Source organism: Neomonachus schauinslandi, chromosome 5 (assembly GCF_002201575.2).
Source record: "Neomonachus schauinslandi chromosome 5, ASM220157v2, whole genome shotgun sequence".
NCBI classification, from domain to species: Eukaryota; Metazoa; Chordata; class Mammalia; order Carnivora; family Phocidae; genus Neomonachus; species Neomonachus schauinslandi.
The window spans coordinates 115,585,065-115,729,243 of NC_058407.1; positions in this window are offsets into that span (position 1 = coordinate 115,585,065).

The following is a 144,179-nucleotide window of genomic DNA, read 5'->3' on the forward strand; positions in this document are numbered from 1 at the left end:
TAATCCTACCTCAAAAATGTTGCTGCAGGTAAGGCTCCACTCTCTCGCACTGCCTGGTTCGTGCCTTCCCCATCTTCACCTAGGACAGGACAACAATTTCCTAAATCACGCCTCTCATTCTAGCCTCTCCCTCCAATTCTTGTCCCCAGGTTACAGTAACAGTTAATTTCCTTCTCTGTAAACTTTATTTTTTAAAGGTGAAAACACACTTAAATACAGAAAATCATATAAGAACCAGAGAACTAACACATCTTAACCCAATGTAACTTTTGCTCTAAATAATATTTTTTCTAAGAAGAAATGGAGATTTCAGCCAAAACTGCATTTACCTTTGCTCCCTTTCCAGTCTCCCTCACTTCCCTCCTGCCCCAAAGACGTTTTTATGAATGTGGATGCATAATTCCAGTACATACTTTTAATACACACACACACATACATGTACAATATATATTGCTTTGTATGTTTTAAATTTTTTAACTTTTTCATTGAGGTGTAACATAAGTACAATAAATGGTACATATCTTAAGGGTATGTCTTGATGAATTTACCAAATGAACATGCTTGTATCACCATCTCTCAGATCAAGAACCTTAGAAGCTTCCTTTGCACCTGCCCCTGGCCCTGGTCATTACTTTCCATCACCATTATTTTAACCTCTATCAACTATAGACAAATTTTGCCTATTTTTGAATGCCACCTGAGTGGAAATAAATTAATAAAGTGTATGTATTCTCTTTTGTATTTGACTTCTTTCATTCAACACATCTGTGAGTTTTACCCATGCTAGTAAGTGTAGTAGATAGTAGCTATTTTTCATTGCTGTATAGTGTTCCATTTTATGTATATACTCCATGGTGGGCATTTGGGTCGTTCCCAGTTTGAACTATAAGTAATAATTTTGCCATGAATATTCTTATACACGTCTTTTGAAACTTATATGTATATAATTCTGGTGAGCATAGACCTAGAATGGAACTGGTGTGTCATTAAGTCTATGCATGTTCAGTGTTAGCAGATACCTCCAGTTTCTACCTTTACAATCCCAACAGTAGTAAATGAAAGTTCTAGTTGCTCATCATAACCAATATTTGGCATTGCCCCTCCCCTTTTAAAAAGCCATTATGGTGGGTCTATTTATTTCCCTGATAAATTATATTAAACACTTTTTTGTATACTTATTGGCCATGTTGATCTTCTTTGGCAAAGTGCCTGTTCTAGTTTTTGCTCAGCATTTATTGGGTTGTTTTCATTTTCATACTGATTTGTGGGTGTTCTTTATACATTTTAGATATTAGACATTTAAGAAATACATGACTTATAAACATCTTCCTCACTTTTCATTTTCTTAATCATAAGAGTAAACAAATTCTTAATTGTAATGACGTCTAATCCATCTTTCCTTATGCTGTTTTTCTGTACCCTGTTCAAAAACTTTTCATCTATATTATCAGGCTGTTTTCTTCAAGAAATTTTATTGTTGTACTATGTAGATATATGATTGACTTCAAATTCATTTTGGCATATGGTATGAATAGAGATCAATGTCTATTTTTCCATAAAGACAGGTGCATCTTTACTGCACTACACTGAAGCAGCACCTTCATTGTAGATCAGGTGACTGATATATAGAATCTGTTTCTGACTCTCTTTTCTGTGCATTAGTCTATTTATCTATGTTGTGTCAACATCAAGCTCTTTCATTTACTATAACTTTATAAAAAGTCTTGATATCTAGTATTATTAGTTCTCCAAATTTGTTCTTCAAAACTGTCTTATATAGCCTTTCCCATTTGCATTTTTATATAACTTTTGAAATCAGTTAATTCCATTTCCATTAAAATACTTACTAGGATTATTATTTGGTATTGCACTGAATCTATAGATCAGTTGAGGAAGTTCTCACTTCTGTACAATGTTGACTTTTCAAATCCATGAACTTGAAATAGCTTTTCATTTATTTAGTTTTTCTTTAACTTTTCTAAACAATGTTTAATAGTTTTCTAAGTGAATGTCGAGCATACCTTTATTAGACTTATTCCTTGGTATTTGATTTTTTGATACTACTGTAAATTGGCTTTTTTAACCTTTTTTGTATTTTTTATTGTAATAAAATATACATAATACAAAATTTACCATTTTAACTATTTTAAGTGTATTACTCTGTGGTATTAATTACATTCACAATGTTGTGCAAATATCTCCACATAGAGAGCTTTTGGTTCTTCAGATTGGACAGGTAAAATATAGCAATGATATTATTAAATGGGTCTGTATTTTCCAGGAGAAACTGTAAACTGAAATATGGAGGGAGATGAATTTGAAATCAGGATTCATCATTAACAAGCAACTAAATGTGGCTAGAATCACCTTTCAGAGCTTCATGCACAAAAAGAAGAGGAGGCCAGTGTCATTAATAGGAAAGGTTGGAGAAAGTTACTGATGAAAATTGTAATAGATCATTTCTGAAGAAAGCATAAAAGTTCAGAACAACTTTGTTCACAAAAAATAAGAGTAAGTTTTGCCTAAGTGAGAGGGAATGAAAAAGAGAATAGCACATGTAAGGGGTGGCTAAGAAGTAGAATTTTATAATACAGTGAGGCCAGGGAGAAGAAACAGGGACATTCCTAAGAGTTGAAGGCAGAGATATGAGTTTGGTGGGGAGTAGAATTCAGTGGAATTTGAGAGCTAAGCTGAAGGAATAAACAGATTCAGAGGAACCTGACAAAGCAGAAATATTTGTGTAATTTGTCGGTTCCCAAAGGAAGAAGAAACTGCTTTAGAAACATTTCTTTAAAAAAATATATTAGTCTCCTAAATCATGTAGAAAACGAAAAGTAGAGTTGCAAACGACTGTTACAATACTAGTGGGTTTTTACCTTTGTGTAACCTTTACCTTTTTTGTGTTTACCTCTACGGGATCTTTATTTCTTCATATGGCTTTGAGGTTTTGTCTAGTGTCCTTTCATTCCAACTGGTAATACTTCTTTAGCATTTCTTGCAGGGCACTCTAATGGTAGTGAAATCCCTTAGTTTTTGCTTATCTGGGAATGCTTTCATTTTTTTTTTCTTCACTTCTGAAGGACAGTTATGTCAGATAAGAGGTTCTGGGTTCATAGTTGTTTCTTTTAGCACTTCAAATATATTGGCCCACTGCCTCTGGCCTCCAGACTTCTGAGGAAAAGAATTCTGTTGATAATTTTATTGAGGATCCCTTTATGTGATGAGTCACTTCTTTCTTGCTGCTTTCAAGATTCTCTCTCTGTCATTGGCACTTTTTCTTTTTTAAAGATTTCTTTTCTTTCTTTCTTTCTTTCTTTCTTTCTTTCTTTCTTTCTTTCTTTCCTTCTTTCTTTTTCTTTCTTTCTTCCTTCCTTCCTTCCTTCCTTCCTATTTGTTTTTTTATTTCTTTATTTATTTTTAGAGAGAGAGGGGGAGAGAAAGAGAGAGAGAGAGGGAGAGCAGGGGGATGGGCAGAGGGAGAGGGAGAGAATCCCAAGCAGACTCTCTGCTGAGTGTGGAGCTCAACACAGGGCTGGATCTCACGACCATGAGATCATGACCTGAGCCAAAACCAAGAGTCGGACACTTAACCGACTAAGGCACCCAGGTGCCCCTTTTTGTCTTTGGCTTTTAAAAGTTTGATTAAAATGTGTCTCAGTGTGAGTCTTTTTACATTCATCTTATTTGGAGTTCATTGAGCTTCTTGGATGTTTATATTCATGTATTTCATCAAATTTGGGATGTTTTCAGTCATTATTTTTTTCAAATATTTTCTCTGCCCCTTTCTCTCTCTCTTCTCCTTCTGGGACTCCCACAATGTGTATATTGTCCCCCTTGATGGTGTTCTATGGGTTCCTTCAGTTCTGTTCACTTTTCTTTGATTTTTTTTCTATTCCTCAGATTTGATCATTTCCTTTTTTTTTTTTAAGGTTTTATTTATTCATCCGACAGAGAGAGAGACAGCGAGAGAGGGAACACAAGCAGAGGGAGTGGGAAAGGGAGAAGCAGGTTTCCCATGGAGCACAGAGACCAATGTGGGGCTCGATCCCAGGGCCCTGGGATCATGACCTGAGCCAAAGGCAGATGCCCAATGATTGAGCCACCCAGGTGCCCTGATCATTTCCATTCTTATCTTCAAGTTGCTGATTGCTTCTTCTGCCTGCTCACATCTGCCTTTCATTCCCTCTAGTGAAATTTTCATTTCAGTTATTGTACTTTTCAGCTTCAGACTTCTTTTTGGTTTCTTTCTAAGTTTTCTCTTTATTGACATTTCCATTTTGTTCACACATCATTTTCTTGGCTTTCTCCACATCTTCTTTTAGATCTTTAGCCTCCTTAAGACAATTGTTTTTAAAGTCTTTCCTAGTAGATCCATTATCAGGTCTTTTTCAGGTATAGTGTCCATTAATCTTTTTGTTTTCTTTTGAATAGGCCACACTTAGCTGTTTCTTTGTATGTCTTGTGATTTTTGTTGTTGTTGTTAAAAACTGGACATTTGCACCTAATAATATGGTAAATCTAGAAATCATCTTATCAATCAAGGGTAAACTTCTTCAGGGTTTGCTGTTTTTTTGTGTTTGTTTTTTGTAGGTTGTGTCTGTGCTGAGGATTAGCCAGAGATGAAATTTAAGGTCTTCTCAGGTCTTTTCTGAGCCTATGCCTTTCCATGGGCAAGCACAGTGACTTTCTAATTTCCCCTCTATATGCAGTTACTTTTGAATGTTTTAGTCTTCAATGTCTGACTCCCAAAAGGGGAAAAAGAGAAAAACAAAGGGAAGGGAAATAAAAAGGATCTGCCCCTTTAAGCCCCCTGGAAATCACTTGGGCCAGAGAGGAAGGGCTTGCAACAATGAGAGGAGATACAACAACAATGACTGCCTGCCTCTTTATTTATATCTCTGAGATAAGAAGCAACAATTAGCATCATAGCACAGATCCCTGATATTTGGAGGAAGGGTCCTTTTCCACCCACACTGGCTGCCACAAGCTGGAAGCAAGCTGCTCATGGAACACATACCTGCCATCGGGTAGGTAGCTACTACTGTGCCAAGAGCTGAAATTGATAAAAAATGACCAAATTTTATCACTCAACTTACCGTGGAAGTTGTAAGCCTTCCACAGACTCCAGAGTCCCAAAATAGTTACATTAGACAGATCCTGCCAGTGTAGTTTGTTGTCTAGGTGGGGAGACATTCTCGATGCTCCCTACTCTGTCCTCTTCCTAGCAACCATTGTCTATATTATCTTGCAAAATGTATTTTGTTGCCATTATGTATTATATAAATACAGTTTTTGTATACTGAACTTCAATTTAGTGACCTTTTAAAGTCCTAATAATTTGTAATTCCTTCTGAGAGATTTTGTATTTTACAAAGTCTGCTTAAAGTATGTATAGTTACTGTGATTGCTTACACATTTAGCCTTACTGTGCCATTTTATTTTGTGTTTTGAACTTACCTTACTTTTTCTTTCTTTCCCCCTTCTTAACCCACTTTTGTTGAATTAAGTTTTTTCTTTATTCCTTTTTATTTTTCTGCTACAATCTTGTTTCCCAAATTTATACATCTTACTTCTTATAATATTTACCTTTAAAGTTTTCACATATAATCTTGATCTTTGTATGTCTATGTTTAACCTGTGTCTCTAAATCTCCCCTTCTGAGTAACAAAGGACTTGATTCTCTGTCCATCCCCAACATCTTGTTATTACTGTTCAATGTCTACCTTTTTTGTTAAATCCCCATAATTAGATGTTTTAAATATTACTTTATTTGCATACTTGTTTATAAAATTCCTCATTCACCATTCTTTTTTGGATTTAATTTCCTTCTTTCTGAATGATATCTTTCAACTGTGGAGTGAAAGTAGTAAATGCTTTTTTCTTTGTAAGTCAGAAATTATCTTTATTTTACCATCACTATTAAATAATTTATCTGGGCATATTATTCTAAGCTGACAATTATTTTTCCTCTGCACTTTGAAGACATTATTTCATTGTTTTATGGCATGTCTTATTGCAGATGCAAAGTGTCCTGTTATTCTAACTGCCCTTCCTTGTTAGATGTTTACTTTTCTCTCTAGAACTTTATAAAATTCTCTTTATGCTATTGATGTTCTGTATTTTCACAGTCATGGAACTTGTGTGGGTTTATATTTTTATTTTATTATCTGCTCTCCATATTCAGTGCTCCTTCACTTTAAATCTGGAATATTCTTACCACTCCTACTTTGAATATTGCTTCTTTCTCATTCTTTATTTTCTCTCCTCCTGGTACCTGTATTAAATGTGTGTTGACTTTTCTCAATGTGGCCACCATTTCTCTAAACTTCTATTATATATTTTTCATCTCTGTCTTTCTGCACTGAATTTCTCCATGATTTCCTCCAATTAATATCCCTGTTCACCCCTTTTTTGTATCTTTTTTTGATTATGCAACCCACTTTTTACTGAAATGGCTGCAGTTCTAATTTTAGAAAGTCTATTGGTTATTTTCAAATAGGCCTACTTGTATACAGTTCTGTACTTGCCCTATGGTGTTTCTGAGTTCCTTTATTTCTTTGAACATTCTAAATATATTTATACTGATGTTCCTGGTTATTTTATCATTTCTAGTTTTTAGAGCTTACATCATCCCATTTGTTGGGTCTTCTAGTTCTCTCTGAAGCACTTCGTTACTTGTATGGTTTGTACTTTTTATGAGCTCATTTTCAGTGGGAGTTGTTTTCCGTCAGAGTTCTGTTGGGAAGAATACCAATGTGATGGTTGTGGAAACCTCTGCCAAAGGTCTACTAATTCCTCCTGCTCCAGAAGTTTTCATGTTACGTTCTCAATATTGGGTTCTCTACCCCATGAATAGTGTAAATCTGTAATAACAATAGCCTGGAGTTCTCAGTTTTCTTGGGTGATATTTTTCTCTGTGCCCTCCAATGTACAGCAAGCTTTGTCACAAATTCTCTGAGCCTGTGTACAGTTTTCTTAGTCCTTTTTTAATGGGCTAGGCAGCCCTTTGTGATTCCTGGTTTGGTACATGTAGCTTAGATCTGAGACTGTGGCCTGACCTACCTCTCCATGGGACTTAAAACTTCAGTTGACAACAGTTAAGGCCTACATCCTTATGGCTTTCTCTCATGGCCCATTTAAGCTTCAGTTCCTGCTCATTGATCTGGCTTTGAGTTCTTTATTTTTGACAGCTCAGGATTTCCATTTCTTGATTTTGAACCTGGGCTAGTTATTTACATTTTTATATTTTGCTGAGATTCCTGTGTGTTGAAGTGAAAAGCCAGGAAGCTGTTTCACATCAACTGCATCATGTCCATCCTAGCTTTCTAAACACAATGTGATCACATTGCCTTTAATGGGTACCCATTTGTTTGAAGAATAAAGTCAACCTCTTTTTCTGGCTATTTTAAAAACTCCACATCCAGGTAGGATTCTGGCTCCCAAACTTCACCTGCAATCATATCTCTAACTCCCACACCCTCTACTTCAGCAATAATAACCCAGAGCTCATTCCCCAATATTCCATGTAACATCACATCTTTAAGGAATGTCATTGAAGGGTGGCTTGTAGGTACAATTTCTATTTCTAATAATAATATTTTGTTACCTTCATCGAGACTGTGAACTTTCAAACTCTGTTAATCTTCCATTCCAGAAAATATAAACTGGGGTTTAAAAGCACAGCTGAGGGCGCCCGGGTGGCTCAGTTGGTTAAGCGACTGCCTTCGGCTCAGGTCATGATCCTGGAGTCCCGGGATCGAGTCCCGCATCGGGCTCCCTGCTCCGCGGGGAGTCTGCTTCTCCCTCTGACCCTCCTCCCTCTCATGCTCTCTGTCTCTCATTGTCTCTCTCGCAAATAAATAAAATCTTAAAAAAAAAAAAATAAAAGCACAGCTGACTATGCCATCGAGGTCACCAATGCAGTAAAACTAAACAAAACCCAAACAGGACAGTGAGAGTGTCCATTCAAAAGGCCAGGAAGGTGGTGAGCTGACAGGAGCAGCTGACCCAGCCAAAGTGAGTTGCTGAGTTTCATTCAGATGCAATCGTCCCATGTAGACAGTACCTTGGAGTTCATTAAGTTCTCAGGGCTGAGCTCCCCGTTCTCGACGAATATTCATTCTGCCCTCCTTAGAACTAGGGCAGCCTGCTGAGGAGATAGCAGTTATATTTTGTGTCCTTCATTAGAGCAAGGAAATATAGTTCACTGTGTGCAAACAAATCCTAGCTGCTAAGGGGCCAAGATGGTGTGAATGTGGAGTTAGAAATGCTGGGAGATCAGAGAACTAAAGGGGGAAAAAAACACCTTAAGAACCAAAAAAATTGCATTTGTAAGCTTCACTTATATACCACATAGCAAGTGAATCAATAACTTGAAAATGTACAGTGAAGGCCAAAAAGGAGTTGATTGCAATCTTCAAAGAGTCGGCAAAAAGAAAAAGTAGCAGTGCAAATTAAACTCATTCAAAAAAGTAAAGACAGTTGGTTCAAACCTAAGAAGATTCAACTAGGCCAGCAAAAAATCATTATTCCTAGAAAAGATGACAGAGGAAAGTAATAGAATATGAAATGTGAATACTAAAAAAAAAATAAATAAAAACACCCAGATGTTTGTTTTGAGAATTTTTTTCATAGCATGATTCATAAGAATGCAGAATGGTATTCTTAGGAAGGCTGATGAATGTTAAAATAGAAGGTCAACAGAATGTAAACAGAGTTTTAGTAATTACAGCAGAAACTGAAGAAATGAAAAATTACTGACTGGGGCTCCAGTTTTATGCTATTACCTAAAAGTAAAGTCAATTTCGTGTAAAAAAAATTATTCGCATTTATCATTCATTTCTTATTTATTTTACTATTTGGACCTGTTTATCCAACACTTTTAATTTGCACTTAGATATGCATGCTCTTTACCTGGGGGAATACTGTCGTATAACTCATCAATGACAAGATTCTTTTCAACACACATTTCCATTCCATTCCTTCTCACTCTTCTTACACACACACACACACACACACACGTCGATCCACTCTCAGGCATCTCTGGGTTGAAAATCTTAGGAATTCCCAAGATGGTGAATTCCATCTGATCAGATGACTAGAGATTTTTTTTAAAAGATTTATTTATTTATTTTAGTGAGAGAGAAAGAGCACAAGCAGGAAGGGCAGAGGGAGAGGGAGGGAGAGCATCTCAAGCAGACCCCACACTGAATGTGGAGCTGGACAGGGGACTCGAACTCACGACCCTGAGATCACCACCCCAGCCAAAACCAAGAGACAGATGCTCAACCAACTGTGCCACCTAGGCACCCCCAGATGATCAGAGATTTAACTAAAATTATTTCCCTTACAGTGTCTTCTTTCAGGGACCTGGTCTTGAGTTCAAACGGAGGTTTCATTCAATACATGAGGATTGGTTAGTTGACTAGAGGACTACTGGGAATGACATTATCTGGTCCACGGTCTGAGACTACACACTTGCGTCCAGACAGCTACCTCCCAACACATACCATCAGTTCAGGAGACACTGGCGAGGGTGGATACCTGCAGCACTGCCCTGGAAAAGTAATTCAGAGCACAAAGCCGACTGACAGGAGCACCAAGGACAAGAGTCGTGTTCATGTGCCCAAGCACATAGTCTCTGTTTAAATTTTTTTTTTAAGTTTGCCTAAGTGAAAAGGCCAACATTTATTCATATAGGCAAGAAATCTGGTTGTGTGTCATGTTAACAAAGACAAAACATCGAGTGACCGGTTCCTCTGGCCTGCACTCACACAAAGAAAAGAAATTCAGAATGTTTAATAGCACCTCTCACCCAACTCCCTATCACCCTTACCTCTACAGAAACCAAGCCACTTGACAAGGGGTTCAGGAAGATTTACTCACTGCCCTGCAGGATTTTGCAGCATATCTACCGCATATAATTATACCCTTCTCTGAAGTATCCCAGCAGTTGATTTAAGCCATATTTGAACAGTTTCACTTCACCTGTTCTCTTAATAAAGGTGAAGTACCAGCAGTGAAGAGAAAAAGGAGTATGGGCCAACAACAAAAAGCCATATCTATATCCTTGGCTATACTCTTGTTTATAAGTCAACATTTTGTTTATATCACATTTATATGTCTATAGAACCACACACAATGGTTTTGTGTTTGCAAAACATTTTTATTTTTATGTCTATATTTTTGTCCATGTTTATACCACTAGTTCATGAAGTTATATATAATAATTTTCATTTTATATACACACACATATATTTGTATGAATCTGTATCACCGTCTTGGTCCTTTAGGGGTGTGTGTATATGTGTGTGTGTGTACAAATCACCGAGTAAAATCACAGTATTCTCATGGTAGTCTTATTAAGCTGCAGTTGAAGATGCATTTCTTCCACAAAGCGGTGGAATACAAGAAAAATAAATTTATCCATAAAAAACTGATTTAAGAGACATCCTATGTGAAATGAGAAAGCAATCTTTCATTGATTTAAAATTGAAGAAGGGAGTATTGTAAACAAAGACAGATGTCATAGGTTAGGTTCCCCAAGAAGCAGATTCTGAGATTAAAATGTGTCTGTGTGATGTTTACTGCAGAGTGCCCTCGGGAGTAGCACCTTTATGGGGAGTGAAGACACCAGGATAGGGAGAGGTTGGAAGTGAATGGCCATTCAGTTTCAAAAGGGGGCTGGGTTCCTGCACCCCTGTCTTGGCCAGTCTTCAGATGTTGGCTGTCCTTGGTGATGGGGCACAACCTTGGCAATGCTTGGGGATTGACTCAGTTCTGAGCCATTGGCAGTGACACACCAAGCAGCTGGGAAAATGCAAGCTTTGGGCCTGAAAGGGGGTGGGGGAGACATGGGTGGTGTACCACAAGACATTCATGGCCCATCTCATTTTTTTTTTAGATTTTTTAAATTTATTTATTTGAGAGAGAGAGAGCACGTGCACATGAGATGGGGAGAGACAGATAGAGAGGGAGAGGGAGAAGCAGATTCCCCACCCTCATAGGGATCCCAGTGTGGGGCTCAATCCCATCACCCTGGGATCATGACCAAGCCGAAGGCAGATGCTTAACTGACTGAGCCACCCAGGTGCCCCCATCTTACTTTTTTATGAGGGCCATTACTTCTTACCCCAAATTATAAGTCCACTCTTCTATGAAATATCCCTCCTAAACTTTATGATTTTTCTTCTTGATAATCTTGCTTCTTAGATTAGTGAGTCAACTGTGATCCAGATTTTCCACATGGAAAAGTGCCCTCGATCACCTTGTAGGGAAATCTGACTGGCATAAAATGCTCGCCCACTTTGTGGAATGGGCTTCAGTTCCTTTATCTGTAAAATAGGGTTGGTAATAATAGTCCTTACTTCATGGGGTGTGCAGAATAAATTAAATTATCCATGCAAAGGTCTTAGAAGAGCACCTGTCACACAGCTATAACCAGCATTATTATTTTTGGAAAACTCTCTGAGCTCAATATCACTTCATGGTTACTAATGCTTATTCAGAATCTGCTTCACAAGCCACTTCAAGGGTCAGAGTCAGAAGTCTGCTCAGTCTCCTAGCATTTTACATTCCTGTGATGTGTTTCCCACCCACCTCTCTTCTGGTGGTAGCCCAATGATTGCACACTGCCTTTGGTTGACTTCCATGGCACTAATAAGAAAAAAGGTAAGTTTCTCCTCTGATCTTAGTTTTATTGTCAGGAGACATGGCTTCAATAGATAATTGAGAATAGAAGAAATGATAGCATCAGGTCAACTATTTTAAAGCCAAAACCCATCATCACTGTCAGATGTCCCCCAACCTTGAATGCTCATATGCACTAATTTTATGCAACAGGTCAAGTCAATCAGATACCTGGGGGCCCAATTTGGAGAGAGTTATTTAGGGAGGTTGCCAGGAAATAGCACCATTTAAAAGGAAGGTACACGGTGGCTGGTTTTTTAAAAATTTTCTTATGGCCTCCTTGTGCTACTGGAGCAATATTTCCTGGCTAAAATGATTATGTTGGCAAAAAAAGTGCCAGGCCTCAATTACTCATTCATCCATGCATTGAGGAAGACACTGAGCATGTTGATGCAGGTATTCCTGGACCAACTATCTCCACTTATGGAGCAAGAATTACCACCCACTCAACAACCATCCTCAACTTTCCTGAGAGAGCTCTCGCCTCCCCCCATATCTTACCTAACTGTAAATGCTCATGGACCTGTCAATCTGCAGCTTAGCATGTCTATTTCATGAGGCCTGCCATTGACCAGAGCCCTTGGCTTTCTTCTCCCCAGTTACAAAGTCCTAATGAGACAAATATTCCTGAAAATATTTGAATGACAGTCATCATTCAGTCTTCTCAAGTGGGGGCTTTCACTGTATTGGGGGGAAATTCAGGGAATATGTGAACACTGTAGAGATGAGGTGTGCGTTTTTGTGTTTATGTCCATGTATGTATTTTTCTAGAGAGACAGAGTGACGATTTTCACCAGGTTATCAAAGGGCTTGTTATAGGCAGCTCTGTATGGTGGTTAAGGGCAGGCTGAACTCAGACTGCCTGAATTATACCTACTTCCACTACTGTGTGTCTTTGGGCGAGTTACTTATCTTTCAGGGCCTCAAATACCTAATTTGTAACAGGAGGATAATAATAGTACCTACGCTTGGGGTTGTTGTGCAGAATTAACAAGATAATCTCAGGTATCTGGGTAAGCCACCTCAAACAATGCCTGACCATGGTAGGTGCTCAGTTTGTATTTGCCATTATTCCTCTTATTGCAGGAGTCCGTAACTCCAAAAAGATTCAGAAACACTGCTCTGGATATTCTCAGTTAAAACTTTGATGGAGTTAGGCCATCAGAAAGTTTTGATTTGGACTATATTCTTATAGCTCTTGCTTTTTTTTAATTAGGCCTTAGAATTATACTGTCAGCCAACCACATGGCACCTGCTACTTATCTATTGGCCCTGCCCGTCTTCAAGAGAAATCTCTCTGTAGGCCAAGAAACAGGGAAGCTGATCCGATGAAGAGCTCATTAGCTTTATTATCTTAAAGGGTCCAGACACCTTGTGATGAATGCCATGACCTCTGAGAAGCCGGGACCATCGGAGGGGAGCTCCAGCAAGGACGCATGACCCTGTGTTATGCATTTCACTATATTAAACCTACCCCTAGATTATAATTTCATCCCCCATTTTCCCTCCTTGGCCCTTGTTACCTCAGTTGTTATTTAATCTTGTAATTTATGTGGTTTTATGAACCACAACAAATCTATTGAGTAATAAAGACATTATGCACCTAAACAGAGCAACAAATCTATATAGAATGGACGAGTGTCTTGTTTCCTATTATGCTATTTGCTCTGTTAAAACAGGGTGTTCTCCATCCTGTTTAATGAATTTGGATCTTTTATTGTGAAAATATAAGAGGCTAGGGTGGAGGACTGGTGGGCTATAAGCAGATGAAAAAGCAATCAAGAAATTTCTAAGACACCCGGTGGTGATAGTTTTCAAAGCAAACAAAATTGCTCCCCCCCAAAATATTATACAGGCAAAGAAAAAGAAATCACTTTAAAATTAATCTTGTTTATATCTTAGAAAGGCATTTCTTGTAGGGCTAATACATTCTCAATTCTTAGTCTACTATAACACTATCCTCTTTGCTGCTTCTTTTAATATAAATCCTTTCCTATATTTTCAATCTGACATTACAAAAAAGGTGGTCCTCAGGCTTTTTCATTTAAGCAGAGAAGGGAAGCTGCTAGGTTTCCTTTAACAGAACATTTCAATTTCATACATAAGCCCAGTGGCCTTGAGTATAAGAGTGAGTCTTAATAAGCCCAATAAAAATTCTGGAGGAAGTTTCTTGAATTCCCTTAGAAAATCAGAAATTAATTAGTAGATCCTAATTCTTAAAAGAATATGCTGAAGGCAGCATTCTCTCTCTCTCTCAATAATCCTATAGTAGCAGAAGCATTTTTGCCTTCTTCACATTTTCTAGAGAGCGCCAGCCTGCTCTGCAATGTCCAAAAATCACAGGAAAATTGGAAGAAATACGCTGAGAAACTTAAATACATAGCAATTACAATAGCAATAGCTCACATCTGTGTTGTACTTCACAGTTTGTGAAGTGCTTTCATAAACATTATCTTACATAATTTTAATAAAAGCTCTGATGACAAAGTTTAAATTCCCCTGCTGGTTTACAAGGCTGCTATGGGTTGAATTCTTCCCCCCCCCAATAATCCATATGTTGAAATCCTAACCCCCAGTACCTCAAAATGTGACCTCATTGGAAGATAGGGGTTTAGGGAGGTAGTCAAGTTACAATGAGGTCAACAGGGTGAACTCTAATCCAATATGACTGGTGTCCTTACCAAAAGAAGAAATCTGGGGACGGACGCATACACAAGGGGAAATGCCATGTGATGACGAAGGCAGAGATTGGGGCGACACTTCTTTGGCAAGGAATGCCAAAGATTGCCAACACAAGAGCTGGGCGGGAGGCAGGGAAGAGATCCTCCCTCACGGCCCTCACAAGGAGCCAAGCCTGCCAACACCTTGATCCTGGCCTTGTAGTGTCCAGAACCATGAGACAGTAATTTTCTGTTGTGTAATCTGCGGTTTGTGGTACTTTGTTACAGCAGACCTTGCAAACTAATACAAAGGTTCCCCATGATCTGTCCCTCTTTTCTTTCTCATCATCACTCATCACTCCATCCAGTGGACTCTACATTCTAGCCAACCTGAACATCCTAGTCAGGACTCTGTCTGCAAAGAATCTGCTACCTGTTACTATGATGTTAATCCACAGAAGTAGAATGCTCTGCTCAGCAGGGATCACTACATGTTTCAGAAGACTTGGGGACACATAATCTGTACCTGTTTTTTCCAGTATCATGAGATAGACCACAAACTCTAGGGAGCCTACCTTTACCACACCATTAAGTTTTCTGTTTGGTTCATAGCTGAAAATTGCTAAATTCAAGGGATAGGTTACATCTTTAGCTCCAACAACTTGGGATACATCTTTTTAAAATACCCTGGAGTGGTCAGAGGGTCAGTTGCTCCAGCCAATGCATGGAGGCGGTGGAGAACAGGAGCACGGCACATAGCTCCAACAAATGGTTCTCTGCAAGACGTTCTGTGACACTGCTTCTATCTAGAGGTGGGGCCTCCCTCCACCTCTTGAGTCCGAATGAGTGCTGTGAACATCTGACCAACAGAATACAGAATGCTGGTTTCCAAGCCAGGCCTTAAGAGCCTGGAAACTTCCTCTTCTGGCCTGGTATTTTATTCCCACACGCTAATGGGTTGTCTTTCATGTCACACTCCAGAGACCATTGTTCTAAAGGAAGAGACAAAGCAAGGAATAAAGAAATCCCTTTCATGAGCACCCAGGTTTACTTGTGCCTGAAGAACTGGATTCATAACCCCTCAGAATGCTGTAAGTGAGTGTGAACTGAAAGGTCTTCTTAATATATTGCTCCTCTGAGTTTAAATTTCCTTCTGTGGTTCAAGAGAACCAGTGGCTGTAGGAAGTACAGATGCTTTTGTCTGCTAAGATGAATGCCAATCTCTACCCTAACTTGGAATAAGATGACCATGAGTTGGAGTCAGGCATATAAGTTTGGAATCAGACATACTTCTAAATTGTGTGACCTTGAGCAAGTTGCTTAATCTCTCAGAAATTCTGGTTTCCTTCTTTCTGAACTAGAGATAAAAATATTTTATCTTCAAGGTGGTTGTTGAGTAGTAAATGCAAAATGAATACAAAGTGCCCAGTAACACCAAGGGTGTTCAATAAAGACATCCTTATCATCATCCAGGGGGACAAAGTTCTTCCCTCTCAATCCGTCAAGCCTGATAATACCCTTATGTCTATTCAGCACCCTCACAGGGAAGGGTATTATGGCTAAAATATTCCAGACATACATGATAGCATGGCCAGTATTTGTATTAAAATATACACTTTACAAAATGCTGAAGTCATTGTACTCAAAGTACTCTGCTCCTCTAAAGAAGGCTCCTGTCCTAAGGACATCAAGGGTACAGCTGTTCTGTAATCCCATGGGCACTGGGCTGAAGGAGGAGACTCTGGAACAGATCTACCCTCCAGGATATAGGACAGGGGCAGGGGGAGGGTGGGGCAGGAGAAACAAACATGGTAGGCAGCTTCTAAGGAAGGCGAAGCCTGTGATGTTACCTCCACTGGACAAATGGAGAAACTGAGGATTAGAGGGACGAAATGCTCTTCCCTAACCCACCACCTTGCCCCTTGGGAACCCAAGCCAATATCTTTGTGCAGCATGTAACAAGATGGAGATCATTTTATATTACATGGTTCCTTTGGAAAATATCTAGATAAACACCAAGGGTAGAGGTTGAGAACCTCAAGGGGACTAGTGAGGCCTGAGTAGAGGAATCTGCTTCTTCGATTAAGAGCAGAGGAAATGGATTGGGAGTGGGTGAGGTGGAGCCAGGAAGACACAGAGGGAGATCTTCTTGAATGATCCCTCCCCACTTCCCCCAAATCACAATAAGGGCTACTCAAATCAGGAAATGTTATCAGTGGGGCTCTTCTCATATAACCTGATGGGAAAGAGGCTGTGTTCTGTGGCCAGGCAGGGCCAGGTGAAGCAGGAACTGCTGCACAAACCTGGGAACTCCAAGGCTGAGGGTCCCCTGAGAAAGGAAGCCCCAGGGCCTCCCAGCTCTCCCATAGACTTTGGGGTGTCACAAGCTGGGGAGTGAGTCAGGCCAGCATAAGCAGCTCTTCAGAGAGTACGAGGCCCCACTGACATGGTGTTGCAAGGGGAGGGGGGTAAAATCAAGTGACAGTCAAGTGTCCTCTGACAATTAGATAAAAGAATATATCTTTATATTCTTATCAGCAAAAGAGACATGCACATAAAATCAGCACACATTTCCCAGAGCATTTTCAGATCATCCAGGGATCCCTAGTTCCCAGGTGAAGGTAAGTCATTACACATTTATTTTAACTTCATCACCTTTATATGTCTGGTTTATACTACATTGAATAAATCATGCATTCCATGTTTATTTCAGGAAATCTAAAATTTTGTTCTGAAATTTGACAAAATGAAAACCAAAGCATGTATTATATATGAAATGACTCACAGTTGTTAACAAAAATCAAATACTCCCTAAAATAGATAACTGCAATTTTGTCAGCTACATGAAAACACGAACAACAGCTTTTTCTGCTTTTGTAAGCAAAAGTTAAGGAAAAATGTGTTTCTCTAGTGAAAACTTGAGCTTTGCTTGGTCCCTTATAATCAGAAGGAGGTAGAAAGCAGAACCAGCCAGGCAGATGCCTTACTACTCAACTTACCCACAAGTCAAGCTATTGTATAAAAGATTTTTATCTCCCCCCAACACTCATTTCATATGTGTTAGGATATTCCCCTAAATATTTAAGTACTTTCTTATTAGTGATAATGACCATCAACAAGAAACGGGCACCTCAGAAGAACTGGACAATGCATAAGCACCCATTTAAAAAAGGAACCTCCCAAATAGTTGGGAAGAAATGATGAATTTCTTTCTGCACCCTGGACTATAAATGAATGGCTTAAAAGCAAGTTGTGAAGCAGAGTTTAAGAAGCTCCAAAAGTTCTATGATTTTATGTTGTTAAGGGATTTTTTGAAAGATTTTATTTATTTTTTGAGAGAGAGTGAGCATGAGAAGAGGGGAGGGGAAGGGGTGAGGGAGAAGCAGGCTCCCCACCGAGCAGGGAGCCGGATGAGGGGCTGGATTCAGGACCCCAGGATCATGACCCTAGGCACCCCTAAAGGATGGTTTTTAAATTGAAGACTTTGAAAGCCCAATAATTTCCTCTTAATAGACATTTGCTTACTTTTAAAAGCAATGATTTTATTATAATAGTCAAAATGCCTTTGATGAATGACTATACAAATTAATTTCACCTGATTTGAACCATGGGGAGAAAAGGTCAAAATGAAATAATCTCCTTTGCTTTTAAGTGCTTTTACTGACAGAAGCCTAAATTACCTCTGCCGGCTTTGAGACCACAGCTCACACAGGCTATGCGTCATATTTGTCCATGGCTAGTCTGTGCAGCAGGTCAGAAGACGGCGGCAGCAGCTCCAGCACCAGAGAGAGCAAAGAAGCCAGACCCAGAAGCAGGTGCTTCCAAACTAGACACTTTATATGCAAAACTGTGCATGGTTAGGAACTATCAGAGTGTTTCAGGCAGTGAATTGCCGGCCAAGTCACTGTTTCTCTTGCCAAGAATGTTCTCAGTAGAAGTACATTTAACAGTGCTAAACCTTCACTGAATGACTGAATTTTCTCCTGGAAGCAGTCCATACCATCAAGGAAGAAAACAGCACCACGACTGGAAGAAAAGAAGGGAAAGAGGACAGAAGGCATGAAAGGGAATGTGGCTACTGGCTCACACATACATCTAACCCTTAGTGAGGAAGTCAGAAGCTCCTTGGAATAAACAACAAGCAAGAGCACCAAACAGATATTGGGCAGATGCTATCTGGGGATGGCATAGGAACTCCAGGTGATGCCAATGCCTGATTAGCTCACCCTGTGAGCTGCTTTCCCATGAGTGGAAGTGCGTTCCTTGGGCCAGCCACGCCCAGGGGTTCTCTCTGTGACGACAGTGGGACAACTGAATAGAGTTAGAGGTCTTATTCTGATGGTAGGATATGTAGGCTGATGGGAATATAATACACACAGTTATTAATCAGTGGAAGAGAACTGTCCACAAGACTTCACTCATTTCTTCCATGAGTTGGTCTAGAGCCTAAATGACCTTGCATCCCTCCTGCCATTACTTCTCCTATGTGGAAGTAATGGTTTCTGGACAATCACTCAAATCAAGGGTCTAACATCTGTAAGGCATCCAGAAATAAAGAATATGCATTGGCGCCACGACAGTCTATCACTGGCTCAGAGAAAAGAAAGCAAACTGTTCTCAGGAAAATGCAATTCTGTAAGATGGAGCAGTTCCAACAACATAGAAGCTTAGAATTTTTATCCATATCCATTTTCACTTCAGGACAAACAGTAAGAATAGGATAATAATTTAATAGCAATGTCATTCAAATAAGGTCCATTTGGAAAAGCCTAATATATGAAAGCTTACTGTAAGAGAATTAAATTAATAATATTTGTTCAAGGTTCAGAACAATGTATTCCTCACTTCATGAAAGATTTCTCTATAGTTCTCCATAAAAAGCCAGCTTCTGTAGACATTGAAAGCATGGCTTTACTCTGAAAGTATGATTTACCTGCAACCATTCCGGGATATCTACAGCAGAAAGTGAAGAGGTTGGCCCTTTTCCTAACCCTGCTGGACAGGTTAAATGTTTGTTTTGCCCTCTAGTGTCATAGTTTGCAAAGATAAAGTATCCTAAAATAATCACCCAAAAGATAAGAGTTTGTGTTTAATTCATTCCTAGGATACTCAGCACTTTCAGAGATGAAAGTCATGAAACCTTCCATAGAATTGTAAAATTCATGTACTAAGATATATTTTTCCATACTTTAGGTGGTATAATTTTACTCTCTAAGAGGCAATTGCCAGAAATTACTATGGTATATCACATGAACATAAATTCACAGTAAAATTATTTTTATGTAGTATATTTTTAAATTTTCCTTTATTCAAAAGTGGTATTCTCAAACTGTCAAACAATATGCATAAAATAATTTGGAGAAATTTGAGAACTGACTGGATATTTGATGATGTTAAAGACTTTAAAACTTAATGGCTTTAAGGTGTGATAATGGTATTGTAATTATATTACCATCAAAGAGTCTTTATCCTCTGGTTATAAATTCCTAATTATCTAGGAATGAAATGATATGGTATCTGACATTTGTTTCAAAAGAACCCAGTATGATGGGGCAGGAGGGAAATGAGTGGGGATGAAACAAGACAGCCCTCAATGTAGTGGAGTGATGTCAGCAAAATGGTGGTATAGAAATTTCTATCTCTTGTCTTCTCTCAGAAACATCAATTTAAACAACTATCCATGCATGAAAATACTTTCACAAGAGCTAAGTATTCCAGGTGAGGGATTACAGCACCTGAGTAAAGCACAGAAATAAGAAAAGATGCATTGAAGAAGGTAGGAAAGAGTTTATATTTCTCCCATCCCCTCCCCCAAGCCCAGGGAGCCCGGAGTGGAGAGAGATCCTGTTCCCATAGGGAAAGGAGACTGAAGTAAACACCTGACTTCACCACAGAACCCACACCAGTTCCAGGCAAACTCCTGCAGCCCCAGTCTCTCAGCGTACCCCAGCACCGGGCCAGTTCCCATGGACCCAGGCCCTAGGATCTATGCAGGCTCCTACAACCTGGGCTCACAGCCCACCCCAGCACCAGGCTGGTATCCACAGACTTAACTTCCAGACCAGATCCTGTGAATCCAGGCTCCCAACCCACTGTAGCTGCAAGCCAGCCCTGGCAGACCAGGCTCCAGGCCAGTTCCTGCAGCCCCAGGCCCCAGGCAGCTCCCATGAACCCAGGCGCCCTGTTCAACCCAGTGCCAGGCCAGCCCCCAGAGACTTAGCCTCTAGACTTGCTCCTGCATACCCAGGCTTCAGACCAGCCTCTATGGCCTCAGCATGGAGGTCCAGGGCTATGCCAGCACTGGGCCAGCCCCATGGAGCCAGGGTCCAGGTGAGCCACACAGGCCGATTCTATCACCATAGATTCAAGCACCTGGCCCACTCCAGTAATTGCAGGCTCCAGGCCTGCCTCCAAGCTTCCAGGTACCAGGCCTGCCCAACTGCTGACCCGGGCATCGGACCTGCCCACCTGAGAACTCCATCAATAAGCCTGCCCACAGACACCACCAAATAGCCCATTGATTGGTGAAGGGCTTTCCCTACTGAATCCAGTCTGTAAGAACTGGAAGAGGTGCTTACTTCCTCAAACAGAAACCAACACAGGCCATGAGGATCATGAATAATCAAGAAAACACCAAAGGAAACCAATAAAGCTCCGATGACTGACTCTAAAGAAATGCGGATCTATGAACTGACAAAGAATTCAGAATAATCTTTTTAGAGAAATTGAGTTAACTACAAGAAAACACAGGTAGACCACTAGAAGAAATTAGGAAAACAATGCATGAACAAAATGAGAAGTTCAACAAAGAAACAGAAAACATTAAAAAAAAAAAACTTGAATGGAAATTCTAGAGTTTAAGAATTACAGGATATTATTAAGCAAAACAATCTATACATTATTGGAATCCCAGAAGGCAAAGAGAGGGAGAAGGGGAAAGAAAACTTATTTAAAGAAATAATGAAGGAGAACCTCCCAAATCTGAGAAGGTGTTTGAACATCCATGTTCATGAAGGTGATTAGTCACCCCAAAATTTCAACCCAAAACAATCTTCTCAAATGCATAATTAAAATCAAAGACAAAGTGAAAAATTTAAAAGCACCAAGAGAAAAAAATTCCTCACACATACAGGAATCGCCATAAGGCTATCAGCAGATTTCTCAGCAACGAAGGAAGCCAGAAGAGAGTGGAATGATATATTCAAATGCTGAAAACAAAACAAAATAAAACAAAACAAGACACCTGTCAACCAATAATACTTTACCTGGCAAAGTTGTCCTTCAGAACTGAAGGAGAGATAAAGAGTTTTCTGAAAAAGTAAAAGGTTGAAAGAGTTCATCACCATGCCTTACAAGAAAAGTTAAAGGTAGTTCTTCAAGCTGAAATAAAAGGATGTTAATCACTATCATGAAAATATAAAACATGCTGGTAAAGGTTACTATATAGTCAAATTCAGAGTGCTCTAATACTGTAAGATTGCAGTGTGTTAACTACTTAATTACAGTGTAAATGTTAAAGGATGAAAGTATTAAGCTAACTGTAGTTATAATAATTTGTTAAAGAATATACAATATAAAAAGAGGTAAACTGATATCGAAAACATAAAATGTGTGAAGCAGAGATATGAAAAATCATCAATTCACAAAGGAAAACAACAAATAAGAAAGAAACAAGGGAATGACAAAACAGCCAGAAAGCAATTAAGATGTCATTAGTAAGTCCTTATTTATCAGTAATTACTTTAAATGTAAATGGGTTAAAGTCTCCAACCAAAAGGTACAGAGTGACCAAATGGATTAAAAAACAAGACTCAACTATATGCTGCCTACAAGAGAATTACTTCAGCTTTAAGGACACAGACAGGTTCAAAGTGAAGGGATGAAAAGATATTCCGTGCAAATGGAAACTAAAAGAGAACAAGGGTAGCTATACTTATATCAAGTAAAATTGATTTTAAGCCAAAAAATGGCAATAAGAGACAAAGATACAGATCTGAAGGGAGATATAGACAACAATACCATAATAGTGAAACTGCAGTACCCCACTTTCAACAGTGGAAAAATTATCAAGACAGAAAATCAATAAAGAAACATTGGACTTGAACCATACTTTAGGCCAAAATGATCCTAAAAGACATATACAGAGCATTTCATCCAACAGTAGCAGAATACACATTCTTCTCAACACATAGGGAAAATTCTCCAGGATAAGTCACATGTTAGATCACAAAACAAGTATTAGTAAATTTAAGAAGATGAGATCACATCAAGTATCTTTTCCAGTCATAATGGCATGCAGTCAACATTATCAATAACAGGAGGAAAATTGGAAAATTCATGAACATATGGAATTAAACAACACATTCCTGAGCAACCAGTGAGTCAAAGGAGTAATCAAAAAGGGAATCAAAAAACATCTTGAAATAAATCAAAGTGGAAATACATCATACCAAACTGTCTGGGATGCAGCAAAAGCAATTGTAAGAAGGAAGTTTATATTGATAAATGCCTACATTAAGAATAAAAAAAAGATCTCAAATAAACAACCTAACTTGACATCTTAAGAAACTAGAAAAAGAAGAAACTAAACCCAAAGTTAGCAGAATGAAGAAAATAACAATGATCAGTGCATAAATAAATCAAATAGAGAACAGAAAAACAATAGAAAAGATCAACAAAACTAAGAGCTGGTTTATTGAAAAAAATGAAGAAAATAAACAAACCCTCTGCTAAAGTAGGGGAAAAGGGGAATACTCAAGTAAATAAACTCAGAAATGAAAGAGGAGACATTACAAATGATACCGCAGAAATACAAAAGATCGTAAGAGACCACCAGGAACAATTACACACCAACAAATTGGAAAACCTAAAAGAAATGGATAAATTCTTAGAAACATGCAACCTATTGAGATTATTCATGAAGAAACAGAAAATCTGAAGAGACCAATAATGTCAAGGAGATTGAATCAGTAATCAAAAATTCCCAATAAAGAAAAGCCCAGGTCCAACTGGCTTCACAGGTGAATTCTACCAAATATTTAAAGAATTAATGCCAATTTTAGTACTGTTTGGTCTAGTTCTAGGAAAAATGTTGTTGGTATTTTGGTAAGGATTGCATTAAATTTGTAGATTTTGGGTAGTATGGACATTTTAACAATATTAGTTATTACAATCCATAAGTATGGAATATCTTTCCATTTGTTTGTGTCACCTTCAATTTCTTTCATCAGTGTTTTATAGTTTTCAGAGTACAGGTCTTTCCCCTCCCTGGTTAAATTTATTTCTAGGTATTTTATTGTTTTGGTGCATTTGGAAATGGGACTGTTTTCTTAATTTCTCTTTCTTCTACTTCATTATTAGTGTAAAGAAATGCTAAAGATTTCTGTGTATTAATTTTTTATCCTGTGACTTTCCTGAATTTATTTACCAGTTCTAGTAGTTTTTTGGTGGAGACTTTGGAGTTTTCTATATATAGTATCATGTCATCGGCTAACAGTGAGTTTACTTCTCTTATTTTAATTACCAATTTAATTTATTTACTTACCAATTTAGGTGTTTTTTATTTCTTTTATTTATTTATTTATTTATTTATTTATTTATTTATTTATTTGAGAGAGAGAAAGAGCACAAGAGGGGGGAGCGGGAGAGGGAGAAGCAGACTCCCCGCTGAGCAGGGAGCCCGATGCGGGACTCAATCCCGGGACTCCAGGATCATGACCTGAGCCGAAGGCAGTCGCCTAACCAACTGAGCCACCCAGGCGCCCGGTGTTTTTTATTTCTTTTTCTTGCCTGGTTGCTGTGGCTAGGACCTCCAATACTATATTGAATAGAAGTAGTGCAAGTAGACATCCTTGTCTTGTTCCTGATCTTAGAAGGAAAAAAAAATCTCAGGTTTTCATCATTGAGTATGATGTTAGCTGTGGGTTTTTCATATATGGCCTTTATTACATTGAGGTATGTTCCTTCTAAACCTTCTTTGTTGAGAGGTTTTTATCATGAATGGATGTTGTTCTTTGTCAAATGCTTTTTCTGCATCTATTGAGATGATCATATGATTTTTATCCTTTTTCTTATTAATGTGATGTATCATGTTGATTGATTTGCAAATATTAACCCACCCATGCATCCCTGGAATAAATCCCACTTGATCGTGGTGAATTAATTTTTTAATGTATTGTTGAATTTAGTTTACTAATATTTTGTTGAGGATTTTTGCATCTATCTTTATCAGAGATATTGGCCTGTAGCTTTCTAAATAATACTAAAATTTGCATTGATCCACAAAAGACCCCAAAGAGCCAGAACAATCTTGAGAAAAAGAACAAAGCTAGAGGTATCACAATCCCAGATTTCAAGATATACTGCAAAGCTGTAATAATCAAAACAGTATGGTACTGGCACAAAAATAGACACATAGATCAATAGAACAGAATAGGGAGCCCAGAAATAAACCCATATTTATATGGCCAATTAATCTATAACAAAGAAGTTAAGAATATACAATGGGGAAAAGACAGGCTCTTCAACAAATGGCATTTGGAAACTAGACAGCTTCACGCATAAAAATAAAACTGAACCACTTTCTTAGATCTCAAAATGGATTAAAAACATAAATGTGATTAAAAACTCCTAGAAGAAAACACAAGTAGTAATTTCCTTGACATTGGCTATAGAAACATTTTTCTAGATATATCTCCTTAAGCAAGGGGAAACAAAAGCAAAAGTAAACTATTAGGACTACACCAAAATAAAAAGCTTTTGCACAGCAAATAAAACCATCAACAAAATAACAAGGCAACTTACTTAATGGGAAAAGATATTTGTAAATGAAGTAACTGATAAGTGGTTAATATCCAAAATATATAAGGATGCCTGGCTGGCTCGGTCAGTTAAATGGCTTAGGTCATGGGACTAGGGTCCTGGGACTGAGTCTCACTTTGGGCTCCTTGCTCAGCAGGGACCCTGCTTCTCCCTCTGCCACCACTCCCCTGCTTGTGCTCTCTCTCTCTGACAAATAAGTAAAAATCTTAAAAATATATTTTTAAAAATCCAAAATATATAAAGAACTTATACAACTGAACACTAAAGAAAAAAAAAATCTGATTTAAAAATGGGCAGAGGACCTGGATAGACATTTTTCCAAAGACATACAGATGGCCAACAAACACATGAAAAATTGCTCAACATCACTAATCATCAGAAAAATGCAAATCCAAACCACAATGAGATATCACCTTACACCTGTCAGAATGGCTAGAATCAAAAAGACAAGAAATAACAAGTTATTGGCAAGGATGTGGAGAAAAAGGAACCCTGTACACTGTTGGTGGGAATGTAAATTGGAGCAGCCGCTGTGGAAAACAGGATGGAGATTCCTCAAAAAATTAAAAATAGAATTACCATATGATCCAGTAATTTCACTACTGGGTCTTTACCCAAAAAAACCAAAAACACTAACTTGAAAAATATATGCAGCATTTTATGCTTAGTGTAACATTATTTCCAAAAGCCAAAGTATGAAAGCAATCCAAGTATCTATCCATAGATGAATAGACAAAGAAGATGTGGTTTGTAAATATACAAAAATACAAAATATACAAAATACAAAAATGTGGTTTGTAAATATGAAATATAACTCAACCATAAAAAAAAATGAGATCTTGCCACTTGGAACAACATAGATAGAACTAGATAGAGGGTATTATGCTAAGTGAAATAAGTCACTCAGAGAAAGACAAATACCATATGATTTCATTCATATGTGGAATTTAAGAAACAAAACAAATGAACAAAGAAAAAATGAAACAAACAGAAAAACACTCTTAAATACAGAGAATAAACTGAAAAAAAAAAACCAAAAACAAAAATACAGAGAACAAACTGGTGGTTACTGGAGAGGTGGGTGGGGGGATGGGTGAAATAGTTAAAAGGGTTTTAAAAGTACACTTATGATGAGCAATTGTTGAGTCATTATATTAGATACCTGAAACTAATATAACACTGTATGTTAATTAAACTTCAATCTTAAAAAGAAGAATTAATGCCAATTATTCTCTAGCTTTTCCAAAAAATTGAAGAGGGATCACTTCCAAATTCATTTTATGAAGCCAGAATTACCCTGATACCAAAACTAAATAAGGACACTGCAAGAAAAGAAAACTATACGCCAGTATTCCTGATGAATATAGATGCAAAAATCCTGAAGAAAAATGTTAGTGAAATGAATTCAACAGCACATTAAAATGATCATACACCATGTTCAAGTGGGATTTATCCGTGGAACACAAAGATGGTTCAACATATGCAAATAAGACAATGTGATACACAAAATTAACAGAATTAAAGGTCAAAATCATGTGATCATGTCAGTAGATGCAGAAAAAGCATTTGACAAAATTCAACATCCTTACATAATAAAAACTCTGAACAAATTAGATACAGAAGAAAGGTACTTCAACATTATAAAGGCCATATATGACAAGCCCACAGCTAACATCATACTCTATGAAGGTTAAAAGCTTTCCCTCTGCAATAAAGAACAAAAGTACCCACTCTCACCTCTCCTACTCAACATAGCACTGGAAGTCCTAGCCAGAACAATTAGTCAAGAAAGAGAAATAAAAGACATCTAAATTGGAAAGGAAGAAGTAAAATTGTCTGTTTGTAGATGACATGATCTTTTATGTAGAAAATCCTAAAGGCTCCACTAAAAACCTGCTGGAATTAATAAACACATTCAGTAAAATTGCAGGATATGAAATCAACATACAAAAATCAACTGTGTTTTTATACACTAACAACAAACTATCTGAAAAATAAGGAAAACAATCCCATTTAGAGTACCTTCAAAAACACTCATATACATATATAAATAATAAATACTTATAAATAAATTTGGCCAAGGAGGTAAAAGATCTGTATACTGAAAATTGTAAGACGTTGGTGAAAGAAATTGAAGAAGATATAAATAAATGGAAAGATATCCTTTGTTCATGGGTCAGAAAAATTAATGTTAAAATGTCCATATTGTCCAAAGCTATCTATAGATTCAGAGCAATCTCTATCAAAATTCCAATGGCATTTATTCCAGAAATAGAGCAAACAATACTAAAATTTGTATGGAATCACAAAAGACCCTGAACAGCCAAAGCAATTCTGAGAAAGAACAAAGCTGGAGACATCACACTTCCTGATTTCAAATTATATTACAAAGCCATAGTAGTCAAAGCAGAATGATACTGGCATAAAAACAGACACACAGACCAATAGAACAGAAATAAACCCATGCACATACGACCAACTAATGTTTGACAAGGGAGCCAGGAATACTCAATGGGGAAAAGATAGTCTCTTTGATAAATAGTGATGAGAAAACTGGATTTTCACATGCAAGAGAATGAAATTGGAATCCTATCCTACGCCACACACAAAAACTAACTCGAAATGTCTTAAAGACTTAAATGCAAGACCTAAAATCAAAGGAAACAAAAACACTAACTTGAAGAGATATATGCACCCCTATGCTCATTGCAGCATTATTTATAAGAGCCAAGACATAGAAGCAATCTAGGTGTCCATGGACAGATGAATGGATAAAGAATACACACACACACACATTATTCAGCTCTAAAAAGAAGGAAATTCTGCCTTTTGCAACAACATGGATGGAACTTGAGGGCATCATGTTCAGTGAAATAAGTCAGATAGAGAAAGACAAATACTGTACGATCTCACTTAATATGTGAAACCTAAAAAAGCCAAACTCATAGCAAGGGAGAGTAGACTGGTGGATGCCAGGGGCTGGGGGTTGGGGAAACAAGATGTTCATCAAACTTACACCTACGACATGAATAAGTTCTGGGGATATAATGCTCAGCATGGTGACTATTGTTAACAATACTGTATTATGTGCTTGACTTTTAAATCTTAACTGTTCTTACCCCCCCCCCCCCCACCCCCACACAAAAAAATAATAATTACGTGACATGATGGAGGTGTTAAATAACCTTTTTAGGGTAGTCATTTCACAATATATGCATGTATCAAATCATCACATTGCACATGTTAAACCTACACAATATTAAAAGCTAGAAAAAAAAACAATAAAAAATTTAAAAACAGTCCATGTATTAATTATAGAGGCTGGATGATATATATATGGAGGTTTATTTTACTATTCTGTCCATTTCTGCATATGTTTGAACTTTGCATGCTGCAAAGCTTTTAAAAGCAGCATTCGAAGATTTGTTTATTGCCCCATGTCCGGCTCTCTGCTCAGCGGGGAGTCTGCTTCTCCCTCTCCCTTTGCCTGCCACTCCACCTGCTTGTGCTCTCTCTCTCTCTGTCAAATAAATAAATTAAATCTTTTTAAAAAAGATTTGATTATTATTATGAGCAGAAGTCATAATATTATTAGCTTAAGGATGTCTATATCAATAAAACAAATTAACCAGGACCCTTGAAAGAAAGCTATGCATCAAGAGATTTACAGATTTATCAAGCAGTCCTTTCTCCCTCATTTTACTTGGTAGTACAATGAGAAAATATCACTTATTCTTTAAAAATGAGCTATTTTCACCCTGGGGTGCCTGGGTGGCTCAGTCAGTTAAGCATCTCAGCTCAGGTCTTGATCTCAGAGTCATGAGTTCAAGCCCCATGCTGGGCTCCATGCTGGGTGTGGAGCCTACTTTAAAAATAAATAAATAAAAAAAAATAAAAATGAGCTATTTTCACCCCCAAAATTTCTGCATACAATTTACTACAAATATCACCAATACGATCACTTACTGACACCTTAGTAAATGTTAGAGAAATAGATGCTTCAGCATTTATAACTGAAGTTGGCCATTTCTCAGTAATGGAATTCAGGGTCACTGCAGTTATGACAGCTTAAAATATCAAATGCAATCTCGAACGTTTTAAAAATTCTACCTTGCCAGTCACATTATATTTTGATAGCATTTACTGAGTTCTTATGACGGTCTGTCTAGGTACCTTGCTGAGGGGCTTTATCCACTTTATCTCATTGGATCCTCCGAGCCTGTGATATGGACACTATTTTTTTTAACCAAAGAGAAAAACAAAGTTGCATTTTATTTCATTGACTGATAGTTAGTTGCAAAGCAAATTCAAATTTTGTCTTCAATATTGTGCTATAGTAATTTAAAGAATATGCACAATGTAATTCTTTCCAACTAAAAAACAAAACCCGAGATTTTTAAAAATATGCACTCTGCTTAGAAAGGTACTAAGATTCATTTAAAATATGTGTTTAGGGGTGCCTGGGTGGCTCAGTCGGTTAAGCGTCTGTTTCCGGCTCAGGTCATGATCCCAGGGTCCTGGGATCCAGCCTCGCATCTGGCTCCCTGCTCAGTGAGGAGCCTTCTCATGCTTGGCTCTCTCTCTGTCAAATAAATAAATAAAATCTTTAAAATAAAATAAAATAAAATATGTGTTTATATGTAACAACATGCAAATGTTCATATGACAGCAAAGATGCTAGGGAATTTTTCTTTTTAATACAGACACTATTGTCAAGCCAATTGTACAGGTAGGAAAACTGAGCCTTAGAAAGTTTAAGTAAACTTACCTAATGTCTTTCAGAGGTTGAGAAGCTCAGCTCAGAGAGGAATGAAAAAATGTCAGATTCCAGAGCCTGCATTCAAAGGAGATTCTGAACCATATGTCTACATAAAAAGGAGAAGCTAAGAAATGGCAGTTTTCTGCTGCAGGTGATCAGTGTACTGTGTGATCCCAGATGACTCACACAGTGGTCTGCTTCAGAAATCAAGAAACAAAAGTTTAATCACCAAAGATTATAAACAAAAGTCACCAACACTGGTAAGAATCACAAAGGTCTAATTTCGATGACTTAACTAGGTCCAGTGTAATAAAATACCAAAAAAAAAAAAAAAGAATAAAATTTAAGTCATTCCTCCTTTCTCATAAATTTATTTGGCAATCAGAGGGAGGGAAATAGAAAAAAACAAGTCTTTCTCATTTGGTCTCTGTAAGAGTTTTATTAAGAATTAGAGAGATGTAAAAAGAGCTTTGCATTTTATTGGTAATTGAGAGCTCACTTACCCCCTCGCACTGTAAAGAAATTTATCAAAAGTAGCCCCCTGTGACCTGCAGCTCATCTCTTTCATGCCATTGCGTTCTATGGTCATCTGCAGCCTCAAGTAAAAGGACCTTGAGAGTTGTAATAACAATTCACTCAGCTTTATCTAAGATGTGCCTCTGATTGTTCAGTTATGAAACAGCATAATTTGGGAGTTTTGTGTTATGTCCTTGGTGGTCTCTCCCTGTCCCTGTCCTGCCCTACCCGACAGAGCTGGCTGGCAAGTGCCGCACGTGGTAAATTAGCCATGTAAATGAGAGCTGTAAGGGAACCACTGTCCCCAAAATATGCACACATAATCATGCTCAACAATTCCTATCAAAATCCCATCAGAAAGCAAATCATTTGTCACCTGACCTTTCATTGAAAGCTCCGCATGGGGGAGGAGGGAAGTTGGGAGCAAAGAATAACGTCACGATAGACACCTAACAAAAGAACTAGCAGATCCCTACAAAGCCTTAGTAGGAAAATTTAGGACTAAACTTCAGGTGTTAGGGAAGGAAACAGCACTGGATGGGGATTTAAAACCCTGAGCTGTATGTAGATGGATCTCACTCTAGCTACAGAAACTGAGTGACCTTGGGCAAGGTGTTTTCTCCATCTGGAACTCGGTGGCTTTCTCAGTGAGCCGAGGCCTGTGAATTCCATGAGGAATTCTGGCTCAGATATTCCATGTTTCTCCCATCAGGCTATCTACAAGTGGTGAGGAAAGGATCTTAATTTTTCCTCAAATAGCCAACTATGTTTAAAAGAGGATTTACCAGTGACAAAATCCTAAACACAAGTTAACTGACTTTTCACAAATTTCTGTCCTAAAGAATATGCTCCAGAAGGAATGAATTATAGTAGATTAACATTTTAAAAATCATTGCTTCACCAATTAGTTTAGAAGCAAAATATCAGTCAAGGAAGGCTATTTCTGTTTCAGAAAATACAATATGTATATGGCACATTGAACATGGAGCATGGGCAACATGATGGGTTCTGGTTTGGTTGCTTTGGTTTTCTCACAGCTCCTTACAATATTGCTTTTTATCACCTCTGAGCCTCCGAATGTGCTGTTCCTTCTGTCCCAGAGCATTCCCTCTCAATGGGGTGTCTTCCAGGATCCTTCCTTGACCCTCAAGATTGGGTTACGTGCCCTTGCGCAAGCTCCTAAACACTCGTGTTTACCACTCTCTTTACCTGCATGGCCCAGAATTGTGTGGCCCTGCTTGCTTCTCCTGACCTTCCCATGACATTGAGGGAAGTTTCAGTATTATATCCCCAACAGTCAGCCTGGTAGCAGACACAGCAGCAGGTAACTCGGAATTATCGAAAGCTAAATAACATAAATCTCTTAGAATCTCATATACTCTCATTCTGTTGTCAAGCAAGAGGATTTTCCATTTATCAAGTCCTATACTTAAACTGCCCCAGAGAATCAATGTGATTGTTGAACATTTAGAAATATGAGATAATCCATGATAATCAGGAAATTGTTTTCTTTCCTAACATTTAAAAAATATATTGAACTTCCCCTTTTACTGTCTCTTATACAATTGCTTATAGTACAAAATGATTCAGGAATCTATTTCAAATTTTTAAAATGTTACTAGAAAGAAAAAGATCATGCTATTAAATGTTGACTTTTTAAATGTCTATAAAACAAAACATTTTTTCCTTTCTCATTGTCATACTCAACCTCCTCTATCCAGGACCTGTGAGTGGTACACAAACATAGCTGTCATGACCATTTAAGGTTAAACTTTGATGATTGGTAAAGTATTCTTTCTTTCTTTATTTTTTTAGGAACTCAGGCTTCTGAGCAGCACAAGCAGAAAGTGCGATGCCATGTGATCAAGTGTGGTCCCATTTCAGTCTCTATCTGGGTTTGCTGCACTTGCTGATCTCAGCACCCCATTTAGCCTTTGGTTTACCCTGGCTAAAGAATTTCCAATCATCCATTAGGCAACAAGGGTATGAAAACTCTGTCACCTCCAACACTTGGGAGCTCTCCTCCTAGTCCCCAGGTTCGGTGCATGTAAAAAGGCTGGAGTTACAATAGTCACCTATCACATTTGACTACTATTCTTTTGGTTACTTCTGATTATATTTTTAAGATTTTGGAGGGGTGAAAATGGTGTCTGGTGGTCACCATAGCAGTAGAAAAGCCAAGACGAGAGAATAATCCATGTTTAATTTGTAGGATTTTTGGCAACAATGGCATGCCCATCCTCATTGTGAGCCATCAAAACTGAGGTGTTTGGCCAAACAGAATTCATCCCAGTCCCCATATACTCCTCTCCACTCTTCACTTTACCTAGAATGTTCCCCTCCTCATCCTTGTTCACCCCAAAACCTTGACCCTTACCCACTTTCTCTGAATCCTCCCCGTCCTCAAGGCCCAAGTAAGTTTATTTTTCCCTTCCCAGAGCCTTTCAGCTAGGTGGAATTTATTCCTCCTCTGAAGTCCCAGAAGAACAGTTAAAATAAGAACTTTAACTGTTCTTCTGTTTGCTCATTTATTTATTCATTCAATAGACTTTTATAGAAGGCCTTATTGCCCTAGACAATTCTCACCACTTGCTTTGCAGTTCTGTGTAGACTCATGTTTTAATCACCCTTACTAAAGAGAAAGTTCCTTGGGGGCAAGTTTCATGTCTGATTTAGTTTTATATCCCAGAAACATTTTTGGTGTAGGCACTGTTAGTTGCCTACCCAGCATCAGTTTCCTCATTCCAACAGAATTCCAGTGTGGGTTAGGTATCCCCCTCATCTGTATAGATCTCAAGAAGTGCTTCATACTGTTACATGTTCCTTTTCCTACCCCCTCACCCCTTCTGTCCCCTTCTCCTTCCTCTGTTCCCTTTTTCCTTCCTCCTTCCCTCCCCACTCTTCTTCCTCGTTCATTTCTTTCTTCCTTCAGATTGGTCAATAAACACTTACTGAACTAGGTATTCCCTGGGTGCTATGGATAGAAAAAGGAATCTAGAGAAATGGCCTTATTCTTGGTAGATCTTTGGTTCAGATTTTCAATGACTTTTCCAAAGTCTCCAAATCTAACTAGACTCAACTTCTTCATAAGAAAACTGAAGCCTTGAGGTTAAGTAGCATGTCCAAGTGCAGAAACCAAGTGGCAGAGAGGAGCTAAAGCCAGGTATGTGTATGTGTGTGTGTGTTTGTATACATGTATATATGTGTATATATTTTTTAAATTATAATTCCAAACTATGAAAAACAAAAATAGATTAACATTTCAAGACAGGTTCTGCCCTGAAAGAGCCCGCAGTCTAGCTGGGGGAAGCAAACATGTTCTCAATTACAAAACTCTTTGGCACATGTAGGCCCAGGGCACAGAGTGGGAGGGGGGATCCTGATCAGTGGGCAAGGGAGTAGGCTCTGGAACAGCTTCACAGAACAAGTCAGTCTGGAGGTGAGTCCTGAAAGGTGAGTTAGTCAGATGAATAGGGGAAAGAGGAATATTCCAGGCAAGGGGTCTAGGGCCCTCCCTATGGTATCAAGGGGTGCAGCTGGGGAATAGGGCCGCCTGGTGGGCAGCTACACTGGAGAGTGCCAGAAGGGGAGCTTCCAGAAAAAGCATCTGGTCACAAAGGGCCTTTCATATCAGACTAAGTGGTTGTTAATTTATCTTACAGGTGATAAAAGGCCTTAATGAATTTTAAGTAGGGGAATAATTATATTTTCATTTTAGAAAGATCACTCCGATAGCAGTTGGAAGAATAGACTGAAGGGCACAAGCCCAGAGACAGCGATATTCCTTATAAAGTGCCTTTTTGTTTTGAAAATTCAGGCAAGAAATAATGGAGGCAATGGAATATAAAAAAGGGAACAGGTTTGTCGGTTAAGAAATTGGATTTTTAAAACTTGGTCACATAGGGCGCCTGGGTGGCTCAGTTGGTTAAGCGACTGCCTTCGGCTCAGGTCATGATCCTGGAGTCCCTGGATCGAGTCCCGCATCGGGCTCCCTGCTCAGCAAGGAACCTGCTTCTCCCTCTGACCCTCCCCCCTCTCATGTGCTCTCTCTCTCTCGTTCTCTCTGTCTCAAATAAATAAATAAATAAAAATCTTAAAAAAAAAAAACTTGGTCACATAAATAAGGATTGTAAGTTCATATTTTTCCTATCAGGTATGTTTTATTTATTTTTACTATTTCTTTGAAATAAATATTTTCTGTTTACATAAGCAATTATCTGGAGTGAAGAGAAAAACTATGAAAATCCTAGAAAGCTGTATATACATATAAAAGGTTGTAATACAATATTAATACTCAATACACAGTAGAGCTTTTCAAAGAGAGTGTAAACATAAAATAAGTGTGTTGACAATTATTCAGTACAAAGGATTCATCTTAGAACTTGCAGTCAATTTAACTTCTAGTTAAGTATCTACTAGTCACATGGCCTTGACTGAAAACATTCACACTCAGTAAGCTTTATGTGATAATGTCCTGTATTTGCCACACTGTAGGCTATTTATAATGGCTAGCTTAAAGAGATACCTATGCTGGTAAAGTGGTGGAGTTGCCATCCTAATTAATTTCAGATGAAAAGAAGAGAAGGAGGAAGAAAAAGTGGGACTCGTATTTTTGCAGAAGGAGGAGAAACTGCGATTTTTTTTTTTTTTTACCAGAAGAATGTAAACACCAGGCAAATGTGATTTGCTGGCCTACCTCTGTAGGCTCTAGAAGTCCCAGATAGTGTTTACTAATTCTAGTGATCCTGAACATTAGATTTGACCAAAGGGAAAGACAAGAAGTCATCATGTCTTTCATGTCCAAAAGCCAAAAGGACACATATAGCAGGAAAGTCATGGTATGAAACATTCTTTCTACGAACAGACATGAATATTAATTGCAGCAGTATTCATAATGGTAAAAAGCTGGGGTCTGAATTTATCAACGACACGATGGATAAACATTATTGTATACTCACACACTGAAGTATCATTCAACAGGTACACAGGCATGAATTTGAGGCTTGTGTATCATGAGAGACAGAACATATCAAGAGACCATGGCCAAACCATATATAAAAATAGATCTCTGACCGACAACCCAGCTAAACAACCCCTTATCTCCTATAAACAACCAAGGAAGCCAGTCTCCTTTAAGTCAGACTTTCAGGAAGCCAGACTGCTCTCCATAGCGACCATCCACAAGGCTGCACAATAATTTCTATAAAAATCAGCCCATGATGGCCAGGACTTGATTAATAACTTCTCTAATTTCTGTCTTGCTTCCAACTTAGGACAGACCAAAGAAAGTCAAATATACACCTCTAACCAATCACAGAGGGTGCCCCACTACTACTCAGCCCACCTAAAATTTCCCCCCTGCCAACAGTTTCCAATCAGGGCATACCTGAACTCTCTTTTCCCAGGATAAAAACATAATATTTTGTTTAATGCAAACATAGTATCTGAAGCAAATCTAGCAAAATGCCACGTTTTGACAAACTGGATTATGGGCTGATGGTTGTTCCATTTTTCTCTATACTTTTTCTTTTGCTTAAATCTTTAATGATACTAAAAAGCAATTGTAATGGTAACTCTTCCAGTCATGAAGTGAAAATATTTCTCATGCAGGAATTGATGCTTCTACTTACCACAAATACATCCTTAGTTAATATTGGTAGTTGGTGACTTTTTAAAGACAGAAAGCAAGTATTTCCTGTAATTCAACTTTTTTCCACCCTACAAGGATGGTGAGATATTTATAGTTGTTCTCTCTCTTTTTTTTTCTTGCCTTTATTTCCTTTTAGTGAATGCATGAGCCTTCATATAACTTCTTGTGATTTCATCACTCGGTTCCTCAACCATATGTGTCCCTTACGCATCTTGTTTCTTTCTTTTTAAATGATAGATTTCCTTTTCCTAAATGTAAGAATAGTAGGTTCACTGGAGAAATTTTGGAAAATATAGGACATTGTATAAAGGAAAAGAAAAGTACCTATTGTCATTCCATTCAGTGTACATACTAGTAATTCCAATGTATTTTTCCTAGTAATTTTATCTATACATCTTAAAATATGAGTCTTTAGAGTTTATGAATATTAATATTTTATTGAGATACTAGCCCCAGGTAATGTCTATATCCAAATATGCCCCTTGTGGTGTATATAATTGTCACCTGGAAGAAGAGCCTAACATAAGAGAATATTATGAATAAGTGTATGAAATAAATGTGTGAATAAAGCAATAATGAGCTAAGCACAGGAATATCATCATCTACATTTTCCTAGGTGAAAAGTTTTAAATGCATAACCATTTATTTATGTGGGGAATAAATATATATATATATATATGGGGGGAACCCAATAGTTCCCCAAAGTTCATATCTTTAGCATTGACTAAATTCCTTAAAGAATCAAGTTATAAACCACACTATTACCAGGACCCTTTAGAAAAGAATCTGAAGAATCAGACTCATCCTCAAGCTTGCTGTCAGGGACTGCTATATCAAGGAGACATGATTTAGATTCAAGCTCCAAAGGAAACCAGATTATCATCTTCAGTGGTCTCTCTTTTTTTTTTTTAAAGATTTTATTTATTTATTTGACAGAGACAGAGACAGCGAGAGCAGGAACACAAGCAGGGGGAGTGGGAGAGGGAGAAGCAGGCTTCCTGCTGAGCCGGGAGCCTGATGTGGGACTTGATCCCAGGACCCCGGGATCATGACCTGAGCCGAAGGCAGTCACTTAACCAACTGAGCCACCCAGGCGCCCCTCTTCAGTGGTCTCTCTTAAGAATCTGGGCACTTTTTCATGTGTCTGTTAGCCATTTGTATGTCTTCTTCAAAGAAGTGTCTTATCATATCTTCTGCCCACTTTTTGACTTGATTATTTGTTTTTTGGGTGTTGAGTTTGAGAAGTTCTTTATAGATCTTGGATACCAGCCCTTTATCTGTAGTGTCATTTGCAAATATCTTCTCCTATTCTGTGGGTTGCCTCTTTGTTTTGTTGACTGTTTCCTTTGCTGTGCAGAAGCTTTTTTAGCCATCAGGGAAATCCAAATCAAAACCACATTGAGATACCACCTTACACCAGTTAGAATGGCAAAAATGGACAGGGAGAGAAACAACAAATGTTGGAGAGGTTGTGCAGAAAGGGGAACCCTCTTACACTGTTGGTGGGAATGCAAGTTGGTACAGCCACTTTGGAAAACAGTGTGGAGGTTCCTCAAAAATTTAAAAATAGAGCTACCCTATGACCCAGCAATTGCACTCCTGGGTATTTACCCCAAAGACACAGATGTAGTGAAAAGAAGGGCCACATGCACCCCAATGTTAATAGCAGCAATGTCCACAATAGCCAAACTGTGGAAAGAGCCGAGATGCCCTTCAACAGATGAATGGATAAAGGAGATGTGGTCCATATATACAATGGAATATTACTCAGCCATCAGAAAGGATGAATACCCAACTTCTACATCAATATGGATGGGACTGGAGGAGATTATGCTAAGTGAAATAAGTCAAGCAGAGAAAGTCAATTATGATATGGTTTCACTTATTTGTGGAACATAAGGAATAGCATGGAGGACATTAGGAGAAGGAAGGGAAAAATGGGGGGTGGGAATTGGAGGGAGAGATGAACCATGAGAGACTATGGACTCTGAGAAACAAACAGGGTTTTAGGGGGGAGGAGGGAGGGGGGATGGGTTACTGCATAGACACTGGGTGTTATACGAAAACAATGGATTGTGGATCACCACATCAAAAACCAATGATGTATTGTATGGTGACTAACATAACATAATAAAATTTAAAAAAAGAAAGGAAAAAAAAATCTGGGCACTGATCCAATGTAATTCCTCTACTTAAAATTTGATTCTTTTCCCAACATGGCCTGCCCTATAATTTTAAAAGAAATCATTAGAGATCTTTACCTGACTCAGTGAAAGTAATTTTGATTCAACGTTACTTTCATAAGATTATCTGATATGTCTGAGGGATAATTATGTTTTATAGTTATAGAAGCTAACATAATAAAATGGTTTAAATTAAGACTATATAAAATACAGAGAGAAACCACTGGTCAGTGGGAAAAAGTCTGTGATGGAAATGCCTTGCATCAATTATATCAGTTACATCAAAGGAAGAAAATGCAGATATATCCTATTTTCATGCAATACTTATAGAAAGTTAATTCAATCACACTGAAGCTCCATATAATATGAAATACTAGCATGACCTAAAATGTTAAGTCCATCAAAAAGCAAGTTGAAAATTTTGAATTAACTCAAGCATTTATAGTCTATTTAGTCAGAGTGATCATTAATGTTGGCCATTCGTTTTATATGAAATGTTGATCAACCCTCACACGCAACAACGTAGATGTGGTTTAAGGAACGAGACAAGATGAAGGTCTGGGTGCAGCGCTGACCTCTCCCCCAGTACGTGCTCCATACTGCTCACCGACTGCAACACGCCTGCCCCTGCATGTCTTAGCAACACCTCCAACTCGGGGTGTTGGAACTCGTATATCTCCCCCTAACCTCCTCTGCTTTCCAGTTTCCACCAATGGCACTGTCATCCTTGCAGTTTCCCGGACAACAACTAAAATAGGCCCTCTCAATCCCCCCGAGTGATGTTCTTCTAACAGCCCGACTCCCATTCTGTCACTCCACCCATAAACCTATTAATCCATCAGCAAAGCTCACTGATTCCACCTCATAAATGTCCCTTAAACCCAGAATCTCCGCATCATCATACCTTCACATTCCCGGCCTCTCCCACAGCCTTTCCTCAGTTCCTCCTCATCTGTGAGCTAATCAACTGCAACAGCTTCTAATTGGCTCATTGCCTGAAGGTCTTCCCCATCCACACCTCACCCTGACTCCAGGGATGTCTTTTACGAAAATTTATCTTCTTAAAAATGTCTGTTGACTCCCTGTTGCTACTTGGCATGATACAGAAGATTTTCATCATTTTGCAGCAATTTATCTTATCATCTTCATGTTCTGCAAGAAGCCCACTCTTTCTACTTGCAGGCCTAGGCAAGAGCAGAAATGGGGGCCCATATACCATAGGTATGAAGATTAAAACTTATAAATCAAGTTTATAAACTGTTAAATATGCTCAAGGCTTCTATCTTAACAAACATAACTGCTTAAAGGACTTGGAGACCAGGGGGGTGGGATTTAGAATGCTTGAAGTCCTCACATGAAAAAGAGTCTTGCATGGAAAAGAGCAGCATAGGAATACTCTGGGCCCCCAGGCTGCACCCCATCACTTCATTCCCCTTTGCTTCCACTCCTGGGTTTCCTCCATGAACGATCTTGTGGGCAGGGTGTGGACACCCCTGGCTGATGTCAGAGCTCAACCACACACCCCTGAAAACAGCCACCTAGGCCTAGAGAGGCTTACATCCACCATACATTCCCACCCACAGGAGAACTGCCAGTAGAGGTCTACACAGACCTTGGAAGTGAGCATGGGGCTGTCTGAGCAGGGCATCCTGGGGTACCCAGTACCTGGAGCATAGGGAGCATGCTCCAGGTTGGCAGGTTACCCCAAGCCCCATGAACCTCTTGCCAGAGTAACACCCTCTAAAGTGTAAGACCTAAATCAAGGAAGGGTGCCTGTCACCTAATTATAAGGGCAGTGCCATTCTCCAGCACACCCCACACACCACCAACATGGAAAGCCTCTTGATTCCTGGAATATAGTAAGTCCTTTCACTTCTTCCTGTCTGGACAAGCTGTATGTGAAGTCTTTTCCCAAGGAAGTTAGAAACATTTTGTAGTTCTTTTTTTATATATTCTAACACTCCTCTTCCCTAATAGACTCCCAGGCCTTGCCTGTTCCTTCCTCTTTGATTCTTCCAAGTCTACCAAAATGCCTGGTACATAGCACCCTTGGTAACAGTTTAATGAATGAAAGAGGAAATTAATGAATGAATTGATCAATTATGTCCCTATCTCAGCCCATCCTTGTTGCTTGGCTCCTTAATTTCCATTCTCATATTTGGATTTCTAAATCCATCTGGGGTTCCAGGAGGGAAAAATAAAACTGCACTACAATGATGGGAGTGAAACAGGCTGTTTACAAGAGGACATGGAGGAAAGGGAAACTAGAAAGTAAATTAGGGCTCTAGTTCCAAAAGTATGAAGAACTCACAAGGGTGTGTCTTCCTGGTTGTATGTAAAGAAAGTTAGAAGGCAGCTGCTTGTACACCAGAGATGAGTTTCTGAAGGGTTATATTGTCACAACAGATAATTGTTAATTATCCTAAATGATTAATTCTAGAATGGGGCAGGGTAAAAAGATTGCTTTCATTCTCTTACGAATTCTTACAAAATTCTTGCAGAATTCTTTTCTGCAATATCCCTAATAGTTTGTAGAATGTTCATTCTAAATTAGCACTGTGGAATGGCACAATATGGTAGTGTGTGGCCTTCTACCCAGAGTGGTATGTTTCTACACTTAGAAAATGAGAATAATAATAGTACATTCCTACCTCCCTCAGAGGGTTAGTGTGAGAATTAAAAGAATCAATACGATGCAAGGGCTTAGAACGATGCCAGGTGCTCATAAATGTTAGCTAATCTTTTCCTTCTGTTCTTCCTTTGTTTCTTCTTATCCTCTTCCACCTCCTGATTACTATTATTCACTTTCCATTTCAGTGGTATTGACTTTTAAGTACATTTCCAACACTGCCCCTAATACCACCACTTAATGGGTGTTTAATATTGTTTTAGAATATAAAAAAGATTTTAAATTAAGAAATAACCATGGACATTAAGATGAAAGCACATCAGTCATTAAAATCATCATTAGAGATTCTAATGCATGTAAAGAAATTTGTGATTGAGGATATACTTGCTGAAGATGGTGGATATTTCTGTTACCACATAAGGCAGAGAGCATCCACTGTGTCAATGGCAGAAATACTTTACGATTCACTTTGCCAGCCAACTTTGAAATTATACAATTTAGATTATTTTTAAATTTGGTATATTTTGTTTTTTTCAAATTTTACACATAAAATGAGATTCTGCTAATATTTACTAACATTTAAATCACACTTTTTAAATTCGCATAGTTTAAAATTCATAAAATTTGACAGATTGTATATTTCTAAAAGCTGTCTTAAATTTTCAACACTTGGGCTACTCTGCCAAGTTTTACACTGTAGAAGTAAAAAAGACAAATTGCAAAGGAATGGAGAGGATATAAAGGAAAAGAGGAAACAATTGTGACAGAGACAGGCCAGTCACGGACTGCGGCTGTGTCTTCTACAGCTGGACTCCAGTCTCAGTTTTCCTCGCACTTGACTGAATTCTGGCCAAGGAAATGTGAGTCAGAAATTATGTGTGCTTCTTGCAAGCCTGGTTCTTGAACACATGCAATCCTTTGAGCTCTTTCCTCTTTCATGATAACATGGCCACAAGAAGAGAAAAAGCAGTTTCCAAATCACTACTTGGAAGGGTACTATCCGCTAATCAGGAATGCACACTATGTGACTGAGAAATAAACTTTATCTTGTTCAGCCCTAAGATTTTCAATTTTATCTTTTGTACAGTGGTCAGGGTTGCCATATATAACATAAACATTACAAAGTATCATCAAGAAGCACCATTACCCTCGATGCACAAATTAATGGCCCGAAGTAGAGTAATATGATTTGGAGGATCTGGTAGTAAAACATATATTTTTCCAACTCTATCTTATTCATGCTGATATGAAAAGTTTTCTTGCATTTCCTAAATCAAAACCTCTAGCACAAGGAAGCAGTTCAAAAGCACCCTATATGAAGAGGAAGTACAACTAAGTTCTACAATTCACTGCAGAAACTCTACAAATTGGGTAATTTGAATTAGAAGAGAGCTTTATTCAACCTGCACTACATAGGAGGCAAAACTATGTCTTTGGAAACCATCCCTGGAGTAGGTCTAACAGTGGCATAAGAAAAACCATTATCATATGGACTGGCATCCTTACAATAATACTTCAGCTCTTATAGAGTACAGTTCCTTAGAACTTTGAAAAACTCAAGGACTTCTATCAAGGCGATGAAAGAAGTGAAAGGCTGATCACCAAAAGAATGCTGGGTTGATAATATGCTAATTTATGCTGTCATATTAAGGAAGTGACTCAAACTTGACTAGAAGTACCTTGAATGTGCAGCACTAATATTGCCAGTCATAAAAAGGTGACTTGTGTTCTATAACCAGTATATTCCTTAATCCTATCAGGCTTCCCGCTCCACTGAGTTCCACGACATTGGAAAAACAGATGGGCTCTTGGAAAACTCCGAAGACACACAATAGGCAATCTATGCACAGAAGCTAGTCCTGTCTTTCCATTTGTTTGGGGAAATTGGAAGACCCATGCATCATGGAGATTCTAGATGATCTAGATTGACTCAGTGGTGAATAAGAGGAAAACCACTATCATTTTCTCAAAAAGATCATTGGAAACTGACTTTTTAAAAAAACATAGTTACAATCTTTTTTCTTGATATAAGAACTTTTTAGATGTCTTCTCTTAGAAACTTTTTAGATTGGTGCTTCAATACAATAACTTTCTCTTAGAAAATAACATTTTAGATTGCTGATAAAATATAACTTTCTTCAAAGGGTCTTCTCCATCCTTGAAGGCTAATGCAGCAATATTTTGCTCTTGTTCTTGAAGGGATATGTCACCCACTCCTGTCTTTTTCCCTTCCATCGCCACATCTAAACTCATTGAATGTTGCCTACTAGTGAGTAGTTGGTGAAAATTAAGCTTAGATGAAAGGATCTTTGCAACAATCATAAACAATGTGAAACTCAACTCAATTTAACTCAACTGCAACCTGAATGAGGAAGATAGCAAGTATCACGACTCTCCAGCATGTAACTACTTGAGAAACGGGATTTCCAAATTTTAGTACAGCCTCTGGCACAGGGTTTGGAGCACAATGAGAAAGATGGCTATGTCTCTACCATACGTCATTAATAATAGTGGAAACCCACACAGCAGGTTCCCCATGCATGATATTAGAATAGTTCTCCCCAGTCTCCAAAGGGTTTTTAATCTTCTCAGAATCAAAATTATCTTCACTTACTTGCCATTGTACATGGGGAAGAAAAGAAGCATTGATTGATTACCAGTTAATTAAGTCTGATTACCCATTTTGGTTTCTGAAAATATAAATGCCTATAATTAATTTTGAGTTTAAAGGGAGCCAAGTTCCCATGGCATGCACTGATTGCATATGTCAGAGCCAAATGTGCTCTGGTGTTCTGAATAGAGCTTCTTAGACTCCAAAGTCATTAAAGCAAAACCTGTGAGAGAGCTGGGATGAAAGAATGATGTAGTAGTATTCAATCCCACTCCTTTGATAAAACACACTTGCTGGCTCACCTCCTTCTCCATTACCCTCAGTCCTGACCAGACTTGAAATTCTGTGGGAATGGGGGCTTATGCATTGTTCAGCTGAGGATACCCAGCCCTTAGCAGTGGGTACCACTCAGTGCAGAGATCAGTGCTCACTGACCTCTCTGGGCTGGGTCTGGAAGATTGTTTGCTGTAGTTCTGTGTGACTCCAGAAATTTCAGGCAAACCTGCACCACCTTCGGCTCCAGCAAGTTCAGCCCAGGGCAAGTCCATGGGCAAGTCAATGATCCTTGAATTACCCCATTTCTGGGCTGTAGTAAATAGTAAAGAGACATGTTCATGTATTTTTTTTCAACCCTTCATCTCTTGTGATACTGAGCACAGTGAAAGTCAACTGCTCTGTTAAAAAATCAGGACTAATTTTCCCTATAGTCTTAAAATGGCAGCTTATGCTTTCCTTATACAGAGTTCACAAATATACTTTTGTTCCGGAACAATTAAAATCGAAGTATCTTTCAGTAGACAGGAGTAGCCCAAGAAACTTTACTCATGGATTCAACAAATATTTACGGAGCATTAAATATGTGCCTGAGACCATCCTAAGAGCCAAAAACCCAACCATGAGTAAAACCAGATCTGATCCTTGCCCTCACGTGGCTTTTGGTCTAATAAGAGAGGCAAGCATTAAACAAATAAGCATGGAGAAAACTATGTAATTGCCAACAGTGGCAAGTGCTCTGAAATTCAAGAATAGATGTAAGGTGTTGATGAAGGAATAAAATAGAGATACTTAATTTAGATTGAGGTTTCTGGGAAATGTTCTTTGAGGAAGTGACATGTAAGATAAGCAGGTATTAGCAGGTAAAGAATCAGAAGTACGAGGGGAGAAAAACGATGAGAGACTCTTAACTGTAGGAAACAAACTGAGGGTTGCTGGAGGGGAGGTGGGTTGGGGGATGGGGTAATTGGATGATGGGCGTTAAGGAGGGCACATGATGTGATGAACACTGGGTGTTATAGGCAACTGATAAATTATCGAACACTACATCTGAAACTAATGATGTACTATATGTTGGCTAAATGAATTTAAATAAAAATAAAAAGAAGTCTGAGCACAGATGTCAAGTCCCTGAGGCAGGAAGGAGGCTGGTGCTCGTGAGGCTCCAGCTCCTATCCACCTTTCCCAGCATCGAGGAACTTGGCTCCTTTTATCTCCACTGCCCCCTGCACTTCCAGCCTTTCCTTCTCTTCTTCCCTTTGGTGTGCACACAATCTGTCCTCTCCCTCCCACTATCCATCCACACCCTAACAGTTACCTGTGGCCCCTACTTGAGAACTTCAATGGGCACTTTTGATCTGTCGACAGTAGTTTGCCCCCTTCCTCTTGACACTTTTGGATACTTCCTCATATCTTGGATTCAGGGATGATGTTTTCTCCTGCTTTTAATTACCTATTGAGACACCATTACTTTTGTCTGTCCCTTAAATACTGGCGCTCCCATGTTCCACCCTCAACACACTTCCCTTCTCATTCATGAAACATTCTTCTCCTGTGACCTCTCCCATTCCCACACTTCACTACGACGAACATTTGGATGACTTGCTAAGCAGCTTTCTCTCCAGAGCAAAAATCCCTGCCATGTTTCCTCTTGGCTTCGTCAGAGCCTCCAGAGTCACTGTGTCCAGTGCTGGGGGCAGCTGGGTGAAAAGGAACGTGCTTCTGTCACAGTCCTTAGGCTTGTACTTCTGACCGTAGAAGACATAATGTCCCTGCTGCACTGTTCCACCCCCTCACTAGTTCTTCCGGGAGGGAAAAGTTACAAATCTTATTGGTCAGCTCTTGAAATACTAATTGAGACTCATTTTTGAGGAAGTGTGGGATTTCTGTTCTTTGGAGACAGAATGAGGCTTCATTCACATCGTTATCACTTTCTACTTCAGAGGTAACTTTACTCCTAAATCTTGTTCTCCCAAGGTTAGTACTCCCTGGGGGCAACAAGCCAGCCCACTTCTTCTGGTCTTTTGAAATAGAAGACCCAGCATCTGCTTCCCAGATTCAGCCATCCCTGTTTGAGGAGGAAGGAGAAAGTCCTTCTTAGAGTCCCAGACTTAGGCCTCGTGTCTGGGCTTACTTTGGGGTGTAAGTTGCTTACCTGATTATTACTAAAGCAGTGCTTTATGTCTCATTCGCATTTTTTCCTTATGTATACACTTCTATGTTAGGGAACTACAGAAGGGAGAAGGGCATTAAAATGCCATTCCCCCCCCCAATTCATTGCCAGCCCTGTGTTTTCTCACTAAACCGTGCCTCCCCAGTGCCCAATCCAAGTGGTCCTCGTGTCCTTCTTTTCCCTTACTCTCAGTAGGTTACCTTGCCCTTCCAATTCTTTCCTGGTAGAATGTAAATATGTCCTTCTCATTTCTGTTTCCTTCGTTGGGGCTTTAGCACCTCTCACCAGGAATGTGCAAACCTGATCATATCACTCTCTTGCTTGGAACCCTTCTGTCTCCCCAAAGCTTTCAGAGCAAAGCCCAAATTCTTCACGTGACACGCCTCTCTTGTCCCATCTTCTCTCACTCTCAACTGTAAGTTTCGGGGGACATTACACACATGTTCAGCCTCTTCCCACTCACTCACCACCCTCTTTGTCCATCTCTTTTTAGAAACCACTTCTGACCATCCTTGCTCACCAATACCCTAATTATTCACTGCTTCTCTGTGTTCCCACAGAAGCCTGAATGTTCCTGCATCTCCCGGCTAATCCATAAGGTCCTAAGGAGCTAGGATTCTGTATGCCTACCTCTGTATCTCTTCTGCTTAGCACAGGATAGGCTCTGGATGAATGTTTGTTGAAAGAATGACTAACAGAAATGTGAGTAAGAATGGCATGTTTCCGGAGAGGCCACATGAGCACAGAGTGATAACTATGCTTCTGCCGTCAATGGCTTCTGCGAACCTAAATATTTGCTGAATCAACTTCCAGTTAACATTGGGGTTGAAAAATAAATTATTGTTCTTTGCTGTTAAGCAGTGCCTAGAGGAAATCACATCATAATAAACTTGATCAAACTATGGTAATTGTTTGAATGTCAAGATCACTGCCATAAATAAAAGCTATTCTTTAAATATTACAAAAGCAAAACCAGTATTTGCCATATTCACCCTACCACACCACTAGTGACGATTACAGGGCATCTATTTCTTCTAGAAACCACCCTTGATTTAGAAGCTGTAAATGTCTCTTGGGGAAGGACCCAGTTTTCTTTCACAATACATGATTTTCAACTTGTCATCTGACTCCAATCTCCTACAGATTAGAATAATTCTCAAATCATTGCTAATTAAAGAAATTTAATTGCTTTCTACTTCTTATTAGCCACATTTTCTTCTGCAAGTCGCCTTCAAATTCTCTCTCACTGTAAATATTCAAAAAAATTACTGAGTAACCCTGATAAGACATGGAAATTTGAAAGTTGCAGATGTTAGGTAGGATAGCAAGTGAATGCTTTTTATTCCAATGTTTAATACGTATGTCTGGGGTTGGAAAAAAGTGATAAAGAGAACGAAAAGAGAAAAGAAGAAAAAGAGTTTTCTATCCAACTGCCCTGCAGTGTTTATCACAACTAACACTGCAACAACTATTAATAAGGAAGTTCAAAGTACATGGCTTGCCCAATTAAATTTTTTAAAATCACATTAAAGTTTTAGTGACTGAATTTGAGACTAGATCAGCTTTGAACGTGGATACTTATTCAACTCCTTGAGCTTTTCTTTCTTTACCAACTGGTAAACTGCCTCAACATAAGCACATGCAGAGCCTTGGTCTAACTATTAATCTTTGACTCATTTTCTCATCCTTTCACGTTGCTACCTTTTTTGGTTCCTATTGCCATTCTTCTCCTTACTGTTGGCAAACAAGGTTTTTAAAAAAAATCCTTGGGCAACAGTTGTAGACATTCAACTGTGGCTGCTAGAATTCAACTTCTGTACCACTGTTCATTCCAATTCCCTTTGGTTCATTCCTGAATATTTCCACCTCAGTGTATGTTGATGCAACCTTAGGATGTCACAAATTCTTTATTAACTTCACTTTCAGTCCTATTCAAATGGTATGGGAACATTGAAGACTAGTCTAAATCAACCAGCACTAAAGTGAAAAGAATTATTTCCATTTGCCCCATGCATGATCGTAGCCATCATCGTGGCCAGCACCCTTTTGCCTCATACACTCCGTGCCTCAAATGAAAGGAAGCCTGACCCATGGAGGAGCAAAAATATGGTGGAATACACCTTCATCTTCTCACCCTCTTGTTTGGATTCATGTATGTCTACTAACCTGTGTATGACATCTCCTGAAAACATATGTGATGGCCTAGACAGTGAGTTAAAACTTCCCTAAATCAGAGAAGAGAGAAAAAAGCTCAGAATAAAATAAAATTAGCTAGTTCCTTAATAAGGTGTTCATGAGGCAATGGGAGAAGGGAGCTAAATGGGAATATAGTATCAAATAAAAGGAAATAATTTCCTCCTCTTTCTACTCAAGAAGCACAGGAAAGTAATGCACTCTTCATACATGCATTGCAGGTACGGATGGAGACTTTTGAAGTACACGTACAACTTTTTGAGGGAAATTCCACAGAAAGGAAACCGGTGGCTCACAGAAGTTAAGCACCTTGTTCCAATCTGATATCCAGAAAACAGAAGAGTTGTGAATCAGCCCATGGTCTGTCAGACATAATTATCCTCTCTCTACACCATTATCAAATCATTATTAGTATTACTGTTGTTTCTGTTGTTGCCTTCTACTCAGTAAAGCTACCTGTTCTGAAATCAGGCCTTCAGAGACATTGTAACATTCAAAATTAAGCATTAATATACTTCAACACAATAAAAGCCATACATTAAAAACCTACAGCAAACATCATATTGATGGTGAAGGTCAGAAAGCTTTTCTCTAAGATCAGAAACAATGCAAGGATGCCCACTGTTGCCACTTCTATTCAACATAGTCCTGCTTTTTTGCTATTTAATTGTATGAGTTCTTTATATATTCTGGGTATTAATCCCCTATCAGAAATATGATTTGAAGATATTTTTTCCCATTCTGTAGGTTGTCTTTTCACCTTGCTGATGGTTCCTTTTTGCTGTGCAGAACCTTTTTATTTTGATGTAGTCCCACTTGTTTATTTTTTATTTTGTTGCCTGTGCATTAGGTGTGATTTCCAAAAAATCATGACCAAGAGCCATGTCAAGGAGTGTTTTTCCTATATTTGCTTCTAGAGTTTCATGGTTTCTGGTCTTACATTTAAGTCTCTAATCCATTTTGAGTTAATCTTTTGTGAGTGGAAAATGGGCAAAGGATCTAAATAGAATTTTTTCCAATGAAAATATATGAATGGCTATAGGTATATGAAGATGTCCAATACCACTAGGGAAATGCAAATTAAAACCATAATAAGATATCAACTCATTAGCATATCACCTTATTAGAATGGCCATCATTAAAAAGATAAGAGATAACAAATGCTGTCCTAGATGTGAAGGAAAGGTAACCCCTGTGCACTGTTGGTGGGATTATAAATTGGTAGACCCATAATGGAAAACAGTTTGGAGGTCCCTCAAAAATTAAAATAGAACTGTCATATGATTCAGCAATTCCACTTCTGGGAACATATCCAAAGGAAATAAAAGCACGAGCTCGAAAAGGATATCTGCACCTCTACATTTACAGTAGCATTATATACAATAGCTGAGACATGAAAACAACATAAGTGTCCATCACCAGATGAATGGATAAAGAAGTTGTGGTACTCATCCTTTTACATCAACACGGATGGGACTGGAGGAGATTATGCTAAGTGAAATAAGTTAAGCAGAGAAAGTCAATTATCATATGGTTTCACTTATTTGTGGAACATAAGGAATAGCATGGAGGACATTAGGAGAAGGAAGGGAAAAATGAAGGAGGGGAAATCAGAGGGGGAGACGAACCATGAGAGACTATGGACTCCGAGAAACAAACTGAGGGTTTTAGAGGGGAGGGGAGTGGGGAGATGGGTTAGCCAGGTGATGGGTATTAAGGAGGGCACGTACTGCATGGAGCACTGGGTGTTATAAGAAAACAATGAATCATGGATCACTACATCAAAAACTAATGATGTATTGTATGGTGACTAATAACATAATAAAACAAAATAAAATAAAAAAGAAGTTGTGGTACACATGTACAAGGGACTATTGTTCAGCCATTAAAAAATGAGGAAATCCTACCACTGGTGATGATAAAGATGGACTTTGAAGGCATTATGTTAAATGAAATAAATCAGACAGAGAAAGACAAATACTACATGATCTCACTTATATATGGAATCTAAAAAAAAAAAAATAGATACCAAATTCATAGAAAAAGAGATCAGATTTGCAGATTTGTGGTTACCAGAGGTGGGGTATGGGAGAAGAGAGAATTAGAGGAAGGTGGTCAAAAGGTACAAACTTCCAGTTGTATGATAAATAAGTATTAGTGATATAATGGTGTCTATAGCCAACACTGCTCTATGGTATACAGGAAAGTTATTACGAGAGTAGATCCTTAGAGTTCTCAACACAAGAAGTTTTTTTTTCTTTTCTTTTCACTGTAACTATATGAGATGATGGATGTTAACTAAATCTATTAGGGTAATCATTTCACAATATTTCTGAATCAAACCATCATGCTCTACACCTTAAACTTCACAGTGATGTAAGTCAATTATTTCTCAATAAAATGGAGAGGGGGATTTAAAAAAAAAAACAGTACTGGAACTCCTAGCCAGAGAAATTAGGCAAGAAAGAGAAATAAAACGTATCCAAATTAGAAAGGAAGCAGTAAAAATATCTCTGTTCACGTGTTTTTATCTTATATATAGAAAACTCTAAAGATTCCATGCAAAAAAGTTAGAATTAATAAAAAAAAAATTCAGCAAAGTAGCAGGATAAAAAGTCAACACACAAAAATCAATTGCATTTCTAAACACTAACAATGAACAATCTGAAAGGAAGATTAAAAAAATTATTTCCATCTACAGTAGCATCAAAAAGAATTTCCCTCCTACTAACCGAACAAAGGATGTGAAAGACTTGTTCAATGAAAGCTATAAAACACTTTTGAAAGAAATTAAACAAGACATGAACAAATGAAAAGACATTCCATTTATTTATGGGTTGAAAGGGTTAACAGTGTTGTTAATACTAGTCAATCTGCACTGCAGATTCAGTGCAATCCATATCAAAATCCCGAAGACATTTCTTACAATAGAAAAATCCATCCTAATTCACATGGAATCATAAGGGACCCTGAATAGCCAAAACAATCCTGCAAGAAGAACAAAATTGGAGTTCTCATACTTCCTGACTTCAACTTACCACAAAACTACAGTAATCAAAACAGTGTGGTAATGGCATAAAGAGAGACATACATATCAAGGATATAGAATAGAGTCCAAAAATAAACCTGCACTCATATGGTCCAATGATTTTTGACAAAGGATGTCAAGACCATAAGAAATCTTTTCAACAAATGGTGCTGGGAAACCTGGATTTCCATATGCAAACAAATGAAGTTAGACCTTTACCTAAAACTGTATATAAAAATCAACCTAAAATGGATCCATGACCTAAATGTAAGACCCCAAAAGAGAAAAAAATACTCTTGGAAGACAATAGAGAACAGGGCGCCTGGGTGGCTCAGTCTTTAAGCGTCTGCCTTCGGCTCAGGTCATGATCCCAGGGTCCTGGGATCGAACCCCACGTCGGGCTCCCTGCTCAGCGGGAAGCCTGCTTCTCCCTCTCCCTCTCCCCCTGCTTGTGTTCCTGCTCTCACTATCTCTCTCTGTCAAATAAATAAATAAAATCTTTAAATAAATAAATAAATAAATAAATAAATAAAAGAAGACAATAGAGAACAAAAGCTTCACAATATTAGATTTCTTGGATATGATACCAAAGACACAGACAACAAAAGAAAAGTAAACAGGTTGGACTTCATGAAAATTTTAAAATGTGCATCAGAAAACACTATCAATAGAATAAAAAGGCAACACATTGAATAGGAGAAAGTATTTGCAAATCATATATATAAGAGAGAACTACTAAAACTCAACAACAGCAACAAAAATAAACAGCCTGATTCAAAAATGGCCAAAGAATTTGAATGGACATTTCTCTAAAGAAGATATACAAGTGGCCAATAAGCACATGGAAAGATGCTCGACATCACTAATCACCAGGGAAATGCAAATCAAAACTATAATGAGATACCACCTCAGACCCATTAGAATGACTATTACATTAAGAAAAAAAAAAAAAAGAAAAGTTTTGGCAAGGATATGAAGAAAGGAATCCTGTGCATTGTTAAGAATGTAAAATGGTACAGCCATTGTAGAAAACAGCACGGTGTCTCTTCAAAAAATTTAAAATAGAATGACCACATGATCTAGTAATTCCTATTCCAGATATATAACCAAAAGAAGTGAAAGCAGGGTCTGGAAGAGATATCTGTATACCCATGTTCAAGCTGCATTATTCACAATAGCTAAAATGTGGAGATAATTCAAGTGTCCAATGAACAGATAAACAAAATGTGGTATGTAAGTACAATGGCGTACTATTCAACCTTAATAAAAGAAGGAAATCCTGCTGTGGACCACAACATGGATGAAACTTGAGGACATTATGATAAGTGAACTAGGCCAGTCAAGAAGAGACAAATACCGCATGATTCCACCTATAAGAGGGACTTGGAGCAGTCACAACCACAGAGACAGAAAATAGAATGGTGGTTGCCAGGGGCTGGAGGAGGAGGAAACTGGGGAGTTATTGTTTAATAAGTATAGAGTTTCAGTTTTGCAAGATAAAAACCATTTTGGAGATGGATGGTGGAGATGGTTGCATAACAATGTAAGTGTATTAATGCCACTGAACTGTACACTTAAAAATGGTTAAGATAAATTCTACATTATGTGTATTTTCCAATAAAAACCGGAAAATGTAAAAAAAATTTCAACACTTATAATCTGAAAATCGACAGCAATCCTTTAAAAAACAAACACTACAAACACCATATATTTGACCATCAAACTTATCTTTAGCATTCCCAATACAATTTTTCAAAATATTAACCCACACCAATTCCTATTTATCTACAGGTTTCTACTTTTTTGTTCTTTTCTAAAATTTTTCATTGAAGCATAGTTGACACATAGTATTATATTAGTTTCAGGTGTACAACACAGTGATTTGACAATTATATACATTACAAAATGCTCACCATGATAAGTGTAGTTACTATCTGTGTTACCATACAAAGTCATTACAGTATAATTGATTATATTCCCAATGCTGTACTTGTCAGCAAGTACAGACTTACTTATTTTATAACTGGAAGTTTGTACTTCTTCATGCCCATCACCTGTTTCATCTGTTCCAACCACCAGTTTGTTCTCTACAGTTACAAGTTGATATCTTTGTTTGTTTGTTCATTCATTTGTTTTGTTGTTTTGATTTCACATATAAGTGAAACCTCTGGTATTTGTCTTTCTGTCTGACCTATTTCATCTAGCGTAATACAGCCCAGGTCCCATCCATGTTGTTGTGAATGGGATGATCTCATTCTTTTTTGTGGCTGAGTAGTATTCCATTAATATTCCCTTGTGTATATATGCCACTTCTTGTTTGTCCCTTCATCATTCCATTGTAAATAATGCTGCAATAAGACTAAAAAAAGTACCATACAGTCTAGTAATTCCACGTCTGGGTATTTAGCCAAAGAAAATGAAAACACTAATTCACAATGTTTCCATTTTTTTTAACCTTATACTTCTTTAAAGCAGGCCTCAGAATCACATAGTAACCACAGGTAATATGAATCCATGTGAACCAATAGAAAGTAAAAAGAAATATCAATGTGCTAATATACTGCTTCACAATCGTAAACAACAGGAGGTGTAGATCGTTACTTGAGGCAAACTGAAATGCTTTTTGTAATCATTTGCTCACAATCAGTCCATCAGGCTCTCAGTGACACACAGCACAGCCAAATTTCTTGTGTTGACTATTGACTTTTCTATTTCTTCCCTGCCGGTATTGGTACTTTCTACAAAACATATTAAATCTTCTCCCTAGGCTTATTATTTTCTGTTTCTCCTCTTTTTTTAAATTCTTCATTTGTTTTTGCTTTGCATTCACGTGGTTGTGAGTATTTCACTCCTCACTCAAGGCCACTGGGGAGAAAAGGTAATCTCCATTCATCTCTACATTGCACATTCTGAATGCTCTCACCAATAGGATCACAGAGGTATTGAACTTCGGCACTATTAGGGACTATTATGATCACTGAAGATGACAGAGATTGAGAGACTCAGATAAAATTATATGGCCAATTGGGTAATAAAACTGAATTACTCAGCTGTATTGGGACTACACCAGGAGTCTTCATCCACTGGATCATGGCAAAAGATCCAAGGTTAGGAACTGCATATATACACTTAAAAATTTGTTTCTCTGTCCATAGATTTGGGTTCTGAAGATTTCTTCAGGATTTTAATTTCTCTTAGCCAATTCCAAGGATCCAAGCTATTTTCTTTTCCAAACTTTTTTGTTCCATTTGCTCTGCAGGTCAGGAAAGAATGTGGGCCACAGCCCGAGGCAGCTGGGCCTTGAAGAGTCTGCGTGGGGGTGGTACAGCTGCAGACCTCTGGATCGGAAGTGTCAACCCTAGCAGTTATACAGCCTGTGATTTGCCTGAGTATTTGTATAACGAGGATGAAATTCAGTTTGTATTTAATTATTGTTTTGATAATTTCATGGTTCTAAATCATTTGCCAATGGTATTTTAAAATTCTTTTTCCTTTGATTCTATCCTTCCTCTTAATGCAGCCATTAAATACCACCTATTATGGCTCACAAGTGGAAAAAATTAGCAATCCTCATTAAAAAAAAAATTGTAGGAAATGGTACAATGGACCCAACAGCTCCTTCCCTCAGAGGATGCCCAGATATCATGGAAACATGGGAAAGCAACAAAAAAGGAACATTTGGAAGCTGGATGTCAGAATTTAAGGGCCCCAAAGAGAAGATGGAGAGCAGAATCACAAGGGGAGGGATGTTATATGCTTGGGACATGGGGACATTAAGGATGAAAGGAATAGGGGGAGGAGGAGGATATGGAGACAGCAGCCTTGACATCTACCCCCCACCCCCTGAGGCCTCAACTGTGCCCCATTAAAGACTGTCAGGATCAGAATATCCAACAAGATTCGTCAAAGATCGTAACAAGAAAGGAGGGAGAGTCTGTCTATTAGGCTATCTGGGAAAATACTGGGAAGGTCCCTGAGCAGAACATCAAAACTCTGCATTTTAGAGAAGCTTCAATCTAAAGAAACTCCTTCCGTGGGTCACATGGTGCCAGGAGCACTCTGCCATGAGCGATTACCAGGTATCCTTTAAAACAGAGATTAATCAGTAATGGGATCCTTCTGTCTTTGTAGTTCTTCTGGGAAACTAACTTCCCCTTCCTTTTCTCTCTCTTCTTTGATATGATTGTCTCCAGTACACACACACACTTTGGCTACCTTGTGCCACTGATTCATTTGTTCAACAAACATTGAATGCCTCTTATGTTCCAGGCACCGTACCATACCCTGAGGTTTCTGAAATGAATCCCACTCCTCTCTGGGCACTTCCAGCTCAGCAGAGGAGATATCCAGGAAGGCTGGTCATTAAATAGTATAGAGGACATCTGGGAGGCATTAACTCTGATGGGGGCAGGGAGGAGGGAACAGTGAGCAAATAGTTGGGGAGAGAATTCATAGATGAGGACACTTAAGCTGGGTCTTGCAGGTAAGTAACAGTTTGCAAGGAAGACAAGGAGGGGATAGAAAAATTAAGCTGCAAAGGTGAAGTTGAAAGTGTGAAAGTCTTATGATCTATGATTTCCTTTATGTTCTGAAAAATAGATGTCTTAAAACTCATGTTAGGTTGGTATATCAAAAGATCTTTATTATTTTTCTTTGATCAGCTGTTGAGATTAGTTTAGAGTTTGGATATATGGTGCTTTCAATCATTAAAAAAGATTAATTTGCTTATAATGAATTAGACCACCATTCTGTTCTCCAACATTCTTTTAGAACCTGGAAGCATGGATAACTCTTGCTTCAATCAATGAGATTCCTGTTCTCAAATGTTTTGAGAGTATATTATAGAGAGTTGGGTCAACTCAGGCGCATGCAAACTGCAAAACTCCAAATTTAATTCCCAGCTTGCATCCTAAATTTTCTAAAACTATGCTGTTACTTCAACCAAGAAACAGATGGATAGCCATTTGACTTTTGGTTATGTTCACAAGCAAATATACAGATGAAATAGGCATAATAGATAGAATGTGTTGCAATCCAAAGCTCTCAAATTATTTCTATTAATTGTGAATTTAGTGGTCATGCTTCTTTGGGTACAATGATCTCCTATTCCTTGTACTGAGGATTTCACCTTTTCTTTCTATAAGCCTTTTAAATGATGACCATGGGCACTCTGATTATAACCAGTGACACTAGTCTTAGCCAGTTTTTCCTCTATTATTGTTCCTTTATTATCTACTTCATTGGCACCACTGTTTATCAAATCTGTAATCTTTTTCAAATAAGCAAAAATACTTTCTATATAAGATTTGAGCTCCCTTAAAAAATAAGAAGCATTTAACTGGTGAATAGGTTTGCGGAGCATTTATCACTAATGTCAAAGCTCTATGACCCCAAACCCATCAATATGCAAACCTGGGTTAGGTACTCAACCTCTTTGTGCCTCAGCTACCTTCTATGGAAAGTGGAGATGATTAATACTTTATAGGGCTCTTATATGGTTTAATGCAATAATATATGTAGCACACATAGCTTAGCACAGGGCTGACCCACTGAAGGCACCCAGCAAATAACCTATTTACTTTGGTTCATGATGAGGTTTTTTTTTTAAAGCCAACAACCTAAAGTCACTAAATAAAATCTAATGCTTAGGATTTAATAAAAATGTCTCTCCTTTATGCTTACATTCATTAGTAACATGTTATAACTAATGCTTTTGAAATAAGAGGATGAAAAATCATTTCAAAATAAATGTAATCAAACATAAAATACCTCAGGGAAATAGAGAAAGTGGAATATTGCATGAATAGTGGAAAATTATATCTATAACATGCTTCTTAATTCTGAGTTAATGAAAATAAAGGTGAATGTCATATGTGGTTATTTTAATTAGAGTTTATATCAAGGTGGTTAAAAATAGTCAAATTTTCCAGAAACAATTCTTCAGCATTCAATTAACATTTGGATCAAAGTACAATTTCCCCCCCATGCAATTCAAAGCAATAAAATAAACCTACCTTTGAAGCAAACAAATATTTTGTTCAATGATTTCCACTCTTAAAAGAAAGGGGGGGGGGCTTGCTTAAGCCCACAGCTAAAGAGTAAATAAAATGTAAATTTCTTAGGAACCAAAAACAAGAAACAGAAGTCAAAGTTAATACTATTTCAATTCATTAAATCGCTCCTGACACATAACACAACACTTCCAACTGCTAAATAATGACATTCTGAGATTTCAGGAATTGATGAAAATGTTCACAGTGAAATTCAATCTGTTTCTTTATGAATAAACTATGTTGTGCTTAACATACACCATAGGATAATTGAACACAGATAGCCAGCATCCAGCTGGCTCTAGCAAGGGCTCACAAATACCCACAAACTGCTTCTGTCTTCCCTCTAACCTGAGGGATAGGAAACACAGAATCCGCTGTCAAAAGCAAAACAAATAATAACACAGCAGACCCACTTTTTGCCTATAAAGACAATTTTCCAGAAAATTTATTTAAAAAGCAGACACAATAAAATAGGTCTGCTGATGTTCCTTCCTCTCAACATTTTTCAAAACGTGAACCTGAGTTTCCATTGCCCATAATTAGTTACAAATACTTTCAAGACACATAATCTGTCAGGAAGCCCCTGGAGATGGCTCTGAATATAGTAAAGGAAGCCAGGATGTTAAAACTCCTTCTTCACATTTTTCTTCAACCAGATTTGTTAAACCAAGGAAATTATTTGATTTGCAAGACCATTAGCCACACTGACAAATTAATTTCATCAATCATGGTAAAATGGGACGAAATTGAGTATTTTTTTTTCATACTGAAAGTAAATTCAAGGGCACTAGGGAAGAGATGGAGAAATGGTATCTTATCCAAAAGACATTTAAGCTCCTGTAAGGACCTCATGACTCATAATGCGGGGAAATGGAAACTAGAAGACACAGTTTCCGCTTACATTTCAAAATGCCTCAGCACATAGAACTCTCATTGGTTTAAATTATTAAAATCTGTGAATGAATAAACCTCCCAAACAATCCGTTCCTGGGCACAGGATGCCACACACAGCACTGCAAGAGGCACTCTAATAACCAGCCTGTTATGGGTAAGAAAGACAAGGTGCATGCTTGCTGATGAAGCACTAAACCTCAAATATTTCCCAGCTCAGGAAGTTCTTGAACATATTAATGTTAATATAAAACAAGACCAAGTTCATTCTGCCAGGATGCTGCTACTGGAACCCTCCTGCATTTATGACACCATTAGTCCGTCATAGCTTCTCATTCATGCTCTTAAATTAGTCATTCATTTATTCAGCAAGTATACTCTGGGTTAGATTTTGAACGATTGTTGCAGGTGAGGCCAAAAAGTTTAGACTTTTACGAAGGGCAATGCAGAGGAAGTGAAGGGTCTTAAGTAGGAGAATGACATGATCAGAATCTTATTTTAGAAAGATGACAGCTGGGGTTCCTGGGTCGCTCAGTCGATCAAGCGTCTGCCTTCGGCTCATGTCATGATCCCAAGGTCTTGGGATCGAGCCCCACATTGGGCTCTCTGCTTAGCAGAGAGTCTGCTTCTCCTCCCTCTGCTGCTACTCTGCCTAATTGTGCTCTCTCTCTCTGTCAAATAAATAAATAAAATCTTTTAAAAAATTTAAAAAAATAAAAATAAAGAAAGATGACAGTTTGGATATTAGGAGTAGATGCAGCTAGGATGCAGTTAGAAGTAGATACCTGGAAAGCAGCTTAAGGACTGCACTAGCCCAGGCAATAAATGTTGATGGCCAGAAATCTGTGGGAGTGAGATTCGAGAGAATGAAATAGAATCAAGACATACAAGGAAGGTTACCAAAAAAAAAAAAAAAAAAGAGGAACAAAGCAAATTTGGAGAGATGGTTGGGAAATGATGTGTTCAATTTATAACTGGTTGCATTTAAAGTCAAATGTACAGTTAGTGCATAACAGTGAGATATCTATCTGGACCTTCTTCCACCAGAAGCTGGTGGAAGGGGGATCTAAATTTGGAAGACATCTCTAATACAAATGATTATTCAAGGGATGGCAGAGACAGCACAGGTAGAAACTTCAGGGTTAAGGAAAAAAAGCGCAGAAGACTAAACACTAAGAAAGCACCCACATTTTAGAAATGGGCACAGCGGGAAGAGAATTCAAAGAGAGAAGGAAGAAACTCTAAGAGTACATATAGAGAAAGCCAAGGACAAAGACTTCAAGAAGGCAGTCATGGTCAAAGTTGGCAAGTGCTGCCAAGTTGTCAATTGAAATAGAAAAGTACAGTGGATTTAATAAAAAGGAGAAGGATGATAGATGAGTTGGGAATCTTGGTTGTACAAATGCTCAATTGGACTGAATTAGGATGTACTTGGAGGTGAGGGATTTGAGATGAGTGTAAAGAACATTTTCATGAACTGTGAATGTCCACTTCTAGAAATTTCCACCAATGAAAACAAAAATGTCAGCTGTGGCATAATTCCAAGTGATGGTGGGGCACTGAAATCACTTTTTAGACTTGGTGTAGCAGCAAGGCAGGAGCCAGAGAGCAAAGACTTGATGACACGGGGGACAAAGTGAGGACAGCTGTTGACAATGATGGGGGAACAAAGGGGTCTCAACCCCCACTCCTGGGTCTCAGAACACACACTGTGGCAAATGAGCGAATTCTACATTCATTCTTTCATTCATTCATTCAAGAAGTATTTCTTGAGTAGCTGCAACTTTGGGGGCTATGCTAGATGCTAGGAAGATTCTTGAATGAACAACCACATATGCTTCCCGCTCTCCTAGAACCCACAGTAGGGAGGCTGCTGTAAATGTGGAAGGCTTGAGATGGAGGAAAATGTCAGTGAAGACCCAAAGGTAGGGGTGCGTGGGTGGCTCAGTCGGCTGAGCGTCTGCATTTGGCTCAGGTCATGATCCCAGGGTCCTGGGATCAAGCCCTGCGTCAGGCTCCCTGCTCAGTGGGGAGTGAGCTTCTCCCTCTGCCTGCCACTTCTCCTGCTTGTGTTCTCTCTCACTCGCTCTCTTTCAAATAAAAAAATAAATCTTAAAAAAAGAAAAGACCCAAAGGTAATAGCTTCCATTGAAAAGGATGGCAAAAGAAGGAACTTTTGTTCACTAGGAAACTTGTTCTTCATAAGGCTCAGTGCATAGGTTTTGGAGGAAGACAGTGGCAGAGGTCTGGTCAGGAGGAGGAAGTACAGAGCAGGCTGGACTGCACAGAAAAGGCAACCTACTCTTCTAGGGACTTTCATTTTGTAAAGCAACTAAGAACATCAGGGGTGTGCAGCCTAGAGGAACTGGCTAATAGGCCTTGGGGTCTCCAGTGGAATTCATCCCAAATGGGCAGGTCCTGATTAATAGGGTTTCTTGGGGAATTCAAATGGGCAACACAACTGTAGCTTCAGGCACTTGGTTCTCATTACAAAACCAGCCTAGACCTGGTTAGACTGGGGACCCAGGGAACCTGAGTGTAGGACACTGGGAGGCATGAGGATTTTTTTCCCCAATGTCCATTACAGAAATAGCCCTGGTGCTCGGAAGGAAGCTAGACCTTTTGCAAAAGAGCCAGCCAGTTCTAGATTGTGGTTCTTAAGGAATCCACTTCTGACCTTGGTATCTTTCAAACCTTTGTATCTCCTTGATGCTCATCTTCATCATTTTCCTTATGATATGTGACTCTTCCTCTGGGATCCAGTTTTGATTCTTTCCTAATGAGGAATATGCTCCCATAATTATCTCCACTACCATGGTCTTAATAGTCACCCCATCCTGACATGTTCTCGCCTCACCCAAGATGCTGATCTGCAGTTGTGTTGGAAGTATATTTTCTTGAAATCTTCTTTGTTGCCTAAACACCACAATCTTTAGCCCACCACACTGCTCATCTCATAAAATCTCTGAGGGCCACCCCAGTCCCTCAGGGTCAGAAGACTAGAAAATAAAAGATGCAGTACTGGGGCTCCTGGGTGGCTCAGATGGTTGGGCATCTGCCTTTGGCTCACATCATGATCTCCAGGTCCTGGGATTGAGCCCCCTATAGGGCTCCCGGCTCAGCGGGGAGTCTGTTTCTCTCTCTGCCCCTCCCCCCCCGCTTGTGCTCTCTGTCTCTCTCTCTCTCAAATGAATAAATAAAATCTTTATAAAAATAAAAAAAAGATGCATCACCATCCTCATCCAAATTTTAGAAGAAATAAAATGCCAATACTTCCTCCAACACCTTGATTACCTTCTTTTCTCTTTTATTCCTCAAGACAAAACTCTAGCTACTGCCATCCCCTCAGCTGCCCCCTTGTTTCTTGCTAGTTTCATCTGCAGAGACACAAAGAGGTCTTTTTTCTTGCCAAATATTTTGATCATATCACATCCCTATGAGCACTATAAAGTGCTCTTCAAAAGAGATATTCTTATGAGTCAGGATGGTCCTCTGCTCCCTGGAGTCTTAGCTTCCTAAGTGGCTTCCTCAGGTGGCTTCAAGGCCTTCTGCAAGCTTTCCTGCTGTGCTTATTGTCTTTCACTTTCCTTCACTCCAACCAAACAAATATTCTTTGGCACTTTGTTTCACCCTTCCAACCCCATCTCCAGACCTCCTTCCCCACTGCAGCTGGCAGAGAACAATCCCCCGATCCATCATCACCCCAGCCCCTCTGTTTTCCCACAGAAGTTCTCACACAAATTCTAACCCATACAAATAATATTGCCACACCAGGTAGAAAAGGTGAACACACACCTCTGCCCCAAACACCTATCTGGGATGTAGGTGAATGGAGGGCAGGCAACAGGGTGCGTGACTGTTCAGTGCAGTCCTTAGAATAATGTCAGTGTTGACAAAGGGTGCAAAATAATGGGAAAATCTGAACCACAAGAGAAATATAAGCATGCATCAGTCTTCTCTTCATTCACTTGTAGACAAAATCAGAAGCAGATGTTTTTATTCATTGCCCTTTGCATTGGCACCAACTGCCTGATGAACTTCCTCTTTCCAGCACTCCCTGTGCTTAACCATCCATGCACGGGCTGCAACTTAGCACTCATTTTACCGTGGGCTCTGTGAGAGTTTCCCCCTCATCCCTCTTGTGTTCCAAGGCTACCCATGAGCAGGCCAAGTACAGTTACAAAAAGCCTTCACAAGCTTTGCTGGTGAGGAAAAGAAATCATCTCTCTTTGTGTTTCAAAGTGCTATAATATATACACAGCTAAAATCACTGAAATTCCTCAGACTGTTCATTGGGGTTTCTCAGTGGGTGGAGAGCTGTTCAATGGGACCTGCCAAACCACAATGCAAGGAAGTCTATTCCCAGTGTCTCCATGGTAATCAGCAACATGCAAAAAGTTACAATCAATTTCTATAGATGCCTAGTTTACATCGGGGAAGATGCAGAGGCTCAAGCCCAACATACGGAGCAGCTCCATGCAGTCGTATTACGTTAGCACAAACATTCTAGCCAGGATGGAAATAACTATCAGTTTCTGTGTTTCCAAATAATTGAAATCAAATGTTTATTCTATTATTCATTCATTTATATAACACTTCTTAAGCATTTACTATGTGCCAGGGAATACTATTGGTACCGGGGATACAGCAACATGGAAAAAATAATAAAGAATCCCTGCTGTTTTGTTGGCAAAAAGATGATAAACACATACCGAGTTAGAGAATCCTCATTCTACATCAGTCTTTAGAGGTTGGGATGGTTAACGGTGCCCAGATATTTTGTCAAACATTATTCTGAATGTTTCTGTAAGGGTGTTTTTTGGATAATATTAATATTTTTTAAATTTATTTTTAAAGATTTTATTTGTTTATTTGTTTGTTTGTTTGAGAGAGAGAGAGCTGAGAGGAAGGGCAGAGGGGGAGGTAGAGAGACAGGCAGACTCCTTTCTAAGCGCAGAGTCCAACCTGGGGCTTGATCCCACAACCCTGAGATCATGACCTGAGCCAAAATCAAGAGTCAGACGTTCAACCAACTGCACCACCCAAGCACCCAAATATTGACATTGAAATCACTGAACATTGAGTAAAGCGGATTACCCTCCATAACGTAGGTGGGCCTCACCCCATCAGTTGAAGGCCTTAAAGAAACAAAGACTGACCTCCCCCAAACAAGATGGACCTGCAGTAGATGACGGCCTTCAGATCTGAACCACAATATGAGCTCTGTCCTGAGTCTTCTGCCTGACCAGCAGATTTTGGATTTGTCAATTTCAGTAATCACATGAGCCAATTCCTAAAAATCTCTCTCTCTCTCTGTATATATATGTATATGTATACACACATGCACACACACACACACACACACACAGTTCTATTGATTCTCTGTCTCTGGAGAACCCTAATACAGGGGTATTCTGATTTTGATGGGAAACTTTCCAGTCCTAACATACCCATACTCATATTAATGTCCATGCTGGCATCTCTTACATACTTCCCAGTGCTGATGCAGAACTGGTTATACCTGCCTCTCCCCTGACAGCCTTCATGATACACTCTGGGTGTGAACCCCACCCGGTCTTTGGAAGTCGGACCTCTGTACCTACCCCTGGTACCTCCTTAACCTCACTCATTCCAGTGTGTTCTCAGAGAAGTCACCCAGTTTAGCTGGCTCTGAAGGTCACCTACAGACTTTCACAGGACTGAAAATCAATCCTTAGTTCTGAGCCACACCAGTGTGCATCCTCTGCTGGGTTCATGCAAATGTCAAAGCAGCAGGAAAATGCCACAGTAGGAAATGGCAATCAATCCTGCCCCAGAGACAGCAGGCCATCTAGCAGCTCATGTACTTGCTAACTAGAAACTGTGGACACCACAGAGGTCTGCTCCTGTCTTTAAAGTCCTTAATTCCAAAGTATACTTTTTCTCATTGGGATTGGTCTGGATCCAAGCACCTTGGGCACTTCCACATGGCCTCAACTTTGCTCATGATTCCCCTCTGCGGGGTATGCTTTCTTCCATTTTTCTACCATAAAACTATCCATTCTTCCAGCCTGGCCTCAAATGCTACATTTTTTTCTGAAGTCTTTCCTGACCCCTGCCAAGAAAAGTTAATTACTCCTTTAACTCTGTTCCCAGAGACATTTAAATTTCTTCTGAAGATTAGAAAGGACACATCAAAAACATGGTCATATTAACCAAATATTCAGACATCAGCCCAGTGAAAGCTGTTCGAGAAAACTAGTCTAAATATGAAAAGGTGCAAGTTTTACTGGTTCTGTTCTATTCTCTCAGGACCAGTCTTTAAAAATGTAATTTGTAAACAGAGGCTCACAGCACTAGATAGCTCAGTAGCAGGCTACTTTCCAGAGATTAGTTAGTTCATAAATCAGACATAACCCTCAAATATTAGAACTCCAAAATATAAAAACTTATTGTGCAGTGTTCACGAGGTAAGTCCTGGTGTGAACTCCACAATTATAATTGTTTATATTATAACCACCCTCGTTACCTCTATTCCTTAGATCCTTCATCAAGAGTAAATGAAATTGTACTGTCTTCAAAATAGTTCAAGTAGCTATTAATTTATTCCAGTGGAATATCCTAATAAAATGTCCCCCAAACTTTCCAAACAAACGTATGTCAAATCCATTTAAATGCCAGAGAAGTTTTTTTTTTTTTTTCCCCTGGGCTGACTTTAGCACATATCACGTGCTCAACTTAAAGGTGATGTGCAGGGGCGCCTGGGTGGCTCAGTCATTAAGCGTCAGCCTTCAGCTCAGGTCATGATCCCGGGGTCCTGGGATCAAGCCCCGCATCGGGCTCCCTGCTCGGTGGGAAGCCTGCTTCTCCCTCTCCCACTCCCCCTGCTTGTGTTCCCTTTCTCGCTATGTCTCTGTCAAATAAATAAATAAAATCTTTAAAAAAAAAAAGGTGATGTGCAAAAGAAGCAATAAATATGAGCTAATCATGGAAATAGATGTTGGATAGGACTGCCAACAGACTGTGCTAACAACTACCATAAACACTCCCTGATTTTTGCAAAGTTCATCTGTTGCCTGGAGCCCCCGGGGAGGCAGCTTCAGTTCGGTGCCCAGCTTAACATTCAGGTTTCCAGGGCAGGTCACATTCAAACATTACATTGATGTAATAAAATAATCTTAATCTTACTGAAACTCCCAGCAATCTGTGTTTCTCTCCACCACAGCACTAGTGGTACCATTTTGGCTTTTCCACCAGATAAGCCAACTCATCACTTGTAATACTTCTCCAGAGGCGGCACTGGGTTCGGGCAGCTTCTGTACGTCCTGCTTTGCATTAGTTGTTGGCAGAGAAGAGGGACTGCCCCTTCTATGCTTGGTCAAGAATCAGTCCCTGGCTGATTCTTCCACCCCTCTCAAACCTTGGCTTTGATGTTTATGATGATAAAGGTAAATCCAATGACTATTTCCCACTCCGATTATACCTGGCCACTCAGCAATATTTTATACAAATCCCCCTTCTCCTGAAAACACTCAGGCACCTGGTCCCCAGGGCACCACACTGCCCGAGTGTCCTGCTTTATAGCAGCCCTTCTCAAATCTAGAAGCCTCTTCTTTCAGAACTTCCTGGGGCTCAGGCTTCCAACTTCCCCACACTCACACCCCAGGACCTCTCATCCAGTTCAACTGCCTTAAATCCATCTTCACATCACTGACTTCTTCAAGTATCTCCTTCTCTGGCCTCTCCCCAGAGCTCCAGACAAACCCACACAGCAGACATCCCCTTCAAGCCGGACATATGGAGCAGCTCCGTGCAATCTTACTATGTTAGCACAAACAGCACTCGAACAGAACTCTTTTACATCCTCTCTCAGAATGCGCCCCTTTGACTTCCCCATATCCGTAAGGGGCACAATGACTTACTCACTCAGGCAATATGAGACTTATGTCATGTGCTCAAACCCCATGACTATTCCATCAGCAAATCCCATCAACTTTATCTCCAGCTTTCTGATGACTCTCTGTCACCACGGCCTCTCCCCTGGACCATGGCGTCAGCCCCTGACATTAGTGATGGTTTTAAAGCATAAATCGAATCACATCACTTCCCTGTTCAAAGCCAGTCCAGGGGTGCCTGGGTGGTGCAGTGGGTTGAGTGCCAATTCTTGGTTTCAGCTCAGGGTTGTGAGATCAAGCCCTGCCTCGAGGCTCCATGCTCAGCACGGAGTCTGCCTGGGACTCTCTCTTCCTCTCCCTTTGCCCCGCCCCGCCTCAAATAAATAAATAAATCTTAAAAAAAAAAAAAGCACCAACCTAAAGCTCCTCAGTACACTCAGAAGTGGTTTGGTTTCTTTTTTTGAGGAGGTGGGGGAAGGTTTGGATTACAGGGAACTTTATTTTTGTTGTTGACAATCTTAAACATATTTTTTTGGGGGGAATAACAGACACTTCTACTATATAATCCTCCCTTCCTCTGGTTCCAAGTACTATATGGAGATGAAGACCCAACCATATCCTGTTGCAGTTTAAAACCCTTCTGTGGCTCCTCATTGCTCTTGGACAAATACCAAAATCCTGCTGTAGCCTGCAGACCCTGCTCCATTCCCCTCCTCCCTCCACCAAGCCCCCCAAGGCTCTAGTGAAGCAGAAAGAGGCCTAGAAGGGAAGGGAAGCACTCAGGCCAGCATTCCTGGCCCTGCTGCTTCCTCCCAGCAGTCCTACCTAATTTTACCCATATGGAGTTCATCTCTGCAGAACATCCCAAATCCTTACCTTCACACCCCGAGGCTGGACAGGACCAGGTCCCTTTACAACTCGGACTGCCATTCTTCCCATCCTTCACCCTGTTCTCCCCTCACACATACCAGCCTTCTGGCAGTTGCTCACACAAGCTCATTCCATCTCAGGGCCTTATTTCCTCTGCCTGGAATGCATCCCCCCAGATCACCACATGTTCACACACTTTGCTCTTACGATCTTCGAAGACATCTCCTCAGAGCGGCCCTTCCTATCCATAATTGGGCCTGAGCTCCCTGCCCCCTTTTCTGCTTTATTATTTAAATTACATTTATTTCTTTGATATCTGTCTCCTCCACTAAAATAAAAACAGGGAGGAAAGGACTTCTACGAACTCACTCACCGCTGACCCCCATTCCAGTCTTGGCTGGCAGCTCAAGCTGCCCAGAGCTGCTTCTGCACACCCAGCCTATGTGTCTACAGAAAAATATATCCTGATGCTCCTTAGTGATGGCATCTCTGAGATACAGAAAAAAGAGTTTATTTGAGCATCTGAACGAAACGTTTCTTTAGTTCAATGAACCATTTGTAAGGACCTTTATTTCCCACACCTGTGCCTGAGGATTGCCTGAAGGATTGAACAGGCATGAAATTATTACTATTCCAATTGCAAATGCACAGAAAGCCAATTCCAAAAAGCATATTCCAGAAATAAGGAAGGAAGGAAGAGAGGCAAGGAGGAAAGGAAAGGAAGGAAGAAAGGAGAGGAATAAGAAAGGAAGGAAGCAAGCAAGCAAGCAGCTGTCCAACGATGACTTCAGATATGGCTCAGAGCAAGATCTTTAAACAATGTTGTTAGGGCACATTTCTCTCCTATCTCTCACCTCACTTCTCCTCTTTACGAAAGCTGTATTCTCTCCTGCTATAAATATGCTCCCTCTATGCAGTAAGGGAGTAACAACTGTCAATTCCAGGACTGTATTAATTAAGTAATTCCAGTGGAAAGAGGATTTCTTTCTTCCAAGAGCCTTTTATCAATCCCAGGCATGACTCGAGGGGCCTGTATGTCCACCACTGGACAAATTCCTTGTCCAGGGATACAAGCCTGAGTGCATTGCTCACCCCCATGGTCTAGCTGAAGAGCAACAGAGCTGGGGCTGGACAATGTGCTAAGCAACCAAACTGAAGGAGTGGGAAATCCATATCTAGTAGAACAATCCAGGATTTGGCAAGGTCTCTTTTATCCCAGGTACGATAGATGTTTTTCATATCAACCTGCACACAGTCTTTAGGTCTAGAAGAAAATCTTTGCACTCAGCAGTGATGAGGTGAGCACAAACCTCCCACTCTGTATCTGCTCCCACATAGATCCAGATGGACCTTCTATGTTCACAACACAAAAAACAAAACAGAACCACCCAACATGCTCACAAACGCCAGAGAAGCCCTAAAGCCAATCCCCCAGGATTTTTTTACATAAGTAAAGATCAGCAAGTCAAACTCAAAAGTGAATTAAACAGGTGAAAAATGTCAGCACACTTATTTATCTACAGTTCCCCCTTTGGTGTTTTAAAGACAATTCATCCACTGATAACTCTCCAGTCACTTCTCCAGACTGACCTCTCCCCTGAACTTCACACTGGTGAGTCCAATTGTCTACATGTCAGCTCTGCTTACATATCAAAGAGGCATCTCAAACCTATGACATGTAAAACAGAAGCCTTCCTCTTCCCAAACCTTATCCTCTCTCTGTCTTCTGCTCAGAGGTGGCAACGCCATTTCACTTCTCAGGCAAATAGCCTTGAACTTGAACTTATCCTGATTTCTTCTCTCTTCCACCTGACATCCAAAGCTTCAGCCAATCATGTTAGCTCTGCTTCAAAATATATAAAAAATCGAGCTGGCACTTCTCCACCGCTACCACCTGGCCCGAGTCACCAGCATCCCTTACCTGGGCCACTGCAGCAGCCTCTCAGCTGGTCTTCTGGCCTCTGCACTCAATGTCCAATCCAGAAGCCAGAGTGATCCTGTTAAAAAAAAAAAAAAAAACCACACACACACAAAAGTAAGATCATGTCACACATCAGTTCTCAAATCCTCTGCTGCATGCCCATCTCATGAAGACAAAAGTCAAAGCCCGGGAGCCCTGTGTGATCTGGTCCCTGGTGCCTTCCTGACATCACTTCCTGCTACAAGAACCCTTGCTGGTTCTACTCAAGTCACCTTGGCATTCTTGTCAGTCCTCCTATATTCCAGGCATGCTCCTGCTGAAGGCTTTTGGACTAGCAGTTTTTTCCACTGGAATCCTCTTCCCTAAAAATCTTCACCTTCTTAGTTTGAAAGCAGCCCCCCACAGACCCCCATGCAACACTTCCTCTCTCATTTCTTCACTTTATTTTTTCTCTAGATCACATCTCTCCACTGATGTGTAAATGTTTTGTTTGCTTATTGCCTGTGTCTCCCTGATAGACTATAACCTCCATGACAGTGGGGATGTGTGTGTGCCTATTTTGTTCACCGCTATATACCCTGTGCCTGGAACTGTGCCTGGGATGTAGTAGATGCACGGTAAATATGTGCTAAATTAATCAATTATCTATCCACAAATTTCTCTTGCCCAAGAAAAGAAAAAGCAAAGTATATGGCTTAAAGAAAAATCCTCTATTGCCTCCTCCTCATCCTCTCCCTCACACGGACTTTAAGAAACAGAAAAACATTTTCAAGAGTATCTGCTTTTTGAGCCCAATATGATAAAAGAACGTATTAAATAAGAACTGTTTGAAATAAGATACAAGCATAGCAAAATGAAATATGTAGTAACTGAAATAAAATCAGTAGGTATACATAAAATCAATTCATATCATAGAGAATAAACTTGAGAAGCATCCCCAGAATAAAGGCCAAATGAATAAAGTTGTAAAAAATTATGCACAAAGGGAATAGCATACTTGAAGGACAAGTCTTAGAGAGAAAACCCACTAGTAAAAGAATAAATGTATGGATGAGAAGCAATAATAGGAGGTAGGAGAGGATAAAATATTCCAGACCTAAAAAAGCAAACTTGACATCAGAAATTGATATTTTAACATCTTCCAGAGAAACTTAATGAGCAGAATAAATATTATGGCATAGCCTCATAAAAATTTAAAACTTAAAGAATATGTTTAAGGAGTCCTAAAATCAACCAAACTGGAGGGAAAAATCGACTATAGCTTCTTTTCCATTATCTCCTCTATAATAACAAATGCCAGACAACAAGGCAGTTTACAGCACATGGAAGAGGAAAGTTATGATTTAGGAATTTTATAAATATCTATGTGTTATTCATATGTTAGGACAACATCTGTTAAGTAACTACACCTGCAAATGAGGAATGTTATTAAAAAAAAACAAACCTCAGCTATCAGATGAAAAAAGCTGATAAATTTACCACCCAATACTTTTTTTACAAAAACTGATTGATGATATATTCCAGCTCACCAAGAGGTTAATAAAACTCTAAGTTCAAAAAATGAAGGCATTTAATAGAAAATAATTACCAGTAGACATCAAAACTGGTTAACTGCCAAGAGGTAGTTCAAAAAATACATTAATAGTTATGAGAAAAATAATATAGTCTAACAAATATAATTTTAATATAATCAGAGTAACTGGAACAGAATGCAAAACACACATTTATTGAAAAAAAAGGACATGTTATTCCAAAAGATTTGTTTTTTTGTGTGTTAACTTCCAGATTAAATTCATGGAAGTGTAAATCTGTGTGCATTGAGGGAGTGGATAATGGGAGGGAAATTTGAAAAGCAAGAGACAAAATTCTTATTAAAATGATAAGTACTAGTAGAATTTAAAAGAGACTATCTTCCTTCAATAGACAAAATTTTGGAATAAACCTAACAAATGTGTGCAAAACATGCATGGAAAAAAATGTAAAATGAAAGACACTAAAGACTAAAATAAAGAGAAAGAAATGTCATGTCCATGGGTCTGAATACTCAATTTTTTTAGACATTTTGTTTCTTCTCAAATTAAACTTTGAATTAAATGAAATTCAATCAAAATCTCAGAAATGCCTTTTTAAATAGAACTTGGAAAGTCAATTCCAGACTGCATATGGAAGAGCAAAAATCAAGAACAGCCCTTGAAGACAAAAAAGGTAAAAGGTTTTGCACTATCAGATCTTAGGACTTATAATAAAACTGTAGTGATTGATCACCAAAGTGTGGCACTAAGGGATAGACAAATGAAACAGAACAGAGATGACACTCTGAGCTCTCATACATGAAAATGTGATGTATGGCAGAGGTGGCATTGAAGATCACAAGAGAAAGGATAGATGTTTATTTTTTTATTTTTATTTTATTTATTTTTCTTTTTTTATTTATTTTTCTTTTTTCTTTTTTAATTTTATTATGTTATGTTAGTCACCATACAATACATCATTGGTTTTTGATGTAGTGATCCACGATCCCTTGTTTTCTTATAACACCCAGTGCTCCATGCAATACGTGCCCTCCTTAATACCCATCACTGGGCTAACCCATCCCCCCACCCCCCTCCCCTCTAAAACCCTCTTTGTTTCTCAGAGACCATAGCTTCTCATGGTTCATCTCTCCCTCTGATTTCCCTCCCCTCATTTTTCCCTTCCTTCTCCTAATGTCCTCCATGCTATTCCTTATGTTCCACAAATGAGTGAAATCATATAATTGACTTTCTCTGCTTGACTTATTTCACTTAGCATAATCTCCTCCAGTCCCATCCATGTTGATGTAGAAGTTGGGTATTCATCCTTTCTGATGGCTGAGTAATATTCCATTGTATATATGGACCACATCTCCTTTATCCATTCATCTGTTGAAGGACATCTCGGCTCTTTCCACAGTTTGGCTATTGTGGACATTACTGCTATGAACATTGGGGTGCATGTGGCCCTTCTTTTCATTACATCTGTGTCTTTGGGGTAAATACTCAGGAGTGCAATTGCTGGGTCATAGGGTAGCTCTATTTTTAAATTTTTGAGGAACCTCCACACTGTTTTCCAAAGTGGCTGTACCAACTTGCATTCCCACCAACAGTGTAAGAGGGTTCCCCTTTCTGCACAACCTCTCCAACATTTGTTGTTTCTCTCCCTGTCCATTTTTGCCATTCTAACTGGTGTAAGGTGGTATCTCAATGTGGTTTTGATTTGAATTTCCCTGATGGCTAATGATGATGAACATTTTTTCATGTGTCTGTTAGCCATTTGTATGTCTTCTTCAGAGAAGTGTCTTTTCATATCTTCTGCCCATTTTTTGACTTGATTATTTGTTTTTTGGGTGTTGAGTTTGAGAAGCAACAGCAATCAGACAACAAAAAGAAATAAAAGGTATTCAAATTGGCAAAGAAGTCAAACTCTCTCTTTTCGCAGACGACATGATACTTTATGTGGAAAACCCAAATGACTCCGCCCCCAGATTACTAGAACTCATACAGCAATTCAGTAATGTGGCAGGATACAAAATGCACAGAAATCAGTTGCTTTCTTATACACTAACAACGCAACTGTAGAAAGAGAAATTAGCACCAAAAACCATAAGATACCTTGCAATAGCACCAAAAACCATAAGATACTTTGGAATAAACCTAACCAAAGAGGTAAAAGATCTATACTCTAGGAACTACAGAACACTCATGAAAGAAATTGAAGAAGACACAAAAAGATGGAAAAATATTCCATGCTCATGGATCGGAAGAATAAACATTGTTAAAATGTCTATGCTACCCAGAGCAATCTATACCTTCAATGCCATCCCGATCAAAATTCCAATGACATTTTTCAAAGTGCTGGAACAAACAATCCTAAAATTTGAATGGAATCAGAAAAGACCCTGAATCGCCAAGGAAATGTTGAAAAAGAAAAACAAAGCTGGGGGCATCACGTTGCCCGATTTCAAGCTCTATTACAAAGCTGTGATCACCAAGACAGCATGGTACTGGCACAAAAACAGACATATAGACCAATGGAACAGAATAGAGAACCCAGATATGGACCCTCAACTCTATGGTCAAATAATCTGACAGAATGGGCGCCTGGGTGGCTCAGTTGGTTAAGGGACTGCCTTCGGCTCAGGTCATGATCCCAGGGTCCTGGGATCGAGTCCTGCATCAGGCTCCCTGCTCAGCGGGAGGCCTGCTTCTCCCTCTCCCACTCCCCCAGCTTGTGTTCCTGCTCTCGCTGTCTCTGTCTCTGTCAAATAAATAAATAAAATCTTTAAAAAAAATAATCTGACAAAGCAGGAAAAAACATGCAATGGAAAAAAGATAGTCTCTTCAATAAATGGTGCTGGGAAAAATTGGACAGCCACAAGCAGAAGAATGAAACTCGACCATTCTCTAACACCATTCACAAAGATAAACTCAAAATGGATGGAAGACCTCAATGTGAGACAGGAATCCATCAAAATCCTAGAGGAGAACATAGGCAGTAACCTCTTTGACGTCACCCACAGCAACTTCTTTCAAGATACATCTCCAAAAGCTAGTGAAACAAAAGCAAAAATGAACTTTTGGGACTTCATTAAGATAAAAAGCTTCTGCACAGCAAAGGAAACAGTCAACAAAACAAAGAGGCAACCCACAGAATGGGATAAGATATTTGCAAATGACACTACAGACAAAGGGCTGGTATCCAAGATCTTTAAAGAAAGTATAGATGTTTAATATATGATGCTAAAACAACTCGTGGTCCACATGGGAAAAATAAAATTGGAATCCACATCACAGCACACTCACCACACCAAAGGATTAAAGACTTGAATTCAAAAGTCAAAACCTACAAAACTTAAACATATAGGAGAATATCATGGTGTCAGGTAGGGAGGAACTTCTTAAATAACATGAAAAAAAGAGGTAATGAAAGAAATTATCAATACATCCAACTATCTTAAAATTAAGAACTTCTGTTCATAGAAATATACCATGAAGAAACCCTCATACACTGCTAGCTGGAGTGTAACATGGTACAACTACTTGGGAAAACAGTTGGGCACTCTCTTAAAATTTAAATGTACACCGATCACACACCCAGCCATTCTACTGCAAGGTATGCTAAGAGAGAAAGAAATACATGTTCATCCAAAGGCTTCTATGAATGGCTTGTTTTTAATAACTTAAAAATGGAAACAATGCAAATATACAACAAAAAGAGAATGGATAGGGGCACCTGGGTGGCTCAGTCGGTTAAGCGTCTACCTTCAGCTCAGGTCATGATCCCAGGGTCCTGGGATCGTGCCCCGCATGGGGCTCCCTGTTCAGCAGGGAGTCTTCTCCTTTTCTCTCTGTCCTTCCCCCTGGCCCCGCTCATACACATGCTCTCTCTCTCTCTCAAATAAATAAATAAAATCTTATTTAAAAAGGGGAGAATGGATAAGCAAATTGTAGCATATCCATATAATTGAATATTACTCAGCAATAAAAATGAATTAACTATATATGCAACAACATGGATGAATTCAAAATAATTGCGCTAAGTGAATGAAGCCAGACAAAACTGAATGGACACCATATGATTCCACTTGTATAAAACTCTTAAAAAGGTAAATTAATCTACAGTGACAGAAAGTAGATCAGTGGGTATCTGGAGATGGGGAGTGTAGGGAATGAGAGAAGGATTACTAAGTACAAGGAAACTTTTGGGAGCGCTGAGTAAGTTCACTATCCTGATTGTGTTGAAGAATTCAAATGTATGCAGATGTCAAATTTTATTTAGTTGCACATTTAAAATATGTGAAGTTTATTGTAGGTTAATCAAAACTAAATTAAGCTGTTTTTTTAAAAAAAAGATATCATAAAGAAAGTAGAAAGACTAGCCAAACACTGGAAGAAGACTATATGCAACACATATAACCATCAAAGGAATAGTACTCATAATATGTATTTTTTAAACTCTTTGAACCCAATGAGAATAAAACAAGTAATACAGTAGAAAAACAGGCAAAAGACACAACAGACATTTCACAGAAAAGGGACCACAAATGGTAAATAAACTAATGAGAAGATGCTCAATTGATTAGTAATCAGGAAAATGTAATTTTTTAAAAAAATATTTTATTTATTTATTTGACAGAGAGAGAGAGAGAGAACACAAGCAGGGGGAGCAGCAGGCAGAGGGAGAGGGAAAAGAAGGCTCCCTGCTGAGCAGAGAGCCCGATGCGGGGCTTGATCCCAGGACCCCGGGATCATGACCTGAGCCGAAGGCAGACGCGCTTAACCGACTGAGCCACCCAGGCGCCCCAGGAAAATGTAATTTTAAAATCATAATAATGTACTATTTTACTTCTGTATATTTATAAACAATTAAAAGCCTAACAATACAAAGCATAGGCAAGGATGCAGATCAATAAGAACTCTTACACATCAGTGGGAAAGTTAAAAGGTATGCCACTTCAAAAACCAGGGCAGCCTTAACATTAAAATTGAAGATCTTCATACTCCAAACACACTAATTCTGTTCTCAGGAACACACTTTAGAGAATTCCTGCACATGCACATTAGTAGACGCCTACAGCAGCATTCATAGCAGCGTAATTTATAATAGTCACAAATTGGAAAAAACTCAAATGCTCATCAACCAGAGAAAGATGAATAAATTGTAGGATATTCTCTCAACCAAAAATTTATCAGGATAAATATGGATATACTATATCTAAATGCAGCAACACAGGTAATTCATAGAAATATCGTATTGCAGAAGTACCAAGTTGCATAGAGTGGGATACAATTTTTAAAAGTTAAAAAAAGCAAAAGCAAACAAAGCATTACTTTAAAATGCAAACATATGTGACAAAACTTGAAAAATAACTTCAATGTGCAAGTCTTTCACCTCCTTGGTTAAATTTATTCCTGGGTATTTTATTCTTTTTGATGCTTTTATAAATGGGACTGTTTTCTTAATTTCTCTTTCTGTTAGTTGATTAGTGTATAGGAATGCAACAGATCTCTGTATATTAATTTTGTATCCTATGATTTCACTGAATTCATTTATTAGCTCCAATCATTTTTTGGTGGAGTCTTTAGGGTTTTCTATGTATATAGCATTATGTCATCTGCAAGTAGTGATGGTTTTACTCCTTACTCACTGATTTGAATGCCATTTATTTCTTATTCTTATCTGACTGCTGTGGCCAGGACTTCCAATACTATGTTGAATAAAAGAGGCAAGAATGTGCATTCTTGTCTTGTTCCTGATCTTAGCGGAAAAGCTTACAGCTTTTCGTCTTTGGGTATGAAATTAGCTGTGGGTTTGTCATGTATGGTCTCTATTATGGTGAGATATATTCACCCTATACCCACTTTGTTCAGTTTTTATCATAATTTGGAATTTTTATCATAAATTGATGTTGGGTTTTGTCAAATGCTTTTTCTGCATCAATTAAGATGATCATATGATTTTTACCCCTCATTTTACTAATCCCTCATTTTTATCCCTCATTTTACATTTTATTAATGTGATGTATTACATTGATTGATTTGTGGATATTGAGCCATACTTGCATCCCTGAATAAATTTCATCTGGTCATGGCATATGATCCCTTTAAGGGATTGTGGAATTCAGTTTGCTAGTATTTGTATCTATGTTCCATCAGTGATATTGACCTGTACTCTTCTTTTTCTGTACGGTCATCGTCTGTTTTTGGTTTCAGGGTAATACTGGCCTCATAGAATGAATTTGGAAGCATTCCATCCTCTTCAATTTTTTTGAAAAATTTGAGAATAGATATTAATTCTTTTTTAAATGGTTGGTGGAATTCACCTGTAGAGCCATCTGGTCTTTGACTTTTGACTTTTGTTTGTTGGGAGTTTTTGTTTTTTTAAGATTTATTTATTTATTTTAGAGAGAGAGAGCAGAGGGGCAGAAGGAGAGGGAGACAGAAACTTTAGCAGACTCCTTACTGAGCTTAGAGCACAATATGGGGCTTGATTCCATGATCCCCCAGATCACGACCTGAGCTGAAATCAAGAGTCGGATGCTTAACTGACTATGTCACACATGGGCCCCAAGAGTTTTTTGATTACTGATTCAATTTCATTACTAGTAATCAAGCTGTTCAGATTTTCTATTTCTTCTGACTTAGTCTAAGAGAATGATAAATCCCAGAGACTAGTGCTTACCAACAAAGGGAAGACTAGGAAGAACATACCAGTGGATTGATTGGGGTAAGATTCCATTAGGTTGAATGCTGATGTTCTGGTTGCATGGTTCCAGTTACCGTGGTAATATAATAACACAGATTTACTTTTATAACTTACATGTGTGCTTCAATATTTTGTATGCATCAAATGCTACATGTAAAAACATTTGAAAGAAAAATTTTACATTTCTTAGTATGATAAGGAACAGTCAGTTAATATATAGATATATAAGAAAAATGTTAGAAATGCAGTAGATAAATTGCCAGGTAACAAAGAACAATTTACAAAAGACGAAGTGCACCCAAAAAATAAACTTGAAAAAAGATTCAATCTCACCTAAAATCGAGAAAATTGCCTCTTGAAGCCACATAATACTGCCAATTAAATTATCAGCTATTGTATAGTTATAATTCTATTGTGCACTTAAAATCCTGGCAGTTTTATATACTAAGATACTATTGAAAAGTCAATTATCAAAACATTTTAGAATCTGAAAATATTTTTACACTTTAAGCCAAATATCTTACTTTTGATAATCTTTATTTTTATAGTTTATTCATCATAGTGAAAAGTAAATATTCAACAACATAAACAATATTAAGAAAATCATCATATATCTCCTCAAAGGCATAAAAGTTGACAGTTTTGAATATTATATAACAAAAAAGCAATGTTAATAAACATTAGATGAAAAAAACATAAGGATGTATACACACCATGATGACAACTATGCTTTTAAAAAGAAACAAGCCTATAAACAGTCATGGAATTAAATACTCCAGAATTATAACACTAGTTTTGTTGGGTTGATAACACTACAAGTAATTTTTACTTTTCTCTATATTCCAAGGTTTTCATATGTGAATTAAATTTCTTTTCTAATTTAAGAAAGAAAATGAAAAACTAATGCTTAAATATTAGGCTTACCATTTACAAACAAATTAGTTTTACCTTCCCCAAAGTCATAGGAACATTATCAAAATTGGTACTAAAAAAAAGCGAACATCAAAAAATAAAGAATAAAAAGAAAACCTAACAAAGTGAATTTAAAACCCCATAAGAATTCAAAAAAAGAAAGCTAAATTTAGTTGGAATGGTGGATAAAATTAATAAAGAAATATTTCCTTGAATTCATATAAAAGGACAACACAAAGAAAAAAAGTTGAAACAGACTTTTTCTCTCCACACACAGTGGTTCATTTTTTCAGAGTGAGCAAAGAAAAGAACACAAACCCCTAAAACATTTTTCAAATGAGAAAGTGCATCCATTCGACCTTGACTTTTAAGGTACACACATTTTTAAACAACAGGACACAAAGGTGGGGAGTTAGTGTGCATATCTATTAGCAGACAGCTACTTATAATTTTGGTTTAGAGTTGGGACACTATTCTTGGAATAACCAATTGTGTTCAATTTATAACAGATGTAACCAAGTGTTTATTACAGTAAAATGTTAGTTTCCATAAGTCAAAAGTTCAATGAATAAATAAGTCCTGTATGTAAGCAGAATGACATTTATTGTTCCGAACCAAGGAATTCACTCTAATCAGTGGTGGACACTAATTATTCCATTAACTACAGTGTTCTTAATTTTATTCTACTTGGAAGAAAGAGGGGAACTAGCTCATTTGTTGTGTTATATCTAATTATGTCTTACTGTCATAGATCCATACATGATTGCAATCATAAAGTTAAACACAGGGAAATATCTAAACATTTGACATGAATCGACATTTCGCCCACATAACCATCTTTAATCTAAAGAGGGAAAAAGTCTGATTCAAGACCTAGTTCACAGTCTCTCTATAGTCCTTACATAGTAACATCAAATCATGCCAGTCTTCCTGCCAAAGAGGTTTTCTATGTGCCTTTTAATGGGTGTCCCTAATTATGCTGTTGCCCACTGAAGCCCTTCTCAGAGACCATTCTCAGGGCTATTTCCAGAAAGACTCTGAGTCAGTCGCACCATTTTATGAAAACCTTCAATTTTCAGTACTGCTCTACGGAATGGGCTGAGCTAGGGTGCAGACAGCAAGGTAGCTAGAGTCCAAATCCAGGGTTTAGAAGGGTAGAAAAAATGCCAGAAACATAGAAGCAGTTATAGTTGAAGACATAAGAGGGAAGGAAGATTGGTGAGGTCAGCAGGCTGGAGGCAAGCACTTTGCGAGAAAAGCTGGTTAAAATATTGGGTATAGGAGGGATCCCACTGGGTTAAACTGAGGCAGACACAATGGCTTCAAGTAGCTGGAAGAATGGACTTGGAGGGCTTCAACTTCCACCCAAGACCAAGGTCATGGCCAGATGTGCAAGTTCTCCTGGGTGTGGGACAGTCTGAAGGCAAAGTTATCAGATAAACAGGGCATGTCTTTCTGGTGCATCAATTAACTCAATGACAAGTAATCAAAGCATAACTCATATTAAAATAATTACACACATATTATGGAGGGGAATACAAAATTACATGAATTTTTAAGTTGCAACACAAGGGCTTAAATAAATTTTTATTTTTTATTTTTGGACCATTTAGGGCTAACTGCCCAAGTTTGGGATTATGCCTTCATTCTCTTCCTCCTTTAGGGATGCTTACTTAGGGGTAATATTTGAGAGAATCTGCTAAGTTACCCAACATGACAATAAAAATCTTCCACAATCAGCTTATTGTCCACGTTTCAACCTTATCTTCCCCTATAATAAATAAATCTTCCCCTGTAATATATGATTGATAGATGATAGATAGATAGATAGATAGCTGATAGATCTAATAACACTGTGGAAAGAAACTTGGACATCTTAAGAATGCTAAAAATTCTAATTCTATTAATTCTGTGTAAAAAGTGTACAAGTATTGGGGTGCCAGGGTGGCTCAGTTGGTTAAGTGTCTACCTTCTGCTCAGGTCATGCATGATCTCAGGGTCCTGGGATCGAGCCCCACATTGGGCTCCCTGCTCAGCAGGGAGTCTGCTTCTCCTTCTGCCTCTGCATATCCACCCCACTCCTGCTGTCTCTCTCTCTCTCAAATAAATAAATAAAATCTTTAATATTTTTTTAAATGTACAAGTATTATGTTCTCCTTTCTACAACTTCAAATATTCACAATTAGAAGTTACTCATGAGCCAGTCTCAACTATTGAGAAACTTATGAAGCAGGAATAAACGTGCAAAAATGAATGTGCACAGCAAAAAGAGATGATGCAAATTAAAGCTCATACATTTTTGTTTTAGAAGACACCAATGTGCCATTACTATTTGTCTATTTTTATATTTGTACATAAAGCCCTAATAAGGTGACTTTTTTTTTTCATTTTCCCAGGACACAGCAGTTAAGAAGCAGATAATTAAATAATCAGAAGGGTGATGGGAATAGTGCCAGCAACAAGTGCACAGACAGAAAGTGGAAGCAAGAGTTAGAAACAGTGACAGCAAGAGTCAGAAACTAATCAACCAGATACAATCATCAAAAAGCAAAAAAGTGTAGGGCCATTCAGTGCAGAAACAGATCAAAGACATCAATAGCCCTAAGAAAGTGGCATGGTCCATGAACATCAAGCAGGCTGATGGTCCTGGTGGAGGATTCCTCAATATCCACTTGACCCCAAATTATAACAAGTTCATCACTCTCTGCTGACCAGTGACTGGTCTAAAAATGGGCGTGTGAACCAATCCTGGTCAATGAGTTCTGTGATGAGGTCTGTGTGCCCCCAAGAATTCACTGGCCATTTGTCACAGAGAATGATGCCAAACACAATGGGTAGGGCAGAATTAAACAAGGAACAGAAGAACAGCTAGACCCAAGATACGAGACGCAAAACCTGCCCATCAGGACCTGTAATATATGAACCATAGTATCTACTTGTTGAAGACTTTTTCAACTGGGATTTCCATTCCATGCAGTCCAAACCTTCTCATTACACAGACTAAACTCAAGACCTGGCTACAGCGCGGGTGACTTGGAGGAAGGTACTTAATTTCTTTGAGCCTCAGCTTTTTCATTGATATAAGTTTTCTCGTTGATTATTGCGAAAATTTAAGGAGAAAACAGAGCGAAAGCATACTGCATCATATGGAGGTCTGTTCCTCCAAAGGCTGGCATATCCCAAAAATCAAGACTACAAATAGACTATATTTAAGAAAATAGATCATTTGGAAAATATTTTTATCCAGATTTATTTTAATTTTAAGGTAATTAATAACAAATACTAGGAAGTTTTTTCTTAAACATTACAATGAGTATCCTAATCTAAGAGCTAATAATAAATTTAATGGCAAGTGCTAAAACTATTTATATATATATATATTTTAAAATTTATATACATGTAATTCTAATTGTGGTAAAATATATAACAGAATTTCCCACCTGAACCACTTTTTTAGAAGATTTATTTATTTGAGAGAGAGAGAGAGAGAGAGAGCACGAGCATGAGGGGGGGCAGAGGGAGAAGAAGAGAGAATCTCAAGCAGACTCCGCACCGAGACTGGAGCCTGATGTGGGGCTTGCTCTCAAGACCCTGCGATCATGACCTGAGAAGAAACCAAGAGGAGGATGCTTAACTGACTGGGCCACCAAGGCACCCCAACCATCTTAGCCATTTTAAGTGTACTATTCAGTAGCACACAAGTACCTTCACATTGTTGGGTTATCATCACCACCATTTATCCCCAGAACTCTTTTCATCTTGCAAAGCTGACACTCTGTACCCATTAAACACTAACTCCCCACTCCCCCTCCCCACCAGCCCTTGGCAACCACCATTCTACTTCTGTCTCTATGAATCTGACCACTCTAGGTGCCTTATAATTGATTTTTTTTTTGTAACTGGCATCTTGCCCTTAGCATAATGTCCTCAAGGTTCATGCCTGTTGTAGCATGTGTCAGAATTCTCTTCCTTTTTAAGACAATAATATTCCACTCTGTGTGTGTGTGTGTTTATTACATTTTATTTATCCATTCATCTGTAAGTGGACACTTGGGCTGCAATAACAAAATATTTTTAAAGCAAAAAAGATAGGAAATCTGAATAGAAACAAGAATAATAAAAGAAAATATAGGAAACTTTGTGTACCTGATTTAATGCAAAGGAAAATGACAAAATTTTTATTAGAAGCACCCACTGTGTGTGTTTAGGCATCAGGGTTGATTTCTTCTCAACTCTGAACAGGTGGATTTATTTATTTATTTATTTATTTATTTATTTATTTATTTATTTTTTAAGATTTTATTTATTTATTTGAGAGAGAGAGAATGAGAGAGAGCACATGAGAGTGGGGAGGGTCAGAGGGAGAAGCAGACTCCCTGCCGAGCAGGGAGCCCGATGCGGAGCCCGATGCAGAGCCCGATGCGGGACTCGATCCAGGGACTCCAGGATCATGACCTGAGCCGAAGGCAGTTGCTTAACCAACTGAGCCACTCAGGTGCCCCTGAACAGGTGGATTTATATTAATTTCTCCCATTGTCCCAGAAGGCAAATATTCTGATTCCTAAATGAGGGAGATTTTTCTGGAAATTTTTAACACTTTATTTATACTAAAGGTAACATACTCAGAGAACATTCTTAATTACCTTTGTTGGTTTGGATCGGTTTAGGTAACCAAGAACAGGGATTATTGGGCGCCTGGGTGGCTCAGATGGTTAAGCGTCTGCCTTCGGCTCAGGTCATGATCCCAGGGTCCTGGGATCGAGTCCCGCATCGGGCTCCCTGCTCCTTGGGAGCCTGCTTCTCCCTCTGCTTCTCTCTCTCTCTCCCTCTGTCTCTCATGAATAAATAAATAAAATCTTTAAAAAAAAAAAAAGAACAGGGATTATTGATTTACTTATACTTTTATAAGCACTAAAAGGAATAGCATGCCCCAGCAGTGAAAGTAATAGCAGGATTTCATCATGTTTTTTTTTCAAAAAGGAATAAAAGATGTTATTTATAATAGTGACCCGGACTCCAACAGATAATAATGCTTTACCTATTATTTTACCCACATGCTGGGCAGTGCATGGGGTCTGTCAGAGTCAGGCAGGTGAAAGGTGACAACTCTAAGACATTAAATTAAAATAATACTGGTAACAGGAAGCCCTAACCCACTTTCAAATTTGCCTCATGGTTGCACTTTCTGGGCAGAAGTGGTCAGGATGGGATGAAGGAGTGGATTCTGATGGCAATTTGGAAGTTCTATCTGGTTTTTCAAGGGCAGTCCCTCAGGGAAACTGGCTAATTTCCCAGATGTTTTATGAAATTCTCACACATTTCATCCTAAAAATGATTTTTTAATGGGCCTTAAAAACTAGGACTTAAAGACAACAAAAGCCCACACAAAATTGGGTGCAGAGAAGCTATTATTAATGCCCTGAATCCAAAAATATTCCTAGGGTGTTTGATAAGTTAAAAAGGTGTCAGTGGAATTCATACCTTTTCATTTTAATTTTCTAAGCAAAACCCAGACTCACAGGTTTTTCATCCCTTAGAGAACATGAGCCATTTCTATATGGGTGACTTGTGAATGCTAGTGTAATAATTCTAGGCTTAAATTGGTTAATATACTTACACTGAATTTTTATCTCTGAATTTTTGGATGGGTTTTCCATCCCAGAACAGAGTATTCTTACAGTATGTCCAAGAGGTAGCTTTGAGATTCCAATATCCTTTTTTTGTTTAATCAAATGGAAAATTGAAGGCAAAGAGCAATGTTTAGGGCAGGTAAGAACACAAAGTAGAAAGGAGCTAATGGGTTTTTGGATTCCTGTTACCTCTACTTTTGCCTTTGGGGAAGTCCTTTCTGTGATACTATAGTACTTCTGCCCAGTCCCTCTGCCTGTCCCACCTCCTTCTGTTGCCCCCGGCAATTCGGCAATTTGTTTCATCCCTCTATTCAGCTCACCCTCAAAGTCCAGCTCAAAGGTCATTTCCACAAAGAGATTTTAAAAAATAACCCTCAGTATTCTAACTGGTTTCTTTACTCAACACTTCTCCAGGATCTAGATATTTCATTACTGTTTCCTGTATATTATCACAAAATCTTGGTAAGCAACACTTCTTTAAAATATTAATTTTATTTTATCAAGTCACATGCATAGGCTAAATAGGTTAAATGCTATTGCAAGGTTTAAAAACAAAAATGCTAAGACACTATCTCACCAACTCCCCAAACCGCCCCTCTTCTGCCCTGGAGGCAAACACTTCTGAATTTCTAGCTGTTTGATCTGGCATTTACTTATCTCCTCATTTCCACATAATATGTATATATGGCTGTTTCTTGATTTAATGAAGTGAACTTCACATAACACCAAAATTAACCATTTTATTTGTTATTTTTTATTGTTATGTTAATCACCATACATTACATCATTAGTTTTAGATGTAGTGTTCCATGATTCATTGTTTGTGCATAATACCCAGTGCTCCATGCAGAATGTGCCCTCTTTAATACCTATCACCAGGCTAACCCATCCTCCCACCCCCCTCCCCTCTAGAGCCCTCAGTTTGTTTTTCAGAGTCCATCGTCTCTCATGGTTCGTCTACCCCTCTGATTTCCCCCGCTTCATTCTTCCCCTCCTGCTACCTTCTTCTTCTTCTTTTTTTCTTAACATATATTGCATTATTTGTTTCAGAGGCACAGATCTGAGATTCAACAGTCTTGTACAGTTCACAGCGCTTACCAGAGCACATACCCTCCCCAGTGTCTATCACCCAGTCACCCCATCCCTCCCACCCCACCCCCCACTCCAGCAACCCTCAGTTTGTTTCCTGCGATTAAGGATTCCTCATATCAGTGAGGTCATATGATACATGTCTTTCTCTGTTTGACTTATTTCGCTCAACATAATACCCTCCAGTTCCATCCACGTCGTTGCAAATGGCAAGATCTCATTCCTTTTGATGGCTGCATAATATTCCATTGTATATATATACCAGTTCTTCTTTATCCATTCATCTGTCGATGGACATCTTGGCTCTTTCCACAGTTTGGCTATTGTGGACATTGCTGCTATAAACATCGGGGTGCACGTACCCTTTCGGATCCCTACTTTTGTATCTTTGGGGTAAATACCCAGTAGTGCAATTGCTGGATCATATGGTAGCTCTATTTTCAACTTTTTGAGGAACCTCCATACTGTTTTCCAGAGTGGCTGCACCAGCTTGCATTCCCACCAACAGTGTAGGAGGGTTCCCCTTTCTCCGCATCCCCGCCAACATCTGTCGTTTCCTGACTTGTTAATTTTAGCCATTCTGACTGGTGTGAGGTGGTATCTCATTGAGGTTTTGATTTGGATTTCCCTGATGCCGAGCAATGTTGAGTACTTTTTCATGTGTCTGTTGGCCATTTGGATGTAAAGTGAGTAACTGAGTGAAATTTAGTACATTCCCAGTGTTGTACAACCACCACCTCTATCCAGTTGCAAAATAGTTCCATCATCCCCAAGTAAAAGCTCTTACCCATTAAGCAATTTCTCCCCATTCCCTCTCCCCCCTGCTCCAGTCCATGGCAACCACCAATCTGTGTTTGGTCTCTATGGATTTATCTATTCTGAATATTTCCTTTAAATAAAGTCATTCAATATATAACTTTTTCTGTCTGGCTTCTTACCATAACGTTCTGGAGGTTCATCCATGTGGTAGCATGGATCATGACCTCACTCCTTAGCATGGCTGAATACTATTCCACTGCTTGCATACACCTGTGCAAATACATGTACTTGTTTGAATACCTGTTTCCAGTTCTTTTGGGTATATACTTAGGAGTGGAATTGCAGGGATATAAGGTAATTCTATGTTTAGCTTTTGGAGGAACCAGCAAGCACAAGCACTATCTTGTGTGCACATTCTAACTAAATATATTGAAGGGAAGGCCTGATTTTTAATTTAAGTTTGCATTTTCTTGCTTGTTTTCCTTCCTTCCTTCTCTCTCTTTCTCCTCAAGTTATATGGCTCCTGATATACCTTCCTCGATGCTCCAAAACTACTTATTCAATAGTTACTTCATCTACATAAACCTAGAGACTGCTATAAGAAAATATCGTAAACAATATGGTCCTTTTTAACAAAGAGAAATCCTATCATTTATCTTCTTTCGCTAAACAGATTTCAGGTTTTAAAAAAGTATAGATTTTCCTTACTTTCCATCTCTGTACATTTATTCCACATCAGACTAGTCTTGATGCTTCTCCACCCACATACTCTTCTCCCCAGATAAAGGATTTATCAGTAACTAAAAAATAATGCAATTTTAAAACTGCTTTAAGCTTGTGATGAATAACAAAGCAAGCAAAAAAGAATTATTTAAACGTGGAAAAAACAAACTTGAGACAAATCCTGAATCATAAAATATTTCCCTGTGACAACAAAACTTGCTTATAAACAAATGGCTCTTCAGAATATTTCCTGCTATCCTATATACCACATTTAATTATTTTGAAAAAGAAAACTGTTCTTCTAGATACAAAGATATTTAATAGATGAAGGGCCATTTCAGAGGCAGTCCTTTATGTTAACTCCTGGCACCACACTATTGAGGATACAGGGTGAGGAAGGACAGAACACTCACATTTATTCTGCACCTACTGAATCATCATACCATGATGAGGCTAAAACGGAAACAAAGAATTTATGCTAACCAACAGGAAAGCCTGATCATAATGACTCTGGCACTAAAACACAGCTCAAGAAAGTTAAGAAACCCATACGAAAAATGTTTTAAGAAGACACACATATTTTAATGGTATTTACATGTAATTCTCTATGATCCCCTCTATGGGGGTCTGGGTCTTATTATGAGGATTAGCTGCACTTTTCCTGAACAACTGGATTGTTTTTAGATTGTAGACACAGCAAATCATGTCGCTGATGATGCTTTTACCTTTGCATTGGCTGCTAATGAGCTCAGAGCCCAATTTTCTGACCCACATATCCAAGGAGGAGGATTTCAGAGCATACATTTTGTACACTAATCTCATCTTCGGGTCACTTCCTTCTTATTCCTGTTTCCGCTCTCATTGTATGTATCTTTATTGCTCTGACTTAAAACCTAATAGGAAGAATGCAAGAACATAAAGAAATCAGCATCTCTAGCCATCCCACTCCAAACTAGGCTTGTGATTTTAGGACTCTAACCTTATTTGGTATATTTCCAGCAATCTATTATGATACAAGCTTGGGGCGATCTTAGGGTGACCTTTACTGTTGAGCTTGAAAGCATGGGCACAACTTACTGGGCTTCATTTTTCCTCAGTAATCAGTGGGCAAAAATTCCTACCTCATCATGTGGTTGTGATGCAGAACTTACACATTCCATGCAAAGAGTTTAGCACTCTGCCTGGACCATACTAAGTGCTCAATAAAAACCAGCTCTTGTTAGCTACTATATATTAACAAGTCCTCCTGTTAGTTTAATTTAGAGCAAATTAAAAAGAATCTGAAAGCAGAATCCAATTTACTTCATTTAAAAATGCACTGGTATGGGAGTAACCAAGTATTTCTTAATACCAAGAAGCGTTTTGAGTTCAGAGAAATCTGGAGGTGAAGATAAGGTGAAGAGGTAAAGACAGTGAGTGCAGGCAACTCTCTCAAAAAGACAAGTTGCAAAAAGAAGGGCAAAATAGGCAAAGAGTTTAGTATTGAAGGAGAAATGCTATTTTGTGCATGGTTTTTGTTTATTTGTTTAATGTGTGTTTGTGCATGTGTGCATGTTTCAGACGGTTGAAACATGAGGGGCTCCTGGGTGGCTCAGTCCGTGAAGAGGCAGACTCTTGATTTTGGCTCAGGTCATGATCTCAGGGTCATGGGATCAGCCCTGTCTCAGGCTCTGCCCTCAGCCAGGAGTCTGCTTGAGATTCTCTCTTTCCTTCCCTCTTCCTCTGCCCCTCCCCCACCATGCTCGTGCTCTCTCTCTCTCTCCCACTGAAAAAAACAAAAAAGGGTGAAACATGAATATACACCATGACAGGTGCTGGGACAATGACAACAAGTATAAACAAACTTTACATACGAGAAGTTGAAAATGTAAAGAAAATGAAAAATAAGAGCTAAAAGAACTACAAATTATGTCAAAGATTTAAAAAAAAAAAAAAGCCACGTGTCCATTTGTATCCTTTTAATATACACAGTAGATGCAGATGTAAAAAGCTGCTCCTAGTAAGCTAGATCAGCTTTCCCCATTGGCTTACAACATCAAATTTTGCTATGTGTGTCCAATGCTGGGCCAGACTGGAGGTGGGGAGGGGAGAGAGTCTCCAGATGCAGAAGTTTGTTGTAAATTCCCCCTACTTGGGAAGGTCCAGCAAATTTCATTTTATTCAGGAAAAAACAAAGCAGGTTCACCCTGTAAGGGCAGGAAATCCTAATTGTGTATACTGAATTTGTTTTAATTTGTAACTTGTAATCCAAAATTTTTACATATTGAGTTGATTTAGCACAAGGGATGCCTAGGGCAAAAGGATGATGAGTTTACCTATTTAGAATCATGACAAAATGTATGCATAAGAATTCAATACAAAGGGAATTTGATAATCAAACTAAGCCCTATATCGTAAATCAGCGTTTTGTTTTAGATGGATTTAAATAAAGGCATTGTTCATTTATTTCATAAGGAGAAACTTTCCAAATGCCCTGAGCATACTTTTGCTTTATTTTTGTGCACAGTTCATATATTTTAATGATACATTCTCATCCAACGGAAGTATAAGCATAAATTTCCTATATATGGCATTAGTCAGAATGCTCCCATATAACTTACTTAAGAAATGAAAAGAACAATAATGCCTTTCAAAACAGAAACACACCATTTGTATAATTTGTGCCACAATTTCTGCCTTCTTATCACTGTTAAAGCAAAAATACAACCATTAACTTGCAAATTATGGGAAAGTGTTTCCCTTTAAAACAAAACTTTTTTTTTTTAAAGATCATGTCCTTGAAAGGTCATTTTGGTGAACTTAGTAATGCCATTTATCCTTTAAATAAAATATTGTAAAAGTTAAAGTGTCACGTCAGGTTTGCTTTCCTCTCATGTTAAAATTTAGGTAATGTGATTACTTCCTTTAGAATCAGTTTTACCTTATTTTTTTTGTAAAGATAATGTCTACAGATGAGAGAAAATGAATATATTCGTTTTGACACTGAAATTCCCAAAGTTACATGATGGTCATCTGCTTCATGCTCATTTTAAATCTCCCTGGTATATTCACATTGTGAAGCATAAAATAAACGTAAAATCTTATAGCTACATCGAAGAGACTCCAAAATTAATCAATTTTTACCATTAGGTCACATAATATTCAATAGTAAAGAGGAAGTAAGGTAAAATAAGGAATCACAGGCTCATCATAAATAAATTATTTAGGACATTCTATGTACAAACTCTGGTCATAATCCTTTCATCAAATTTATTTACTTCTTCACTCACTTCATTGACTAAATAAATATTGGGCTAACCGCCAAAGGGATAAAAATGAACAGACCTCGTCTCTCTCCTCTACCATCAAAAGGGAGAGACAGACATGCAAATAACAGTTACAATATAATAAAATAACTGCTATACTAGAAGTGCTTACTTATGCTGGGAGGACATATGAGAAGAAGCTACCCTGGGGATAGAAGAACCACCCCATGCCTTAACTGACAGGTCTCAGCTACTGGTTGTACATGGATAAGGACAAAGAAGAAATCTAAGAGAAGTGCAGATATCTGACTTGGACAACTAGCTGGCGTCTCTGAGTAAGCAAATATAGAATGGGGAGAAGATCTGGAGAAACGGAAGAAGGGGTGATATTTCCGATTTGTATGTATTAAGTATGAGATGCCTGTGACACAGCCAGGTGGGGTACCTAATCATCCGTGTAAATGCAGGTCTGGCTTCAGAAGAGAATTCTAAGCCAAACAGATTTGAGAGTAAGTTTGAAGCCAAGGATATAAAGGAAATTGCTTAGAAGTACCAGACAGAGGAGATCATGAAGCATTAATTTTGTGGAGGACTGGAATAATCTAAATTGACTATTTTTTTAGAATATTTTCAACCCCAGAATCACATCACATATTCTAGTGGGAATTAAAGCCAAACTTTATTAGAGATACTGAAGAGTTTTAATGGGTGCCTTGTGTAAGAATAACTCCTACTGCTAATGATGATAATGACAAAAATATCACCATGCAAATCAACACAAGCTCCTAGAAGGAGAAAAATCTGGCAGAACCTTAATAATTAGACCATAGAAGAGCAGAACTTCGATATTAACTGAAAACATGATCTGTAGAATGGTCATGACTATTGAAATGATCATTCCTATGATGCTGGTAAACAGGAAAAGGGCTTTTAAAATGTTTGCCGATCGATGCATTTTTAGAGAAGAATGGTATTTGGATCTGCCTTCTGGTCCACGATAGTCCGCCTGGGTAAGAATCAAATGAATCTGCTGCAAGTACAAAAACAAAATTTCTGATGATAAAATAAAACTGAAATGATTAGTGACTGTGCATGGAAACCAACAGCTCTTGATACTGGCCTTATGGTCTTAGAAATGGAGAAATGTCTCAGTATGAGAGCCAAGGGCAAAAAGCCAAATGAACATGGTTTTACAGACCAGAACCTGTGCATGATGGGCTTGCAAGAGCCATCCCAGATACCTGAGCAGGTAAACGCAGTCCAAAGTATGATAGCTTCAAACAGTACTATTCAGTGATGCCCTAGCAGCTTGCTCTCTGCACTCCTATCATCTGCTATGTCAATTAATCCATGATATATCCTTCCCTCACTCTTTTCCAAACCCTTAGATCACAATTAGAAACACTGGCTTGACTTGGCTTCCCTCCCTGCCCAATTTGTAGAGACTCCTACTGACCTCCTGTTGTTAACATTGGCTGTTCCACACCTTCATCCTCTGAGATTACATACAGAACCAAATGCCTACCTGCTGCCCTCCACCCCAACCACCCCTTTCTTTGCTGCTTTTAGCATACCAGGAGCAATTCTATACTCTTAAGAGGCAATTAAAGATTGAATAGGTAATATGCAAATCATCTGAAAATAGTCGATTGAGAGCAATAAGAAATAAGGCATGCGTTATTTAAGTAAATGGTATTTATAACTATTAATAATTAGATTACAGTTACATGTGCAACTTCATCAAATTTTAAAAGTAGAAATAATGGCATAAAATTTGATCTTTCACAGTAAACACAGAAGTTCAAAGGCCCTATGAAAATAAAATTCAACTGCTTCTGACACTTGCAATGAATATTAATTTGGCTTAAATTATTTGTTAAAAGCTTCAAAGAAAAATGCCCTTGAAATAATGTAGGTTCAGAATAGATACCTGCTAAGTTGCGGTTACATTACAACACAATCATTTTAAATTTACCCACTAGTATTCAATTTCACATCCACCTCCTCTCTCTTTGGGATGGAGTTTATTGCACAGCTTTGCAGTAACAAAGAATTTGCCAGCCCATTCATTCACTGGTCCCATAATGGTGGCTACAGCCCCACCCCAACAGGTCAAGAGAACAAAGGAGCTGGGGGTTGGAGGGAGGGATATTTATGCTCCTTTTTCCATGTTCCTCCCTCAAACTATACAGAGGCAAACAAACTTCTGCCACCATTTTGCCTTCACCCTCTGTGCCAGATAGTGTGGATAACCTTATACGCTTCAGCCCTTGAGCTTCAGAGGGGTAAAGTCTAGAAGCTACACTTCTCCCTTGCCCGCAAAGTCCCTATGAAAAGTTTACCACTGAGAGAACCTCAGGTGAAATTTGGAAAGTGCGAGGTATTGCTTTTGGATGGCAGCCATAGGCCGGCTCATGGGTGTCGGCAGACAACAGAAGTGACATTTGACCCACCGATCTGCCATTTCCAGATTTCCTGATAGTGATCATCCTGGGCTTGGCTCTCCCATCTTGTCTCTCCTGGGCTTGGCTCTCCCATCAGTAAGTCTTTAATTCCAGGAGTTTAATTTGTCCCCATTAAGATGTCTTAATCAGCTTCCATTTTCTCACTCATTCTTTCCCAAGAGGGAAGAGTGGTTGGTTTGATCTGTTGAAGCTTGCTATTCACTGGACAATGTTTCACTGGGTAGGAGTACATCATCTTTCACATGGACCCAGAGGACTCTTCCTTACTTCTTCTTCCATGTGGTAGGCACATCTGGACAACCCCCCCCCACCAAACCTTCTGTATTGGTTTTTTATCGCTGCTGTAAAAAATGACCACAAAGTGAGTGGCTTAAAACAACAGAACTTCATTATCTTAGAATTCTGTAGGTCAGAAGTCTCAGAGGGCTAAATCAGGGTGTTGGCAGGGCTGTGTTCCTTCCAGAGGCTCTAGGAAAGAATCTGCTTCTTTCCCTTTTCCATCTCCTGTAGATGGTCCACATCACGCAACTTGTGGCCCTCCATCACTTCAATGTCTGCTTCTGTCATCACATCTTTCTCTGTGACCTTCCTGCTCCCTCTTAAAAAGACCCTTGTGATTATAATGGGGCCACCTGAATAATCCAGGATAATATCCCCCCTTAAGATCTTTAACATAATCATATCCACAAAGTCTCTTTTGCCATGTAAGGTAAAATATTCACAGCTTTTGGGAATTAGGATGTGGACACTGGGCGGGCAGGGAAGGGGCATTGTTCTGCCACATCTTCCTCTGGAAAGAGCCTGTCAGCCTCTTCCACATCCAAGCAGGTGGTATCAGGGTCCACTCTGAATATCTAGTCCCTCCATCCCTTGCAAGCACACTTGAGCTTGTGGGGCCTAATTCTTAATAAAGAGTAGAAGTAAAAAGTCCCACTTGGAATGAAGCCTAAAGCACATACTCTAATACAGATTTCACAAAACTCTGCATTGAAGATTATACAAACAAAATCCCTACTTATATTTTCCATCTGGCCAGCAATCTTACCCGGTTGGTTTGCATTATTGATCAGAATCCTGGACAATGAGAAGAGTAGATGGTGACCCAGTCTCCTAAACTCATACCCACTCCATAGATATTTGATGAACTACCCAACTATTCTTTTGTAACAGACTTTGTTTCTAATGTATCTATTCTGCAATTCGGGTTTTGTAAAACATACTTCTCAAAATCAAGGCACCTGTATAAATCTGAATTTGAGTGAAAGTTCAACCTGTATAAATCTGTATTTATAAATATATATATTGTATAAATCTGTAAAAATCTGAATTTGAGTGAAAGTTCAACACAACATGAATCATCTGCAAAATATAATGAATTTTCCAAAAACACTTTCACTATAACACACAATATTTTTCAATTTCGTATCAGTACAGAACAAAAAGCCTGTGAATGCTGATCGAGGCTATTCTCTTCATTCATATTGAATTAACAAGCATACACTACATTGTCCACATTGCCAGTTTCTTCAGCCAATACAATCCTCATTAGCTATAAATAAAGTTGTCTTCATGACATTCATAACTGAATATTTAAATCAATATCAGATGCAGAAATGTCCTTGGTGACAACAGAGCAACTGTGTTTAAAGAGCATAATACCTGCCAGAGCAGGACCTTCATCATCTGTTTAAATGAGAATAGCATTATTTGATTAGAACACAACAAAGCATTAATGGAAATTCTAAAACAATATGAGGAAAAGCCAGAAATTATGCTGGCCTGAATTATAATGCAGCTCAGGGATTCTTTGCCCTAGAAAAATGCAGGCTGCAGAAGGTTACGGAAAGGCCCTATTCTACTCCTCCTACTTTACTTATTCCCTCAGACATCATTCATTCATTCATGTTTGTTCATTCATTCATTCCCTCATTCTGCATCTGTTATATGCCCAAACCTGAAGACGTGAAAGTAAGTAACACAGTCCCTGCCTTCAATTTGTTCACAGAAAAACATTCAAAAAATTAACTCTTCACACAATATGCCAAGAGGTCACTGGAAGCGAGAGAAGGAGTCAGTAATTCTACACAGAGAGCTCCCAGAAAGAAGCAACACAGCCAAGTGGCTAAGCATGGGTCTGTGGAACCAGGCCACTTCTTGGTGACTAATCTCTCTGTGCTTCATATGGCTGTGTATTTTTTAAAAGATTTTATTGATTTATTTGAGAGAGAGAGTGCATGGGGGGGGTTGCAGAGGGAGAGGGACAAGCCGACTCTGCACTCGGCACAGAGCCCAGAGCCAGATGCGGGGCTTGACCCCAAGGCCCTGAGATCATGACCTAAGCCAAAGTCAGAAACTCAACTGACTGAGACACCCAGGAGTCCCCATATTGCTGTGTGTTAAACAGAAATCATGATAGCACTTTAGGCACAGTAAGAGCTATATAGACATAGTAACAAGGGCTACATAGGCATCATAAATGCTATAGAAGTGTTACATAACTAACTTGAAGTTTCACAGAGAGGTAATATTTGAGACAGGCATTGAAGAACAAGTAAACATTTGTCCATCACAAAAGAAATAAGGGCATTTCAGGTGGACCGAAGTTTCTTTTTCCCTGGGAATTTTCCCCCACTGCTGGTGGGGCAGCTTCAGGGAGAGCTCATACATCTACTTCCAGAAAAACCCAGCTCCCTCGGGAGGATCTGCACTGCCTCTTTCTCTAGTCTAAGCACATCCAACTTCCTCTGGGAAGTCCCCTGATGCCTTAAAGGTAACATCTGCAAGTCCTATCAATTCTTTTTTTTTTATGTTATATTAATCACCATACATTACATCATTAGTTTTTGATGTAGTGTTCCACGATTCATTGTTTGCTTATAACACCCAGTGCGCCATGCAGAACGTGCCCTCTTTAATACCCATCACCAGGCTAACCCATCCCCCCACCCTTTCCCCTCTAGAACCCTCAGTTTGTTTCTCAGAGTCCATAGTCTTTCATGGTTCATCTCTCCCTCTGATTCCCCCCCTTCAATTTTCCCTTCCATCTTCTTTTTTTTTTTTTTTTAAACATATAATGTATTATTTGCTTCAGAGGTACAGGTCTGTGATTCATCAGTCTTGCACAATTCACAGTGCTCACCATAGCACATACCTTCCCCAGTGTCTATAACCCAGCCACCCCATCCCTCCCATGCCCCCCACTCCAACAACCCTCAGTTTGTTTCCTGAGATTAAGAATTCCTCATATCAGTGAGGTCATATGATACATGTCTTTCTCTGATTGACTTACTTCGCTCAGCATAACACCCTCCAGTTCCAACCACGTCGTTGCAAATGGCAAGATCTCATTCCTTTTGATGGCTGCATAATATTCCATTATATATATACCACATCTTCTTTATCCATTCATCTGTCGATAAGTCCTATCAATTCTAACTGCAAACCAAATCTCTCTTCTGTCCACTTCTTGCCCACGTCACCTTCCACAGAGTCATACCTGGATGGTCTACCTCTGCTCTGGCCCCATTTAACTTCTCCACAAAGTAGCAAGTCATCTTCCCAATACATCAATCTTTTCACGTTACTCCTCTCCTTAAAACTATTTGCGCTGGGCTCCGACTAGATCCACACTCCTTACCAACCTCCAAGACTCTTTGTGAGGAGGCCCTTACCTCATTTCTCCCCTCATTTCTCCCCGCCTGTGCTCCAAACAGAGTGGCCATCTTTGATGTCTGCATTCAAGCTTTCTCCTCCCCCAAGGACTTTGCATATCAGCCCCTCTACCTGAAGCCTCCTTCCCTGCATTCTCTACCTGACCAACAGCTTCTTTTCCTTTAGAGCTCAGCTTGAGAAACAGTGCCCATCAGAGGAAAAAGCACTCAAAAGGGAGGCGGGCAGGTGGAGCGGGTGTCCCAGCTCTGCTGCCTCAGGCTAGATGAGCAGGGAAGTCACCCGATGTTTCTGGGCCTATATGTCCACCTGTAAAATCAGGGGAGTGGGCCAGATGCATGCTCATTCTTCCTTCCAGCTCCCATCCTTTTTCTTCTACCCTTAAACAAACATAACCTTGTCATCTTCTCTTTCTCCCTTCCTTCTTCTTCTTTTTTTTTTTTAAGATTTTATTTATTTATTTGAGAGAGAGAGGGTGAGAGACAGAGAGCATGAGAGGGGAGAGGATCAGAGGGAGAAGCAGACCCCCCGCTGAGCAGGGAGCCCGATGTGGGACTCGATCCAGGGACTCCAGGATCATGACCTGAGCTGAAGGCAGTCGCTTAACCAACTGAGCCACCCAGGTGCCCTCTCCCTTCCTTCTAAGACCAGCCTGAAACCATCTTTCCATCCCTCATTCTATTCCATTTCCCCCTTGTCTTCACTCTGAGCCTCATAAAAGTAAAAACCTAAAATAAATGGAAAGAGCAGAAATAATGAGTGGCATCTCCTTCTTTCAGGAAAACATGAAACAAAAAATGAGTGATGAATCCAGACAAGGAAATTTAAAAAGTGAAAACATACCACTTGCTTTGAGGATAATGATGCAGGCCTGCAGCCTGGACTTGCAGGCCATGGTGGTCTGGCTCATTCTACCAGAACACTCAACCAAATTCCCTGATTACCCACTCTCAAGGCACCAGAACCCTCCCCTTCATCGTCTTGAATACAGCTGTACTGTTATATTTAATTTGTGATTATTTTATTGTATCTGCCTACCCCTTTAACCTCTGTGTCCTCATAGGATAGGAACCACACCTATTTAAACTTATAAATAAATGTACTTCTCTCACACCTATTAATATTCTGAGTGAATATATGCATAAAGAGAACAGAATAGAACACATCCCATACATAAGATATTTCCAAAAGTAAGGCCCGAGCTTGGTGTCCATGTGGCAACCAAGAATCCTGAGTCCTCTGTAGATCTTGTTGGGGTTTTCTTCCCCATATCCATGCTGCTGCCTGGGATCCACAACACCCCTGACTCCCTCCTCTTCTCATCTTGCATTTGTACTGTCCCTGAAGTAGCTAGAATAGCAATATTGAGAATGAAGGACAGGAGAGGAGAGGCCACTATTACGCTGATACCCAAATGACATGAAGATATCACTAGAAAAGAGAATTACAGACCAATATCCCTTATGAATATAGACAGAAAAATCCTTAACAAATACCAACAAACTAAATGCAGCAACATATAAAAAGGATCGTACAACATGACCAAGTGGAGTTTATCCCAGGAATGCAATGTTGGCTTAACATCTGATTAATGTAATATATCACTTTAATAGAATAAAGAACAAAGATCATATGATCATCTCAATAAACACAGAAAAAGCATTTCCCGAAATCCAATACCATTTTATAATGGAAACACTCAACAAGCCAGGAAGGGAAAAGGAACTTCTTCAACCTGATAAAAGGCATCTATGCAAAACCCACAGATATTATTATACTTAACAGCAAAAGACTGAATGCTTTCCCCCTAAAATCAAAAACAAGACAAAGATATCCAATATCATCTCTCTATTTAACATTGTTCTGCAGGTTCTAGCCAGGGCAATAGAAAAAGACGGAAGAAAGGAAGGAAGGAAAGAAGGAAGGACAAAAGAAAAAAATAGATAAATTGTACTTAATCAAAATATCAAAACTTCTGTAAACTAAACCATCATTAAAGTGAAAAGACAACCCACATAAAAGGAGAAAATATTGCAAATCATATCATCTGACAAGGAACTTATATCTAGACAACTTACAAACCAAAAATAAAAAGACAACTCTATTGCAAAATGGACCATGTGGATCATGTGGATGGCGCAGTCTGTTGAGCATCAGTCTCTTGATTTCTGCCCAGGTCTGGGTCTCAGGTCGGTTGAGGGATCAAGCCTGCATCTCCCCGCTCAGCAGGGAGTCTGCTTCCTTCTTGTCCCTCTCCCTCTGCCCACTCTCCCCACTCTCTCTCTCAAATACATAAATAAATAAATAAATCATTAAAAAATGGATAATGTATTTAAATAGACATTTATCTATTGCCATTAGTCATTAAGGAAATGCAAATCAAAACCACAATGAGATACATTTCACACCACTGGGATGGTTGTAATCAAAAACAAGAGCCAAGTATTGGCGAGAATATGGAGAAAATGGAACCCTCATATACTGCTGGTGAGAATGTAAAATGATGCAGCCTTTTTGGAAACCAGTTTGGCAGGTCCTCAAAATGCTAAACCTAAGTTATCATATCACCCAACAATTCCACTCCTAGATACCCATCCAAGAGAAATGAAAATGTATATCCATACAAAGACTTGTATACAACTCTTCCTAACAGCATAATTTGTAATAGCCAAAAACTGGAAATAACCCTGATATCCATCAACTGATGAATGGATAAATAAAATGTGGTCTATCCATGTAATGGACTATTATTTGGCAATAAAAAGAAATGAAGTATTGATACAACATGGATGGGCCTTGAAAACATTATACTAAGTGAAAGAAGCCAGTCACAAAAGGCCACATATTTATGATTCCATTTATATGAAGTAGCCGGAATGAGCAAATCCATAGAGACAGAAAGTAGGTAAGTGGTTTCCAGGACCTGGCAGAGCAGGCCGAGCAGGCAGGTAGGAAGGGAATGGCAAATGGTATGAATTTCTTTTAGGGGAGATGAAAATGTTCTAAAATGAGATGGTGGTGATCACTACATAAGCCTATGAATACACTAAAAAAAACTGAACTGTATACTTTAAATGGATGAATTTTATAGTATATGAATTATATCTCAATAAAAACTGGGTTTTGTTTTTGTTTTTGTTTTTTTTAAAAAGAGGGAGGAAAAAAACATTCCCAGAGGCCATGCTTTTCCTTATTTACCATTGAGCTCACCATCTTCAGTGTCCTCACCTCTTCCCACCCCCAATTCCCAGAGACCTCATTCTTCCAACAGAGACCCAAGCTTGGGTCCTATAGTGAAATGCTCAGGATAACTTCACCCAGTCTGGATTTTTTCTCTGAAATATATATAATCTAATGTACATTATATATTATTTTTAAATTATACATTTATAAATTACAAATTTCAAATTTCTGAAATTAAAATTCCAAAGATCTACCCTGATCATCTATTCCAGGGGTCAGCAAACTAAAACCCATAGGCCCAGTCTAAACTTCAGCTTTTTTAAAATTTTTTTTGGTTTTTGTCCTGCCCTGTAGTTTAGAATAGTTTTTACATTTTCAAAGGGCTGTTTAAAAAAAAAAAAAAAGTATGTGACAAAAACTAAATGTGGACTGCAAAGTCTAAAATACTTATTTATTATCTGGACCTTTATAGAACAAATGTGATGACTCTTGGATCTATACAATTTTTTTCTATGATTCACTGAGTGAAAAAGGCAAGGGTCCAGGGGAAGGGGGGAGCGGTTAGGAGAGGGAGAAGACAAGAAGAAAACTTATATCCTATACATGACTGTTCACAATGAAAAAAGTAGACTGTGGAAGCCAGCTTGTACAGATTCATGAGAGCTAATTATTATATTTTCAAGAGTTTTGTGAGCCAATTGATAGCATGGTGAAGTCGACTATCATAAAAATATTTACAATTTTCCCTCTTCCAGAAACCAAGTACACATCTAAATGAAAACCTTCTGAAAATCTCTTTTTCAGAAAAGAGAGGGTAAGGAAGAAGCTTTGAACCTGCTTTCTGGTCCACTGGGAATGTGTAGGTAGGACACCATGGTACTAAGCTAGAAATGGAATAGATAGGGAAGTACATAAGGTGATGTTTGGGGTCCTCACAGTGACTGTCTCTGATCCCCCTGCCCCCTTCCCCTACTCTGCTGGGACACCCATTCTATGCATGAGTGTCTGCCAGGAGAATCTCCAGGCCCAGGTCTCTGGATGCTGCTGTTAGTTGAAGGACCCAGCCATTGCCAAGACTGAAGTAGGTAAAAACAAGCTCCTGGTGTTAACCTAGGCAATGGATTGTTAAGAAAGTCCATTTTAAAATGTTCTCACTACAAAAAAAGAAATGGTAATTATGTGGCATGATGAAGATGTTATACTTTGTATATCTGAAACGAACACAATGTTATGTCAATTACATCTCAATAAATCTGGGGACAGAGGGGGAGGCAATGGGAAGGGAAGATTTCCTGATCACCACTAGAGGGAGGGCAGATCCCACTTTGCATAAAGGTACTTGAAGGACCAGGATGCTGAGGTTTAACTAGAAAATGAAGCCAAAAGGAAGGAGAGGAAGACTGCAGGACAGAGGGAAGGAGGACAAAGTAGAGAGAAGGATAGAGAAGGAAGAGAAAAGGATAATTGCTTCATGTCTTCTACAAGGGGTCCTAGATGCCAGCATCCAATCTTACAGATCTGGTGAGCAAAGGACACAGGTGAGATTGAGAAAACTGGCATCAAAACTTTCAACGAGTTTTTAACAAACTAAGCACCCTTATCCTGTGCAGAATGGGGTCACAGCAGAGGCCTCAGAGTGGGAGGCTAGGAGAACAGCAACACTGATATTTGCCTTGCACGAATCTTAATTCTCAACGATGTCTACATACTTCGTGTCGATAGGCATTTTTAAAATTTATTTACGCTTTGTTAATTTAACATGATTTTATAAATTTGTTTTTAAAAACTTATAAATAAATAATACACACAGTTGACCCTTGGACAACGTATGCTTGAACTGTGTGGATCCCCTTATACATGGATTTTGTACTGTATAGTACTGTAAGTGCATTTTCTCTTCCTTATGATTTCCTTAATAACATCTTCTTTTCTCTAGCTTCCTTATTATAAGAATACAGTACATAATACATATAACATACAAAATATGTGTTAATTGACTTTATGTTATAGGTAAGGCTTCCATCCAACAGCGGGCTATTGGTTAAGTTTTGGGGGAGTCAAATGGTTAAGTTTTGGGGGAGTCAAAAGTTATATGCAGATTTTTTACTACATGGGGGTCAGTACCCCTAACCCCACATTGTTCAAGGGCCAACTGTATTCTGTTCCGCTGAACAAACCTGTAAGGAGCCAAGAGAGAGACTACTTAAAAACTGCCAACCTAGATCTTCATGGTGTAACATGATAGAAATTAGGATTTTGTTCATTAGAAATTAATACTCATTTTCCCATATAAAAAAAATCAAACTATAGTATCATTTTTTAACGCTCAGCAATGAATTAAATAGGCTTTTCCCAAGGCATCTGGGAACCTAAATTCCACACCTAACATTGTTTCTATGAGAAAAACATTTCCAAACAACCTACTTATGAAAACCATTAAGAACAAAATGTGTTTTGAAACAAATAATGCAATATATGTTAAGAAAAAAAAAAAAGAAGATAGCAGGAGGGGAAGAATGAAGGGGGGAAATCGGAGGGGTAGACAAACCATGAGAGATGATGGACTCTGAAAAACAAACAGGGTTCTGGGGGGGAGGGGGGTGGGAGGATGGGTTAGCCTGGTGATGGGTATTAAAGAGGGCACGTTCTGCATGGAGCACTGGGTGTTATGCACAAACAATGAATCATGGAACTCTACATCTAAAACTAATGATGTAATGTATGGGGATTAACATAACAATAAAAAATCTAAAAAAAAAGAACAAAATGTGTTTGTAAGCTAGGCAAAAAATTAGGTGTATACCAGTTGTTTGAAAAGCTAAAAGTCACTCCCTCTCTATTTTCATTGTTATGATAGTTTGCGTTTCTATCCTTGAGTTCGAACCACCACCAACTGCCCCCCCGCCCCACAACACACACACATACACAGTCTCTTCTGAAGAGTTGCTTTGGCTGCATATTTCATAGTTAAAAGACAATGGATTTCCTATGGCTATAGTTCAAGGTTGTTGGCCCCATTTTTGCTGCTGTGGTAACTTTTCCTGGCTCCAGAAAAGCTACTCTAAACTAATGTAAATTGGACAAGGTCACAGAGAGCGCTAAGAACAGAACTGGTAACCTACAAGCACTAAACCCAAGGCTCTCTTCCTATTTCTAGAGCAAAAAAATGGGCACAATATAACATCTTTCTCTGTTAAAGCAAAACCATTATGAGCACTTAGGACTGAAAAGACGGCCTGTTAAGTCAACTTTACAAGTTGCCCTGAGCTCAAGACTGCTCTGAGCTAGTAGGTATTACAAGCTGCAGAGTTTAGTATGGTAATTTTATAGAAATATAATAGGGTACCCAACTTTAACACACAGGCACTATATCTGCTCACAATATCCTGGTAGAACCCATAAAAATATCCTATCAGTTCAGCCAACACTGCATTAAATAGGTACAGCCTATTTGTAAGCAATTAAGGAACGTTACTGAGCAGAGGCTGTTCCTAGCCTTGGGATAGCTTTACAGGAATCGTTTTATTTAATTATTATTTTTTCATGTAGTGTCTCATTGGTTAATTGATATGGCTTCATAAGTCCTCCTCAGGACAACCAGAGAGAATAGTCCTGTCAAGACAAGCAAGAAGAAAACCCAGTAGCAAGAGATAAGAAAAAGAGAAGTAGTGAAAATCCAGCTGGGTGGTCAACTAGATGACATATGAAATCTCTCTGTTTCCTCTTATGTTTCTGTTCTTTTTTTAAGATTTTATTTATTTATTTGTCAGAGACTGAGAGAGAGAGAGAGAGAGCAAGCAGGGGGAGCAGCAGGTATAGGGAGAAGCAGGCTCCCCGCTGAGCAAGGAGCCCAAACTGGGACTTGATCCCAAGACCCTGGGATCATGACCTGAGCTGAAGGCAGATGCTTAACCGACTGTGCCACCCAGGTATCCCTCATGTTCCTGTTCTTAATCCTGACTTCAGTAGGTGACTCCATTAAGAAATAATGTTCCAGGAACAGTTCTGTTTTCCAATTTGGCCCTGATCTCCACTTTTGACACCTGGAATGCCACTCTTCCCAGTCTCCCACTGACACTGCCATTTAAGAAATACAATGTGATCCCTTAGAAGAAGACCCTTGCCCCATTTAGGAAGGACTTGGTCAAAGGAGAGACTAAAAGGCCAGGAGACCATAGATGACACCATAAGAATAATGTCTTATACTAATTAAGCATGTACTGCATGCCAGGTGCACAGAGAAACACAAAACATACTTGAATAGGATATATGGTATTTATAGTCACACAAGTTAAAGGGAAATTCGTGCAAGAAAGAGGGATTGAAAGTTAGAGGGGTGTAATCTTAAATAGGGTAGCCAAGAGAAGCCCTAGTGAGAAGAGGGATTTAAGGAAAGATTTGAAGGGGAGCGCCTGGGCTCAGTCAGTTAAGCAACTGACTCTTGGTTTCAGCTCAGGTCATGATCTCAGGGTCATGAGGTCAAGCCCCAGGAGGGGCTCCACGCTGAGATGGAGCCTGCTTAAAGATTCTTTCTCTCCTCTCCCTCTGTACCCCATGCCACCAGGCTCACGTGCTCTCTCCCACTCTCTCTCTCAAAAAGAAAAAAAAAAAAGGATTTCAAGGGAGTGAAAAAGTGCCAAGCAGGTGTTTAAGGGAGAGCATTCCAGGCAAAGGGTAGAACAAGTTCAAAGTTGCTTAGGAGAGAGCATATGTGGTGTGTTGTAGGAACAGGAGGCAGGAAGACATTAGACATCAGTGGCAGAAACATTGTGACTGTGGGGAAGCAGAAGTCAGAAGGGCTAGAAGGGGCTAGATCATTTTCTTTAGTCTAAAGGAAATGGGAAGGTGTAAATGAAATGTAAGAGTAAGATGGGAGGATGTAAAATGTAAGCAGAGGAGTAGTGTGACCTGACTTCAGTGTTGGTAATATTGCTCTGGCTGTGTGTTGAACCTAGACTTTGGCCTGGGGCAAGGATGAGAGCAGAGAAAGAAGGAGCCACTGCAATAATCCAGGTGAGAAATGGTAGAGGCTTTATCTAAGCTGGTAGCAAGGCAGGTGGTGAGAACTGGTCAGATCTGGAATATGAAGGCACGGCTGCAACATTTGGGAATGCATTAAATGCTGGCTGGGAAAGAAAGAGGAGTCAAGGCTGACTCCAAAGGTTTTGGCCCAAGCCACCAGGAAAATGGAGCTGCCACTTGCTGAAAGAAAGAGTGAGGGACAGAAGTGAGCTTGGGGAAGGGGCATTTCAGGGTCCCATCTATCCAGAAAGTGATATGCAAAGAGGACAGCATTTTACATCTAGAATCTTCAGAAGGACATGGCTCTCATATTAAGAATTCCAATTCTACCTAAGTAATACCTCCCTCCTTCACTCTGTCATTATATCCTCACTCACTCACTTACTCAGTCATTCATTCATTCTTTTATTCAACAAATGTTTACTGAGTGTTTTTCGTGTGCCAAACAGTACACTTTGTCTTGGACATGCAGCAAGCAAGAAATACTTGGTTCCTTTTCTTATAAAACTTACAACCTAAAGTGGAAGCAATAAACAAACAATTATGCAAACATCCATACCTGTATACAAAACCAAACAAAAATCTGCTAATAAATAAACAAAGGCGTTGGGAACTCAAGTAATTGCCCGCAGTTGCAGAGCTGGGGAGAGACAGGGATAGAACGTAAACGCAAGTTGTCTCTCTCCAGAGCCCACACGCTTATGTTAACCGAGCGATAAAACACCAGCCGGTGCTGTTCAGTGGAGACAGAACATAGCAGCCAAGGAGAATCAGAACTCGACCTGAAGTCCTACACAATGGCTGTGATAGGACTGTCACAGAACCTGTTCCAGGACAGAGTGCCCTCATCTATAAAACCATCTATGTAAAGACCAGATGATCTCTAAAGCCCCTTCTGGCTCTGAAACTATGATCTACGATGTGCAGTGGGGTCAAAATGTAGGAAAGTAGATGTGAGAAGCACCCAATCCAAACTTGACTCACTCCACAGTTTTGTCTGGGTCTAGACCTGTGTGTGAGGCTGGAAGTCATGGACCCCTGACCAAGTCCTTCACTGCTCTGTCCTGTGAAGGACCTGGAAAAGCAGCAGGAACAGGGAGAGGAGGAGGTTAGCAGGTGGGACCCCTCTCAGAGGTGGGACCAAGGAGAGGATGTGAGCTGGAGGGAGAGAAAAAAGGAAATCCAAGGATAGCAGACCCATGAAGTTGCCCCTGTGTTGAGGTGCCCTCAGGGCATGACTTCTTGTCAAGCCTACAGTGGACAATATATGGGACTCCTAGGCATATGAGTGTGATACTGGGAAATTTAGATCCTTCACCTTTCTAGGCCCCAATTTTCTCATCTGTGAAAACAAAGCTAGATAATTTCTAAGCTCAGTAATCTATGACCTCACACTCCTGTAACCTCAGCATCTTGGTACCCTAACTACATTTCCAAAATAAAGTCCTGCCTTCTAGAATGTACTCCTTGTCAAATCTGCAAGTTTCAGTCTAAGAGTCACTTGATCTAACAATGCAATTCTTACAATAATTCAAGTCAGATATCCACCACAGAAGAAACATTTCTGTGTTTGGTTAAAGAATCCCAAAGTTGAGCTACCCGTTTTTAGTATTTATTTATATTTACTTCTAAAATACAATTTTTAATCACCGTACATTGTCCACAATCACAATACTCTTCCTAGAACTCTGATAATGTCCTAAAACACCTTCAAAATACCGAATAATGGAAAATATGGGTTATTTTCTATTTATTAATTACAAATTGCTTGTCAGTTTGATACACTAAATTAATGACATCAACCACAGAATACAATGTAAATACAATACAAAAATAGCATGCTCTACATTAACATATTCTGATTCTAAATGCCTAATTAAATCATTTAAGTAAAATAATCTTGTTTCCTAAGTAGAGAAAATGAAGTTTATAAAAATTCTAGGATGGCCCCAACTCACATTGCAGTAAAAAGGTTCCGGTAACTAAATCCAGGATTATTGCCTATAAACTCTTGACTCAAACCACCAAATAATTATTACTGTTGACAAATACTGGTTTTTAAAAAAGTAAGTAATTCTGTTGTACACATAATTAAAAAATATGAAGTTTTAGTTTCCTGGTAAAAATAGTAAAATTAAATTAATGGGGATAAAACCCTTATCATTCACCTGGGAATTTCCCACCTTCTACCTGTGTAATGAGTTCAATTACTTAAGCCAAGGAGAGTGTGCATATGTGTTTAATCTTCATTGGTAAAATCTATGTATAAGTATTTTAATCAAGTTTAAATTAAATAGGTTAAAATACACAAGAAGAAATTTGCACATTAAATAGCAAAATATTATAAAACGTTTGAAGGAATTATTTTGGTAATTCTAATGTATGCTTTCATCAACCTGTTCCACTATGCTAGACACATCCAGATCACCATATTATCAACATATCCACATGAACACAGCATCATGACCTCCACACGGTAATTAACAGAGGACTTGCTCTAAAGAAGTTATAATCCAAATATCCACAGAGATGAAGGTATTTCAGAGAGAGAGCGCAATGATTTGGGTGCTGCTAATTTCCACTGGGTTAACATGGAAGACAAAAGGTGTTTGTTAAAGAATATATACTTCCAAATGTTCACGAGCCCTACCTTTTTTTTTTTCTCTTGCCCTCCCCAGCTCCCTTGATTTCTTTCCCTTTCAACTCATTCTTTTTCTTCTTTAATGTCCCCCCAGACGGTAACCTCCCACCCCTTACACATAGGTTCACTTTCCAAGGCTTCAGTTACCCACAGAGGTTTGGTCAAAAGGTCAGTAGTAGCCTAATGCCACGTCACAATGACTTCATCTCATTGGGTAGGTATTTTATCATCTCACATCTCCCCAAGAAGAAGGGTGAGAACAGTACAGTAAGATATTTTGAGAGAGAGAGACCACATTCACATAACTTTATTGCAGTATACTGTTATAAGTGTCCTATTTTCTCATGTTACTGTTAATCTCTTACTTGCATAATTTACAAATCAAACTTTATCATAAGTATTATGTATAGGAAAAAAACACAGTAAATATAGGGTTCAGTACTATCTCCAAGGTTTGAGACATCTACTGGGGCTCTGGGAAGTATTCCCTCCTCTGCTGATAAGGGGGGGACTACTATACAGCATGATTACCTTTAAGACACTTTTCACTATGAATAATTTATCCTTTCATCCATTCATTTAACAGACTTTATCAATGACCTACTATGTGCTTGGCACAGTGTTGGCCTCTGAGCATCAAACATGAATGATGGTGTCCCTGCCTTCAGGGACGATGAAATATAGCAGATGCTGGGCTCCACAGTTAATGAGCCCGGAGTGAGTCACTGGTGAAAACCAGGTAGCACCTGCCCTTTTCTGTAGGACATGTATTTTTCCCCGTCTTCTTTCCCGATCACTGCTCTCACAGACTGTGAGCTCCCTGAGTACTGGAACCATACATCAGTCATTTCTATTGCCCCGGCATCTAACACAATGCCTGGCACACACTGAGCCTCATAAAGTGTTTTGCATGAATAAATAAATGAATCTGAGTAAATGAAACTGGATAATCAGGATGCATCGGGAATGACTTTTTAAAAGATGGGATTTAGTTAACCATCTCCTTCTTCCCCCAAAGTGGATCTACCCTTGGTCCCAGAAGCTGGGTGGGATCCCGGTTTCCTAGGCACAAACAGTCCTACTCTGGAAGAAGATGCCTCCGTTGCCTTCCCAGAATAATCGCATCACATTTTGTACAAAATTCCCTGAGAGCCCTCCCCAGGTGAGAAGAGGGTGGACGAGCCGGCCCGTGGCGCCCTCGCCTACCCTCTGCGGGGCTCTGCGCCGAGGGAGGCGCGCGGCTTCCATGAACTTTTTTTTCCCCATTAGAAGTTTGGTCCGTTAAAGGACAGAACCTCCTTCGGGAGTCCGGTTAGAGATGAGAGAGCCCCAAAGAGCTGAACGTGCCCCGAGAACGAGCGAGCAGAAAGCTAGGGTCTCCGGCAACCCCGAGGGCGCCCGGCCCTCGTCGCGGCGGGGAAGAGCCTGCAGACTCGGGGGGACGGGCGGAGGGGCAGCGGGGAGCAGCCGGGGGCCCGCCGCCGCCGGTCAGCCTGCTTCGAGCGCGCTCGCCCTCGGAGAAGCCGCCCAATTACGAGCAGTCGCCACCGAGGCTCCCGAGACGCCCAACAGCAACTGCAGCGACCTGAAGCTTCACACCCGCCTCCTCCCTCGACCGGGGTCTCCTCCGTCGAGGCTGGAGCGTCTCAGAAGACCCCAAACCTCGCGCTCCGAGCGGCGGGTCCGGACTCGCCGGCGTCCCCACCCTCCAGCATCGCCGCCTCGCGCCGGCTTCTCGCTCCTCTTGCCCCCGCCGTCCAGCGTCCGGAAGCGCGATGGCCTCAGCGCAGCCCCGGGTGAGAAGCCACGCAATATCCTAGTCGCACTGTCTGCAACCTCGGACAAGCCCCCAGCTCGCCATTCCAGGGGGGCACGCCAAGGTCACCAGAATAGGCGTGACTACTTCCACCTTCACTCCCCTCCCCCGTCCCCCCGATCCCTCCCATTCTGAGATCTCCTGGGTCGGGTTCCTTTCGCGTCCCTCACCCCAGCTGGGGTCTCCTCCTCTGGCAACCCTCACCCTATCGGGGTCCCTCCGTGCCTTTGCCCTCCCGGGGACCTCGCCCCCCTCTGGTAACGCTCACTTTGTCTCCCGGGCGAGCCTGTCTCCTAAGTCTGCCCTCCGTATCCTCAGAGAACGAGGGGAGGAGATGTGCTTCCCACTCTCTCAAGGGGAGCAGCGGGGAAAACGACGCAAACTTCTGCTGCACTTACTTCGGGCCGAGGCTGCCGCCCCCTCGCCTCGCTTCTCTCTCCCACAGGCAGCGGCTCGGCGGCGACCTGGAGCCACCGCGCGCGCATTCCCCACACCGGCGCCGCTGCGAAATGCGCAGGACTGGGGGTCTCTCCCGGGCGAGCGCGCCCAGGGCCGGCGTCCCGGGGCCGAGGTCCTGCCGCCGCGCTCGGCTGTGAGCTGTGCAGCGGCCGCCTCCCCCAGCCCGGGGAGGCTGCGCACGGCGCCGCGCGCCCGCTCCTCCGCCGGGTCGTTTCTGTCCGAGTTGCAGTTTTCAGTGCATGCCAGGACTGCAGCACCCCTCTCCGTCCTCCCCCGGAAACGACTTTCAATTCACCTGGAGGCTCGCGATGCTCCCCCGCCGGCGGGCAGCGTGACAGCGGGTGCAGAAGAGAGGGAGGAGGGCGGGAGCGGCGTCTGCTGGAGTGCGCCTCCAGCTTCCTAGGCAAGGAGCGCGCAACCCTCTCCAGCCGCTCTCCTCGGGACTGCAGTCCTGACGTCACCCCACCCCCCACCCCCACCCCGCGGAGGAGCGGCTCGGAGGGTGGGGTACCGGGAGCGAGGACGCGGGAGTGTGAGCGGGAGTGTGAGCGCGTGTGTGTGCACGCGCCCGTGTGCCTCGAGAGGCTGGGGACTGGTCAGAACCGCAGCTGGATCTGCGACGAGCCAGAAACCGAGCTCCCTGCAAACAGGCGCCGAGGGGCTGCCGTGAACAGCCGGGGGCGCTCGCTTCCAGGTTGGGGCGAGGATACTACCCACCGCGAGTTTGAAGGAAACGGATTAACGTGATAGGGGCCGTGGGAGAGCGGGAGTTGCGCACTCTCTTTCCCCAAAGTTGCAGGATGCTCTGGACGCCTTTAAAAAGCTGAGCTGGAGGTTTAGGGGAAGGAGAGGAGTAAACCCTGCCGGAGGGCTGATTTTCACCTCCTATAGGAAGGAGGCGGGGTGGGGACAGGAAGGGTCCTCTCGGGGTCCTCCACTCCTGCCGACAGGTCCTAGGAAGGAGTCCGCTTTGGTCCGCCAAGGGTGCCTGTCGCCTACTTTGAGCAGACGTCCAGCCCGCCGCCGTGTGTACTGAGAAGTTGCTGCAAAAGAATCAAAGGGACCGGGCCTTCTCCACCGAATTCCCCGCCCTGCATGAACCTGGGGGATTTTCCGCCACGGCTGGACGAAGGCTCCCGGAACCAGAGAAAGGGGTCAAGGCCCAGACTGGGCTCTAGATGCGCGATACCCTACCCTTGGGTTCTGGGTCTGAGGCTGCGATGGTCAGAACTCTGCGCAGAGATCCTAGAGATCATCAGTGTTAGGCCCACAGTTTGAGTCTTTGCCATACTCCAAATCCTTACTCTTGAAAGAGGCCTCAGTAGCCACCCAACTTTCCCCGTTCTCTGAAGTTCTCCTGGGGACCAAAAATAGAAGACAATTTCTGCTGAGGAACCACATGAGGGATCTTCAGGAGGTTCTGGGATGGCTGAAGTTGTCCCTGGAGCGTTTGTCCCAGCCATCTTTGGGGCAGAGTGATTGGCTCCGTGCGCCCGCGGCGCTCTGCAGCGCTCTGCACCGCGAGGTTGTGCCCTGCTGGGAGTGCCCGCCGCCCGCCGCTTCCCGGCTGCAGCAAAATGTGCAATGCGCTCCCTCCGAGGCCGGATCCGCTGTCCTCAGGGAGACGTCAGGTGCGCACTGCAGTGACCGCAGCAGCCCCCAGCAATTTTGCCCCCCGTTGAGTGGCGGTGATTTTTAACGCCAGCGACTTCTTTCCTGAACACTGATTTCTGAGATGCCTGGTATTCATTAAAATACTTGTTTAAAATGGAAAGGATGAAGGTGGGAAGCTGGAAGTAAACAGAATGGGAGAAAAAGATCCCCTGTCCACAAATACTTTTTTAACTTCAGCTTCTTAAAGTTACTAAAAGTAGGCTCAGCCCTACTTGAAGCGGCAGAAAGTTTCATTGCATTCTTGAATCTCAAATGGAAGCTTATCAGAATAGAAGGAAGTTTGGGATCTTGGTCTACTGCCTTAGATTTAAAAGTCTCAGGAATTCCCACATTTGAAAATCAGAATTCTAGCTAATCAGGCAATATATGGATATTCTTAACTGTGAGTCGGATTTAACAAATAGAATAATTAAAATAACTAAAGATGCAGCATGTTCCTAATTAAAAGAACAGGAAGTTTTCAGAGAAGGACATAGGGTATCAGCCACCAGGTCCTCTTGAAATGGTCCTTTTTTTAAATATATAAGTTGGAAAACACCCTGTCATCACAAAGGAATTACATAACTAGATCCTAATTATGCATGTTTCAGAAAAAGTGATTCCTCAGTAGGAATGACTGTTCCTGAAAATGTTAATTCAGATTAACAGTGTGGGAATGAGCTAGTCATTGTCAAAGGATATGGTTTGAAAACAAGATTGTGAAGTGGCAGCTAAACTGGTACGTATTAACCTTCTAAATTGGGGCACAATTTTTCTTCCTAGTGTTCAATGTCAACAGCTAATTAGTAATGCTATTTTAGCAGGTATGGAAGCTGGCTGACATAGCCAAGGTAAGTAATGGCTATTTAATGGGGCAGGCCTAAGTACTCCTTCCTTGATTTCCTATTATATTCTGTTCACAGCTCCAAGATAACTTTTTTTCACATTCTAATGTGACTGGTTGCTTGCAGGTCTGTCACCCTTCGAGATTTAAAATCTCTTTCAGAGCAGGAATTTTGTCTTTCTTTCCACAGGACCCAGCACAGTGCCTGGTAAATGATAGGCACTTAATAAATACATACTGACTGACTTAACTGCTTTTTAAAGCGTATAAAATAACTACATGTTAAATCTATGTGTTCCAAACTGTCTCATGCCAGCTATATGAAACAAAATATTTCATATTTATATATGAAATGAAAAGGAAAGGACAAAATCATTTCTCAAAAGGATAACTGTCAATGGCTGAGTTGGAGTTTAAATTGTCCAGAGAAACATTCCTTGCTGATCTTATCCTATGAGAATCCTTTCATGTTTGCCAATTGACATTTATGTGTCTTAAGTTTGGTGTGTGGAGCACAGAAGCACTGTCCAGAGTGCGTTACAAATATTTTCCCACTGGTCAGAAAGCAACAAATCATTTAAGTTGGGTGTATGCATTTCTGATACGTTAAGAATTGTTAGCTCAGCTGGCCCTGGACTTTGCCCTGATCAGTGTGAGGACAGCTTACACGGGTCCAGGCACTGCTGGTATGGTCCAATAGGCTGTAGGCCAATGCTTCTGTGTCCATGCTCTCAAGCACAGAACACCTATGGCCAGGCAGTTCAATCATCAGGCACAGTCCAGGGACCAGATGGGAAATTATCTACATGTATACACCAATCCATAGCTATTATAGAGCAGAATATCATGTTTACAAAGAAGGAATAGCTCTGTTGGGAGTCAGGGTGGGGGTTTTTCAGAGGGGGCACTTTCTAAATATAACAGTGTCTTTTTATCACACACTCTTGTAGCCATTAAAGCCTCTAAACCAAACCCTTTAGCAAATAAATGTTGGTAAAACTATGGAGACTCATAATTCTGTTTTACTGGAAGCCATCTCCTGACCAAAACAAGCTCTGTGATTCAACTTCTCATTTTCTTCAACAACAACAACAAAAAAAAAAAAAAAAAAGGAAGAAGAAAGGAAGGAAGGAAGGGAAAGGGGGGAAAGGGGACAAGAATGAAGATTAAAATTATTTCATATAGGAAAACAGTATGGAGGTTAAAAAAGTTAAAAATAGAACTACCTTATGGCCCAGCAGTTGCACTACTGGGTATTCACTCAGAGAATAAAACAACACTAATTCAAAGGGATACATGCACCCCTATAAACATTGCAGAATTATTTACCATAGCCAAGATATGAAAGTAGCCCAAATGTCCACTGTTTGATGCATGGATAAAGAAGATGTGGGCTACACACACACACAGTGGAATGTTACTCAACCATAAAAAAAGAATGAAAACTTGCCATTTGCAATGACATGGATGGAGCTAGAGAGTATAATGCTGAGGAAAATAAGTCAGAGAAGACAAATACCATATGATTTCACTTGTATGTGGAATTTAAGAAACAAACGAGCAAAGGGGAAGAAAATAAGAGAACGAGAGAGACAAACCAAGAAACAGACTCTTCATTAGAGAGAAGAAACTGATAGTTACCAGAGGGGTGGTTGGCAGGGGGATGGGTGAAATAGGTGATGGGGATTAAGGAGTGCACTTGTCCTGATGAGCACAAGGTGATGTATGGAAGTGTTGAGTCACTATATTGTACACCTGAAACTCATAGAACACTGTATTTTAACTAACTGGGATTGAAATAAAAACGTAAAAAAATGAAAAAAAAATTATTTCACATAGGGCTTACCTAAAAAGCCAGTTAACACATATATCTTGTGGGGTGCCTGGGTGGCTCAGTCAGTTAAGCATCTGCCTTCAGCTCAGGTCATGATCCCAGGGTCCTGGGATTGAGTCCCGTATTGGGCTCTGTGCTCAGCATGGAGTCTGTTTGTCCCTCTTCCTCAGCCCCTCCCCCCACTCATTCGCACCTTCTCTGTCTCTCTCTCTCTTCAAATAAATAAAATCTTTTTTAAAAAACCCACATATAGCTCATATATTTATTCTATGCATTTATAAAGAGAAATTATGGTCAAAATAATTTTAACAAATCCGTCCAATTATGTAGATACATTTTTAAAATACACAAAAAGAGCCTAAAATAGCCCATGATAAAGGGCATCAAAAATTGTAAACATTTGTTTTCAGGACATAGTAAAATTGCTATAAAACACTAGAGTTTTCCTGTAACTTCTCTCAGGACTTGGATTTGCTCTTAATATTTTATGCCTCATGATATATTAATAGCTTTGTATTTGAACTGTATAGTTTTATATAGTACCTTCTAATCTTGGTAGAGTTAACCTCAAAAACAAAATCTAAGTGCTGATTTCTTTTAAGAAGTTAAAGTCCTAAACTGATAAATTCAAATTTTAAAAATATCATGACCAAAACAAGCAGTTGGCATAATATAGTTATAAATAGTACTTCTAAAGTACTATTGCAGATCAATAATAACTTTGTGATAAAAATTGGATTTGGCTGGTGTTATTATATATTATATTTATATTATATATGTATTTTTACATAATATATATTTATATGTATTATATATGTATATAAAATATTATAACATTTAACTTACACATGTGTTCATATGTTATAATGCTACTCTACCATAGCTTTTCAAATAGGATTTAGACCATCCCCTGGATCTGCTTTTTCATGAATTATGGACTACTCATCCTAAACGGACTACAGTGACATCAAAGAACATTTTCGTCACATTATAAAACCTAATGAGGAATAGTAAAGAGTCAGTTTGTTGTTTTCCGTTCAAATTTTGGGGAGGGCTTCCTCAAAGGGTAGGTTTTAAGGGTTTTTATAAAGGGTGCTTTTATATGTAGATTGGCTTATATATGAACACAATACTGCTAGCTACAGTTTTCATTTTTCCCATCACTGGTATGAAGTCAAGAAAAGTCTTGGCCAAGAGAATAGATTTAGAAGGTCAAGTACCTATCAGACTTGGTTCCTGCCCTCAAAGAGCCTACCATCTGGTAACTTTTCTGCTTTCCATATGACTCTCTGTGAGTTATGCTGGGATCTAGGAATTCAAACATTTGTACCTGGACAAATAGGGGAGGACTGAATTTATAAGAACCAATTAGAATTTCCTAAGAGGTGTCAGGAAGTCTTTTTAAGTGGATGTAGTTACAGTGCTTTGATTCTCCCTGAACTGTGTGGAGCAGCTTCAATCTACGTCTGAAAGTGCACTTGCTTTAAACCTTCAGTACTTCTAGAGCCCTTATTTATTTATTTTTTTTGTATGACTTTAATCTTATGGAAACCAGGGAAGTTTCTTCCTTTTTCTTTCCTTTTTTTTTTTTACGTTATGTTAATCACCACACATTACATCATTAGTTTTTGATGTAGTGTTCCATGATTCATTATTTGCATATAACACCCAGTGCTCCATGCAGAACGTGCCCTCTTTAATACCCATCACCAGGCTAACCCATCCCCCCACCCTTTCCCCTCTAGAACCCTCAGTTTGTTTTACAGAGTCCATCGTCTCTCATGGTTCATCTCCCCCTCCGATTCCCCCCCTTCATTCTTCCCCTCCTGCTATCTTCTTCTTCTTCTTCTTCTTTTCTTTTTAACATACAATGTATTATTTGTTTCAGAGGTACAGATCTGTGATTCAACAGTCTTGCACAATTCACAGCTAGAGCACCTATTTCTTTAACCCCATTTTCTGCCTGGTCTCCTCCAACTTTTGCACAGAGTAGTTTTGTTTTTTTGTTTTGTTTTGTTTTGTTTTCATTTAGATTGTCTAATGCAAGCAATTAGAACTTAGGTACCCCTGGGCAGAGCTCTTGTCTGCCTATGTGTTTATAAAGCATTATGTATACTTAGAGCACTTTATAAATAATAATAACAGTAATCACCCTCTATACAAAATTAGAATGTTAACATATTCAACCAGTCTAGTGTGCTGATTTGCTTTAGTGCTTCATAATTATCTCATGAAACCAATGGTATAATGGGCACTACATTATACAATCTTCCAAAAATATGTTCCTATATATTCTGGCAGAGAGATGCACCTGTGGTTTTCCTCCACCCACCTCTAAGATCCAGAAATGGCAGGGTGATACTTAAGTTGTATTCATGTTGTAAACTATTCAAAGTAATCTCCTTTTCAGCCTTTTCCTCCCCAAAAGCCAGCCAGCATTAAGTATGGCTAAGATATATAGGTCCTAAAGGAGTAACTTGAACAAGAAGATGGGAATGTATAATTTGCCCCACATAAAGGACAGGATGAGAGTTATAGATTGCCATACTCACTTATTGCAGGAAATCTAGGGCCTTGGGGCATTCCTGTAAGTTTTAACCATTGGTAACTACCAATGGCCACAGCTGTAAGCTCCTTGAGGTTTCACTGTCTGATTAAACAGCAACCAGAAAATTAGTCTGACTTTGTTGTAAAAACAGTGAACTGCCTCGCATTTTCTTTCTTTTTAAAAATTTTATTTATTTATTTGAGAGAGAGCACGCAGGAGCTGGGGGAGGGGCAGAGAAGCAGACTCCCGGCTGAGCAGGGACTGGATCCCAGGACTCTGGGATCATGACCTGAGCCAAAGGCAGATGCTTACCCAACTGAGCCATCCAGGCGCCCTGCCTTGCATTTTCAAACTCAGAGGAAAAGAGCAAAGAAATTGTAGAAAACATAGTTGGTAAATACCTCTTGGTTTGCAATAAGCAGTGCTGATCTCTTCCTGCAACAAACTTACCAGGTTGAGCTAATTGAGTTAGTCCCACAGCTTCAATCATTAGGCAGACAGGTTACATGCCCAAAATACCCATGGCATTTGAAAATAGTGTTGAAAGAGCAGTACTACATAAAATTGAAAACCTCACACCATTCCACTACCTAAGAAGAGGGAGCTCCCTGCCTTGCTTGCTTTTTTGCCCAGGGGTTTTCTTCTAATCCAGTAATGTTATTTTAATGTGCCAGAATGGGAACCTTGGCCAGAGACTTCTGCCGTCAAAAATTCCAGTGTCTCGGGCTGTATTTTTAGTCTTCTGAATTAATTGGATATAGCACCCTATAGTAAAAATCCCTTTGACACTGCCGCAGAAATACCTAAGGCATAGTTCCCAGAAAGAACCACTGGCTGGCCACAGAGCTGAGAGGTTCTGTCTGGCGAAGCCCCTGAAATCTGCACTCAACAATCCTGGTCTCCAAGTTCTCTCCAGCAGAGCAAAACCCATTGATTTTTACAGTACACAGAGCTGACTTTGGAAGATGTTATCATTTGAAACATTATCCAATCTACGAAAATAATCATTAGGTGTGTATGTCTTCACTTGCAGCTGCTTAAAAAAAAATTTTTTTTAATAATAAAAAGCCGTCTTGACCTAATCCTCAAACTTGTGTGTAAAAGACCATGGCAAATGAGAAACGCAAGTCAAAATGCCCTCTGGAACATTCCCATTAAAATGATTAAAGGTGGCAATAGCTTCTGAAGTTTTAAACTATATATACTCTTATTTAAAACACCGTCAGAGGATATATACTACTCAGTGCTGGGCAGGAAAAAATGTATATATATTTAAGGAGAAATATTTATAGTGGCAAAGGATAGGTAGGTTTAAGGCAAAACACGTTCCAGCTTGAGTTTAAACTTGCATCCCAGAGGTTGACTTACAAGATGGATGTAGAAACAAAAATTACTCTGGATGTTTTGAGAAAGCAGTGACTCAATGTCCGGAATTAGGGGCTCACAAAATCAGTGGAAGATCTAGAGGAAAAAGTTCTGACCTGAGATTCCAGAAATGCCATAAAAAAGTACAGAACCGAACTTCCAGGCCAGCCATGACTTCAGAGGCTGTCACTGGAGTGATGAGTTCAAAACTCTGCTCCTCCTCTGCCGTACCCCTGCAGGTGTTTCTGGACATTAAGAAAGCAGGAGATGGCCAATGCAGGGAAATGGTCATTTCCATGCCTTTTGCTGCCAGCAGAGATACCCAAAGCTGGGAGGAAGGTGGCTCCTGGCTCATGGGTCACCTCTCTGGACATGTTTCAAGAAGAGTTAGGGCTTGGCTCTTTGGGCTTTTCCCTTGCCTGGTTTCTTGATATTGTTGTTTTTAAATGATTTCAGAAGTTCTAGAAAAAAAAATTCAGGCACGGGAGTCATTGTCAACATCGCAGTTATAATTTAAGGCATTACTGGCAGTCTTGGGGAATAAATGAGCAAGTAGGCTTTGAAAGAATAGTACATTTCTTTATGGGTGTCTTGGCTTTAAAAAAGCCTCTTGGCTTAAAAAAAATTTTTTATATAGCTTTAAGTGGATGTAGTCTAAAAATACGTAATCTGTATGTCCAGACCACCATAAGAGTAGAGACTTAATAGGCACGCGTGCGCACACACACACCCAGCATTTATATAATTCCATCCCCACACTCTATTATAAGACTTTAATCCTCCACCTAAAGAGCATTCCTTGCATCGTCCTGAGGGGTCCAGCTCTAGGCCCAAATCCTATGTGGGATCTTGCAGGGCCAATCAGAGGAGATTACAAAGGCTCTGCCAGGTGGGCCCCATGGAGGGGGTGCTGCCCTGTCCACACCAGACTGGGTGCACAGCCACTGCATTGCAGTTTTCCAGAAGGAGTTGCAATCTAAGACTCAGGGCCCCCAAGGCCAGCCATGCCCACCCTCATATCTGTATTCCTCGTGTAAGCCCCTCCATGTAGAAGCTTCCTTATGGGGACTCCGACTGAGGCACTGTTCTCAATTCTGAGTCAGTACTTTTCCATTCCTGGTCCGTCCTCCCCTTCCTCGTCCTCACCCGCGGGTGACTAGAAAGGCAGAAACCTTTTGTTCCGGGCTCCTCAACAGTGAACCTCGCTTCCCCCCACCTCCAATCGGCAGTCCCTGACTCTATATGCCACAATTATTTCTAAGCTTCTGCAGGGTTCCTTCATGAAAGCTACTCTCAGCTACCTTGGGGAGCATGTGGTTTCCCTCTTCTCTGGTTCCTGGGTGGTCCAGGGGGCCAGGGAAGTGTCCTCTGAACCTCTGTTGATGGTGCTGGAGCCACCTCCCAGTTTGTCAGATCTGCCATGCTGCCTCGGCAAATATGGCTGGTGCTCTCTCTTGCCAATGGTGTTCATAGCCAATCCTAGTTCTGCTGTGTTTCCTGTGAAGGGAAGTTCCCTCCCTCATGTATATACACCTCATTACTGAGGCTCATAGCAGGGCTGCTTTGTGTGCCTAGGGACTTGGAGAGGGTTCCATGAAATGGCTCATTCATTTTTACTAGAATACTCTCCAAGTCACTGACACAAGGGGATGCGGGCAAGAGGATCATCTGAGTGATAGACATTTATGGTTCTCAAAATGATCCCTTCCTTGCTACAGCGCAGCTCCTTTGGACCCCCTCCTCTCTCTGAGAATGGGGTGAGCATATGTATGAGTTCCTTCTTGGCCAGTGGTGGTTGGTACTGTCCATTGACTCACTCATCCATCATCCCACCCCCAAAGGGCTAGAGAGGCTGGAAAGCTACAAACTTCACTTCCCACCATTCCTTTACCTAAGCTTCAGGATTCAAGGTAGGGCTCACTGATAAATACACTCCCCACAAGATTTCCATGTCTGCTCATGGGCTAACTGCATATGGTCCCCTGTCTCCATTGTCTCTATGACTCCCTAGAAAGCAATGCAGATCAGACGAGGGGAAATAGGTCTTTCCTTCTTAGATTTTTGCTGAAAACTCTCCACATCCCTTAGGCTATGTTTTGTTCTTATATGCTGTCTTTCTGACTGCTACCTGCACACACATTCTTGGAAGCAGAGATGGACATATACCCTGGATCAAAATACAGGCTTTTCTTGTCTTGAGGACTAACACAAGGACTCACATACTTCTAATGTAGTCAGTTTCTTTTAAAATACAGCTAAAGTCCAATTATTTTATGGTGATTATTTTTAGTATTTGGCTTATATATGGGACATATGTCACGTTTCTGGCTTCCTAAAACTTTCCAACACCTTTCTAATTTTGGGAAATGTTCCACTTTATGAGTTTCACCTTTTCAAGATTAAGCATGTGGATGTATCCCTTGCTCAGCCTCCTTCACAGATAGAGCACAGGCAGGTAACTTGGTGCTGGTAGTGTGTTACACCCCCAGGAGACTTCAGTCCAAAAGTGAGCAACGTGAGAAACCACCTCTGTGCAGAGCATCCATTACTGGAGAGTGTGGCGGCAGAGCCTTTTGGCTTTTAGCCGAAGCTATGATTGCAAGGCAAAGTCTTTACAAGTGGAATCAGTGCTGGCAGGAGGAACAGTTGAGGCCAAGTTAAGTTGCAGGCAGCCTTGCCAAGTCAGGTATCTAGTGTAGTGGCAACAATGGCCATATTTCTCCTCTAGCACATTCTACGGTGTGGTTTAAACGTGTTAGTGGAATGTTAGCCCAGACCTTGTTGTTCTACGCTGGGATTATGTGGAATCCATAGATCAATTTGAAGAGAACTGATATCTGATTGGTTTTAGTCTTTCAACATATTGGGGCAATCTATCTCTTCTTTTACTTAAATCTCCCCAGAATTCTTTTTAGCATGGTTTGTAGTCTTGAACTTTGCTCATCAGACTCATCCCAAATATTTCATAATTTTGGTACTGCTGTGATGATATTTTTTTTATTTCAATTTCGGATAGCTCATTGCTAATACACAAAAACACATTGAATTTGTATATTAGTGTTGTATCCTGCAACTTTTCTAAGTTGTTATTAGTTCTAGTAACTTTTTTGTACATTTCCCTCAAACTTTCCCCATAGACAACCATGTCATGTTTGGAAAAAAAAAAAAAAACCCAAAAAACTAGTTTTACTTCTTCCTTTCTGATCTTGATGCCTTTTATTTCTTTTCCTTGCCTGGTTGCACTGGCTAGAAACTCCATATGATGATCTACAAAAGTGGTGAGATTGCTCATCATTGCCTTGTTTTTTATCTTAGGGGGAAAGCGTTCAGTTCACCATTAAGTGTGATTTCAGCCATAGATTTGTCATATGTGCCTTTTATCAAGTTGAGAAAAAAAAATTTCAACCAGAAATGGAATTTTGTCAAATACTTTTTCTGTGTATATTGAGATATTCATATGGAATTTCTTTCTCAGTTTATTAATATGATGAATTATATTGATAGATTTTCAAATGTTAAACCAACCCCTGTATTCCTGGGATAAGCCTTCCTTGGTCATAGTGTATCTTTTTAAATATATATACATTGTTAGATTTGATTTGCTAGTTTGCTTAAGAATTTTACATGTATGGGGGCGCCTGGGTGGCTCAGTCGTTAAGCGTCTGCCTTCAGCTCAGGTCATGATCCCAGAGTCCTGGGATCGAGCCCCGCATCGGGCTCCCTGCTCCGCGGGAAGCCTGCTTCTCCCTCTCCCACTCCTCCTGCTTGTGTTCCCTTTCTCAAGCTGTGTCTCTCTCTGTCAAATAAATAAATAAAATGTTTAAAAAAAAAAGAGAGAATTTTACATGTATGGCCTCTAGGTATATTGCTTCGTATTTTTTTTCTTGTGATTTATTTGTCTGGTTTTAGTACAAGCATGTCATCCACACAGAATGAGATGGAAAGTATACCCTATATTTCAGTTTTCTGGAAGAGTTCATATAAAATTTGTATTGTTTTTTCCCCAAATGTTCAGTAAAATTTACCAATGAAAATAGGATTTTTCTTTTTAGGGAGGATTTTAAATATACCTTCAATTACTTTGATAGATATAAGGCTATTCAGGTTAACGATTTCTTCTTGAGTGAGAGCTTTAGTGCTTTGTGTCTTTCAAAGGATTTGTTCATTTCTTCAAAGTTGTCAAATCTATTGGCATAAAGTTCTTCAAAATATTTCTTATTACCCACTTACTATCTGTAAAATCTGTAGTTACATCTCCTCTTTTACCTTGTCCTGATACTGGTAACTTGTGTCTTCTCTTTTCTTCTCTTTTTTGTTTCTAATAAATAAGGTTATGAATTTTATTTTTTTTCTAAGAACCAGCTTTTGATTTCACTGATTTTTTTTTTGTTTCTTTGTTTTCCATTCTAATCTTTAATCATGTCCTATCTTCTGTTTACTTTGGGTTTAATTTGTTCTTTTTCTAGTTTGTTAAAGTGAAAACTGAAGTCAATGATTTGAGAAATTTATTATCTAATAATATAGACTTTAGTGCTATAAATCACCCTCTAATAACTGCCTGAATAGCATCCCACATATTTTGATATTTTCTGTTTTCACTTTCATTCAGTATAAAATACTTTATCATTTCTTTTTGATCTCTTAATTAACCCATGAGTTATTTAGAAGTATGTTACTTAGTTCCTAAATATTCCGAAATTTTTCAGAAACTTCCAGTTATTGATTTCTAACTTAATTCCACTATGGTCTGAGAACTTGTTGAGACATTTTTATGGCCCAAAACTCAATCTATCTTGGCAAATGTTCCACATGCATTTGAAAGGAATGTGTATTCTGTCACTGCTAAAGTTTTCTATAAATATCAATTAGGTCAGGTTGATTTATAGTGTTATTCAAATGTTCTACAGCCTTACTAATATTTTGTCTACTTATCCTATCAGTTAGATTTAATTCTCTGATTACATTTGTGGATTTGTCTCTATCTCCATGCAGTTTTTTGCTTCATGTATTTTGAAACTCTTCTACTAAGTACATACAATTTTAGGATTTCCATGTCCTCTTGATGAATTGAAGTCTTTATCTTTGTGAAATGATCATTTATCCAACATAATAGTCTTTGTTCTGAGGTCTACCTTGTCTGTTATTAATAAACCACTCCAGCTGTCTTTAGATTAGTATTAGCATGGTATATCCTTTTCCATTCTTTTACTCTTAACTCGACTCTAACATATTTAAAGTGGGTTTTTTGTAGGCCACCAATAGGTAGGTCATGCTTTTTGGCCAGTCTGAAAGTCTCTGCCTTTCAACTAAAGTTTTTAAACCCTTTATTGTTATGTAATTGATTATATGGTTAGATTTAAATCTTGTTATTTGTCCCAGCTTATTTGTTCCCATTTTCTTCATTTCTCATATTTTTGAATTAATAAAATATTTTTATAGTTCTATTTTATCTACTTTGTTGGCTTATTAGATATTACTCTTCACTTTGTTATTTTAGCACTTGCTTTAGGGGCTTTAGTACTCATCTTTAACTTATCTTTAGTATATACCTTTAACTTATCTTTAACCTTAAGTGATGTTATACCACATCACATATTATAAAAAAAAATAGCAGTATATTTCATTTCAGCCAATCAGCCAACCTGTCTTTTATCATACGTTCTATTTCTACATATGTATTAAACTCCATAGTGCCTTGTTATTGTTATTGTTTTTGTGTAGTCAATTATCCTTTACAGACATTTAAGTAAACAAGAAAAAGTCCTTTTACATTTACAAACATAGTTACTATTTCCAATGTTCTTCATTCCTTTGTGTATATCCATATTTCCATCTGGTACTTTCATTCTGTCTAAAGGCCTTCTTTTAATATTTTTTGTACTGTGTTTCTGTTGGTGATGAATTCTATCAGCATTCGTATATTGGAAAAAATCTTTACTTCATATGTGAACTTAAAAGTTATTTTTACTGAGTATAGAATTCTCAGTTGACAGTTTTTCTTCCAGTAAACTTTCCAGATGTTGCTCCACTGCCTTTTCTTTTGTGTTGTTTTTGTGAAAAAAAAAAATCTGCTGCAATCTCTATCTTTGTTTCTCTCTACTTAATATGTCTTTTTTCCTCTGGCTCCTTTTGAGATTTTGTCCTTATTATCGTTTGAAGAATGTGATTTTATGTGCTTTGATGTAGTTTTTGTTATTTTGTTTGTGTGTTTTAGTTTGTTTGGGATTCATCAGTCATCTTGGGCATATGGGTTTTTAGTTTTCTTCAAATTTGAAAAACTTTCAGTCATTATTTTTTCAAATATTTTCTGTCTCAACTTCAACTTCATTGTCTTTTCTTCTGTAGACTTCAAGTTCACATATTGAACTACTGGAGTGATTCCACATCTTAGTGATTCTCTTACTCTTCTTTTTTTTTTTTTTTTTTCATTTTGCCTAGTTTCTATTGCTGTGTCATCAAGTTTAATAATTATTTCTTTTGCAATGTCTAATCTGCCAATAGTTCTATCAGTGACTTTTTCCATCTCTGAGATTTTAGTTATCATCTTAAAAGTATGATTTAGGCTTTTTATTTATATCATGTCTACTTGTTCAATCTTTCCTCCAGCTTTTCAAACATCTGGCATACAGTTATAATAACTGTCTTAATGTCTTTGTCTGCTAATTCTAGCATCTGTTTCAGTTCTGGGTCCACTTTGATTGGTTCAGGTTTTTATCCTCATTATGAATCATATTTTCCTGCTTCTTTGCATGCCTGGTAATTTTTGATTTGATACCAGGTGTTAAGAATTTTATCTTGTTGGGTACTGGATATTTTTGTATTCCCATAAATCTTCTTAAGCTTTGTTCTTGGATGCAGTTAAGTTATGGCAAAACTGTTAGATTTGTTTGGATCTGGCCTTCCTGATTTGTTAGCAGGTTCAGAGTAGTGCCAGTCTAAGGCTAATTATTTACCCAAATTCTTAGCAGGAGCTGCCTGAGCGTTCCATCATCTCTCCCAGAATTGAGTTTTTCCATTTTGGCTGGTGGCAACAGGCACTATTTCAGGCCCCATGTAAACACTAAGTACATTCATTTTAGTCTTTTTAAGTGATCCTTTTTCCTGCCTAGAGTAGTTTTCTCATATGCATGTGTTTATCCATACCCTAAAGAATACTGAAAAGGTAATATCTGGAGATCTCTGAACTTCCATCTCAATCCAGATCTCTGGACTTCCCTCTCAATGCAGCATTCTCCTCTCTAGCATTCTATTCTGCAAATTTTAGCAGACTTCACATCCCCAGATACTGAACTCCATCATGCATAGTGCTCACCTCATTTGTTGCCCATTTCTCAGGGGAAACTGCTCTTCATTTATTGATGCACAATGTCTTGGAACCCATTGTTTAACATATTTTTCCAGTTTTTTTGTTGATGTTGTTTCTACCAGGAAATAATTCCTGTTACTCCATCATGACCAGAAGCAGGAGTCCTAAGTCAAAGTTTGTTGGAAATGCATGCTGATTTAGGACTTTTCTGCAAAATTTTCTTGACTATATCTAAGAGCCTCTGAGAGGTATCTTGTGTGTGTCTTCCACAAATATTTGTACTGCAATCCCAATCAAAATCCCAGAGGAACTTTTGTAGATGTCAACAAGGTGATTTAAAATTTCTGTAAAAAGAACAAAAAGAGAAGGACCACAACAATTTTGAAGACACAGAAAAAGTTGGAGGCCACATACAATCTGACCTTAAATTTCACTATAAACCAACGAAACAGTGAGATATTGGTTCAAGGATAGATAAATGGAATAAGACATAAAGTCAGAAATAGACTCATACAAATATGGTCAATTTATTTTTGACCAAGGGGCAAGGAAATCCAATGCAGAAAGAATCATCTTTTCAACAAATGTTGCTGGAAAAATTAGACATACATATACGAAAAAAATAAACACTGTCTTATACTTCACATCTTTACAAAAATTAATTCAAAGTGGGTTATAGATCTAAATGCATGTAAAACAATACAATCTGTATAAGAAAACATAGAAGAAAACATTTATGACATTGGTTAGGCAAAGAAACCTTAGATATGATACTAAAAGCACAATTCATATAAGACAAAATTGATAAATTGAACCTCACTAAAATTAAGAACTTACGCTCTGTGAAAGCCACTATTAAAAGTTTGAAAAGACAAGCCACAGACTAGGAGAAACTATCTGCAAACCAGATATCTGAAAAAGCAGTGATACATCCAGAACACATAAAGAAGTCTTAAAACTCAACAATAAGGAAACAAACATCCTAGGAAACATGGGCAAAATATTCAAAAGCTATTCCACCAAGTAAGATATATAGATTACAAATAGGCATGTGAAAAGATGATCAGCATGATTAGTCATTAAGGAAATGCAAATTAAAACCACTATGTGATATCACTGTTCACCTATCAGAATGATTTAAAAATCGAACAAATCTTAATACCAATTCTGGTGAGGTTGTGGAGCAACTGAAACTCATACATTGCTCATGAAAAATGCAAAATAGTACAGTCACTTTGAAAAAACAGTTGTCAGTTTTTTACAAAGTTAAATATGCATTTACCATATGATCTTACTTCTAGAAGGTGGGATTTAAATGGAATTTTTCATACATAGACCTGTAGGCAAATGTTTATAAAAGCTTATTTATCCTCACCAAACACTAGAACCAATCCAAGTGTCCTTCAACAGGGAATTGGATGAACAATCAGTGATACATCCATAGAATGGAATACTAATCAGTGAAAAAAAAAATGAACTGCTGATGTGTGTAATAGGATGGATGAATCGCAAATGCATTATGCCAAATGAAAAGGTAAAAAATGAATGATTCCATGAATATGATATTCTGGCAAAGCAAAACCTTAGGAATGCTTAAGAGATCAGTGGTTGCTAATGGTTAGGGCTTGGAGGAGAGATTGACTACAAAGGGCAAGCATGAGGGTATTTTGGAGGATGATGAAACTGTTCTATTTCTATTGTGATGGTGGTGGTGGTTTGTGACTCTTTGCATTTGTCAAAACTCATAAAACTATAAACCAAAAAAAGTGAATGCTACTTTATGTAAATTTAAAAATAAAATTTAAAAACCTATATACTGAATATTGAGACACCCACCACTTTTCCATGACTCAACCCCAAGAATGCAGGCAACTAGGCATATTCCCCAAGGCTGGAGACTAGATAATTCTCTTCTCTTGAGATATAAAAAGATTGAGTGGAGGATGAGTGAAAGATTTGCATATACTGACATTTGATACTACTCACTGGAAGAGGTGGGCCTCTGCTATGCAGCTTGCCTGAAGCCCCATTAGATACGTCCTACCTGTACACACATATATTCCAAATAGCTTCTTAATATAAAGAGACATCCAAGAAGCCATAGGCATTCAGGAGGAATGAAAAAATGCAAAAAGTTGAAAAAAAATTTAAAGCTGCATTTAATATCCACAAATAGCTAAGAGAAGATATTGACTTGATAAAAAAAAATAATAATAATAGGGGCATCTGAGTGGATCAGTCAGTTAAGCATCCAACTCTTGGTTTTGGTTCAGGTCATGATCTCAGGGTGGTGAGATCAAGCTCCACCCCTGTTGAGCTTCAGGGGAGTCTGCTTAAGACTCTCCCTCTCCCTCTGCCCCTCCCCCAGCTTATGCACACACTCTCTCTCTAAAATAAATAAATCTTTAAAAAAAAATAATAATAATAAAAACACAGTCAGAGAAAAATAAACAATTCTTGGAAATTAAAAGCAGGGTCAACAAAATAAAAAATATCAGAAGGGCTAGAAGATAAATTGAGGAATACTTCCCAGAACATAGAACCTAAGAAAAAGATAAGTAAAACATGAAAGGAAATTTTGGAAAATTGCATGATTAATTCAAAATTCCACATCTAAATAATAGGTAATGCAGAAAAGAAGAACAACCACAATCAAAACAAGCAAACAAACAACAAAAAACAGAGAGGAACTTTGGTTAATAAAAAAGTGCAGAATAGGGACACCTGGGTGGCTCAGTCAGTTGAGTGTCTGCCTTCAGCTCAGGTCATAATCTCAGGGTCCTGGGATCCAGTCCCACATTGGGCTCCCTACTCAACGGGGAGCCTGCTTCTTCCTCTGCCTGCCGCTCCCCCTGCTTGTGCACGCTCTCTCTCTCTCTGACAAATAAATAAAATCTTTAAAAAAAAATTCAAGATAATTTCCTAGCATTGAAATGATAAGCCCAGCAAAATGAGTAACAAAGGACCTAAGCAAAGCATGTCATTACAAATTTAAAAAATAGGGGCACCTGGGTGGCTCAGTCATTAAGCGTCTGCCTTCAGCTCAGGTCATGATCCCAGGATTCTGGGATTGAGCCCTGCATGGAGCCCCGCACCAGGCTCCCTGCTCGGTGGGAAGCCTGCTTCTCCCTCTCCCACTCCCCCTGCTTGTGTTCCCTCTCTCGCTGTGTCTCTCTCCGTCAAATAAATAATAAAATCTTTAAAAAAAAAACAAATTTAGAAAACACCAGAGATTTTCTTAAAAATCCAAAAGCATCCAGGAAAAAAGATTAGTTACCTTCAAAAGCTAAAGAATCAGAATAACATTAGATGACTACTTCTTCTTCTTCTTCTTCTTCTTCTTCTTCTTCCTTCTTCACATTAGACTTCTTATTAGAGACATTAGAAGCTAGAAGACGATGGAGAAATCTCCAGAATTATGAAAAAAAAAGATCCATATCCAGCCAACCTATCAAAAGCACAAAGGTAATATAAACACATTTTTAGACATCTGAGTTCTCAGAAATGTTACATGGCAATTCCCATGCACTATATCTCAGGAAGCTACAGGATGATGTTACACAGTAAAATCAGAGAGTAAATAAGAAAAACAAAAAAAGCAAATCTAAGGTACAAGGGATCTAGTACAGAAGAGAAGAAAAGGGGAGTCCCATCATTGCAATAGCCAGATCACCCCACCCAGATTAGAAGAGGAGAATAGAAGGATTCAAGAAATATGTCTCCAGGGGGAAGCAAACTGGAATTGATAGATTATCTGCAATGTTTTGCCATGTAGGAAAGTATTTTAAATAGTAGCACAGGTATTACAGATCTTGTGAAGAGTTTGAAAAGGATTTGTGATAGGAACACAAAAAAATAATCTAGCAAATAAAAATGAAGCAGTGTCAATTCCAAGGAAAATGGAAAGTTTGATAAAAAAACACAATCATAGAACAAGATTTTGCTCAGCAGTAAATAAAACTTTTATAACCACCAAAATGTAATATTGATTATTGATTTTATTAAAAAGTGTTATATAAACATATTGGGAGTATAGAGAAAGGAGGAAGTTGGGCGGGAGTGGTCTCATAAGAGCTCCAAATGCTCATCCTTCATACAAAGAAGTCAATAGACAATGTGTAAAGCTGAAAAATCAAAGTGAGAGTAGTATCTAAAATTATATAGGTAATTACTGGTAGAAAGAGTTGAAAAAAATGAACAGGGTGCTTTTAAGAAACCCAACTCAGGGGGGCGCCTGGGTGGCTCAGTTGGTTGGGCGACTGCCTTCGGCTCAGGTCATGATCCTGGAGTCCCGGGATCGAGTCCCACATCGGGCTCCCTGCTCAGCAGGGAGTCTGCTTCTCCCTTTGACCCTCCTCCCTCTCGTGCTCTCTCTCTCTCAAATAAATAAATAAAAATCTTAAAAAAAAAAAAAAAAAGAAACCCAACTCAGGTACTGGGGCAAAGGAGTACTCTTTTTGATTGGGCATGTTAATTTTTTAAAACTCCATGCCTGTTTTACTTTGATAAAAAAAGGATTTAAACATTTTTAGCAGCCATTGCCTATAGTGAGAATGTCAGCGTGGAAGTCTGCAGGATAATATTTTTTGGAGAAAAGGGAAGCTGTTTTCTGTTTTTCAAATCTGCCTAGATCTAGAGCTGGCCCTCTGAGTTTCCTTCTAGGGAAGGAAAGAAGCACAGCATGATTCTTAAGTTTCAGACCTGCATCTTCTTACAGCATTTTTTTTTAAAGGAAACAAAAGCATAAGAACTCCTATATTTTAAAGTTTTCTTTTTAACTCTATTTTCTTTTCTGTGGTCTTTCAAAGAGAATTTTTTTCTGCCAATATAGTCACCCAGCACTTTAATGCCAGTAATATTTTGCTGCCCTAGACAGCTGACGACCAGCCTATATGATAAGATTGGCCCTGACATTAGGAAATTGACATAACTAAATGTCACTACAGACAGAAAATGTGGAATCAGATTCTAGTAAAGTCAGCCCTTAGGCTCTCCAAGAAAGAATTCAGCCCTCAGAAAAGGTCCTAGAATAACATTTTGAGGCTGAAATCCTATGCCAAGATCCACGGTGTTCTAATAGTGAAGAGCTTTGTACAAGTATTTGGTCAAGTGGTCAATTTTTTGAGATCCAGAGAGACTATTCAAAGAACTGTGAGCTGACCTAAAATATCTCACACTCCCAAGACAGTGACTGATGAAATAAAAACATGCTTCTGAAGGTCTCCAAGAAACTTGGAGGCAAATTAATTCTGACTTGTGTGACATTTGTTGGCTCAGACATCTGTGAATTTCTATTATGTTAGGCACCTGAAATATACGGAGTAGACATAATTAGGATAGTTTTGCACAGGCAAGACAGGTGAAGAAAATTTCCATCAACTTTTACTTATAAGCAATATATAAGTGGACTTTTGGACAATTAGACTATCAATCTATGCTTTTAACATTCACTGTGGTTCTTCATATATTTGGCTTTATTTCTTCTATCTTATTTTGTCCATTTTTTTTCCTAAAGTTCGCCTTTTCTCTTTCTAGTCTTCTGAGTTGATTTTTTTCTTTTCATTTCATTTTTTTTCTCCCCTACGATGATCCGGAAGATACACATTTATTTCTAGTCTTCAGGTGGTTGTCCTTGAAATTTTAACATGCTTACATTTTTTTAAAAAAGATTTTTTAAATTTATTTAGAGAGAGAGAGCCTGAGGAGGTGGAGGGACAGAGGGAGAAGGAGAAAGAATCTGAAGCCGTCTCCATACTGAGCAAGGAGCCCACTGCAGGGCTTGATCTCACGACCTTGAGATCATGACCTGAGTAGATCAAGGGTTGAAAGCTTAACCGACTGAGCCACTCAGGTGACCCTAACATGCTTACATTTAAAACTCTAACAGTAATCAATATCTTTAGCTGCATACTGAATAATATAAAGGCTTAGGATGCTTTAGTCTAGTAACCGATGTCAAAGCTTATGTGCCATTGTCATCTAGCTTGTTGTGTTTTATTTGATTTATTTTCATAACTATAATTATTTATTGTTCATATCTGGTTTAGATACAAGGCTAAACTGGGCTCACAGAATGAATTTGGGAGTACTGTCCTTTCCTCTCTGGTATCTGGGAGAGTTAGCAGAAGATTGGAATGGTCTGTTCTTAAAAGTTTGGTAGAGCTCATCTAAAAACCTTTTTGGTTCTGAGAAGAGTTTTAGCTATTGCTTTAATTTCTTTAATATTCACTCACTCTTTAATACTCAGTTCTGCAATACTCACTCAGTAATTTATACTTTTCTAGGAACTTTCCCATTTCATCTGTTGTTAAAATTTATTGGAAAAAATGTTATTGGTGGTATTGTTCCATCTTCTCTTTCTGTATCTCTCTAGTTGTGTCCCTTTTTCATTCAGAATATTATTTCTTTGTGTTTTCTCACCTTTTCTTTAATAAGATTTCTCTGTTTCTATTTTTCAGACAACCAGCATTTCACTTTTTTAATTCTCTCTACTGTATCTTTGTTTTCTTTTTCATTGACTCCTGCTTTTATCTTTACTGCTGTCATCTGCTTTTGCATTTCCTAACTTTTGAAATTGGAAATCGCATTAATTTTTAACTCTCCTCTTCTTATATACATTTTTGGCTATAAATGTCTCTTGAAGCCTCTCTTTGGTTGCATTGTCGAAGTTTCAATATATGGGGTTTTCATATCATTTCGTTTCTATGTTTAAATTTCCATTTTGATCCATCCTTGATCCATGAGTTATTGAGTTATTTAAAATTTCCAAATACATTCAGATTTTTAAATTCATTTTTTTGTTGTTAACTTTTTACTTATTTAAGTGTAGTCAGAGAACGTGGTTTATATGATAACTGTTTATTAAAATTCATTGAGGGGCACCTGGGTCGCTCAGTTAGTTAAGCATCCAACTCTTGATTTCAGCTCAGGTCATGATCTCAGGGTTACAAGATAGAGCCCCGTGTTGGACTCTGTACTCAGCAGGGAGTCTGCCGGAGAGTCTCTTTCTCCCTCTCCCTTTGTCCCTACCCTCCCCCACTCAAATAAATAAATAAATAAATCTTTAAAAATAAAATAAAATAGAACTTCTGGATGGCTTAGTCATTTGAACATCTGCCTTTGCTCAGGTCATGATCCCATGGTCCTGGGGTCAAGTCCTGCATGGGGCTCCCTGCTCAGTGGGGAACTTGCTTCTCCCTCTCCCTCTGCTCCTCCCCACAACTCATGCTCTCTCTCACTTTACTCTCTCTCTCAAATAAATAAATAAATCTTTAATTAAATAAATAAATAAAATAAAATTCACTGAGACTTGTTTTATGCCCTAGTATGTGATCAATTTGTAAATGTCCATGTTATTAAAGAATATTCATATTATTTAACTTAATTTCATATTGTCCATTAAATCAAGCTTGATAATTGTGTTGTTCAAGTTTTTGTATTTTTGCTGTAATTCATGATCTATAAATAATGAGAAGTATGTTGAAATTTTCCACTCTGCAGTTGTAAATGTCAATTTGTTCTTATAGTTCCATTAATTTTTCCTTCACATATTTTTAGTCTGTTATATTAGGTGTATATATATTTAGAGCTGTTGTAACTTTCTAGTGGATATACTTACCAACTTTCTAAATAATACACAGAGGTTTATTTTATTTCCAACCTCTGCCAACCCATCTCCCAGGTTACATTCAATTTTTGTCCAGTCTCTTAGCTCTATATCGTTTATTGTGAACCTCACAAATTAGGCATTCTTGTTTTATACTCTTAATACTGAGTAGATTCAGTGATATATTTATGATTTTATTCATGTGCCATTTTTCCTATAGCTCAGATGTTCTTTTGGAGATCTCTTCCTTCCACTTGAAAAACACCCTTGGCAAATTCCAGAAGTGACAATTTGTTGGTGGTAAATCCTCCCAGTTTTATATTACAGAAAATATTTCCCTCTTGGTTATAAAGATAATTTTTCAAGGAACACAATTCCTGTCTTACAGTTGCTTTCTGTCAGTACTTGGAAATTTTAATATTCTGCCGTCTGCAGTCCCCGTCGCTGCTGTGGAGGGACTCAGACTTCCGTCTGCTTATTATTCCTTTTTGGGTAAATTGCCTTTTTTTCCTCTGGCAGCCGTTACTGCTTCTCTTTATTTTTTGTCATCTGCAGTTTTGCTAAAATGAGTTTAGGTATGAATTTCTTTCTATTATCTAGGTAGAGATGTGTTGGTCTTAAGGACTGGAGATGTGTTTTGCAACAATCCTGGAAAATTATCAGGCATTTTGACCTCCCTTTCATATTTTCTGCTGTTTTAATAACATGTATTCCTCATAATTCTCTCTTCAGCTATGTCTATTTGGTGATTTAACCTTTCCATTAAGTGTCTCATTCAAATATTATTTTTCTCATTTCTAGAATTGTAGTCTGGTTCCTTTTCTAATCTGACTGATCATTGTATAACCTCTCTTTCCTCACTCCTTTAAAAAAGTTACTCTGTTGGGGTGCCTGGGTGGCTTAGTTAAGCATCCAACTCTTGATTTCGGCTCAGGTCTTTTTTTTTTTTTTTAAAGATTTTATTTATTTATTTGAGACAGAGAGAATGAGAGAGACAGAGAGCACATGAGAGGGGGAGGGTCAGAGGGAGAAGAAGCAGGCTCCCTGCCGAGCAGGGAGTCCGATGCAGGACTCGATTCAGGGACTCCAGGATCATGACCTGAGCTGAAGGCAGTCGCTTAACCAACTGAGCCACCCAGGCACCCTTGGCTCAGGTCTTAACCATGCTGGGCGTGGAGCCTAATTAAAAAAAAGGTACTATTTTATTTCTTTAAAAGTATTAAGCCTACCTGCTTTATTGCCTCTGATAATTCTTTGTGGGTGCAGTTTTGGGCGTGTTGTTTCTGCTGAGTGTGTTTAAGGGCTCATGGTTGTGGGAACTCCCTTTTTGGGAGTGAAAGTCCTAAGTGGAGGGTGCATTCCCAGAGAAAGAATTTGACTTTACTTCTGAGGTCATTCGAGGTAATGTCTAACCAGGGCCACCTTTATCTTGGGATTTTATACATCACACAAATAGTACATGTTCAAAACTTAAGCCGATTGTCATGGCTGGGGGCCCTGAAATCTTGAGGGAGATTCTTTTTCATCCCTACTCCGAATTGAGGCTGAGACAGGTTCCTTGCTGTCTGAGTCTCCCAGACTTATTTTCTTCTTGTTTTTCTCTGGTAGTAACTGTTCCTAAAACTCCTTTCAGGAAAGTGCTAAGCATGAGGCTGTCTAGATGTTCCCGGGGATTGTAGCAGTTTCAGCAATCCCTGCTCTCCTAGGACTGGCTTTCTCCCTTTGTCTCTGACCACAGTGCTTTTCTTGACTTTCCTTTGATATGTTTTTTTTTTTTTTAAATAAAAATCTCCTGGTATTTTTAAGTGATTTGTTGTTGCAAGATTTTGACATATCTAGTCTACCGTACTACTGTAATAACAATAACTTGGGGTCATTATATGAGGTTCAGAGACTCTTACAAGGTCCTCATGGACTATAGCTCCTACCTCCCATTCTTAATATCTGGGAACTTCAGAAAAAACTCCCAAGTTTTCAAGAATATTTTAAACTCCCTTTTTCCTCAGATTCTAGAAGTTATGGAAAATTCCTTTCTGTTCCCATGGTCTGATTCTCAGAAACTCCTAGTTTAGCTCTGACCTTGCCTTCTTTTGCCCACTTCAACCCTAATGGGGTATCTTTCCTCTCATTCTCTTCTCGCTTCTTTATTTTTCTTCTCCTCCAGTTCCTATAAGCCCAACCAAAGTTCTTGTCACCAAAAAGTGGTTTCGGCAGCATAGGCAAGGCCCAGCCATAGCTCGTCAGCGACTCCAGGTCTGTCACCAATAAGAAGAGGCTGGCCTTGATCCCTGGACTGAGAAGTCTTCATCTCATGAAATTTCAAATGAATATTGAGATTTTCTTGTTTGTGTTTGGTTTGTTCTGTTTTAAGATCATAGAACACACTGAAACCTGAGACACCTCTTATATAAGCAGACTGTCGCAGAGGGGGCAAAAGACCTTGAAAAGCATACACGGGTCTTTAGAAAGAATGAATGAGAATGTAGCAACTTAAAATGATATCATTTCTGCTTTGAGTCAGCATATTACCTATAAGCCTTTAAAAGCATGTTTATTGCTTAGCTGGGTAATGCTCTTAAAACGTTCCAATGTACAGCACCACACTACACCCGGAGGAATAGGATTAGCTGTGCCTAAACATGCTGAGAATTCTTTATCATTTGCAGAAGAAGGAATTTTCGTTGAGTTACAGTGCTGCAAATAGAGCTAACTTACTCTCACTGGCTTCCACATTTTAAGTGAGATAATGTGTTTCTGAGCAGTAAAATTAAACAAGGAAACTGTATAAGGCATGAATACTTGGAAAAACAGGAGAAAGATAAGACCAGAGGACTTTAAAGTAGAGAAGAAAAGTCTAAATCATTCCATTAAAGTTATATCTTTCATTTCTTGGATTTGGACCACTTCACTGGAACTTCACTGGGACATTCTGTGCCCTAGATCAGAGTTTGTTAAACTATAACCAAAAAGGTATAGTTACTGAAATATCCACCTGATAAATTATTCTCACTTATAAGCATGGTAGTCATATATCTTAGGCTTTTCTGGGACAATTCCAGTGTAAATTTATTTTATTCTTTTCTACAAAGGCAGTGCATTCAATGTTTAGCCAAGTGTGGCTTCATGTTATTCAATTTAGAGATTAGAAAACATCTATTGCTGGACCACATGTTCTGATTTTAAGTTTATAAAATAAGGTCACATGAACCCTCAGAAAAATGTTGTAGTGACATTCTGCTATGTTTACAATATTTAGAAATCTAAGCTAATTTAGCTTAGATTCACAAAATCACTGGAATGTAAAAGCACTTGTAAGGTAATATAATTTATCCTTCTCCTTCAGGTAAGCAGTCACACCTGAATCATCCGAGACTAATGAGAATTTATCCTGTTTCTCAAGATGGTCAGAAAAGCAGATCAACAAACTTCTTCCATTACACCCTCCCTCTTTGAATGCATAGCCCTGTGCTGGATGAAAGAAAAAGTAAAATCTTTGACCTATTCATCCCCTACCTGTGGTGAAAGCTGTTTGCCCTGGTATCTAACTGGTGATAGGGTCTAAATTCTGTTTTTTTTTCCTAAAACGTTTCCAAAGTCAGCAATAATGATTACATATCATACTAGCAAATTTGTCACTCTACCAAAAGACTGTCCCTCTGCCATCATTTCTCCTATTTCTCACTGGTCCCCTCACTGCTATATAGCCCACAGGCCCTCTTGAATCTCCATATCCAGTAAATAAGCTCCCTGACATCATTAAGTTGGTGACCACTCACTCCATCTCCTTCCTTAACTGAAACCTGCTGCTACTCTGAAGGACACTGCTTCCCCACCAGCCCTAGCTGCTGGAGATCTTGCATCTCCCAACAGTGTTGCTCCAGAATCAGGAGGCAGAGTTGGCATGATTTTTCCACTTTCACATAAAAAAGTCTTTCTTTAATGCTCCTGTCACCTTACAGTGCCTCCTCCTTCTTCTCCTTCCTCTGCATGTTTATTTCTGAGGTCCTGATAATGTCTCTCATTTTTTTTTAACTTCTCTCACTTATCAGTGACATCTGACTCACATCATCTTTCCCTAGCCCAAGTCTTGCCATATTGTTTATTGTTAATATAGATGCCCCTCAACACCTCAACTCCATTGCCTTTCCCTACTCCTTTGCAGCCCTGTATCAATCACCATGGCCACACCATGGATCTTGTGGTCATCTACAAGCATGCTTCGGAAGTCTTCAACTCTGATCTTCTACTTTTTAATCTAACTTACTCTTCTAGGTCTTTCAGAACCTCAAGTTATTATCTGAAGCACTCCCTTACCAGCTTACTTAATTTCCTTGCACTCCAGGCCTTTGGCAGCAACTGCTTGGGGCTACAACTCTGGATTCCTACTACAATACACTTTCTTCCATTTCATACCCACATGAATAAACCCTTCTGGAACTGCAGATTGGAGCTATTTAAAGCCAGTGTTCAACCTCAGCTGTGCGTCAGTCCCACCACCAGGAAATCCAATCACTTATCATTGGTCAGTCCCAAGTGATATTTCAGACCAACGCTACTCTCCTCTTCCTATCTTCCTAGCACTCTACTCATCTCCCAAGCCCTCAGTTTCGGTAGACAAACTGTTCTCTTGCTACTTGGAACAAATGAATCTGATATGACTTGCCTTAATTTTCCTTCCCTTCCCATTGCCTTTTTAAGTTGTAGCTTCTCTCACACCCACCCTGGCCCCATTTCCTCTCATCCCAGGAAATGAGATGTCGTAGTCCATGGCCAACCTCTCTACCTGTGCCCTTGAGCTTATTTTTTTTCACGCTAACTTCAGGACCCTGAGCCATCAGCCATTTCGTTCTTCTTTGTTACCTACAGGACAAAAGCCATACTTCCTATCATGGCTTACTCCACCCTCATCTCACTCTCATCCATTCCCTTATGCTCTAGAACTACACTGACCAACATGGTATTCACTCGCCACATGTGGCTATCTAAATGTAAATTAATTAGAATTAATTAATTAAAATTCAGTTACTTAGTTATACCAGTCATTTTTCAAGCACCTAGTAGCCACATTGGGCAAGTGCTTACTGTATTGGACAACACAGATATAAAACACTCCCATCACTGAAGACAGCATTGTTCACTTTTACTGAACATTTTGCACTTTTTTTTATTGTGTTATGTTAGTCACCATACAGTACATCATTAGTTTTTGATGTAGTGCTCAACGATTCGTTGTTTGCACTTTTTTTGAAAGAATCAAGTTTTCTCATATCTCTGGACCTTTCTTTGCACACACAAAATGCAGCAACCATTTCTATGTCGCAGCACTCACTCTGGCATCCAACACATATTGTTCTGTGGACATCCACTTCCAGAAGCAATTTTGGTGTTGTCACCAACAAACATGGAAATTCTTAACAGCAATCTTTGTGGGGTGGTTAGTGTACCCTTAAGGCACACATGTGTTTTTCTGTTTGGGTGAAAGTAAAGACTAGGAAGATGTACTAATAGGGAGATGGAACATTATACAGCAAGAAGGGCTTTTAGATCCCATCGTGCCAGTCTTTCAAAATCTCCACCTAATCACAAATTAAACTGTCATTGTAGATAAAGCGATCATCTTACCTTCAAGCTTATTACAGCTTCTCCCTAGAAAATCTTTTTTCAGTGCTTTTAAAAAAAGAACCTACAATAAACTCCCTAATTATCTTTGCTGAAACTTTGTTTTTAGTGCATCCAAATGATTAAATTGTCATGCAGCAGAAAGAACACTTGGACATTCAACCGCAACACTATTTTAGGAAAATTTCAAGGGAAGTTGCAGTGAGAAAGAGGAAACAAGTGATTTTTTTCAACTTCTGTGTATCCCCCTAAGTCCGGTCTTGGCTGTATGACTTCATTCTTCATTTAAAGTGGATTCCTAAATGCACCAGTAAATAAAAACCAGGGACAGCAACATTTAAACACAAGTATGAAGCCAATTCCAAAAACCAAATATCAAGTTTGTGGTAATTACTTATCACTTTGAATATGCTTCATAAATACCAAACTGGAGTAAGAGATGGGAAACTGGCTGTGCTATTAGCTGGCACAGCTAATGTATGAAGTAAGAGAATCAGAACCGGTTCTCTCTATGTTCCTTTTCCATTCTAAAAGCAATGGTATTGGGGCGCCTGGGTGGCTCAATTGGTTAAGCGTCTGCCTTCGGCTCGGGTCATGATCTTGAGGTCCTGGGATCGAGCCCCGCATCAACCTCCCTGTTCAGCAGGGAGTCTGCTTCTCCCCCTCCCTGTGGCCCTACCCTCCACTCATGTTGTCTTTCTCTCTCTCTCTCTCTCAAATAAATAAATAAAATCTTTAAAAAATAAAATAAAAACACTGGTATTGTTGGCTTTTAGGTGGGGAAAGGGCATTCTTTAATATAATTAATAATTTCTCAAATTTTTGTAAAGAGCGCTATAAATCCAGCTTCCAGTTCTCCTTACCTGATGGCCACCACTTAATTCTTTGTGCTGAGAAATTCTGGAGTCTCCATCACCTAAAATTAGAGAAATAAACATGAGTGCAATGCATCTACAAGAGCAGTTTAGGGAGATGGGGAGGGAGGGGTGTAGGAAGAGGAGATTGCAAGAGAAGAGAATTCCCAGGCTGGTGTGACCTCATTAATACTAGTGGGCATTGCTGTCTGTCTCCAAATAAGATGCATTAGCCTTTAGCAGTACATAGCACTTCTCTGGTTCACCTTGGTTTACTGTTCGTAGAAAGCCACGTTTCTAGCATGAAGTACTCTTCTAAAAATATTACAAATATACAAACATTATTTGTAAATATAGTTTTGAAACCACTTAGTTGTTTCAGTGTCTTTGCTAAGACCATAGAAGGCCCCATACACAGGAGCTTGTAGAGACTCACGAGTTTCATCTTGGATGTTGGAGGCAAGAAGGTTAGACATGAAATGCTGCTTTGGTTTACTGTTTTTCAGCATTACAGTGATAAATGAACGGAGAAAAGGACACACACCAAGATGGAGGAAAGAGTATATTTTTCTTCGGCCATATGAAACTTTTAATTATTTTAAATGCGTGACTTAGTCAGCTTGGAGCCAGTCCACCTCAAAGTAAAATAAAAAGAAATGAAAATTGATGATAGAACGGTTCAGCGACTAAAAAACTTAAAGTTATTACAAATAGAGTATAAAAACCTCTCTTCCAAGCAGTTGCAACTTCTGGGGTGTATGTATGTGGGTATGTGTCAGTGTGTGTGTGTGTGGGGGGGGGTGTTCAGTTAAAATATCATTATGCAGATTACTTTTATTGTCTTTAAAGACAAAAATAAAGGCTATTTTTATTGTGCCTTACAGATACATACGTTCTTTAGAGAGCTTTCTGTGTCACACATTTATTTAAGGAACAATTGTACACAAACTACATTTACTCACACTTCATGCTCCAACTCCCTCCTCTCCAAACAAAAACAGAGAAGGCTGTTTTGCTCAGAAATGATTCTGAATTAGCACTCACCAGCAAGTCCAGCTTTCCAAATGCATTGGTGAATCCATAAGCTTAGGTGGCCTCTATATTTTGCAAACTTTTGTAAAGAGTCCAAATCCAAGGAGGAAAAGGTGAAATTTCTACTTTTAAAAAATCATCACCATAGGCGCATAGATATAAAAAAGCACAATATATAAGCTACTAAATTTCCACTCATGCTGCCTTGATTAAATAAATTATGATGCAGACCAGCTGTGGAATATCTCACCACTCACTGCTGAAAAGGAATAAGATGAATAAGATGATCTGTTAAGGATAAATGAATAAATATATTATTAAAATTTTTAAAATGCATACTAATACTCCTTTTAGTAAAAATACAAATAAATTATTATAGTATGGTGTATATACATGTATATTTGTGTGTGTGTGTGCATAAAATATAAAGTTGATAGCAAGGGTTATCACTGGAAGAGGGGTGTGTGAGAATAAAAGAGAATCTTAGTTCCCATATATTTTTGTATGATATCATTTTTAAATGACCATGTATTATTTTTATAATCAGAATAAATATTAAAGGGGTTTTTAAAAAGATTTATTTATTTATTTTAGAAAGAGAGGGCACAAGCAGGAGGGGCAGAGGGAGAGGGAGAGAGAATCTCAAGCAGATTCCATGCTGAGCATGGAGCCCAATGTGGGGCTCGATCTCACAACCTGAGGCTCGATCATGGCCTGAGCAGAAACCAATTGTCAGCCACCCAACCGACTGAGCCACCCAAGCACCCCTAAATATTAAAGGTTTTTAAAGAAACTTCGAGACTGTAAAACAAACAAACAAACAAAAAAACCCAGTTTCCACCCCAGCGTGGAGCCTAACACAAGGGCTTGAACTCGCCACCATGAGATCAAGACCTGAGCTGAGATCAAGAGTGGTCGCTTAACCAACTGAGCCACCCCGGTGCCCCTTCATTAGAGAATTTTTGAGGCAAATATTGCAGCGTGAGCCTATCCATCTCATTCCTTCCCTCTCCTGCTTTTCCACTGGGATGAGGGAACCATATAGAAGGATAAACTGCAGGGCTCTGACATAAACCAGAGCACGAGGCTAGCCTCTGTGCAGGGACTGAGGGCTTCTCAGGGAGATCGGCCGGCGAAAGCAGGGAGGGACATAGTGAGACAAAACCACGGCCAGCCCACCGCTGTCTGTTGCCTTGGAGTCTGTCAGGTCAGTTAAGGGGCGCTGCCCTTCCCTCTCCACAAGCTCATTAACATGGGCCAGGACAAACCCAAGACGAGGTTAAAGTTGAGTCCTGAACTTCAGTCTCAAGTTGGAACTCACAGGGAAAACGTTTCAAATCAAAGTTTAATTTAAGACATTTTAATTTATCAAACTAAATATAGTGAGGCGTACTATGTATTCACAAGATACTGATGTGGAGCAGGAAAAGCTGTAGTGGTTATTACTCATTAAGGAGAAGGTGTCTATCTCAGCCAAATTTGGAATGCCAAGGATAGTAAGTGAACAAACGTGAAGGTCCTTCCCTGCCTCTTTTTTGGTCCCTAAGACAACAATAACAAAATCAAAAGCGGGATCACTTATACCTTTCCTCATCTTACTGCCTAGATCTGAAAAGAGGAGCTGAGGCAGCCAGGGAGTTCAGAGAAGGAAGCTCTGGAAGCAGTATTTACTAACCATACAGAGGCATTTAAATATTCTGACTTCAGGTATGGCCTACCTCTGTGAGCCAGCAGACTGGCTCAGGTCTGTGAGCGGGCGGTCAGCAAGTGAAGCCTATGAAATTTTTCTCATGACCTGCTTGGGTCTAGCCTTTGATATATAACTCAGAAAATAATCTACTTCTGGGTATGGATTTGCCTTCTCTGTCCAAGTGCTTTTGCTATAAATAATCATCCATGATCTTCCCGGATGTCATTTTTGTTGTCATAGTATTTCACCTGATATTCCTCTGACCAAGGCATTCATTTTATATATTTTTAAATGAGACAATGGACTTACTTGTACAAGATTTATGGATTTTAACTCTGTATCCCAACACCTTATACAATGGTGAGATGGCTCACTGAAAACTCACCTACGCATCAGCTGAAAGATAACTCCCTGATATTGGGGATGTCTTATAATATGGTGCTGATTCCCCTGTCAATAAAATATGAGGGTCTGGGAATCAAGAGGGCAAAGTATGAGTAGTTCCTCTCGCTATTATAAAACTCACTTGCAAAATGTTTACTTCTCTTTGCCGTGATTTTTGAACTCTGCTAGCTTAAATTTCTTATTTCCCCATGGATGGCTACTTCCACCTATGACACAACAATGATTTCACTGAACTAAAAGATGAGTTAGCCAGCTGGCCACCTTTGGATGCTCTTGCTACTGAAGAACAAAGAACAAAGACAAAAAAGGGATTTTCTGCTCTAGCTTGAGTGATTGACCTTGATTATAAAGCAGAAATAGAGTTACTGGTACATATCAAGGGCAGGGAGGAGTATTTATAACCCAGAGAATCCCCTGGGGTGTCTCCTAATACTTCTATATCCAATACTAAAGATTAATGGAGGACCACAGCAACACAACACAGACAAAACTCAGACACTTATGGAAGGAAGGCTCGGGTCACCCCCACTAAGATATAGAACATTGAATTGATGACTTAGGGCAAAGTGACCCATAAGATTGTTAGTAGACAAGAAAGTTATAAACACCAGTTATGTTTTTCTGACCTGTTGCAGGACTGGAGGACTATCATAGCTGTACATGTTTTTCCTGCTTGCTTTATTATGTGTGTATTTGTATGTGGTAACCAATTTTCTATTTTCTCTTCTCCTTTTCACTTCTATATCTATGAGGTGATGGTTAACTGTAATTTAGTTTTGAGGTTATTGGATACCAAGATGGGTACGTGACTGAACTAGAAAAGGACTGAACTTCTTCAGGGGTGGATAGAGCATTTAATAGGATTTGTGCCTTTTCTTTGGGTAGAGAGCGTGTTTTATTGGCATGAGGCATAGTTGCATGTTAGGTAGGAGTAAGTTGTTGCTATTGTGACTGTCTGGAAGGCTCCAAATGCATAACTACTTGCTTATGGATATGGAGTAGGCAAAGATTTACACTGTGATAGATTGGTTTGACTCTCTCAACTCCTAGTTCACCTTTTTTAATTAAATTTTATTTTATTATGTTATGTTAGTCACCATACATTACATCATTAGTTTTTGATGTAGTGTTCCTTGCTTCATTGTTTGTGTATAACACCCAGTGCCCTCCTTAATACCCACCACCGGGCTAACCCATCCCCCCACCCCCCTCCCCTCTAAAACCCTCAGTTTGTTTCTCAGAGTCCATAGCCTCTCATGGTTCGTCTCTCCCTCCGATTCCCCCCCCTTCACTTTTCTCTTCCTACTATCTTCTTTTTTTTTTTTTTTAAACATATAATGTATTATTTGTTTCAGAGGTACAGGTCTGTGATTCATCAGTCTATAGAAAAGCCAAAAGATTCTCCAGAAAAATAATTAAATTAATAAGGGAAGCTAGCAAGGGTTAAGCAGATCTAATATCAATATATTTAAAAATAATATTGGATACACTATCAATAAATAGTTATAAAAGAAAATTTTAAAGCTATTTTATAGTTGTAAAATCTTATATGGAACATTATCACGGTAAATCCAACATTATATTAATTCCGAAGTTGAATTTTTTCTGAGAATTTATTAATCAGTCAACTTTAGGAAATCTGCTCAGGCAACTCATTACTTAAGTGGGTTAAGTGAGAAAAATCCTATGAATATTGCCACAAAAATACTTGATAAAATTCAATATGCAATCCTTAGGGGGAAAAATCTTCACAAATTAAGGAATAAGAGGATATTCCCTTAGTATAATAAAGAGAATCTATTAAAAACAAGTAGTCAAATCATAGTTCAGAGCAAAATATTAGTGGCACCCCCACTGAAGCCATAATTAAGACAAGCATATCAGCTTTTAAGACTATATGTTACCTCATTCTGGAATTATCAGCAATAAGGTAAGAAAATAAATAAGGTAAAAAATCATAAAATAAAGCGACAGAACCAAAATTATTTGTAGATATGACTTATTACTAAGAAAATACAAGGGAAACCACTGAAATGGAATAAAAGGTCAGAAGCCTGCTGAGTGCCAAAGATAAAAATAAACAATAAATCTCAATAGATTTCTTTATGTATCAGCATAAAAAGGGGGGGGGATGGAAAAAAGATCCCATTCACAAATTCACAATAGCAAAAACCATTATAAAATGCCGAAGAATAAAATAAGGCCTATACAGAAGAAATAATAATTTCCTGGACAATATAGAAGCAAAAAGCAAAAAAACTTGAATTAATGAAGATTCGTTAGATGTTCCTAAATGGGAAGATTCAATCTTGAAAACACTGAATTCTCTTTCAATTTAGTCTATAAATTAATTGTCAGCACATAATTGTTTCCTGTTTGAAAATTATTTTTGAGGTAATTGTGTAGTTATGGAAAACCTGCTTTTTTTCCAAATTATTTGAAGTAAATTGCTTTCCCTATCATCTAAGCCTCGCATGTGTGTTTCCTACAAACAAGGGCATTCTACAAATTGGGAATACAACCATTCAAATAAGGAAATTATTACTGATATATTACTGCCATCTAATTGTTAAACCTCATAATCAAATTTTATCAATTGTCTCAGTAATCTTTTGCAGCAAAGGTATCTAGTTCAGAATCATGTATGTCATTTAGTTATCTCTCTTTTTTTTTAAAGATTTTATTTTTTATTTATTTGACAGAGAGAGACACAGTGAGAGAGGGAACACAAGCAGGGGGAGTGGGAGAGGGAGAAGCAGGCTTCCTGCTGAGCAGGGAGCCCGATGTGGGACTC